At 39.7% G+C, this 120,728-nt stretch overlaps 7 protein-coding genes across 10 annotated transcripts; 3 read left to right on the top strand and 4 right to left on the bottom strand.

Moving 5' to 3' along the window:
- The first annotated feature begins 1,119 nt into the window (after positions 1–1,119).
- Positions 1,120–7,240, top strand: LOC137257889 (large ribosomal subunit protein mL52-like). Its single transcript, XM_067795386.1, has 5 exons — positions 1,120–1,211; positions 1,671–1,749; positions 4,393–4,460; positions 5,602–5,666; positions 6,351–7,240. The coding sequence occupies exons 1-5, from the start codon at positions 1,160–1,162 to the stop codon at positions 6,477–6,479; spliced, it is 393 nt and encodes a 130-aa protein (XP_067651487.1). The 5' UTR covers positions 1,120–1,159; the 3' UTR covers positions 6,480–7,240.
- Positions 7,241–7,665: 425 nt separating this feature from the next.
- On the bottom strand, positions 7,666–28,165 carry LOC137257708 (alanine--tRNA ligase, cytoplasmic-like). Of its 3 annotated transcripts, none has more exons than XM_067795100.1 (22): positions 28,089–28,165; positions 26,673–26,838; positions 24,919–25,107; positions 23,598–23,935; positions 23,222–23,366; positions 22,601–22,746; positions 22,025–22,133; positions 21,685–21,723; positions 20,989–21,100; positions 18,299–18,423; positions 17,383–17,527; positions 16,185–16,354; positions 15,672–15,785; positions 15,181–15,318; positions 14,420–14,560; positions 13,907–14,019; positions 13,048–13,156; positions 12,488–12,613; positions 11,689–11,808; positions 11,434–11,520; positions 10,884–10,997; positions 7,666–10,091 (listed from the first exon to the last, which is right to left on the bottom strand). In XM_067795100.1, the coding sequence occupies exons 2-22, from the start codon at positions 26,814–26,816 to the stop codon at positions 9,918–9,920; spliced, it is 2,898 nt and encodes a 965-aa protein (XP_067651201.1). In that variant the 5' UTR covers positions 26,817–26,838; positions 28,089–28,165; the 3' UTR covers positions 7,666–9,917. The 3 variants fall into 3 exon arrangements, with proteins under 3 accessions (XP_067651201.1, XP_067651202.1, XP_067651203.1); XM_067795101.1 differs by having other exon boundaries at positions 26,673–26,841; positions 28,089–28,161; XM_067795102.1 differs by lacking the exon at positions 28,089–28,165 and adding an exon at positions 27,654–27,960.
- A 12,176-nt stretch (positions 28,166–40,341) lies between these two features.
- Positions 40,342–54,668, bottom strand: LOC137258591 (regulation of nuclear pre-mRNA domain-containing protein 1B-like). The gene is made up of 7 exons (XM_067796297.1): positions 54,490–54,668; positions 52,469–52,598; positions 52,061–52,170; positions 50,885–51,009; positions 47,427–47,553; positions 45,428–45,603; positions 40,342–44,970 (listed from the first exon to the last, which is right to left on the bottom strand). Exons 1-7 carry the CDS (start codon positions 54,638–54,640, stop codon positions 44,824–44,826), a joined length of 966 nt encoding a protein of 321 aa, XP_067652398.1. The 5' UTR covers positions 54,641–54,668; the 3' UTR covers positions 40,342–44,823.
- A 234-nt stretch (positions 54,669–54,902) lies between these two features.
- Positions 54,903–67,905, top strand: LOC137258182 (DNA-directed RNA polymerase II subunit RPB3-like). The gene is made up of 8 exons (XM_067795759.1): positions 54,903–55,110; positions 55,650–55,699; positions 57,947–58,068; positions 59,030–59,158; positions 63,477–63,525; positions 63,891–64,059; positions 65,942–65,979; positions 66,601–67,905. The coding sequence occupies exons 1-8, from the start codon at positions 55,025–55,027 to the stop codon at positions 66,780–66,782; spliced, it is 825 nt and encodes a 274-aa protein (XP_067651860.1). The 5' UTR covers positions 54,903–55,024; the 3' UTR covers positions 66,783–67,905.
- Positions 60,156–63,229, bottom strand: LOC137258849 (serine/threonine-protein kinase Nek6-like). Its single transcript, XM_067796545.1, has 4 exons — positions 63,153–63,229; positions 62,114–62,246; positions 61,562–61,733; positions 60,156–60,775 (listed from the first exon to the last, which is right to left on the bottom strand). Exons 1-4 carry the CDS (start codon positions 63,227–63,229, stop codon positions 60,156–60,158), a joined length of 1,002 nt encoding a protein of 333 aa, XP_067652646.1.
- Positions 67,906–77,874: 9,969 nt separating the features above from the next.
- On the top strand, positions 77,875–98,166 carry LOC137258450 (type 1 phosphatidylinositol 4,5-bisphosphate 4-phosphatase-like). 2 transcript variants are annotated; one of them, XM_067796134.1, is made up of 9 exons: positions 77,875–77,995; positions 79,124–79,253; positions 85,487–85,674; positions 89,873–89,979; positions 90,258–90,360; positions 91,297–91,346; positions 91,563–91,653; positions 92,157–92,211; positions 93,838–98,163. In XM_067796134.1, the coding sequence occupies exons 2-9, from the start codon at positions 79,172–79,174 to the stop codon at positions 93,921–93,923; spliced, it is 762 nt and encodes a 253-aa protein (XP_067652235.1). In that variant the 5' UTR covers positions 77,875–77,995; positions 79,124–79,171; the 3' UTR covers positions 93,924–98,163. The 2 variants fall into 2 exon arrangements, with proteins under 2 accessions (XP_067652235.1, XP_067652234.1); XM_067796133.1 differs by lacking the exons at positions 77,875–77,995; positions 79,124–79,253 and adding an exon at positions 83,557–83,671 and having other exon boundaries at positions 93,838–98,166.
- Positions 98,167–99,941: 1,775 nt separating this feature from the next.
- LOC137258085 (uncharacterized) lies at positions 99,942–120,448 on the bottom strand. The gene is made up of 9 exons (XM_067795639.1): positions 120,298–120,448; positions 113,028–113,114; positions 111,514–111,638; positions 110,720–111,067; positions 109,661–109,738; positions 107,506–107,563; positions 105,520–105,675; positions 103,978–104,114; positions 99,942–103,164 (listed from the first exon to the last, which is right to left on the bottom strand). Exons 2-9 carry the CDS (start codon positions 113,110–113,112, stop codon positions 102,991–102,993), a joined length of 1,161 nt encoding a protein of 386 aa, XP_067651740.1. The 5' UTR covers positions 113,113–113,114; positions 120,298–120,448; the 3' UTR covers positions 99,942–102,990.
- Between the last annotated feature and the right edge of the window lie 280 nt (positions 120,449–120,728).

Here is a 120,728-nt window from a genome sequence, read left to right as displayed (position 1 = left end):
GTTATGTGTATCAACACGAGACCCGTTCAGTACATTTATGTTATTGTACAGAGACGTAAATTTACCCAGTAGTGAATGCCTGTGTATATTGTAACGCATGCCTAACAAAGCATATAAAAATCCCCATGAGAATATGTGTATATAGTGCATTTACTTCGTGGCAGTGGGTACAATTTGTCTTTATACATGTATATACATCTACAACCACGCACACACAGATATTCAACACAGTTAATATTGTGCGGAAGGTTAAACCAGTTCTTCTAATCAGGGAGACTCATGTTGTAGAGTATCCCTGTTCAGATGGTTAAGTTATCGACTTTTCGAAATGACTCAACAAATTAATGTTTGGATGTTTGTTCCATAACCACTCCCGACTGACAGATATATGTATATGTTCAGACATAACGCCTAGTGCAGTCACTTGAAAATTGTACAGCGTCTCTCGAATTAAGTTATGAGAAACTGTAAAACATACATACATAAATGCTACAATTTATCTGTATAAAATGTGATTATACGTTGTAGTATTCAGAAGCAGGTTCTGGTTTGACAAAGTTCAAACTTGTTGTGATCATAGGTTGTAACTGGTCCTTATTAGATGTAGGGGCCCCCAGTCCCTACTGTTCCTGAAACATTGCTTTCCCTTCCACCTACCCCATCATCCACTCCTTTCTGCAATGGGAGGGCACAAAATGAAGAAAGTCGTCACTTTCCTCAGGTTCAGGACTTGAATCTCTGAATCACCCACCCCATCCCCGTTCCCAGATCCAACCACTTTAAAAATTCCTGGATCAGTCTTGAGATTCGTCTTTCCTCCTTCGACACAGTTGAAACCATAGACTGAAGAAGAAGTTTTAATGGAATAGTTTCATTTTTATATCTTGCAAAAGCGATTTTTGAGTATCTATTATATGGTCTCTGCTAACAGTTAATATTGACATTTATGACATATACATTTATGAGGTTTTAACATGCACCTTGGACATTTTAGTAGTCAACTAGTTGAATTCAAGTCACACCAGTAAGTATTTAGATGTGACATACTTTGTTCATTTTTCAACAATTTATTTTTGTGATATATAACTGTATCGACACCTTGAAGCCTGGCAAGGGGAAGTAACTCTAAATCGTGTTGTCGAAAGCATGTTCAAGAAAAATGGCGTGCCTGAAATGTGCAAGTTTGTTGAAAAGTTGCAAAGGGGTTCAAGGTAACTGAATTGGATTTTAGTTATCACTTGGGGTGCGCTTAAGTAATATGTTCTTGTCTTTTCTTGAGGTGACAAAAGATACTTCATTAGAAAGATTTCGGTGCGCAACCATCGTTCTGAATCCTGCCAATGTCAGTGTCACCCCATAACTTATAAGCCATGGAATGAAGCCCAATGAAGGTGATTTTTGCCTTTTCCAGACCACGTTAGGTAGTAGGTAGCACATTTTTTTAAAAAAAACCCCCAAAAACAACAACAACAAAAATACAAGTCAGGAGGTCATATTTCTAATACTTCGAGACAGGGATCACGGGCCGTCGTTTTACCCATGGGTTTGTATGAAATTATATGCAGCGCTATAGATATTTGGCCATTTTGGGATTATCTTGACAAAGTTTCGAAATGAGCATGCATTATGTAGTAGTTGACCATGCGTGACAAGATTTCTTGTAATTTTAGATTCTTTGTGGAACGCTACCGGACTTCGTTGGTTTCAGACGTCAGTTCCAGTCACAGTCGGACAGCAATGGAGATTAGAGTATGTGCACTTCTCTTTCAGTTGGGTTGCTTAAGGGTAATTTTCATATACACACAATGCCACGCCTGACTGACAAGAGTGTCCCGAATGTCCGCGTACATAAGTACACTAAATCCTATTGTCCAGCGCTGAGATATATAGCTGAAGATCATTCATGCCACCATTAACAAATTTTATTTTTACAGACTGTCAAGTAAAATTGATACCGTTAGCTGCAACTTTGTCCCTTCTCGTTGTCTGGCTGTTGTACATAGTGGTATAAAGCAAATGACATTGTAATCCACGAAACAAGTTGAAGTCCCATTTTGAGGGTACAAGGATTGGTGATGATTGCAAATGGCTTTGGTAAACAAACATTTCATTCATGAGAAGAATATTATTCATTTCTGTTTGTTGAATCATTGAATAAAATAATCAATGAATATACAAAATAAAGTCATGCGTTTAAAATATCATTTTCACCGCACGTCCCTTATATCCACAAATCAAGGTTACACTAGTGTAATATGTGTTGGTGCCAGTGGGAATCACTGTAGTGGAGAGTATTCCTCTGGTTACATACCTGTACTCAAGGTATCTCTAATTAGTTGTGCCTCATCTGAAATTGAATTAATACATGACACTGGAGTTTTGAACGTATATCCTAATGTCAAAAGTCTGTACCAGACAAATTATTATATTTACTTAAAGATCACATGCAACGTAAAACACTACTTTGCAGATTCTGATACCTTTTGGTATGCACCTACCGAAATAAATCATCAAAAATGTCACTTCAACCTGTAAAGTTGATAAAAACGTGATGAAAAAAAGCCCGCGAAATCGGAGTTCAAACGATTCACTAAATTTCCCCCAGCGCTGGGGGGAAAAGTGGTTTCAACAGCTGTGCTGCGCTGCGCCCATAACGCATGTGGAGCTTGAAACAGTATGCATGCCCGGAGTATGGGGTCGTGAGCAATAGTCTAATCTTGGTTGTGTACATAAACAAGTAAATAATCTACATAAAGTCTACATAACATTTTTACATTAAAAAAAACTTGTTGATTGTGATAAGCAGTCTCTGTCACAGAGAAAGCTCAATGTCTGGTTTATTGACACCTCTATGTCTGCCTGCCTGTCTGCTAAAGACAATATGCAATACACAGCTTCAATCACTGACCACATACAATTTGAATTTAACACTTATCAGGCTAAACGCCGTAAACAAAATAAATTGATTTATGACTCGTGCACCCGAGTCCTGTTTCTGCCACATTATGTAATTAGGCAGGTGTGATACTTGTACAAATGACATTTTTTATGTCTGTGGGCTGCAAACATACTGCATCCGTTTTTCTTGGATGACTGGATCTGATGGAAACTGGTGCAAACTCTTGTTAGTTTCATATCCTGCTTTGTACTTGGACGAATGACAGTTTTCAGCCACGCAGTAGTGTACCATCTCTGCTTAGGTGATTTTTGATTGGATCGATTCAGAGAATATGTATTTACAAAACCCAACATCTCTATATACATTCGTTATGGATAACAACTTCTTGTTATGTATATGATTTTGTTTGACATCTGAATATGAACCCATACTGAAACAATGCATCAAGTACAGCAAAAGAAGTTGTTATCCATAAAGAATCTTACTTTCTTTTGACTCGCCATACTTCTAAACTGCCCTTCAAACAGATCATGTTTCCGTACACACAATGAGCCCTCAGCGTATCAGCAAATGAGCCAGCCAATCAGAAGCCGTCGTCACACTTGAGGGCACGCCCTTGCGCTATGACTGGGTTCGATCTCCCAAGGGCTTCGTTTCGAGGGAAGTAAGCCCAAGTACAAAATATTGCACTTTTGCATCGTGATTGTACGCTTATTATTTTGTTTATTTGGTTTTTACAAGCAGCAATGTATATCATATGTCATGAATAAGTGATAATTGTGTTTTAATTATGTATGATTTTTTGGGTTGCATGTGACCTTTAACATCTCATGACATTGAGTTTTGATGATACACTATCAGCAAAGTCACATTCGATGTATTATGTCAATTGGTGCACTAAAAGTAGATTGCTGGAGACTATATCTAACATAGCCTTTGACTTTAGCAAAATGGGCCAGCAGATTTCATTCATGGCCGGTAGATTTTATTGAATAAATAAGCTCACATTTTTAGTACCGGTACTTTTTTAACCATTACATATGAGAGACTTGTGGTTAGTCTTACACAGAACACCAATTTTTTTAAAAAGAAATGCAAGGTTAATTAATATCAAGTTATTAAAAGTTACCAAAAAGTTCCCTCCTTCACTCTTGCCCACCAAGAAACCACAGGTTATGTAACTCTGTCGACAGAACTCTGCAGTGACATCATGTGAGGAAGAATTTTCAGTTAGTTGTATATAAAATGTGTAACAAGCTTGTCAACGTAAACAAAGACATGCCAAATCATTAGGTTGCCGTCAAATGCTCCCAGGTGTCAGGTGATGGTGTCACCATGCACACATTTCCACGGGATTCCATCTAACCTGGAATATATGTCCAAATTCAGGTGTTCTGATTGATGGTTTCTGTGGTCCAGACTTGATCTCCTTCAGAGTCCACCTCGGTAAAACTACCATGAGACTATGACTATACTCTCTCACTGTGTTCCAGGCGAGGTCAAGCTGCTAACAACACCCGATATGGACCCCTGACAGACATGCCAGACTACTCGTATATTGGTAATGGCAGTTCATGTTTTCAGTTCTTGCATTTATCTCGCCCATATCTGTAACCTCCAATAAGTAGATCAGAAACTTTTCAGCTTGTCCCAGAGTAGCACAAGTTGGTCATGAATGGTTTAATGTAACCAAGTGCTTGCATCCGTTCAAGACTGATGCCAGCACTCACGGGAGGAAATAACGCGGGAGCTGGTGGTTCTGAACACGCCTCTGTTCCACTACATGTATATTTTACTAATATTATCTTGATAATGATATTTCATGTTTTCAGTTCTTGCATTTATCTGTGTATACGAAACATAAATTCTATTTCTATTTCTGCTTGTCATCATCAATCAGAAAAACTTGACAACCATAAATTATATTATTTGTAAGGATCCGACTTACGAGATTGTTTTACATGGAGAGTAGCGAAAAGGATATAAAACTCCAGAAATATGATATAAATATATGGATTCTTCAGATTCCCATGACCTCCGTGGTAGAATAGGTCTTCAGAAACCCACAAGTGGTGACAATGCTTGTTGTGAAAGGTGACTAATGGAATTGGATGGTCAGACTCACTGACTTGGTTAACATGTCATTGTCTCCTAATTGTGCAGATCGATGCGTATGCTGGTGATCACTGGATTGCCTGGTCCAGACTCGATTATTTATAGACCACCACCATATTGCTGTAATATTGCTGAGTGTGACGTAAAACTAAACTCACTCACACAGATGGAACCAGAGGCGTGTTCAGAACCATGAATGCCTGTGCCTGGGTGAGCACCCACTAACCATTCCTACATTAATGTCATTCAATAAAAAAAATCAAATAAGAAAAGCAAGATTTATAGATGTCAACTTCTTTATGGTGAATAACACGTTTCGGAGCGTATGCTTGCTCTGCTTTTCAGCTTGTCCCAGAACAGCACAAGTTGGTCATGAATGGTTTAATGTAACCAAGTGCTTGCATCCATTCAGGACTGATGTCAGTGCTCACGGGAGGAAATAACGCGGGAGCTGGTGGTTCTGAACACGCCTCTGTTCCACTACATGTATATATTACTTATACTTTTGATTCCTGTTATGGAAATTGCTGGCATAGTTTGACAATAAGGATTAAAATATAACACTGACACTATGTTCATTTTCCCAGATGGACGTCCAACTCCACTTAGTAAAGGTCAGGTTCGCAGGAGATGGAAGAGGATCGGAATAGCGGTAAGTGCAGACCCTCAAATGAATAATAAGTATTCTGGGGAACAGTTTCTGAAGTCGTCCTTGTCATGGTAAAGTCCTCACATGAGGACCTGTCTCTGTATCAAGTAATGTACATACAGTGATATGATTATCAGTCCATTCTCATCATGGGGCGGTGGTAGTCAAGTGGTTAAGACATCTGCTCATCACATCATAGCCTTGGGTTCGATTCCATACATGGGTACAATGTGTGAAGCCCATTTCTGGTGTGTCCAGCTGTAATATTGCTAGAATATTGCTGAAAGCAGCATGAAATCAAACTCACTAAGTCGCTCATTTTCATCATGGTGGAGTACAAGATAACATCATCAGCTATGTCATGCCTGTTTGGTACTATTCACTATACCACTACTAATGATGATCGGTGAAATGATCGTATGAGTTAGAATATACTCTGAAATGTTATGTTCCTCCAATAACTGAAGTTAACATTCACAAATTTTTGCCTTTAATGGGTATCATGTCCCATTGGCTTCTCCTTGTTATAGCAGAATCTGGTGGTAATGGTTTTGTATCCCAGGGGTGCCATTTGCAGTTACGTGATATGGCACTTCAAGAGAAACATTGTTTTGACGTCTTATACCGAACTCATATTTTCAGCATTTGTGGAAATTGAAAAGTTATTATCTCACTGTTAAATTACAGAAACGAATCAAGTTACTAGTTGGTGAAATGAATGAAGCTCGAGAGAATTATGCTCTGAAACAGAAGAAAGAAGAGAAGCAGAAGGAGGAAGCAGTGACGAGAAGACTCAAGCCAAAGACAGATCAGTGATCATTAGTACACCTGTCCCAGATCAGTGATATCATCAGTTGATGAGTGTGTGATTAGTGATATCATTAGTACACCTGTCCCAGATCAGCAGTATCATCAGTAGGTGTGTCTGATCAATGACGTCATCAGTAGATGTGTCTGATCAGCGACATCATTAGTAGATGTGTCTAATCAGTAATATCATCAGTAGATGTGTGTGTGATCAGCGACATCATCAGTAGATGAGCGTGTTTGTTGAAGAGAAGGGGTCCCAGAAGAGACAGTGTCCTGTCTGTGCAATTAGATGTGTACAAATGTGTCTGAATCCTAATATTTAAAGGTTTGTCAACACTACAGGTGTACCGAAGTTTAACTGTTTCATGACACCTGCATCACCTGGGGCTTTTCTTATGACCTTAACTTACAAGATGTGATGTAATTGGAGCATTGTTGAAAGCACCAATACTCCCTATCTGAACTGAGTGACTTGGTGGTCTTCGAAGATTATTGTGTGAAGCAAGAGTAAAATCATTATTGAAAACAGTGTGATGAGTTATTATCAGGTCAGCATAAAGGGTCAAGACATCTTGACGAGAGTCATCAACATAGATTTGTCTGTGCTTTCCAGCTGGTCAACTCACCTTTGGAATGGGAAGATTGTCATATATACACCAAGTTATTAGGTAAAGGGCAATGATAAGCCACCCATTTTCTAGAGAATGCTTTTCATTAAAGTCAAGCTAATCTGCAGCTATACACAATAAATGCATATTAAGTTCTCCCTTTGTTGTGAGCATCATGCTTACTTCTGTTTTGAAGCAACAATGTGGCAGGAAGACCATCCACCATGAACATACTTAACACAGGACACTTTGGCCAGGGTAGAACAGATGATTTATGTTCAGTGCTCCTCTGCACAATATTACAGCTATATATTGAGTGAGCGAGTTTGCCGACTTGGTCAGCACATTCCCAACTGTGCAGATCAATGTTCATGCTGTTGCAGAGTGCGGTGTAAACCTAAACTCACTCACTGTAAAGAAATTACTCAGGACCAGACAATCCAGTGATTGATATGAAGAATGATCCTCATTGGCAGGAGAGGATGACATGCAATCACTGAGCCCAACCCACTCAGGTGCCTTTCAAAAAGCAGCATTCCTGGTAGTTTTATCCCTGACTCAGAACAGATTACAGAAAACACAAGTTGATGATGATATTGTTTAATGTCAATACTTGAGAATGACCTGACATTCAGCCTGATTAAATCAGCAAATAAGATGAAGCAACAGAGATAACGAGTCTCATCACATTCTGTAGTCATTACGTTCTCATTCAACATCTTTGCTCCTCAAAAGTAGTCAATATTCAACGAACAAAAGCTCCATAAGTGGGAACTGCCACCCTTGCTGGCATACTGCGAGCCTTTACCCCAAGTTCTGGTCAAGGTGGATGTGAAAATGTCCACTGGGACCAGGTCAGGTTACTGCAGCTCTGATGCTTACCTTTTCATGGATGTTTTATAATAAGTGTGGGTTTAAACCCACATTATTAATTTCTAGATTTCTGATGTACATATTGAAAACAGAAAAATATATGTGAAATCTCTACAAATAAGAAAGACAAATAGGTCTAAGCTTTTGAAGGAATTGTTAACTTCGAAAATGAATGAAAATATCTGAGGAGCTATAACATGGTTAAAGAGCTTTCAGAAGTATCTACTGTGACCAAACTGAAAACAACAATCTTTTCACAGAAAACCACATTTTGATATTTATGAAGACGATCTGAGACACTGAGCTGTCGTGCTAATCATGCACATTGTGCCAAAAGAAATACAAAAACAATTCAGGAAGTTACATTTAAAAAAAACAATACAAATACATGTCTGGCTTCTTGAAAATCTCTATATCGTGCAAACTTTGAGGACTGACCCCCATACTGAAAACAAAGTGGGGTGGAAAGCAATCATGGTGAGAATGGACTCAATCGAACACCAAAAGGTGGAAGCGGAGACAACTGAACAATTCTAGTCATCACTGACCAAACAACAGATAGCTCTATATTTGAGTAGTGTGTGTGAGGAGAGTATGGCTTCTGACCAAGTGCCCCAGGTAATAGTGCACTTGAGCCATACGTGCTGAAAATAGTCTCAATCAGAAAACAGTACACAAAGGTTGGTTACTGAAATAGAAAAGTGCCATTAGCTGATCAGTGGAAACATCCAGATTTCTTTTACAAGGTGTTTAGGATACATACAGAATGCAAGGTTTGCTAAGGACCACAACTTTAAAGATGGACCTGATGGTTTGTGGTAAATGTTGAGTAGTATACAATGTTAGACGATCAAGGTGTCAAGACCGTGTCCCAATGACTAAACACTCGTGCAGCGCATACTTGTACGCTTTAATAAGTGAGTGACTTTCTGTCCTCATTATCATCAACTGTCCCCAGACAGCATGTCCTGTGTACGATATCTCCTGCCATATGAAAGATCTAAGGTTTACATTACACAAGTAACAAATCAAGCAATGTTGGCATAGTTACTTAACTGTTAACAAACAAACATTTACATGCACATGAGTGTGACCCAGGAATGAGTGAATTAAATGTCACCAATATCAGTTTCTACAGCTAAACCTACATTGTTCACAAACCACAGATCTGGGATTTGAGCCCATGATCAGTACATCAAAGGGAGACAACTCTGCAAAGGTATTTGTATCACCTTGTGTCAGCTATGCCCACTGAGATGTGTACATCACTTAACCATTTCACACATGCCAATAACAGACAAAAGCTAAAACTACAAGCTAGTCTACAGCAGCTACCTCTAAATATTCACTGTTAGTATCACCATGACTCCTCATGTATGACTATGAATAAATCAAAGAAAGGATTACATGATAATGTTGATGCAGTGATAAATACTTCTAGCTGCTAAAGTCTACAACCAAAGAAAATGTCTTCTAGCTATAAACCGTCAATATAAAAGTGTTGTTATTGCATCTAGTATGCAAGGAAATATTCACAAATTCCAGAATCATAGGAGGTTTAGATACACATTTATTTGTATTTACCCAGTGGCATCTGCACCAGCAAGATGTCACTGGCAACCACGAGCAGAGGTAAGATCTGGACATCAGTGATGGGCAAGAATCACTGCACACTCCCTGAACATCACACATCAGTGAGTACACACGAACACATTCTTTCCTCAAAAAGAACAGAGAGTCCAGTTGGTGCCAGTTTGCCACAATAATCTACAATTTTTGTATTGGAAACATCACTTAGTAAAATATCTTTAATAACAGAGTAAAAAGAAAACTTTAGGGTTTTCAACTGTAGTTGAAGGGTGTCAGTGTCCTGTAAGCACAATGAATGAGGTGTTCAATTAAACATTTGTGTAGTGTGCAGATAAAAGAGCACTTGAGCAGAATGTATCATTGTCCTTCCTGTTCAAGAAAGTTTCAGCTGTGCAAACTCTGTTGCCAGTTTCAAGGCTTCCTGAAGTCCCTCAACATTAGATCCAGTGGCTTGTGCAGACACGTCCTTACCGCCTCCTTTCCCCTTGATAGTGGGGACAACATGGTCAACCCACGCCTTTGCGGTCAGGCCATTTGATGCAACTTCCTGTTAAGAAATATGCGGCATTTTTATATACGGAAATGATTTTTTTTCTGAAGACAAATTCAGCAATATCTGAAGTAACTGACTTCAACAGCACATCTATTATTCCTTACAACTGGGGAATACCATATCACCGTAGCAGAAAGGGACACATGACCTTCAGTTTTGCAATTTCCGTTTATGTATTTCAGTCTACTAGGGTAGAACTGGACTGTGACTGATTACTGTCTGTCATAGGGAAGCCTCTAAGAGACTCTTCAAAATCTTTGGGAGGTGGGGAGGTCAGCAATTGTTTTACACATGTACTCTGGTCTGCAATTTTGTACATAAAAATATTTGAAAATTATGCTTAAAATATGGGAAGGGAGATGGGGTCATTGATTTTGTACATGACATGCAGTGGAGACTTATTTTGTACATAAAATTTAGGAGTGGGGGGTCACAGTGTACATGCTTCTTCATAACAATCATCATCACCTCCCTTGTCATAAATAATGAACGGTCCCTAAAATGGATCACTGACTTAGGAACAGGCTATGCGTTCATAATTTGATTGATTGGTCCAAACTTCATTAAAGTTGACGTGAAAGGACTCTCTCTCTACCTGGTCAACCATGGAGACTGATTATTCATTCAAACATTTACTTTTGTTTAAGCTCATTGGGTACACACAATGTTAACACAAATGAAGTTTATGAAAAACTGCCAAAGTCATATTTTGAACACAATTAAACTGTTTCTTAATGTGGACAGCCCAATCACAAATGCACCCCTCCTTTCAGCAGACACACGTACCTTGGGAACACAGGACATACACAGGATCTTGCCCGACTCTTCATCCGTGGAGAAAAACATGGCAGCAGTCTCTGGACTTGAGGCCTTGTACTGTTTCATGGCAGCATCAAGAGCCTGGCACAACGAGGACACATTACTGCATCAGTCAACTCAACATTCAGTGTAGACTATTTTGAGGCATGTTCATATACTGAACAGCAAAAGAAAAATAATTTTCGAAGAAATGAAATCTCATAAATATAAGTGTTCAAAATTCATGTCTTCTATTCAAAAAACTGACAAAAAGCCAGGGTTGCGTTTCTTTTGCTGTTCAGTATATATTTGCAGAGTTTGTATGGAGGTACTGCAGGGTTGTACGAAAAGTTGACAGTGACAGATGGGATGCCTGCGAATCTTTATTTTATCATTATTCAATCGTTACAGTGAGTGTGGTTTTACGCCGATTTTAGCAATATCACAGCAAGGGACACCAGAAATGAGCTTCATACATTGTACTCCTGTGTCAACTGTGACAAGAACTAGCGTGTGATTTTAATGAAACTGAACTGACCTTAGCATTAGATCCTGCCTTGAATTCATGGACAATGTATTTGATGTTTGGGTTGGATTCGATCATCTTCTTGGCTTGTTCCACAACCTACAAGAACACAACAACAGGCATCAGCAACTTTGTGACACTGTGATATCACAAAGAGTATAAAAAATATCATCCAATAACACCTTCAGTAGAATGCATATGGGTCATTATGTGTATGGTCACATTCAACAATTCTTAAATTACATCCTTGTTCTGACAGTCTCTCACCTCGGTCATCACAGCAGCTTTCCTGGCCTTGTCAAGGTCGTCCATCTTCTTCTTGAGTCCCTTCAACTCTGACCTCAGGCTGTCCCTCTTCCAGTAGGAGATACCAGACTGTGCAACTTCCTGTCAAGGATTCAACAGTTCTGGATTAATCCCAATCTTAGTTGTACTAGAGAACACAAGTGTAAGAGTGAGTGAATGTCATGATGAGCAGATCCTGGCAAGATGGCAAAGGGACACAACTCTGTAAGCTACGTAGTTTCCTTTTGTATGTGTGCAATAAAGAATCAAATTATAAGATCATCAACTATCATAGAACATTATAGTAGAAAAGATTTTCCCATGCAATCAGTGCCAGAATACATGGTCGGTGACCATTTCAGAATGGATACAACTATATCAGCTTATGTACTAAGATCAATGGTAGAATGCAAGAATGTCCATGACATTCAGTGATGATAATCCATGATCAATCAGGAGGCACCCTCTAGCTACCCAAACATTAGGCACTGGCAGTGTATCTTGACTATATACAGGGAGGTGGAGTAGCTTAGTGGTTAATGTGTTTGCTCATCAAGCTGAAGATACAGGCTTGATTCCCACATAGGAACAATGTGTGAAGCCAACTTGTGGTGTCCCCACCATGATATCACTAGAACATAGCTAAAAGAGGCGTGAAACTAAACTCACTCACTCACTCTCGACTGCATACAGAAAACAAAGCTCTGTGCAATGTAAGTGTATCTTCTTAAAGAGTCAGTGCTACGTTGGTTTATCATGTAGGAGATTAGCCAGTACATACATTATCCAGCTGAACGATGAGGGCACTCAATTCTCTGTTGGTCACCTCCTGTGTCGTGGGGTTGCGTTCCACCTTGTCCTTCAGCTCGGAAAGGGACTTCTCCAGCACCTCACACCTGTGTATCGCCTGAAACCATCACCAACAGAGTCACCTACAACTCTCACCAACAGTGTCACATCCTACATCCATCCATACAGTTTCCCTTAAACAATTCCACTCAATCAAAATAATCTAGACTAAACTGTTAACAACATGAAGTTCCACGCTGCAGAATTTGTTTTGGTATCTACAGCATAACAACTGCCCCTTCTAATAGTAGGTACATTGCGTATGTTTTACTTCTTGCAGTTTATTCCACTAACTTTCTGAACACAACACATAATATGCTTCCATATGAAAAGGTTAAAAATGCCTTATTTTTCAGATCTGTAAAAGCATATCACTCGAAATCCGTTTGCAAACTAAACCAAAAATTATCAATAAATCACTGCTCTTATAAACATAATTATATCACAAACATATCAGGGCAATGAAACCTAGATGGCCACTGTGAATCTGACCTTGGCGGCCTCTGTTCCTGTGAGAGCAATGATCCTCCTGATTCCCTTGGCGATGGCTTCCTCTGTCTGTATGACGAACTGACCGACATGACCAGCTCTCCTCAGATGCCTGGACAGAGCAGAGTTAGTGGTAAGAAAGGCAAAAGCAACTCTCAAAGACATTTACGCAACTGTTGATCATGTGACAATATGTGAATTTTAGTGGTAGGCAAGTCAAAAAACCTCAAAGCTATTTTCAAATGTTGAACCTAATACTTGACTTATAGTTTCTCTGTTTCCCCACAGCTGCTGAAGTAGCACAGCGGTTACATTGTCTACTCATCATGCTCTGAGCCTGAGTTGGATTCCTCACATTGGTGCAAAATGGGAAGCCATTTTCTGGTGTCCCTTTCATCAGCTTGAATAATGCTTAGGGACACTACAAACTCAAACATGAAAGTAATGCAAGTATTTTTTATCCTAACAGGAAACACACTCAGAACCCTAAACTGATATGAGTTTTTGGCATAGAGTGAAACCTGATGGTGTTATCAATAAGTTTTGTTGTGTTTTTTAAGGCCCAAGTGACAACACATCAACTGAAGGAATGATCAAAACGCACCATACCAATGAACATGTGGGTATCATTCAAACACTCCTCATGAAATCAAACATGGACAAACTGTCAGCGGTAGGTGTAACCATGGTAACCAGCCGACAGACCAAACTGAGGAAAGGTATCAGTAGTTGACTGATATTTACTGTAAAATTGTATTTGTTGCCCAAATCAGCAACTCCTTGCCGTTAAAACTGCAAGAAATGCACCAAATTCATCAGACATTGGTGCTCTTTAGGGTAAGAAGTACTACAAATGTCTTACGTTCCACCACAGAACTCGACTGATGTAATGGAGGCACCAGGTCCCATAGGGTCAGCGATAAGGTCTTCCACAGGGATCCCCACAGACAAGATCCTGACCGGGTCTGGGTATACCTTCAAACACAGAGAACCAACAGCTGAACACAATTCTAGGATAATACAAACCCTGCTAACCGATACCTCATACACATAAAACGAAAGTCCCAACTGAACTGTTCTGGGGGTCTTGACTCCTTGTATTATTTAGTCACAACTCATACAATGTCATGTCTGTAAAGCTTGAATCAGACTTGATTTGGATCACCAACTGACCAATACCTGGTTGCCTCTAATGAAAGGTTGAACAATACTTCAGTCAAACAACAGTGTCTTAGATCACTGCCCATTCCTGACTTACCTGGCATTTGAACCCCCATGAACCAGTTTCTTGCATGACTAAAGATAATACACAAATAATGGCACTGGACAACCCATGGTTAGCTAATTACTGAGGGCCAGTTCTTCAGATTCTCACCTCATCAAACACAGCACGGAGACCTTGGATAGACTTGGCGTCAGCCAGGCTCGCTTCTTTTGCATAGACCTCTTCATTCTTGGTAGCCATCTTGTTTACTTCTTCCTCCACACTCTTCACTTCTTCTACTGACATGGCACCCTGGAGACACAACACAGTACGATAGTTTTGTTGTGGAATTTTGTTTGTTTATTGTTTACATCACATTTCGCAATGTTCTGGCTATACGGCAGCTATGTGTAAATATCATGTCTGGACAAGACAATCCAGCAGCCAACATTTTGGGCATCAATCAACACAGCTGGGATACAATGACGTGTCAACCAAGTCACCAAGTTTGACAACCTGATCCTATTAGTCACCTCTTTCAGCAAGCATTCATTACTGAAGGCCAATTCTAACCCACACCTTCAGAGGTTTGTAGCAGAGTAGGCATGCTGGGACATACCACGGCTGTGAAACAACCAACCGGTCATGTGACAAAGCAAAGGTTGTTTTGTGTCTCCAAGGTCAGCAAAAGTAGATCATGGTGGATTGCATATTATCAACCTTTGGCTACAGCAGAATCATTGCTGAAGCATGCACTGTCATCGGAACAATTTCTATATCCAGTTACTACAATCATGGTTCAGACTACAAACTGAACAAAATGTAAACTGTTTCAGCCTCTGGGCACTCCTCATCTCATAGGTTGTGAAAAGTCTTCTGTGATCCAAATAAACAAGGAACTGTAAATCACAAGTAATTGTTGCAGTACTGACCTTGGCAGTGAAATCAAACCGAAGCCTGTCTGGGGCAACAAGGGAACCTCGCTGGTCTGCTTCCTTCAGGACAGCACGCAGACCAAAGTTCAGCATGTGGGTACCTGTATGGTTCTTCATGACTGCACACCGCCGATCCTGGAATAGCAACTTCAGTGATTAATATTTGCTTCCTAATTGGAGACATTTTGTCTTTTACTTATTTATTGAAAAAATCATGTCACCTAAGGCAGATATTCTGTGGAATTTGCCTGGAAGATATTTGATAAACCTGGTAAGCACAGATAACCTTAGTTGAACGGATCTTTGAGAGCCATTCAGAAGTTGGAATACTAAGAAAGAACAAGACTTATGAAGAAAAACAATGTACATGGATAAGAATGTATTTTTTTCCTTCACTATAATCCAAGCTTTCGCATGTGCTACAAGTTTGTGGTCTCACTGAACCTGTTTACAATCATAAATAGATACAAAGAACACATGCTACATACTTCATCTACGGAAAGTTTGACAGCATCCCCAACTCGAAGTGTTCCTTCAATGGTTCCAATGTGCAACACGTAGCCGCCCCGCACCTGCACGTTCTTCACACGGAACTCCACATCCTAGAGTAAACACAAACATTCGGTTTCGATTACAGCCATAAAGACTTCTCATCTGTTAATGTCAGTTTGAAAGCTTGACTTGTCCGATGTTCTTCACTCATTTACTGTTTGATACTGTTTGAGCTTTTGTATCGCTGACAGAGGTGATGTAGTTTGCTTGGTGAACAACTGTTGGATGTTTCTTACGAGGAGAGTGTTGATGTGTGTGCAAGTACATGTCTGCAGGTAGAACGTATTCGGACAAATGACACTGAAGGAAGACATGTTTGTGTCATAATTCTATTTATGAAATCTATAGCTAAAGCCTAGGTCCTATCACAATCCAGACATGTACAGACAAACAATAACGTAGGTGTGGCCTAAACAAGTGACATGTTTATATAATAATCTTGTTTCTACCTCATCATCTTCCTTCACAATGAATCCTTCATCGTAAATCTGTCCGCCTTGCTCAGCGTAGAAGCTAGTTTTGTCCAGGAGGACGCCACAATCCTGCCCCGTTGTCACCTCCTGCACGAACTCCTTCTTGTACCGGAGACCAATCACCTTGGCAGTAGCTGGCTCAAACTCTGAATTACACAAACACCATCACCATGTGGAACACAGATAATGGACATCTTCCTGTACATACTTAAGTGAGTTGTGGATACACAATGCCATTTAGAAAGTGGTCAAATGTAACATGTTATAATTGGGTGAAATAGGTGGTTGACTTTGTGTGCTGGCGATTAGGAGCCTGATTCTGAGGGTGTGGGTTCGAATCCTGAATGTACTTTAGTGTACATTACTAAGAAAGTGTAATCCCAAATTTAACAAGCAGCACAAGTGAGAGTTAACATCACTTTGAATATTTCAGATTTATGACGGAATGAAGGACAAAACTCAAAGTGAGACAGGTTTTAGACTTGGCACTGGAATAGAGCTTACGATCATAAATTGCTACACTGCCAAAGGAACACAACTCTACACTGCACATTGTACTGTCTCAATACAACTGCCAGTCACCACACACCAATGACGTGCTGATTTTAATGGTTATTTATGAGTAAATGAAAATAATTAAAAGAGACAATGATGGGATTGGCATAGGATAAGAAATGAAGGTTCCTTTCAGTTGTATATGTTGATCTGTGCTATATACAAAAGGAGTCTGTACTGTAGATAGTAAGGTCTAACCAGAAAACCAGTTCATGATAGTTTAGGAAGCAGTCCCCAGTGGAACAATGTAACATTATGGCTGAATAAGCATTGTCTGATGCCATTTTTAGCGACATTGAAGCAATATCACAGTGGGGGACACCTGAAATGGGCTTATAACACTGCACTCATGTGGGGAATTGAACTCAGGTGTTTAGGGTGACAAGCAGATACTCTAACAATAAGGCTACCCCACTGACCATGTAACATTATGCACACAGATTGTGCACTAGACAATCGGTCTCTCTGAATCCATATTTCTAGTATATCAGATTAAACCAAACTAGCTAGAATACTCAAGATGTTTTGACCTAAACTTAGTACAGGGTGACAGCCCATTCTTCAATAGTGACATCAGCATGACAGGTGCCTGTTGTATTGCAGCTTCAATAACACTTACTGTAGGTGCCCTCAACATCAGCGGTGTAGGCATACTTGGGTGAGTCGTCAGTTGGGGACACCCCCCTGTTTTGTAAGTCGGTTAGTGCATGGACATCCAAGTTTATCTGCTCGGCCACTGCACTGCCAGCTCCTTGAGACATGACCTTCAAGTGCAAATGATTTAACCTTACATCATATGTAGGATCTTAAGCTAGCTTCAAACATTACCAAATCATTCATTTCTTCCATTTACTGAACATTCAAACATATGAAGAAAATCCACTGAACAGTTCTGGAGAGAACTCACTGACAAGAGGAAAACATTCATGTCCCCTTGTGACCTTAAAATGAAGGTCAAAGTCACCAAATCTGACAGAGACCTTTCACATATTATGATGAACCTAGGTACCAAATATGAAAAAAATCTAGTACACGGCTCTTGAGATATTCCAACTTGTACATATGTACAGTTGGAGCCTAATACTATATCCATTACCTTTACAAAGTCCATTACATAATGAGAATAGTTTCCCTTTCCTAAACACAAACCAGTGTTTTCCCAAATACATTTGGGCAAGTTTTCTGAAATTTTTTTCCTCTGATTTCTGCCTGGAAAAGATCTACCATTCTTCTTGTCTGTTCTATATCATACTGCATTAAGAATTTCCATCTACCTGACCACTGATGACCTATGAACAATCGGATAGTTCCAGACCAGACGAGCCTGTGATGGATATCATGAGCAACAACTCAAGGCAGCCCATTCCTAAAACAGACCTCTTTAGACAAGGGCATGTTGTAAGGGACTTGTTCAAATACTGAAGGGTTATACTGAGACAATGTAATCCTAACTGTAACATCTGTTACATTTAAACCAGTAGTCAGATGTTATCAAGCAATCTGCACAGAACCACTATAGAAAGCAACAAACACACCAGAGAATGCTGCTTGGCCTCATCAAAGGCCTTCATGTCAATAGACAGCCCCTTCTCCTCCGCCATGAGACAGGTGAGATCCACAGGGAAGCCGTATGTGTCATACAGTCGCCAAGCAACATCACCTGAAACAACAAGGTCTCTTTGATATGTTTGATTCCGTAATGGAGAACAAGCTGTCAGTTATGTGAATGTACAGAATTTTAGTTTTACTTTTAAAAGAATTAGCGTAAGTAGAAGAGTGAAAGGTTGCATTGTTCCCAGTCTGGAAAGTTCTGGAAAATTTCAATTCTGTTTCTTTATTGCTATACCCCATTCATACAATGACCTGATCCTTACAGTCCCCATTTACGGCAAGTGAGTAAGTGCATTGCTTCATGCTGCATCAGCAATACTGTAGAAAATGTCAAGTCAGAATTAGACAATCAAGTGACTAAAAGCATCCATCAATCCACCCATCCAGTCACCATCCATCCATTGTGTACACTACTAACCCATTCTCCATCCATTGTGTATACTCCTCACAACTCACCACCCATTCACTATACTACCCACCTCCCCATCCATTATGAATACCACTAACACCCAACCATCCATCCATTGAGTATAGTACTCACCCACCCAACACACATCCAACCATTGAGTATACTACTCACCCACCCAACACACATCCAACCATTGAGTATACTACTCACCCACCCAACACACATCCAACCATTGAGTATACTACTCACCCACCCAACACACATCCAACCATTGAGTATACTACTCACCCACCCAACACACATCCAACCATTGAGTATACTACTCACCCACCCAACACACATCCAACCATTGAGTATACTACTCACCCACCTAACACACATCCAACCATTGAGTATACTACTCACCCACCCAACACACATCCAACCATTGAGTATACTACTCACCCACCTAACACACATCCAACCATTGAGTATACTACTCACCCACCCAACACACATCCAACCATTGAGTATACTACTCACCCACCCAACACACATCCAACCATTGAGTATACTACTCACCCACCTAACACACATCCAACCATTGAGTATACTACTCACCCACCCAACACACATCCAACCATTGAGTATACTACTCACCCACCCAACACACATCCAACCATTGAGTATACTACTCACCCACCTAACACACATCCAACCATTGAGTATACTACTCACCCACCTAACACACATCCAACCATTGAGTATACTACTCACCCACCCAACACACATCCAACCATTGAGTATACTACTCACCCACCTAACACACATCCAACCATTGAGTATACTACTCACCCACCCAACACACATCCAACCATTGAGTATACTACTCACTCACCCAACACACATCCAACCATTGAGTATACTACTCACCCACCCAACACACATCCAACCATTGAGTATACTACTCACCCACCCAACACACATCCAACCATTGAGTATACTACTCACCCACCCAACACACATCCAACCATTGAGTATACTACTCACCCACCCAACACACATCCAACCATTGAGTATACTACTCACCCACCAAACACACATCCAACCATTGAGTATACTACTCACCCACCCAACACACATCCAACCATTGAGTATACTACTCACCCACCAAACACACATCCAACCATTGAGTATACTACTCACCCACCCAACACACATCCAACCATTGAGTATACTACTCACCCACCCAACACACATCCAACCATTGAGTATACTACTCACCCACCCAACACACATCCAACCATTGAGTATACTACTCACCCACCCAACACACATCCAACCATTGAGTATACTACTCACCCACCCAACACACATCCAACCATTGAGTATACTACTCACCCACCCAACACACATCCAACCATTGAGTATACTACTCACCCACCCAACACACATCCAACCATTGAGTATACTACTCACCCACCAAACACACATCCAACCATTGAGTATACTACTCACCCACCCAACACACATCCAACCATTGAGTATACTACTCACCCACCCAACACACATCCAACCATTGAGTATACTACTCACCCACCCAACACACATCCAACCATTGAGTATACTACTCACCCACCCAACACACATCCAACCATTGAGTATACTACTCACCCACCCAACACACATCCAACCATTGAGTATACTACTCACCCACCCAACACACATCCAACCATTGAGTATACTACTCACCCACCCAACACACATCCAACCATTGAGTATACTACTCACCCACCTAACACACATCCAACCATTGAGTATACTACTCACCCACCTAACACACATCCAACCATTGAGTATACTACTCACCCACCTAACACACATCCAACCATTGAGTATACTACTCACCCACCTAACACACATCCAACCATTGAGTATACTACTCACCCACCTAACACACATCCAACCATTGAGTATACTACTCACCCACCCAACACACATCCAACCATTGAGTATACTACACACCCAGTCCCCCACTCATCCATTGTGTATACTACTAGACTATTACTACTCACCCACCCAACACACACCCAACCATCTAGTATACTACTCACCCAATCCACCACCCATTCATTGTGTATACTACTGACCCACCTCGCACACACCCATCCAGTAAAGGTAAGACTGGACTATGGAGGATGACAGGGAGACAATGACATCACATACCTGGCAAGACATTTGTGTCCCCTAGTTTCCCGATTGTCCTCTCAAGGAGCCTGTGTCCACGGGACAATGTCTTCAGAAACTGGGCCTCTTCCTCATTAATGATCTCTTTCACCTGGACAATGCAACCAGTACTGATGAATCAGCATTGTCACAAACACAACAATACAGCTCTAAAAGCATCCCACACTTTGCTAACATGCCTCGCTCATTTATCCATATGAAAATATTCCTTTGTCATAATGGGAATTGTTCATAATAGCCTACAATGCCAGATCAACTTCTTCACAGGGGTTCTGTTGAATGCTGTATCAAATTCTGAGCATAACTAAAAGGTGTGAGTATGGTTTTACTTCATCTTTAGAAGTTCAACGATAACACTGTAGGGAGACTCTGGAACAGTACGCATACACCTGCAGGGAAGTATCACCTAGCAGTGGGGATGATGTTTTCCATAGTGTGTGACCATTTCCAGCGAGTGAGAAAGTCACTGAGTGAGTGGGTGATGTTTCAAAACCCTTTTACCAATAGTCCAGCAATATCACAACTGGGGAAGCAACATTGCACCCATGTGAGGAACTGAATCCAAGTCTTCTGCTTGGTAAGAAAACACTTTGGCCACAAGGCTACCACTCCATATTTTCACTGAGAAAATGCATTCTCATACAATAAACAGACACTCCATCTAAATATACTTACAGTTTCGGGGTCCTTGGTGACCTCTGGGAAAGCATCGCCCTATTGACAAGAGGAAAGAAAACTGCACTGTAAATATTGCCAAGGTAACAACATAAACACAGTCATTTGGTCTGAATAATGTGCGGTAAACAATATATTGTACATTGGATGAATCTTCAACAGTCAGCATTTAGCAGTGAGATACCATGCACAGCACATTCAGTCACAGTATATTGACAGGCTATTGAGAGGGTATAACATCACTGATCGCAGTGTTTCACTGTCAGAGGAAAGCCCAAAGTTAGGATGGAAACGGACAATGAATGTTTTTTATCTTCAAGCTGAAATACACCAACATTACCAGCAGTTGGACGACTGTGTCCACAAGCGACGCAAACATTCCTGGTTTCCCGTTCAGCTTTTCTGTGCCGTAACGTACAGCTCTTCTCAGTATACGTCTCAAAACATACCTGAAAGACGTATCATAATCAGTTTTTAGTGATGGAAATTGGTTTGTGCCTCGTCACAAAATATTTTCTGTAAATAGTAACATAAATCCTATTTCACATACTATTCTGTGGACATTGATCATAATTTATTAAATTCCTGTAGAGAAGATATCATCCTGGGTGCCTTTGTACCAAACAAACTCAGTGCACAGATTACCTTAAGTCTATGTTAAGGCATGTGAGTTATAGTCACCTTAGATCTCCTTGCACAATCACAATGCACCCAGTTCATTAGGGAACTTTCACTACTGAGGGGCTAAAATTGTAGTTAATCTTATTCTGTATCCAACAGAGTTGAGTGTTATCCAAACAATACATTTCGCATAACTAGACTTGTTCACGTACAAATTAAACTAGTAATAATGGAAAATGGTCTCATTGACTCTGATGTGTCTTTCTCATTAGTGACTGTTAAACTTGCCACTTACCCTCTTCCTGTGTTGTCAGGGCGCCCCCCATCAGACAGGGCGACTGTGAGGGTACGAGCATGGTCTGCCAACACCCTGTAAGCCATGTCCACACCATCGACATCCTCCTTACCCACCTTTCCTGTGTAAGGCCGAGTACCTGTGGCCTGGAAGCAGCCACAGAAACACCATTTAAACGGTGAAGGAACAGGTGAAGATTGGTTATCAGTTTTACATTACTGAAATATATGCACCTACAAAAGGTTTTTACAAAGGGATCGCTTGTTGAGGTCAATTTACAGACAGTGATATACAGTATTCAGTGATTATGAATGATGTAATTTTTTTAAACTAAAATATAAATTGTGTCCTTTTCACAAGAATATGGGTACTGCAGTTGCAGCTTGTCATACTTTCCATCTCAGTGTCTTACACTATTACATCATCCAGCAATATTTCAGCTGTATAATGGCGGTCTGTAAACAATCACATCTCGACCATACAAACCAGTGTCTGACATGAGCCAAGACTCAGACCATGATGACAACATATATCAACCAACCTACTCACAATCCTGCCTGTTACATCAAGTACACATTACTGATACCAGATTCTGTTCGAAAATTCCCAAGAAGCGGGTACCTTCTGAATAGCATCAAACAGGGGCATGAACACATCAGTGTCGTAATTGGAGCGCTTCTTCTGGATCACAGACACCAATCTCTCCAGACCCATCCCGCAGTCAATGTGCTTCCGGGGCAGGGGACGTAACTCTGTCTTAGACTCCCTGAAACAAAGAATTGCATTAAACCTACATTAGTGACAGACTAATGTTGTTTATGCCAACATGAAAACGTAAATTTTGCTTTCATCGAAAGAACACAGTCATTTGCAAGTCATGGGGTATTACATGTCATGAAATACTTCCACATATGTGTACAGTCTACCTGTCAAATGTTACATTTTTTAGAAACAGACTTTACAATGGACATTTAATTAATGAGGTTTCCATGGTTACCTGTTGTATTGGATAAACACAAGATTCCATATCTCCAACACATCAGGATCATCCATATTGACAAGATGTTTAGCATCACGGTTGCCAATTCTGTCGTAATGGATCTCCGAGCATGGCCCACAAGGCCCTGTTTCCCCCATCTCCCAGAAGTTGTCACTCATGTCGAAGGGCAGCACACGTTCTGGGGAAACGCCCAGGTTGATCCAGATGTCCCTGGCCTCGGTGTCTGGTTCTAGTCCCCCGGCTTCATATCCTCCAAAATAAGACACATAGAGCCTGTCCTTCTCAAGCTTCAATCTCTCGGTCAGTAGTTCCCACGCCCATGCACACACCTCTTTCTGTACAGATAGAAACCAGATTATTAAGAACTGGAGTTTCTATGACCAATGGCTGTATTTACAAAGGTAAATCTACCTATTTTCTCAGTCAGTTTCATCAACTAAATGATCAGCAATTGATAATGACGTAGGAGTTATTTGAAATTATTTGAAATAAAAAGTGCCAAAATCATAATATGAAAAACAAAACAATTTAATGATGACTGCTCTGTTTATCTGTTGTTAAATGATGAACGCGGCAACATTCTTTAAATGCTAAAGTCAGGACCAGACAATCCAGGACCCGTGAAGGTCCCGGGGTAGAATAGGCCTTCAGCAACCCATGCTTGCCATAGAAGGCAACTCAGCTTGTCGTAAGAGGCGACTAACAGGATCGGGTGGTCAGGCTCGCTGACTTGGTTGACACATGTCATCGGTTCCCAATTGCGCAGATCGATGCTCATGTTGTTGATCACTGGATTGTCTGGTCCAGACTCGATTATTTACAGACCGCCACCATATAGCTGGAATATTGCTGAGTGCGGCGTAAAACTCAACTCACTCACCCCCAGACAATCCAGTGAGTGACAGCATCAGCACTGACCTATGCAATATGCATCTGGGACATAATGAGACGCATCAAACATGTCACTGAGCCTCACTACTGAGTCCTGGTAGTTGTCTCCTGTGACAAACACTGGTTATAGAAGATCAGTCCTAACAGTGACCTTCAGTGTAAGATGGGTTCAGTATATGGTTGGTTGGCTGTTTAATGCTGCACTCAGCACATATGGCAGTAGTCTGTAAATGCTTCAGTCTTGACCAGACACTCTAGTGATCAATAGCACAAGCATCTATCTAAACAACTAGGACACGATGATATGTGTCAATCAAGTCAACAAGTCTAACGACGTGATTCCGCTGGTCACCTCTTACGACAAGTACTGGTTACTGAAGACCAATTCTAACCCAGATCTTCATATGTTTTCAGTATATGTACCTACCTTGTAGTAATCCCCAAAAGACCAGTTGCCCAACATTTCAAAGAAGGTGTGATGGTAGACATCTTTTCCCACATCATCTAGATCGTTGTGTTTCCCACCGGCACGGATACATTTCTGTGAGTTGGCGGCACGGACCAACTTGGCCATGTCACTATTGGGGTCCACACTACCCAGAAAGATGGGCTTGAACTGAAAAAGCCATTGATGCACCATGTACACTGTTGGAAAGAAGGTAATGTCATCATATTCTTTAATACGGATGTATTTAATGCAGTTCAAACAAAGTCCTTGAACTGCATTTAGAAGTGACAAACATAAAAAAAATGTTGATATAGTTATTCTATCAGGGCATGGCTGATTAACAACAATGTTTGTGAAAGAATCAGATGACCCTTAACTTCTATTAAGTAGTACATATTAACACAGCATACAGTCACAGGGACCAAGCAGTACCATATTTTAATGTCTTTTTGTATGGCGTTCCAGGGGGATCGAACCAGGGACTTTTAACTCTCCAAGTGGATGCTTTAACACTATAAAGAAACCAAGGCAAGCTCCACCACATCAACATATACTTGAGTGAGTATGGTTTTACACTGTACTGATCCCTTGTGGCGAATCGAACCCAGGTTTTCAGCATGTGGAGCAAATGCTTTAACTACAAGGCTATCCAACCACTTCCTATATTTCAAGTGCAATGGCCCAGATCATTACCACTGTATTAATAACCATTTCTATGATATCATAAGCAATGAGTCAAACTAATCCACAAACATCATTAACATCCAAGGAATCATGTCTTTCCATCCAAATCATTACGTTGCCTCCAGCAACCAGCGTTAGTTTCTAGGGATCAAACATGAGTGATAACAAACTTGACTATTCTGTGGCTGTAGCCATGTTACTATGCCCTCGATGTCTCCAGGGCATACATTCCAGTAAGTCTCCACTGTACCCTGGATGCATCTATGGCTCAGCCCGATAAATTTATTACTTCCCTTGGCTGGCTTTTCATCCAATCATCCAATCAGGTGTCTGCACTGGAAAGTTGAGCGAACCAGAACTCACTTTTGCTTTTTAAATCTTGACAACACAACAGAAGCAGTGGTTCTCTGTAGGAGGCAGAAGGAGTTTTTCCATTACATTTCCATAATTTCAGACCTATCAATTTGTCTGTATGATTTAGCTAAAATCTGAGTCGCACTGTAAACAAATCTTCACAGCTGCGACCGCTATCTTTGTTGACACTTGCAAGCTCAGTTGTAATGGCAGCTTAGCTGATTGGCTACTGTGATAACACTGAGCCAGCAAAGGGAGGTAATAAAGTTATATGGCTGACCCGGAGATGCATCTATAGTGGAGATTCATCAGAACGTATGCCCTGGAGACATGGAGGATGGATAAGCAGGAGGAACAATAACAGGGACAAACCATGGAAAAACGTTCATTCACCACAACATGTGCATGTCTGAGAAATATTCCAGCAATATCATGGCACGTGACACTAGAAAATGGCTTTACACATTATACTCATGTGGGGAACTGAATCTGTGTCTTCAGCATGAAGAGCGAACGCTTCTACCATCAGGCTACCCAACCATGACTTTTTACCACAGCAAACAAGCTGATAAAGCTGTCAATTCAATTACTTATAGCTCATATTTTCAGCATCTGTCATCCATAAATCACGACATGTGCTATACGAAATGTGAGATAAATATCAAAATGTAGACTAATTCATGATGACAACATACCTGGTTCATTCCAGCATTAGCAAAGAGTAGTGTGGGGTCATCAAGAGGGATAGTAGAAGAGGAGTGTACATAGGTGTGCTCCTTCTCTTTAAAGAAGTCAATGAAGATGCTCCTGATCTCAGCACTCGTCAAACTGGTATCCATTTTGGATAATGTATGTCCTCAACTGCTGAAAGAAATGGAGCAATGTAGTGTAATGGATACACAATGCCATTTAGAAAGTACTCCACTGTAACAACCCAAAAAAACGTACTTGAAATCATAATCCCATCATGTTACAATTCAATAAAATCACAAACATACTCTTGTCAACGAGTGCCCAAAAATCCAAAGTAAATGACTCTGAGGGTGTGGGTTCGAATCCTGGATGGGACTCGACCAAAACAAGTACTAGAATTTGTACTTTACTGAGAAAGTGAAATCCCAAATATGACATCTGTTGTATATAAATCAACATGAGCAAATGAGCAGTACTAAATGAGCTGTTTAAGTAACTGAAAATATATACAGTTGCCAAACATATCATGAGGGTGCAAGCAAATTAGTAGCCAGAATGTTATCCACACAGTGACAAGAAATTTTAGATTAATGACAAATATCTTAAGAATACCTATCATCAAAGGCTAGTACAATAACTAGCTTATAACACCTCTGACTTACTACTATTTCAAAATAACTCATAAAAGTAATTGTAAGTCATACAGGTAAGTTCAGAACTGAGCATTACCTCACCTAAAAATGAACAGGAATTCTAAATATTTAACTTTCACATTTTTTTTGCATTTTGCATGAGAGCCTTAACTTTCATCTGTAATCAAGCACAAACATATGACAATTTAACATGCACTACATTTACGTTGAAACATATGTGAATTACATAATCAGATTTCATCATCTAACAACATGCTGAAGAAAAGGCAGGTGGTGCATACATCTTTTACTATTACATTTTACAAGAAAAGGAATGAAATGCATACCGACCTTCTGTTACGTGTCAACGTCCTAAGGTAATTATGTCAGTATAATGACGTCTTCAGATCGACAGTGACAGAGCAGGGAAATGAATGAGTGTTTACATCGTGTGTCGCTTCGATCTATTTATATCGCCACACTAAAACTAGGTTTTGAATGTTGCAATATTTGGACACTGTCTGAAATCGCCACCCATGGTAGGTCAAGGTATGAGGTTTATCGGTCGTGCCAATGTTCTACAACATGTAAATTAACGCCGCACTTCGGGAAACGGTTTTTGTCAGTCAGAATGATGCAACTCCCGACTACGGATGGCAAGCGGCTGTAAACAGGTGTGTATCTTTCCAGGATTGCTTATTGAAATGAAATAGCGGCATGTGGGCTAAAAGGGATGGTTTGTTGAGATGACCTATTTGTAACAATGGACTAAAACACATTACCTACCGACAATCTGCTTGAAAAATGACTGATGTTATTGTTCAGTCGCCCAACGTGGTCATGGATGTGTGACAAGTTTGCACCCCATGTAGGAAATGTTTCGTGGTTTCATTATTCCCATGAGAAAATGTACTGCAGACATTCTGTCATTTTATTTGCACAAACATGATAGTGTACTGATTAAAAAAGACCTACCTTTTAAGACACAGTTTAAACAATCACACACAAATGCGCAAATTATGCGACTGTTTTGGAACAAATCTTATGGGTGAACAGTTACAGAAACACCGCCGCTTCTAACAACCAGAGCTGTCTTCCCCGAAGAGGAGCAGTAGTTTCGTACTAAAGTTGGCCTCGACGCGCCAAAACAAACCAGCCGTGTAGTCTGGCAGAAAATGTTGCAGGACGGCGTTTGGTACTTTTACTTTAAAAAGTATAAGTGCTATGCCTTTCCAATTTGGTATGAGGCTTTATAATTCTTCTACCATTGAGGATTTTAATTGTCATAATTTATCACTCGATAATAAGAGAGTTATCTACAAGAGCTGTCATTATTTCAAATCACAATAACACCTCACATGTCAAGGGAGTTGAGCTACTTACCGGAACGGCGACCCGGTCATGCAAATAGGCAGGTCACATGCCACATGCTTACATTATGCTCGACAGGTCATGTCACGTGACTTAAAGCACGTGCATTTTGCATTTGTTAACGGTGTCGATACAGGTGTAGGGCAGAAGGGGTCATCTCAAAATCAAATATGTCACATAATTTATATGATGTTTTCAAATTGCTATTGCGATGTCTTTTCATGCACGTGTACATAACGGAGAATTTTGATTGTTTAGTTTCGATGAAAATATTTTGAACTTGGAAGTAGTTAGGGGACAGGTTTATTTTCTAGGCATTATTCACAGTCCATTAATCATATTTCTGTGAAACTATGCATGTACACATTATTGAAGTGGGTCATTGATTTGTATTTTGGGGATGGATCACTTATTTGTTTTCCTCGAATTTTTTCAAGATTTTTCAATCACAAAGCATCTCTTTGGATAGGTCAGTATCTGATTCATCTCCAAGGTGTATTAAGATTGGTGGGATGGTCTCTTCTCATCTAGTTTCCAGTACTCATTTTCAACTGCTTCCCACCGACTGATGTCAGTCTCCCCTACTGACGTGTGAACATTTTTTTCCAACGTCAGATAACTTGAATGTCGTGTTGTAGCGTGATACCTTCCCCTTTATATCATCCCATATCAGTTCAATTGGATTCAACTCGCAATGGTATGGCGGCAGTCGTAGAACCCCGTGACCAGTGTTCTATATTGTCGATGACTTAGGAATGTGGTGGTTTGTGCTGTAACACAAGCTCATACAACACTGGTTTTGTTGCTTTGTCAGGTCTTACGGTGTTGTTTCTGTCAAGCCATTCAATGATCACTGTATTACGACAATTGGATGTTGGACACCGATTGTCGGACTCACGGCAACTGTGGTATGGAGCATTGTCCATGACTACCAAGGACCTTTCTGGAAGGGCTGTGATCAGTTGTTCTTCTACATACTGTGTAAAGACACCCCGTTCATTTCCGTATGGTAGCCTCTCCCGTCGGTGGATTTAGGTGTAAATACAAAATCACAACCAGTCAGAAATCCTTTGTGTGAGCCAGCATGCAGAATTATAAGTGTCTGTCCTCTACCACCGGGCAGCTTCCGCTTCGACTTACTTTGGCGCATTAGTTTTGTAATTGTGTGCCTGACAAGCCTTTAATCAAAACTATCCAGTTTTAATTTCCTACCAACTTTTGAGATGGTCCCTGGAATGTCCGTAGACGAGGCATGGATAATTCCACCCAACACGCCCTTTGAGAGATCCAAGGCATGTTGGGTCCGTTTGAAATACTTTTCAGGAGCTACAAATGGACGACCTCTTTCACTTTCTCGTTTGAAATAATTGCAGATTTTTCTGATAATGTCTTTTGTGTCAGCCGACAAATTAGATGTGGACATTTCTCTATGTGCAGATGTGTGTGCACTTCGTGCAATGCACGTGCTTTAAGTCACGTGATGTGACCTGCCTATTTGCATGACCGGGTCGCTGTTCCAGTCAGTAGCTCAACTCCCTTGACATGTGAGGTGTTATTGTGGCTTGAAATAATGACAGCTCTTGTAGACAACTTTCTTACTATCGAGTGATAAATTATGACAATTAAAATCCTCAATGGTAGAAGAATTATAAAGCCTCATACCAAATTGGAAACGGATAGCACTTATAGCTTTAAAGTAAAAGTACCAAACACCGCGCTGAAACATTTTCTGCCAGACAATACCTTCGTGAAATTGTTCATCATATCAATCACCTTTCTGAAGAACTTGATCGTTATAATATTGTCTTTATATACAAGGCAACTGTCTTCTTTATTCTGTTTAAAGTATGAAAAACGAGTTAACAAGTGTGTTTTCAAAATAAAACTTTAAGATATTTATTGTATATTTAGATAGCACTGACAGCTCGCCCCAAATCGTGTGTAAGCCCGGACTTTTTAAAATAATGGTAGCTACCCTGGTGCTTAAATTCTACAGCCTCTAAACCGAGCCGTTCGCTGCAGACTGATGATGAATGCGTCAAATATATCTGAATAAATATGTATCCTTTGGGTCAGATTTTATGATGTGTGCCACGGGTGTACCATGCGGTGAAACCCCCGGTCACTGGTACAGTGCTATACTAACTCAGGATTCAAGATCAATGGAAATTAAGCAGGCCTACACTTAGCATTACATGCAGGGCCGGAGGGCCAGGCAGTCAGGGACTGAGACAGACAGAGTTGACAAGCTTCGAAACATAACATAAGCTTCTGTAACCTACGATCACAGGCCAGACATACCTTTTCAAAGTGATCCTTTTTGTTAACTGCGTCCCTTTATGTCTGCGAAAACGATGCGTATATCATTGCTGGGTAACTCAGTCGTTCGTGCGTTACTGGTCCTCAAAGGGCCTTTATCGACAGGGGTACTACAAATGTGTCCCAGATGTAAGTTTCAGTATACAGACATCTTTAATTTCACACCATGTGGAATAGCAGCCCATTTATCCAGAGTAGCTGGTGATGTTGCTCTGGTTGACATGGACGTAAATGGCTGTCCAGCTTTACTGGTTTGTTTGTTAGTTTGATGTGTTGAGTCGCATTCAGCAATATTCCAGCCATATGGTGGTGGTCTGTAAATAATCAAGTCTAGACCAGACAATCCAGTGGCCAAGAGCATGAGCATCTATCTTCGCATCTAGTTTAGGATGACATGTGAACCAAATGAGCGAGTGAGACCACCCGATCAATACAGACTCATACGACAAGCCTGTGTTGCTGAAGACCATTTCAAACCGGATCTTCCAGGTTTATGGGTCAAGAATTGTTTGGGGTTGAGTACCACCCAGAGTGGCACACTTGATATAAGGCACTGCGCATTCGCGCATATCGTGTAAGGCGCGACTGCATTAATGGGTGACTGCAGTCACACGGAAGGCACTGTACCACCAGACAAAACCCTGTTCTTTTGAGTAGACACAAGCAAATACGTTTCAATCATTTTATTGTCTTGTTCACTATCAAATGGAACTTTACATCTTTACACTGGAGATACTTTATGCTATAATAGGAAAAAACTTATTTCCCCGTCAAAATATCCACTGTCAATCTTGCAGTGGTAGTTGATGACGTACAACGGGATAAAGGTGTAGGCGTCGTCCAAGGTGGCTGTGAAAGTAATGCTGCCATTGGACATGAAGTGACCAATCACGTGGTTGTATGCATACCCTTCGCCGGTCTTGTAGTTACCGATGAAAGCTTCAAATGTTACCTCCACGCCATCGCCGATAAATTCATAAGCTGGAATATATAACGAGAGACATAAAGCACCATGAATAATAGCATCCACGTTTTACTCCTCACTTGATGTCACATATGCCCTTTGGCCATGTGTTGTCAACCGTTAACAAACAGATTATCCCGATGCGTTCACGTTTGTATCAATTATCACCATTTAATTGAAAAGTTTCATCGATGTTTGATGATGAGACTTGAGCTATTTTGCCTGAAAGAGGGACTTGGCAAGCGAGAGGGACTATGGATTTCCCATTGGATTTGTCACTCCAGAAAGTCACATATCGCGCGTGATGTCATTACTTATTGTGTATAGCGACAACGCAGAATGACCCCACAACGGTAAGATGAAATTCATCAAACGATTAGAGTATTCACGTCCCTCTTACGTGGAAACAATCCCCCAAACCATACATTATACGATAATTGTCATTTTGTCCAAGTAAGATTTCATTAAGTAAAAACTGCCTCTCAAGCCCTAGAATTAAGATAACACAGTAAATACAGCCAACTAAGCATCGGAAGAATACAAATGATATTTGTAGATGAGAATGGCATCTAAAGTATTGCCATAGCTGCGTTAAGGGACCACTCATACTTAATGGTTGGCGGAGGTGATGATTGTTTATCCAGTTGCATGCACCGTGTGAATGACCTCCTCCCCACTCCACCCCCACCCAATTATGAACGGTCCCCGAAGGCTACATGACGTACCCCTGAGTTCCCCTCCACCTACAGCGTTGACGTCAGTGCCGTCACAGTATTGGTAGTACGATGTCATTCTGACGGTGCGCCCAACCTTCAAGCTATGGATGAGTTCAGCGCCGGTGGTGATTTGTTTGGGGACTGTGAGATCCGACAGGAAGAACATGACGTCACCCAAACTGAAGATAACAAGGGACATAACTGTCTGTGGCAAGTGCAATTTAAGTTCCTACTATTAAAACATGGTGCACCGCCCCTCTTTGTTTTTTTGTGGCTTACAGGTACAATATACTGCAAACGGTTTGAGATTTATGTTTAGAGAAACCCATTTTGATTTGTAACCAGACAAATACTCATGGAATATTACATCAAATAGTTATATAACCACACGATTATCCGATCAATTAGCCATTACGACAATCTTGCTTACTATATACAACAGATTACGGGACTATACTTGAAAGTTCATAATTAACAGTTGATATGTGTATACGTTGACAAAAGGATTTGTCTTTCCAATTTCTTAGGTTTTTTTATTATTATTTTTATTGTAAAAATAAGCAAGAGTTGTTTGTACTACCCATTGCTGTATATCTTGCAATAGGCGAAGCTCTCTGCTTTCAATGTCAAGGTTGATGGGTTGATATGAGACAGGTGAAAGGTCACTGTCTCATTGTCAAACACGCGCACCTCCCGTAACAAAATTTCAGTCACTGAAACATGCAGGAAAAAAACATTAACAAATATTCACGTCCCCTGGATATGAATAAAACAGTTACCGAAATACAACCGAAAGTATGGCAAACATTTTAAAGTGATCTATTAGTAGGCCAAGGGAGTGATTCCCCATGGTTCCGAGTTTCAAATGATTCGATTCCCCTGTCAAAGCAAATCTATTATGCAGCGTTAGAAATACCTGTCTGCTCGACCGCCGGGGCGAGTTATTTCAACACGAACTACCAGATTCTTCCCGACACTTGGGTTAAAATTTAGACATGTATGTGAAGATATTCATCATATTTCAGGTTAATATATATATATATATATATAACATCATTGCGATTTCACTTACAAATATGAAATAAACAGTTCATTCTTGCATTAGCATGTTCTTTATCAACGTTTTGATACATAATTTAATTATACTAAGTAAGATAGTATTTTTTGTGGGCAGGTAAGTTTTGGTCAGGGCTGGCAAGTTTTACATCTAAGCAACCCTTTGGTCTTGCTGAAAGTTATGGGAGTTTCATACACTATCTGAGTGGGAAGTCGACATCAATATAAGCTAAGGCGTACAGCATAAACAGAAAAAGTACAGTTCGACCACTCTGCCTGATCAACATATTGGGTAATAATAGAGCAAGGCAGAGCCATCCATCAAATGCATATTACTAAACTACAGTTTATAATAACAGGCCACATGACGAGATGGAACTAAACGAAAGCGCTTGATTGGGTAGTTCGAGCAAGACTTAGTTCATTTATTCAGGGTTCAGATAAAGCCCAGAGGGGAACTTACGCACGCTCGATGACCCCAGCAACGCTTCTGTTGGTCTGACGTCACATGACATTATTTCCCCTTTATATCTTGCTACAAAATTCCACAAAATACGTCATAGGGTCTTGTCGCGGGCTTGTTATTTTTGTGATGCATGGCAACGCTGCGCAACGACTGTCATTAACTGTCTGTGTTACGATATAATTATGGCTTTGTTGAACTATTCCGTGATTTTAACGTATTAGATTATCACATGTATTTGAAGTATGTTTCAGTTTCACATGCTCACATGAATGATACTGTTAATCGTGTCAACGTCGGTCAGGTAACACAAAGAAAATATCAGAGTTATAAACCGCATACACACGCACGTACACGCATACACTCTAAAGACTAAAAGAACAGAACGCTTTACTAAACGTAGCTGAAATCAGATGCCGACACGTCGTATAACCATTACTTCTATTTATTTAACTCAACATCCAGCTTGAGTGTATTAATCCTTTACCCTGTCAGCATACTATATAATGTAAATCTTTATGGCCATATAATATATAGGCAGTCCAAAGGTCAACGAGGCTGTTGACAGGTTCGATGCATATTCATGCTGACCACATATGAATAATGTAAAGTGTTAAATCACAGCCCCGGTACATTTAGTTAAAATGAACCAATGCTCCATCATTCCACTGTAAATGTACTTATAACGGACACAACACATCTTTGGTGTAGAGAAACACGTTCATACCTACCATCCGCATTTCTGTGAAACTTTTTATTTGAAAATGCAAAGTAGGCTTGAGGTCTGATCCGGGCATCATCAAACATCTCGTACACATCCACGTAGTCCCCGTGGTTGTAGCCGTACTGACCAGCGTCGCCCTCGACCTGGCAACCAGACAGGTCAGCCGTGTAGTATACTCGATGTCCATGGAACAGGTGCGTGGTCACATCAAAGAAGTTATCAATGGTCTTTGGACAGTGGATGTTTTCAGCATGGCCTTTCGCATTAGAGGGACCGCGTCCATGGGGAAGTCCTGGACCAGTGGTCTTCACGACACGCCTAAATAATTGGGCATACATGCATTTTAACTTGTCTTGTCTTGTTTTGTCGTTTTGCTTTGTTTAGGTTGTTGTTGTTGGTAAGGTTTTCATGTTTCGTCGTCTTTTTGGATGGAATTCAATGAAGTTCATCATGAAGAAAACTATCATTATGGTTTGATAAAGGCTGTCGTTGCAGTCGTTTTGGAAATGTATTTGATTTGATGCATATCAAATTGCAGATTTATTATATGACTGCTAGACTCCGTACAGGGAAAAGTATATTTTCAACATCCCTGCCAAAGATCAAATTAATCCCATAGATCAAAATTTCAAATTCACAACTTTCATAAGACGACGAAAAAGATCTTTACCCCTTTGTCCTTTACACATTCATATATATAGCAATCAATCTGCAGTCTAATGTTTAAATCACCCGGACGTAATAAGTTATCAAGGACGAAGCGCCATCCCGAAGACCATTTCATAGACCTTGTTATTTCACGAGTATTGTAACGGACGACCGTCCAGGAGATAATGTCTGATTGTATAAAATTTCACTACTACTTACCTTGGTGTTATGATGTCTTTTATTTTGTTCATGAAGTAGGGAATGTCACTCCCCATTATCTTCTCGTTGTCAGACAGACGAGTCCATTCTTCGCTGATGGTCAAGTATGAATCAGTTAGGTTGGTGGACACTAGGATGCGCACCTGTCGAACACGAAGACCTAGACGTATGATGTCATGAATACAGTTAAACAAGGAACAGACGTGGACAATTATCTCTAGACGTTGAATTCATTCATTCAGCAACAGACTGGAACGCGCGGACCTCAGAGAAAACCACTTATAAAACGCGAAACTGTATTATAGGAAGTTTAACTCACGGACGTCAGAGAAGACACTATCGTATATTTTGTCTGGACATGTAGCCAGTTTTATTAATCGGATGGTAAAAATACAGTTCACACATCTAATATCAGTGGTGAATAATGTTTTAAGTATATAAATTGCATTGTATAGGAAATTCATAGGTATAAATTGAAAGAGGCAATATCCGCAAGAAAGGGTTAGTGTTCTTTGTACATTTCCATGTGTAATTTTACAGCTGTGACGTCCGAAACTCTAGTAGAATGCATTCACTTGTCCTACCTACATGACCAGTTCAATCAAACATACAAATACAACATTTTAAAGTATTGATGAATGTCTGCAGTGAATAGACGTAACCCGATACCTGTTGTCCCATGAAACTGATCACACATTGATCTCCAACAGAGTCCGAAACAAACTTGTCTCCTTTCTTGACCCACGTGACGTCACATTCTGGTCTGTAAGTCAGTTCGGACAGGGGAATATCGTCAAATATACACCGGTCGTTTCTCCAACTGAGATATTTCGAAGGATCTGTAAAGCTGTAGATTTTGGTTCGAATTGTGTTTTGCTCAGCAACGAAACTGTAAAGCCGCTGTCGGTAAGGGCTTGATCCTGAATTCATGTATTGCTCTACGTAGAGATTGGATCCGCGGTGCAGAGCTTTGACGTTGACAGGCACAAAGAAGCTGTGAAGAAGAGCATGTCTTTCAGCCTCGGGAATACCGTCGGCGATGTCGTTTTGGTGCTGAATGGAGTTGTCATACTCGCTAGACATCCATGTCATCAGTGTTCTTATCTGTGGTACTAACGGATCAGCTAATGAGGCGCCGATGATCGCTGCCACCATGAGGACTGTCAAAGTCGCCATGTTGACTTTTACTGAACTCAATATGATCGAGCTAACCCTTTAAGTATTCATCTACCAGCGTTACTAAATCACGATAAGTGTGTGCCGCCGTGTAAATCTAAACAGTGTCTGTGTCTGACAAGCTCGCCTGGTTAATGACCAGGGTGACTGAAGCAACGTCTGCCACTCGAAACTAGTGGATGGATTACCACTTCAAACGACAGTCTTGTAAGTTGTTCACTGGGCAAGAGGGCAGCATGAGTTGTTACATTCACTCACACATAAATGTCGTTTTCTGATTGGCTAAGGGCTCTTCTGTTAGTTTCAGTGTACCCCGTTCACAAGCGAGGTACATTTGAATGTACCCCGCTGTCAACGGCAACTTATTCGGTACTTCGTGGTAGTACTTCCATATCTTGAATAACATTTCATCAAGCACCGATATTTTGCGAATGCAGATCGACGGGTTGACAAAACGTTAAAATGTAGTTCCTGGGAATATTAAGAAGGGGAATTACACTTTTCAAAGACAATATCTGCGGCGGAAAACAGCTGTTTCCATGGAAAACGCAGAAAATAAAATTAACATCTGAGTCGAACCCATCAAAAGGCACATTTAGGGATCATACTTGATATGTTTACCAAGTTTGGTTGAGCTACCACGAATAGTTCAAGAGATATGCTTCGGACAAAGTATGCAGACGCACGGACAGACGGACGGAACTTGTTTCTATTTCGTTGTTGCGGGGGGATAATAATAATACAGCGCTCAGCCAATCAGAAAACGACATTCATCTGTGAAGTCAGAAAATCCCAGTTGTGTGTATCTGTTGAAATACCAGGGAGCATGAGGATATCTTTTATCATTAAAATATCATATAATATGTCATACCATGCAACACTGTGTCAGCAAATAAGTAACAAATAATGAGCCAAGTCATCCATCAAAATACACGTAACTAGCTATCAGGAAAACAAATGAATTGTCCAAACGAAATCAAGTGTCAGAAGCGCAGATGTGATCAACATGATATGACATCGTGTCACATGCTTCCAAGAAGTGTCTTGCTGGTTGGCAACAGACTGTTCCACACTTCAGTATGAATATTGCCCTGTTCCTGTAGTGTAGCGGGAAGGACATGGCGTCGGGGAGGGCACACTGCCGCGCGCCCTCTTGTGTTCGACAGGACTGAAGATTGCTGAACGGGCTGTCCAAGGATCTGCTTCACTGTAGGCATCAAAGACTTGGGACTCAGGATTGTCCGGTCCAGTTGTGTTTCATCGTATGGTCTCATGCATATCAAGAAGGTTGCCATTGTCTTATAAGATTTGAATGCCATATTTTCCCCACCCGTGCATACTGATCCAATGCCAGATCATTTTAGAGTCTCTTCCATACAGGTTATGTCCGATTGTTTGGGGATACTGAAATTTCAGATACAGGCACGACAATCTGTGTACTCTTGACAGGCTGGTAGCATCTATAGACTTTATCTCCATGTGTTTCGAGAATTCCTTGAGCACAAAAAGAAAAAAAAAACAAAACAAATCATCATGTTTTCCCCCGATTCTGTGGAGATGGTACAAATACTGTTTTATTATGATAACATAATTTTATTAATAGAGACTAGTTAAAAATTAATGAATAAATGTTTATTCAAAAAGATCTGGTGAGCTACAATTTTCACAACCAAAGTGGAAAAGTTTAATCTTGTCTGGGGCTTACGTGTCTCCACGCAGTAATATAACTCTACAAAATGGACACTGGCAATGTACGACAGTTATATATGGTGGTGTTGTCCTGTTTTCGGTTAACAGAAAGGGTAAGCATTTGATTTATGTTGAGTATGTACATATTTCCACGCGCGTCTCGCCAAAAGATCTTTGTTGACATCTGTGACAGTCTCATATTTTTTCATAAGAGAGCTACATCTGTATCAGACCAATACCCTAAATTGCTTGACCCACATGAATCCGAACTGTACGAATTATTAGAAATATCTGACGGAGGTCTGATGATATTCATGTACAATGAATACTATACATGAATTCCTCGTGTCAGCATCCCCGAGAAGAATAGTGTGACCCTGCATGGTGCTATAGTTTGACAATTTATTATGATCTGTTGATTTTTATAAAAGGTTTTTTTCTTTTTACTTTGTTGAAGTGTTCACTGGATAAAACAGTAATACTCCAGACGTCTCTTTGAAAAGATCTTAGCCTGTTGAACAGACTTTACAACTTTCTGCCCTGGTCTTGTGTGATGATCATATTTCTGTGCCTGCATACTTTTTCCATTTGTCCTTTGACATTTGTACAATGGCCCAGACCTATTCTTGATTTACGGACTGCTCTTATATTCAGACGCATTGTCCTTGTTTGTGTAGTCTAGTTGTTTGCTTTTATCCAGCGTGGCACTATGCTAGCACTATACTGAATTACATGGTTTACGGTGGCATGTCGGTCATCGAAGCTGGACCAGATAATCCAGTGACCGTTATTTTGAGCAACGATTCACTCCTTAAAGGACAATTACTGACAGTGGTTTGGAAACGTGCTCATCAGTTTAGTAGGTTCCACATACCCACTTTAGCTTGAGGATTTGCACACAAAATAAGGGTTTCGGTGTACCTACACTGAGCGACTTGCCTTCACAGCATTCCCAGTTGCAAGGTGCGTGCTTAGCTACAAGGTCTCTTGGCATCCACTATGGCGTCCTGCTGTATAGTGAGGCTGCACCCATCAACATTTGGCGAATCAGTGACGCTCTTCTGGGGATTTTAAGTTAAAGAAATCTTGAGGATGAAGACATTTATGGATAGACAACTTTCTTGCAATGGATGCGACGGTTCCGTGTAGATTCTAACACCGTTATATCCATAAACGTCTTCATCCTTATCATACCAACTTCTTACACGCCACTTACAGAGGTTAAAGAAATCTCCTTCTCATAAACCTACGTGTGTTCTATCTATTGCACGTGTATTTCCCTGTCAGTCTTTCTCGCCAAGAGTAACATAACGCAAGAACAACCTCTTGTTGGGGCTTTTTTCGTGTAAAATAATTACTTCCTTTTGTGAGCGTGAGTGGTCACGTGAGTGAGTGAGGACTTACAAACATTGGGTGACTCCAAAATCATGAATGAACACAGAGCAAGAGAAGCATCTTTCCACAACACCTTGTGGTCCATTAGACATTATAGGTCAGACGTCTCTGAAGTAACCAAAGACTGAGCCATGACTGGAGGTACCGCCCAGTGCATGTGACATGGGATTGGGGCGATACCCAGCCGTTCAAGGAGGGAAGCACCAACCACAATTCACACAGTTTGTCCGTCGGGTGAAACCACCTGTCTTACACTTCAACTACCATTCAACTAACAAAACACTGAAAACAATAAACTAGAATGTGCATGCTATGCTGCATAGTTTATTCCAAATATATACAACAGGAATTTCTTTGGAGTCAGTGGGAGCTCAATATCCAACATAGTCTCAGAACTTAAGGGACTCTTTGAGTGAGAAAGAACTCTAACAAAGGCATACTTCTCTGTCAACAATCATGGTATATTCTATTTACAGACTAAAGAACATATTCACCGATCCAGTCCTGTCTGACGTCTTATAATGTTCAGTTGTGTTGAGTACAGTTTTCATTATCAATACCTGTTCATAATGTACAACTAAAGAGAATTAAAGAATATTTGTATTTCTTACAATGGTAAGTTTTACTGTTACCAATCAATCATAAAACGAATCTCAACAAAATACTTGGTAGCTCTTATAAGATAAAGGTCAAACTGCCCTTGCTGACTGTGTGTCTTTGTCATTTAGGCTGCCCTCGGCAATATCCCAGCTTTATGGCCACTGTCACATGGAGCTGAGTGACGTACAAGATATTTCACACATTTGTACCACATTGATCAGATTAAGTTAGGGATAATAAATATGCCAGAATAATTAATAAAACTGAGCCCTATTAATTCACTTCAAAAACAAAAATCAACACAATCATGATCCCGTAATTTGTTTTGTTCAGTATTTACATAATGAGATCACTTCTAGATCACTTCTTCTATATATACACATGAGCATTAAGCACCACCAAAAATAATTGTCCATTGTAACAAAAATGGATCAAAACATAGAAGTCAACCAGTTATATCTAACTACACATGCATTAGCGTGAAATTCACGTGCTGACTCAAATGCATGCTTTTCATGCGACTGAGGGGTATAAAAGGTGAAATGAAGTATTCTCATTGCTTTCTTATCGGCGCATCAATAAGTGAACAGTGCTGAAATTGAACTTTTTTGGACATGCCGAGGCGTAGGCTTTCTGAAAATACCAGATGGCAGATTATTGGTATGCATGAACCTGGTTGTCATCTCGCAACATTGGTCCCGATTGAATATCAACCACAATGTCATTAGTCGCCTTGTAAGGAAACATGCGGCCACTGGTTACGTCAAGGATCGTTTAATATCAGGAAGGCCGAGAAAGACCACACCCCGTGATGACAGTGCCCTAGTTCGCGTAATGAGACGTTGGCCCATGAACAATGCCAAAGATCTCAGAGAACAACGTATAGTGGGTGTTCGTCTCTCAACCAGCACCATCCGAAGGAGGCTCAGGTCCGCTGGACTCCGTGTACGTCGTCCAATCAGACGTCCCGTGTTCACTGATAGACACAAGGCTCAGCGTTTGGCGTGGTGTAATCAACGGCAAAACCACAATCTGAGGACATGGCGCAGGATCCATTGGTCCGATGAAAGCAGTTTTCTTCTTCGTGTTACTGATGGCCGTTGGCAAGTTTGGAGGAGTAATGATGTTTATCAACAGCGGATGATCCGTGCAGCTGAACCCTTTGGCGATGGCTCTGTAATGGTGTGGGGGTGTATCCTCTATGACTGTAAGCTGAATCTTATCACCAATTAAGAGACCCTCAACAGTCAGAGATACCAACAGGAAATACTGGAAGCTGCTGTTGTCCCGCAATTCGATAACCACCCCGTCGAAATCGTGTTGGCTTGGGATCGAAAAGTGAACGTTTTCTGAGAACTTTGTATAAGTTGGACCATTGTTTAGGACATGACTACTGAAAACGTTTTTAGTGCCCCCACATGACCGTCAATAGATTACAGCCGAAAGTAGCAGCAGTGTTGGTAGTTGAAGGATTGACACTTTAGATGGTTCAGTTAACGAAATTATAACCATGTGTTTGGTTACCATATCATGAATGACCATGAATCTTATTGCGTGAAAATGGGTGGTGTTTACTTAATACTCATGTATATACATGCAAAAACACATGATGAGAGGACTCATCAATCCACAAATTCACGAGACATTTCAGCCTGGGACTGAATAACAGTGACCTTTGAGACAAGACCCATAAAAATTCGAACTGGAAACATATTTAGTGTTGAGTCAAGATCATATTACACAGACTGAGTGAGTGAATTAGTTTGCTTTATGTCACTTTTAGTAATATTCCAGCAATATTACGCAGGGGACACCAGACTAACGTGATGAGCAAATGCCTTAACCGTCAGGCTACCACAAAACCCCTATTATACACAGAGAAATTACTATGACTACTACTTTGATGCATTGATTAAAGGTGTACCTATATTTGAGTTTCATATTTTCATGAAAAAAAAATAATTCAAAGTGTCTTTTAATGATTATGCAACAAGTGAATCACTTGTTTTCTCCATGAATTAATTTTAGTAATACAGCTCCATATAGTGGAAGGCCTCAAAACTGCCCCAAGTGATCCCAGGTGGAAATATCTTGACTAGAAGATTCCTGCAGCATGCTGATGATCTTCAGAAACGCTGGTGAAACGAACAACCCATGCCAAGTCCTTGATGTACTGAAGATCAATGTCGTATTGAAACAACAGAGTAAGTCCACATAGCCCAAACAGACTAAGATACGTATAACACACTTTGATTTGTAGACTCTGAAAGTCATAAAAGCACTGATGAACATGAAAGATGAACTCTTAATATCAATTCCAACGGATGAAACTGTTGCTTCACATATTATTAAATCACAACAAACGGAACAAACATCCTCTGAATACGAATTAAATCATTATATGAGTCAGGCAGGAGAATCAGTCCGTTTGCATTGTGCCTCAATGTTCTCTGTGCCATAAAAATATTTCATAAACAAAGTTTCATTATTACAACTCTGTCCTGAGCATAATTGAGTTAATCAATCAAATATCCAGTTATTGCAACACAACCACCAGGATATCACGACAGGGTAGACATAAAAGGGGATAAGATCCACCTGAATCTGAAATTCTGAATATAAAAAAGAAACTGATAGCACATAAACTCCCCTCTGTATACGTAATTGTAATTAGTGTCTAGTCTCTGAGCTAGCACTGTTGTTTGGATCAAGTAAAGTCCACCTGTAAATACTCAGATTCTGATATCTGCTGATAATTCTTGAATTTAAGTCATCCAACCATCATGAACAATATGAGGTAATTTCTGCCCTTTACAATACCAGAGTATTAACTGCAAGTTTGAAACTTTTACCATAATTTTCTTAATTTTTAGAATGATAACCAACAAAGGCAATCCTGATTACTGCTACTTTTCTTCACTAACATTGTAACAAAATGCTAGAAAACAATAATAGCCAACATTCAAAATCATTCTGTAAAACAAAGAAATAAAAGTTAAAACCAACCCAGGCTGAACACTCGTCAGTATTTTCCAGGAAAAACACAGGGCATGTTTAAGACCCCATTTAAAACCTAGTCCCTGAACCATTCCTTGTTTCTAGCAGATCCAGATGATGTAATGGCATGCCTTCTTTTGGGGCAAGACCAGTTTCTTTTCTTTGATAGAAAGATTAACTCCCTTGCTATAACTAAAATACTACCTCAAAATGGTTGTGAGAAGTCTGATCCTTTCATATCACTATAGTAAATGTCATTTCAGGACATAAACAGCAGGTGTACTGTGGAAGAATGTGATTACATATGTGTAAACCGGCAAAGTACAGAATTATTGCTCAAAAATAACTTTTAAGCGTTCAGTTTTGGTTTTAACTTCCATATTAACTGTGGCAGTATGACAGTACCAGGTTAACTGAGGCAGTATGACAGTACCAGGTTAACTGTGGCAGTATGACAGTACCAGGTTCACTGTGGCAGTATGACAGTATCAGGTGATCTTTTCTACTGCAAGGAGTTATGTGGTAACTTGCACTACACGTAATATTCCATCATAGGTGTAGTAGAAAGTCAACCTACCGCAGCATTCAAAATACCTGATGCCCCACTGCCTGTGATGGGGTATTTTCAACACGGATTGCTAGATTCTAAAATTCACCTGCCCGACAATCAGGTTCAAATTAAGAGATGTATATGAAGATGACTTGTAGGGCAGGTAAGTTTTGGCCAGGGCTAGCAAGTTTTACATCTAACCAATCCTGCGGTCTGGGTGAAATTTGGGTGAGTTTCATACCCTGGTTACAGGGGACCCAGGTGACTAGTCTGACAGTAGCTGTCTCAGGTTAAGCTACATCCTTGCTAGAACAATCTTTCTAAATTAACTTAAACATACCCTGAAACACATCAAATAGTTCCTGTTTGCCTCCTATCTCTTGGCACTGTGACATGTCTGTACCATAAATTCATCCGTCCTAGAGGTGATCTGTCCTTTTGAGTCAGAAAATCTTTCATTCACCAAAAATTCAATCAATTCAATCAATTCTGTCACACCTTTAAAACATTTGAACAATTTCCCCTAAGCGTACATTTTTCATAATGTGGAACAGTTTAACTGTTTTAAGTTTCTTCTGTACATTTGATATTAAGCCAAATGCATTTCCAAGTGTTACAAGTGGTCACATGACTATCATAAGCTGAAGAGGTCTCCAGCAGATGGCAGCGGGGCGAGGCCGCCAGTGACGTCAGGGAGGAGGGTGAGATCAGGTAGGTTCTGCAGGTGAGACTTCAGTTCCTGTCGCACTGTCGTCACTTTTGCGAGTTTGCTTTTATATTCCTGTAAACATGAAAATAAAGAAACTGCATCAACAATGTGACAGACACAGAACCAAAGCATTCAGTACAAAGGTGATCTTAACTCCCATACTCTAACATGGCGGATGACACATCATATGACTCCTCTTAGCACTAATATGACCATATCTATCTATCCGTCTGTCTGTCTGTCTGTCTGTCTGTCTGTGTGCCTGTCTGTCTATCTATATCTATCTATCTATCTATCTATCTATCTATCTATCTATCTATCTATCTATCTATCTATCTATCTATCTATCTATCTATCTATCTATCTATTGCTGAATAGTCTGAAAACAAAGTTGACTCCAAGGTTTTATACACTAGATGACAGGTGAGCATGCCCCCTGCACCGAAAGCTCACTGGATCAAATTACTTATCTGATGAGTAAATGCTTTCAAACAACTTGAAAGACAAAAAACAAATGAAGATATGTTACCGCCATCCTACTTTCCGCCTCAGTGAGGCATTCTCTCTGGTGCTGTATAAAATCATGAAGCATCCGGGCAACTTTCTTCCTCTCTTCCAGCTCCGCGCTGAGGCGCTGGTTGTAGTCGGACAACAAAAAACACGCACTCTCAACCTGCTTCGACAGACGATCTGCTGATTCCTTGTCTGTCAAAATGCAACAAGAATCATGAGAAGATGACATATCCACCTGCCCCCACATATTTGAAAGGAAATATCATCTGACATTTACTTGATGTACCTTTAGAATGAATCGTTTTCATGGAAATCATGAAATACATAAATTCCCAAATATCTTTAAACACCAAGAAGCACCACTTCCAAGATCTGCCTCATATATTTGCCAAGATCTGTTGAAAGACATCAAATGGTTTTAGAGTTGTGCTAAGGAAACGAAGCCCATTCCTCCCTTTTGAAACTAAATAGAAATCGTTTCCTTGGAAACAAGGAAAAATATAAATGCAAAAAATCTGTAAATAGCAAAAGGCACCACTTTACGTTCTGCCTCACATATGTGCCAGGTTTTGCAGAAATATATCAAGAAGTTTTCGAGTTGTGCTCCGGCAGTCTAAGTAAACTTATCCTCAGTACTTTTCGTTACACTCCACTACCGAGTCTAACAAAACATCATGGGAGGTCGTGTCAGGTAACCTTTGAGATTGACCAATCAGATCACACCTTACCACAATCGCGAAACACCTTTTGAACTTTTTATCTGGAAAAGGTTCATACCCGAACGATTCTGAATGCTACAATCGCTTCCGGGTGATGCACATGGCGTACATACAGCCATGACAACGGTGAGTAAACAGTCGCTGAAAATAATGTTTTTTGACTATATTCAAGGATGTTATCTTGCGGAAATATTAGCTAATGGTAACCATGTCAACAGAAACCCCAAAGCGTATATTTTGCAGGTCAAATAACTGTTATATGCTGATTTTTGTTTGTGGAGAGATCTGTGTTGGTGACCTGAATATATTGAAAGTCCCTCCAATCCCTAAATAGTAGCCGTTGTCTGATTGGTTCAATCTTTTGATGGGAAGGTCATTGGTCACTCAAAGGTTACCTGATGCGATCTTCTACTAGGTTTTGTTAGCTTAGACTCTGTGGTGGAGTGTAACGAAATACACTGAGACTAAGTTTACTTTGACTGGTGCTCCGGAAACGAAGGTCACCTCTCCCTTTTGAGACTAAGTCCAAATCAGTTCCATAGAAACCATGAAAAGCGAAAAAGTCCAACATCTGCAAATTGCAAAAGGCACCACTTTATCTTGTGTTTGATATATCTAACAAGTTTCCCTAAAAGATATCAAATGGTTTTTCAGTTGTGCTCCTGAAACGAAGGTCACCCCTCCCCTTTAGACTAAGTTCAAATCATTTCTATAGAAACAAAAAAAAAATTAGAAATGACAAAAGTCAAAAGACAAAATAGCAAAAGGCACCACGTTAGGTGCTGTTTGATATAGGTGCCAATTTTTGCTGAAAAATAATGAACGTTTTTTGAGTTACACACTGAAGCAAAATGATTAAGGATGGACAGACAGATGAGATGTCGACTATATCAAAAATCAAAAGTGAACCCTATGGCACTGTGAGACATTTGTATGTGTTAAACACTGGTGTTGACATTCCTATGCATAAAGTGCTGAAATACCAGGAAGTGAAGCTAACTTGGATGATTCCAGAATGTTAACAAAGGGGAAAAACAAAAGATTCCAGTTGTTAAAAACAAGACAGATGATCTACTGAAGTCCACAAGGACCTGCAGATCTTTGAAACTGCCGGCCCGATGCAATAACAACTGATGTTGGGCCTCTGGGTCGGCGTACATTTCAAACACTGCTCTTCCTGCTTCCTGACCAGGAATGTCTTAAAGTAACAAAAACGGAAAAGAATGCACTCTAAAATACGAATGGAATAGGCGCTATCTAACTTCTGGGATAGAGTAAGAAATGAATCATGTTTACCCTGAATTTTGTCAAGGTGAGAAATGTCAGACACCTCCTGGGGTAAAGCTGCAATCTTTTCTCTAACAGCAGCATCACTGGAAGCTGAACTCTCCAGGTCTGACAAACGCTTGATGAGACTATCAGCCTGAAACAGACAGTATTAGGCATCCTGCAGATGCAAACTCTGGGTCTCATTGACTGCTGAATCATGTGAACAAGTCTTGTAACATGACTCATTAAATTAACCTATACATTCAGTACTTTTTACTTTTTGGTCACACACAAGATGTGTTAAATGACTGGTATCTGCATAATCAAACAGTGTAGGCTGTCGACAAAATTGAAGACACCGGTTCCAATGTTTGTAGTTTTGTTACAAATCTTGTCTTGCAAACTTTTTTTATCATGATTCAAAAACATATATAACTATGAGTAGGAAGTGGTTTTGATTTTTTAACTTGATGAAAACAACCATAATCTAATTGATTCTCAAACTGAATTTAGGACTGTAATGCCACAATTTTAAGAAATGGCAAATGATACTACTTACAATATTATTATCACTTCGACCAAAACCTCACTTCTGAGAAAGAAATCCTTACGTTACATGTTGTGTCATGCAATATCCTTTTGGTCATCAATCATTTACTACAACTAGTAAGTAGTTTTAATTTCTTTGAACTCATTGAAAACAGATCTAAGGAGTATCCCCTATTTTGGAAGTGTGGCAGGTGTCAAACCACCTGATTTAATACATAGATCTACAGGCTTCCACAACGCTCGCTTCACACTAACAACATATTTAGCATGAACTGAGGGGTCACATGGAAATCTGTACATGATAACACCACCATCTAACACCTTGTAGCATTTGACAGCAACACAACCATTCAGCATGTCTTTGTTGACGTCGGGAAATCAGCAAATTCATGAGCTTCCTACACATAACTGAAAGTCCTTTCTCCCATGACGTCACTCAGGTTCGCCTCAGTGCTCTGGCTGCAATTACGTAACCTGTCTGTGATTTCGTTGGCAGGTGAGCGTGAAGCAGACGATCTTTTGGCAACTTTTAATCACTCTGCATTAATTAACCATGCATTTTTTAAGAATGAATTTGATTTCTCTCATAAGACTAACCAAAGTCTTTCATATGTAATGGATAAAAAAGTACAAAAAATGTGAGTTTATTCGTTCTTTAGTGTGTTGTGATCGCACTGATCAAAATCAACTGATTTCTATATAATCTCCAAATGTCACTGACATTGGGTGCAACAGTGCATCAGATATCAGGTTAACAAGAGCTTGAAAAGGGATCAAGGTGACCTTGAAGATAACGTCAATATCACTCAAATTGACTCGTTTCTACCTCATGCCCCAGTGTAGGCTATCACCAAATCTGAAGACATTGGGTACCACAGTTTATGAGATTTTGTGCCAACCTGAGTCTAATGAGTTTGAAAATAAGATCAAGGACACCAGATTCAACTGGTGTCTATGTAATTGCCCAGAGTAGGCTGTCACGGAATTTGAAGACATTGGGTAAAACAGTTCATGAGATGTCACGTTAACAAGAGTTTGAAAAGTGCAACAAGGTCAACAAAATCAACTGGTGTCTGGGCAATTCCCCAGTGTAGGCTGTCACCAAATTTGTAGACATTGGGTACAACAGTTCATGAGATACCATGTTAACAAGAGTTTGAAAAGTGCAACAAGGTCAACAAAATCAACTGGTGTCTGGGCAATTCCCCAGTGTAGGCTGTCACCAAATTTGTAGACATTGGGTACAACAGTTCATGAGATACCATGTTAACAAGAGTTTGAAAAGTGCAACAAGGTCAACAAAATCAACTGGTGTCTGGGCAATTCCCCAGTGTAGGCTGTCACCAAATTTGTAGACATTGGGTACAACAGTTCATGAGATACCATGTTAACAAGAGTTTGAAAAGTGCAACAAGGTCAACAAAATCAACTGGTGTCTGGGCAATTCCCCAGTGTAGGCTGTCACCAAATTTGTAGACATTGGGTACAACAGTTCATGAGATACCATGTTAACAAGAGTTTGAAAAGTGCAACAAGGTCAACAAAATCAACTGGTGTCTGGGCAATTCCCCAGTGTAGGCTGTCACCAAATTTGTAGACATTGGGTACAACAGTTCATGAGATACCATGTTAACAAGAGTTTGAAAAGTGCAACAAGGTCAACAAAATCAACTGGTGTCTGGGCAATTCCCCAGTGTAGGCTGTCACCAAATTTGTAGACATTGGGTACAACAGTTCATGAGATACCATGTTAACAAGAGTTTGAAAAGTGCAACAAGGTCAACAAAATCAACTGGTGTCTGGGCAATTCCCCAGTGTAGGCTGTCACCAAATTTGTAGACATTGGGTACAACAGTTCATGAGATACCATGTTAACAAGAGTTTGAAAAGTGCAACAAGGTCAACAAAATCAACTGGTGTCTGGGCAATTCCCCAGTGTAGGCTGTCACCAAATTTGTAGACATTGGGTACAACAGTTCATGAGATACCATGTTAACAAGAGTTTGAAAAGTGCAACAAGGTCAACAAAATCAACTGGTGTCTGGGCAATTCCCCAGTGTAGGCTGTCACCAAATTTGTAGACATTGGGTACAACAGTTCATGAGATACCATGTTAACAAGAGTTTGAAAAGTGCAACAAGGTCAACAAAATCAACTGGTGTCTGGGCAATTCCCCAGTGTAGGCTGTCACCAAATTTGTAGACATTGGGTACAACAGTTCATGAGATACCATGTTAACAAGAGTTTGAAGTGTGGTCAAAGAGTCGTGGTGACCTTGAAAACAAGGACAAGATCACCCCAACTGACGGGTGTCTGTATAATCCCCAGATATAGGCTGTTACCAAATATGAAGACACTGGGTATAACAGTTCATAAGATATTGTGATAACAAGAGTTTGAAGAGTGTTGAAAGAGTCGGGTGACCTTGAAGGTAAGGTTTTAGGGTAAAATTTCATGCTTTTTCAAGCCCGTGCTGACCTAAAATCCCAAATGGGTACCTCACTGAGGTCAGCAGCAAATTAGTGAGCGAGTGAGTTCGATGTTATGCCACTCTAAGCAAACATTCCAGCAAAATCACAGTGGGGACACCAGAAAGGGGCTTCACACATTGTATTGGTGTCGGGAATCAAACCCAGGTTTTCGGCACGACAAGCAAACAGTTTCACTGCTAGGCTACCAAAATGCCCCCAAATTACAATCAACAATACAACCAACCAGTACAACCTCAGTGCAAGCATAACAGACTGACCTGTAAATTTCTAAATGCTATGAACGATTCCATATCAAAGATTGACCAAAATTTTTTGCGACTGCAGACATCAATCACTTATGATATATTTATATTTATGCATCACTTAAATATTCCCAGCATTGTTAAACTGTGATGAAGTGATAAAGAGTTAAGAGGGGGTTAAATCCAGCTGACACACACATACTTCAGGAGGAATGGGGAGTGGCTCCATGGCTTCCACTTCCTCTCGGAGAGACAGGAAGTTCTGTTCGTGCTTCTTCTTCTTCACTGTCTGCTGAACTGGTTCTGGTGGGGCAACTGCGGGGGTGCCTTCAAATGTCACAAAATATGCACATATGAAGTTATAACATATATTTTACTTTATCATCTTCATCAACAACACTGCATAGCATACCATTTTGTTCTCCCCATATACTTTCAGTGTACATACTGCATGCTGACCTAACCCGTAAACTTGACATCAAAACAAACAGACACTTTCATGATAGTTACATAAATAATTATGTCTCCAAATGACCAAGAAAATTAAAACTATTGTTTCCTATTAAGCCAAAGGGGGTCATTAAGATGATGGCATGAGGTCATTTGGTGTTATTTGGCAAAAGGGGTTACCCAAAGTTGGGTTGACAGACTATGGATAGTGTTACTAATCAATTATGCATTGACTGAATGCCAACCATTGCCAAACTGCACACAGTAAGAGAGTGAGTGAGTTTTAATACTGATCTAGGAAGTATTCCAGGTATGTCAAGGTGTTTCTGCTTTGATGACTGAGCTCTGTTCTTGAAATATTTGTTTAAATATGATATCAGAAAACATCAGGTTGAAAATTAAGGAAAGCAATGTATTGTGATGCAAGAGAGGAGTTCATAGGATTCATGTGGTTTGGAGAAATGCTATTTGATTCTTTGAATCTGCTACAGTCTTAACCTTGGACCTCATGTTAAGACAAAGACCCTTTGGCATTCATGCTTACTTCTAAAATATACACTTAAGGGAAACAACTCTGCACAAAAACACCTCCGACAGCTTGGCCACCCTGAGACAGTTATTATGAGCTGCTTGTCAAAACTTTAAATACTGTTCACAAATATTCATAATGAGATTCTTGAAAGGCATTTAGAAGTTGGTATTGATGCAAAGGGACAAATAATATGGATGACAACCTCTTTTTATTGTACGTCACAACATTTCTGAATTCACATGACGAAGGGTCAAGGAACAGCCAAGAAACGCTGTGACATACAATAAACAAGAAGTTGTCATCCATATTATTTGTCTTTTTACTTTAACATGCATAATGTCAGAAAATCTCCAAACAATCTTCATCAACTTTTCACAGAAAAACTACATCTCTTACTTGTTAACTGTTGTTTCATGGACTTGATGAAATCTTTAACATAAACACCCCTCTCCTGCCAAATGTTCAACACACGTTCCAGAGATCTCTTCGTCTTGTCATCAGCATCTCTGAAAAGAAAAGTAGCCATGATGCTTTATTCTCCACTGCATTCAGCAGTTCCTTTGTGCTGTATGGCAGGTTTCCGCTGTGCATTCTAAAACACCTACACAGTTTGCTGACAGTCTCCATGACTCGTATCAGAGACCATATATTGGCATATGATCTCTGCTTATATCCATATAACATTCAGCCCTTCATATCAGGTAAATAACCATTCAAGTGTCTGGGAAAACCAATTTCAGAATATATTCAGGTAATACACAGGCAAATACAGGAAATTCATTAATGAATAAAGGATATGCCTACTTTGCAGCAATTCTGACAGCATCTGGAAGGACTGTGGCAAAATCTTTGGTGAATTCTGGGCCTTTCTTTTTACTATTCTGGATGACATCATTGGCCAAATAGAAGAATGTCAACTTCTTGCTGGATTTTCCTGTGGAACATATAAAATATAACACATTGTACAGCTTGACTCACGTACTGCATGTCACACATGTAAGATATAATATATTCTTCCTTGTTTTTTCTGGTTCCTGAGAATGAAAAGGATGAGCAAATGACTGGTTCAGAGTGGTTTTATACCACTTTTGGCAACATTCTTGTAATATGGCTGTGACACCAGAAATGGGCTTCGCACATCACACAGACATAAGGACTCAAACTCAGGTCATCAGGAAGACATACAGATCTGATATAACTCCACTGCCTCACTGACATTTGTGAAATTACATGGAGTTGGTAGGTTGTGAAAAAGGTCAAAAACAAACATTTAAGACTATTGGTTCTGAAACATGTTAACAGGTTTTCTGAATATAGGTCTGCAGCCATTGTGCAGCCTATGGTGAGCTTGTCATATTGACCATCCTTGTGAAACCTACTGTTTAGCTGGTGAAACTACTGTTGCGATTCTTTTTGGCTATTTTGTTCTTAACATCAAAGCGTGCATCACGTGACTTGCTGTTTAAGTTTACACAGTTTTAGTCATTATGGAGTCATCAGACACTAGAGTCATTATGGGACATTCTTGCACCTCACAGGCAGCAGATTAAGTTATCCAACTTAATAATATTCAGATTGCAGCATTTTGAGCATGTCCCTAGGTGGCGTGGAATTTAGCGTATTAAAAATGCTGTTAATATTATTATATGCTGGTGGTCAGTAAATAATTGAGTCTGGATCAGAGAATCCGGTGATATCATGAATTTACACAATTGGGATACAATGACATGTATCTTACCTGACACGTAAATTTTGTTTTCTGATTGGCCAAGCGCCCTTCTATTATTTTCAATGTAACCTACTTACAAGTAAGGTACATTGCAATGTATCTTGCTGCCAATAGCAACTCATTTGGTACTTTGTGGTAGTACTTTTTTATCTTGAATAACATCAAATCACGCATGATGCATGGAATTTACTGATGTTTTCCAAAAGCAAATCGATGGAAGGGAGATAATTCTAAATCTGTTTTTCTTGTGTCATCTGCAAAATCTAGCAATGAAATAAATTTTCACAAAACATTCAAACGTCGTCCCTGTGAATACTAAGAAGGGACATTACACTGCATGACTTTACCATGTTTGCTAAGACAATACCTGTGGGAAAAAAAGCAAGATGCAAGATTCGAATTGTTGATTCACACAGTATAGGATACACATTTCAAACAGTTCAAAATTAACATTGAGGTGTTTAGTAAGATAAACAAGTTGTTCACTGGTCCCTCGGGGCTCATGGGTTAATGTACCCTCAATGTTTGTTTATGTTCCCATCGAACTTCTAGCTCAGGGAACATAAACAAACATCGAGGGTGCATCAACTCATACCTCCCTCATTACCAATAAACAACATACAGTATTCAACCAAGTCAGCAAGAGTAACCACCTGATCATGTTAGTCGCCTGTTATGACAGCATGGGTTGCTGATGACCTTCTCGATTCATACCTAAGTTTCACTTTAGGTAGGCTTGTCAGAGCTTGCAATCGGCATGCTGAGTCTAATATGTATTCTTAGATAATAAATTATGAGCTAGAAAGCCAAATTACAGAAGTTAATTTGTCAAACACACACATCATTCATTTTCTTAAGCATCATATCATATGTAGTCCCTCTTTTCATTAAAAAAGGAGAAAAAATATGCAAGAAATGCAACACAAAACGTGGTTCTGGCATTGCTTGAGAATGAGAACTACTGAAGCGATGATTATGCTTTTCAGTATTTTCTTTTCGTCACGCAAAAAATAGTGCACTGATTTGATTTTAGGCACTAGTACTAGTAATAAAATGGAAATGCCTTACCAAATCATTTGGCAAATGCATATCTTACCTTTAGCAATCTCTCGGTGCCACACTTGTACAATAGTTTTAGAGTGTTTCCGATGATGGATCAGCCATAAAGACAGAGTCTGGATGCTCTGTTGTGTGTTGTTCAGTTCAGAAAGCTTTTTAGAAAAGTTAGAATCCGAGAAAGACGACATGATGTTCAGCGGAGCGGTATTCTAATGCAATAAAGGCTCCCTGAAACGGAAGTTGATTGGGCGATTCCAAAACATAAACATAGGACAAGTCAATAAACTGGATTTACGATAATTTCAATAATTATGAGAATGTGTATGTCTCAATGGTCACATATGTTGAGTTTTCAGAGTTACACATTTGGCATAAATAATCATCCATGAAAACATTTTCTTAAGTTATCATTGGGAAAGAGAATCACTTCCACCACCCCTAAGCTGACACGGAAGAAGAGAGAAACTGGCCAGACATGCGCCGGTACACTTCCGTGTGCATACACGAGCGATTGAGCTTCAGGGAAGTGGTGAAAACGCTCACTCATACGGGAATACTTCTATTTAATAATCATGCCGTACGCCAACCAGCCAACGGTGTCAATCACTCAACTCACCGATGAAAACATAAAGTTTATTCTTGAAGACACCGATTTAAGGTTATCTATAAATGAGTTTTTCACCATTGTTAGATCATCGTAGTGTGGATTGTCGCTAGTTCAAATCGTAGTATCAGACTTGAAGGCAAAAACAAACAAAAACAAACAAACAACAAAAGCCAGTTGACAAACTTCTAATTATGTGTTCGTTTGGATGTATGAAAAATGTGGTTTCATCACACTTGACAGTAGTTTTACGTTGTCTTTTATCACATTATCTCTCATTTGCTAAAATAATGTTTAGATTCTTTGCAGCAGAATTTGCTGACATAGTCCGATTTAGTGAAGTAGGTATGCTAGAAGGTGTTGTTTACATGGTAAAAGCATCATGAATTGACTACTTGCCAACGATGGATTCCAAATATTTGATGGATTTGAAATATGCATAGCTTACAGACAAAATGAAATTATAGCAAACTCATAATGTCTAGCATCTGGCCTCAGTTGCAGGTTGCTCACCCAACTGAAATAAAGAAAACAAATTATAGTTTCTGTGAAACTTTACAATCAATTGTGCCGTAACATGCTTCTGTTTGCAGTGTCGCAAATAGTCTACGAAGAGTGTGTATTGCAGAGGTTCCCACCATAGGTCAGTGTGTGTTAACTTCTGTAATTTTGTTATTATTTACGTTTACATATTACTTTGTTTTGGACTGTTTTAAATTTTGGGTCCAGTTTCTTAGTCTAAAGGAGAGGTGCATTACAACTCTTGATAATGATAATTAAAGGTCACATGCAACGTAAAACACAACTTTGCAGATTCTGGTACCTTTCGGTATGCACTTACCGAAACAAATCATCAAAAATGCCAATTCAGCCTATAAAGTTGAATAAAACGCGATGAAAAAAAGCCCGCAAAATCGGGGTTCAAATGTTTTACTAAATTCCCCCCAGCGCTGGGGGGAAAACTGGTTTCAGCAGCTGTGCTGCGCTGCGTCCATGACGCATGTGCAGTGAATAGGTTCGTGGAGCTTGAAACAGTATGCATGCCCAGCGTCTGAGGTCATGAGCAGGAGTCTAATCTTGGTTGTGTACACAAACAAGTAAATAATCTACTCGTTACGTAAAACTTGTTGATTGTGGTAAGCAGTCTCTGTCACAGAGAAAGCTCAGTGTCTGGTTTATTTACACCTGTATGTCTGTCTGCCTGTCTGCTAAAGACAACATGCAGTACACAGCTTCAATCATTGACCACATGCAATTTGAACTTAACACCTATCAGACAATACGACATAAAGAAAATAAGTTGATTTATGACTCGTGCACCCGAGTCCCGTGTCTGCCACATTATGTAATTAGGCACGTGTGATACACATGACATGTTTTTATGTCTGTGGGTTGCAAACAAACTACATTCATTTTTTCGGATGACTGGATCTGACGGAAACTGGTGCAAACTCTTGTCAGTTTCAAGTCCTGCTTTGTACTTGGACGAATGACAGATTCCAGCCACGCAGGATTTTTATTGGATCGAGCGCAAATTCAGAGAAAATGTATTTTCCAAACCCAACATCCCTATATACATTCTTCATGGATAACGACTTCTTTTCGTGTATATGATTTTGTTTGACAACAGTATATGAATCCATACAGAAACGACGCATCAAGTACACAAAAAGAAGTTGTTATCCATAAAGAATCTTACTTTCTTGTGACTGGCTATACTTCTAAAATGCCCATCAAAAAGATCATCTTTCTGTACACACAATGAACCCTCAACATATCAGCAAATGAAACAGTCAATCGGAAGCCGCCGTTACACTTGAGTGCATATCCACCCGCTATGACTGGGTTCGGTCTCCCGAGGGCTTCGTTTCAGGGGAAGTAAGCCCAAGTACAAAATATTGCACTTTTGAATCGCGATTATACGCTTATAATTGTGTTTATTTGCTTTTTTAGAAGCAGCAATGTATATTATATGTCATGAATAAGTGATAAATGTGTTTTAATTATGTTTCATTTTTTGGTTGCATGTGACCTTTAAGTTTTCAATGGATTATAGAGATTAAAGATTTTAAACCTGAACTACTTAAGCTATTGACAGACAGACAGACAGACAGACAGACAGATTTAGTCAATAGAGAGGCCTTGGGCCCATAATACATAGATTTTGCTCGTAAATATATAGATGCTAAGTTGGTGAATATATAATCGCCAAGCAGACCCAAGTATGGAAATTTTTTTAACCAATAACTTGATCACATGTGCATGGATTGTGTTGAAATTTGGTGATCACCCTCCATATCTGGTAGAATTAAAGTGCAAAGTTATATTTTGATATTTTAATTTATCAAGAATTGTCTTTACTGCAAGAAAAAGTCCGTCAAACTTGCTCCATCGGTATCTGACCCGTGAAGGTCCCGGGGTAGAATAGGCCTTCAGCAACCCATGCTTGCCATAGAAGGCGACTCAGCTTGTCGTAAGAGGCGACTAACGGGATCGGGTGGTCAGACTCGCTGACTTGGTTGACACATGTCATCGGTTCCCAATTGCGCAGATCGATGCTCATGTTGTTGATCACTGGATTGTCTGGTCCAGACTCGATTATTTACAGACCGCCGCCATATAGCTGGAATATTGCTGAGTGCAGCGTAAAACTCAACTCTCTCACTCACTCCATCGGTATCTTTACATCATATACTGAAGTGAAAAAAATCATGTATTTTTGTCAGTTTAAGCTATGTTAGTTATTCAGCTGAATCTGAGAGTCAGTCAGGGGACCAGCAAGGCTTGTTCTTATTTTTGTGTTTGTCTTTCTTCTTTTGCATTACCTGTGAACAATATTTCATCATTTATCATTCTGTGTACAAGATTGGTTTCATTTTGTCATTTTTAGCCATAGACTGGGTCCAGATGGAAGCCAACTCCACAGTTCTGTTTGATGAGTTTATTTCACATCGCCTTGGACTGATTCCTCTCACCAGCGATGACGTTGTTGACAAGTTACAGTACTGCAGGGTAAGCATGACAATCTGTCACACTGAACCTGAGTTGTTTAGTCCTGAGATGATGGCAGGGCTGCAGATAAGGGGCATACAGGCATAATGTATGCCTAGAAAGAAATGATATACAACATAATATAAGATTTCTAGCATATCATGTAGGCACATAAATACCTTTGTACGTCTATCATTTATACTGAAGAGCAAAAGAACTGCAAGTTTTGAAAAAATGAAATCTCGTGAAAGTAAGTGTTCTTGTTTATGTCTTCTATTTAAAAACTTGACAAAAAGCCTGAGTTGAATTTCTTTTGTTGTTTACCGGTACTATGTAAGGTTTATTAGCTGAAAGGTTGTTTAATGTCATAAATAACAAACCACATCACTGGGTTGCTCACACAAAAATATGTCAGTATTCCTTCAAAATTCTCAGTGCACCTCCACTTGCAATATGGGGTGTTAGTACACCAAAATCCCCAAAGTTATCTGGAGTCCTGATGATATTTACAACCAAAATAGATAGTATTTATAAAGAAAATCACTCACAAGACATCTTGGTATTGTGAATAAAGTATTGTAGGTAGCTAGCTTCAACTTGAATCTGTATTTGTGATCTGTTAACCTCAGCATGGTTTGAATTTGTTCCTTGACACTGACTCAAAATGCCTCCAAGTGTTGGCATTGAGGTTTGAACTGACAGCTGGTAAGATGAAGTACTAATTTAAGCTATAGCCTTGTTAGCGGCATGCTCACAGGTTTCACCTGAGAAAGACCAATATTTTTGCTTTGCTTTTTCTATATTTGATCCAAGCTCGTGGGATTGACATAGTGAAAACGTCTAAGAAATGCGTCAGTGCAACTTCCCTTTCACATCAAGCTGACACAGGGTAATGTTACTGGAATATTGTTGAAAGATGAGTAAAACATATGCTTGTCCGCTTTGTATTGTCATCCTCTCACATGTCTGATGTATGTTTCAGGACTGCACCTGTGAGGAATTTTGTCCCGAGTGTGCAGTAGAGTTCCAGCTGGAAGTAAAATGTCTTGATGACCAGACTCGCCACGTCACCAGTGCAGACCTTCACTCCTCAAACAACAAAGTTGTTCCTGTAAGTGGATTCCTTTTTAAATTAAGATAAATGCATCTTTTCATGTAAACCAGTATCAGGTGTTGTCCTTGCCTCCTTGTGCAGTGAAGATCTGTGCTAGAATTGGGCTTATGAAAGTCCTGTTTTTTTGTAGGAGGCAAATAAACAGAATCAGATTCTCACTTGCTAAAATGACAGATTTTGTATTCCAAAAGATCAATCACTGTATCAACAGACGTTAGAAACGGCTACAATGTTGCTATATTGTTACATTGAAAGACAAGAGGCAAACAGGCATGCACACACCCACATGTGCACTCACATCTTTTTTGATGCATTTTAAACTACATGAACATCCAGTTATTCACGTATTTCTGATCACAACTTGTCATAAGAGACAATTGACGGGAGCGGATGGGCAGGCTTGCTGACTTAGTTGACACATGTCATCTTATCCCAGTTGCAAAAGATCGATGCTCGTGCTGGTGATCACTGTATTGTCTGGTCTCAACTATTTATAGATCCCACAAGTTGGTTAAACTCACTCACTCAGATCGAAAAAAAACCCCAGAAACAGTTTTTGCAACAATAAGAATGATTTATTCTTGCAACAAAATGTAAATATACTGCAACAGTTGTATATGAAGTAAAATATAAAGAGAACAGAAAGTTATTGGTGTAAGAGGACTTGAAATATCTAAGCAACAGTTAATTTAGGAAGAATCTTTTACAAATAACATTAGTGAATTAGAAATAAGTTGTGAACTGACTTAAAACATAATTTGAAAAAGCATGATCATGATAAAATTGGTCTTGATGTAAATGTTGATAAGAAAAAGGCTAAACTATAACAATTATCAAAAACATAATTTAACTTGCAGAACCAGTATACTGTAGTATACAATGAGTATGCCAGTAGTCTATGTACACAGAAGTATACATAGTTAGAAATCGTAAATCAAGTTTCAGTAGCGTAGTTCAGTATCCATATTGACAACCTCCATAGCTGATGATAACATTATCCAGCTCGTGACTCAGCCCTGTTAAGAATATCTCTGATGGTGGGCCTGCTGGATGGATCCACAACAAGGCACGCCCATACAAGGTCCATGAGTGCCTGTCCTCCCATTAGATTGTCAGGGGGTAGTTCCCCCTGGATGATCTTCATGTAGACAGCAAAGGGGTTGGTGCCGTCAGAATCAAAGTAGGCTGGCTCAAGGGCAAGCATTTCATAAATCACGCAGCCAAGAGACCAGACAAATGCTTGTTCATCAGGGTTGTTCCGAGTGAGAATCTCCGGGGCTTCATAGACTGGTAATGGTGTGCCCATGTTGAGGGCAGTGATGTCTTGTTCATCTGGCTGGCTTTCAGTCAGGTCGAAGAAGATCCTGCCATCACTCGTGAAATTGATGACAGCTGTACTGAGCTTGCCAGAGAATCCCGAAGCATTGAGGAGGACCCAGCGACAGAACTCGCACACAACCTTCCATGCCACTTCATCACTGATGCGAGTGCCGTTCTGCTTGCAGGCCTCTATAATGTCTTGTAGGGTTTCTGTTTTCTGGTAGATACAACACTGGTATTCCCCTTCTTCAAATGAGGCGAGGAAACTTGGATGGCTGGTGTTTACCTGAGATCCTTGAATAAGAACAGTTTGATAATTAAGTATAAGTAGTGGTGAAACAACAGTGGGTAGTATTTTCTTAGCGTGGCATTTTAGAAGTTGGGAAGTACCATACGGACAAACTTTATTTGTAAGACTTTTTTATTTCGTGAACGTTACTTTTGATCCAGAATATTGTACAAGCCCTGACAATCTGTATGGAAACAATGCACTCATAAAATAAAGACTATTACGATTTCAGTTTGTCTATATAAAAAAAGCTATTAAATTTACTGACAAAAGAGACAGAAAAGTGATAAGATATAAATGGTCAGTATGGTTGTCAGGGTAAACTGGTTATCAGGGTAAACTGGTTGGCAGGGTAAACTGGTTATCAGGGTAAACTGGTTATCAGGGTAAACTGGTTATCAGGGTAAACTGGTTGTCAGGGTAAACTGGTTGTCAGGGTAAACTGGAGTAGTTGTGATTGATAGTAAATTAGGTAAAGTTATCAATAACAGTTCAGTGCCTTTCTTATCTTTTTTGTCTTTGTTATGAAACATCTTTTGCTAGTACTAATATTTCAATCAATAACATTTCGTGATAAACCAGAATTTTAGAATAGTGATGAAGGAGAAATGCTTGTCATTAGTAATATAACTGTAATATGTTGAAATACATCTTTGAATAGAAATGGCTGTCACTGGTAATTGTTTTATTAGATTAGTGAGACAATGAAAAGGAGAATTTTTTAATATAACAGAATTTATTATCAAAACATGAAAGTGTCACTTGGCTTCATTGTAAAGGAGTGTAGTTACCTGATGGCTGAATCTTAAGGATGACTTTACTGTTATCAAACAGACATGTAGCAGGGTATGTTCTGTTCAGGTGATTTGAACCATTCAGGGAGGCCGGGTCGATGAGGAAATCACTCAATCCGATCTTGCTGATGTTCTTGGCAATTTTACTTGGCACAGGCAGTGTCAGCATCTAGGGAAAAATTAGTTTGTCAAAATATTTGTCAACTGCTGGTTCATATGTCTAAATGATCATAAACTCAGTTTACATTTGTAAGTTTTAGGAAAAACAGAAGAACGGACATTCTTTGCTTAATAGCTTTTATGGTATAAAGTTTAACTATAATGGGATGATATATGACTAACAGAAATGATTGTGAACGTCAGTAATACCAACAGAACTGATGAAGGTAGTAGAATTAATGAACAGAGATATTTTCCCTGGGAAATGAATGATGAGGGCAAGTGTATATTTGTATGGAAAGAGTATGATCAACTTGGATCCAACTAAACAGGAATGTATTGACAGGGTTTTCTCAATGCTGTGGGAGAGTGACTATAGCCATTTGTTACCTGGTCGACACGCTTCAGTGTGACGGACTGCAGGATGGTGTTCCTGCACCAGTGGTTGAGGGACGGAGCACATTGGTTACTGTGCAGCTGGATCACAGTCTGGGTGATTGGGTTGAAGGAATGCCGCATAGTGCTACAACAGAATCAGTCATGGTTGTGACCTATGAGGGGGCATGATGGTACTGCTGGTTGAGGTGTGGTAGTCTGCTGTAGTGAGTTGTGTCCCTTATGTGTGACAGATGATTGTGGGTTTGACTGATGCATTATGGAATATACTGAAGGAGTTGACAACCTGTCTCCTGCTCCAACTCTATGATGTAATTGAAATAGTGGTCATAGCAAAACAAAACTCTTCTGACCACTAAAATGTCTTCAACATGCTCAAAGTATAAGGCTGCATAAAAAATCTGAAATGTTTCTTGGGCATCGGCACATCACTTGTGTTCCTCCCTCGTCACTTTTCTTTCTATCAAAGATTATAAAGCAAAGTCCTACTGCCCTCATCTATTTTGAAAAAACATTTAATCATTTTTATGCAGCCTAACTCTTTAATGTGTTTAGCCCGTGTATCTACACTACATGCAGTGATATTCCAGTTGTATTACAAGGCCTGTAACAACCAAGTCTGTAGTGGTTGATGGTATGGGCAGTGCCCCATACTGTTGAATTACGATACAGTGAACTGGGCCATCAGCTGGAATTGGAATATTTTGTGACACACATGCGGACATACAGGTGCTGGGGAAGAGATGTAAGCCTAACAAACTTTATAAAATTCTTTCTTGTGAAAAATCCACCAAAGTATTCTTGAAAATAGGCCTGTTTCTCATGATATGTGGGCATGCAGGCTTGTGAAGGTCTACTGGAATTGGTATATGAAATATATGAATAATGAATAATGAATACAGATGACAGTTCATGATATTGAGTATCCTCATGTATTGGGCACTTAACAGTCAGAGACTGCTAAATGACTATATTGTTACTGACACTGACTCACGATCTTGGATGGGACTTGATGACAGGGAGACACTCATACCTTTGATTTGTTTGTTTTCCAGAACTTGATTTTTCAGCACAACTTATGATGTTGTTTATTGAGTCTGAGAATAGCATATATCCATTGCTATTTGATACCTGAAACAAGAAGAAATCATTATCTGATAATTATACTTACTACTTCAGGATCACTGAACATATGCCATGAAGCAAGTTGACTTAAACATCACTTGATGTAAAAATGTTGAAATTATACTTGCACATCAAATACTTACCGATTACAACCATCCAGTAGAGAAAAGCAACACTGGCATTTTGCATGCATTGTGATACTAAACAAAACATTATGTTGCTATGGTTACAGGTGACATCCCGGCACAGAGAGGAGGCAAGTGAATATGAGGACACAGATGGTGGGTTGACCTCCAAGCTTGAGGGGTTGTGTTTATTTGTTTGTTAATTTGAGTCCTGATTTTATATATTGATGCTCTGTGATGTACAGAGTTATCACCCTTAGGAACGCTGGGCTTGACAATATCCTAGATTCATGTTCAGCTGACCTATAGTTTGTCAACACTGTAGCCCTCTGTTTGTGAGAGTCCAATAGCATTTCAAATCAGGAACCAATGGTGAACGGTTATTAATTATTACTGAAATATATGCTATGGTTTTCAGATGCTTAAATAATTCATTAAATGAAAAATAATTTATGTCAGTATATACTTTATCACAAACATTATCAACTTCAGATGTTTTCAGTCTAGTGACAATATTTCAGACATCCTGATTGCCAAGCTGCGCAAGGGGCAGGAGTTGAAGATTCGGGCATTTGCCCGGAAGGGTTTTGCCAAAGAACATGCTAAGTGGAATCCCACCGCAGGCGTAGCATTTGAGTATGACCCGGACAATGTCATGAGACACACGCTGTATCCCAAACCCGAGGAATGGTGAGTCTCGTTACCGGTCATCGTGAATTGGACTATTTGTATACTGACGTACATACACAGGAAATATGAGTGAAACATATATTTTAGGTCAATCATATTGAACTTGGACTTTTAACTCTGATCTCATAACTGTTTAGTATGAGATATTCTCTGAAGGAGAAACATCATGGGACATTTTAATCAGCTAAAAGTCATGTCATTTTTGTCAGTATTTGGCAGTGTATCAGACTGATAACTCAGAAACAAAAATACTCCAGCTATCCAGGATTTAGATTGATTCAGAATGTTGTGGATGTTTCATACCCAGTGGTTTCAGTAATAGTTCAGTCTTTGGTTATAGGACATTCCTTAACATGGTTCTCTCAGTAATAGGTCAGTCTTTGGTTATAGGACATTCCTTAACATGGTTCTCTCAGTAATAGGTCAGTCTTTGGTTATAGGACATTCCTTAACATGTTTCTCTCAGTAATAGGTCGGTCTTTGGTTATAGGACATTCCTTAACATGGTTCTCTCAGTAATAGGTCAGTCTTTGGTTATAGGACATTCCTTAACATGTTTCTCTCAGTAATAGGTCAGTCTTTGGTTAAAGGACATTCCTTAACATGTTTCTCTCAGTAATAGGTCAGTCTTTGGTTATAGGACATTCCTTAACATGTTTCTCTCAGTAATAGGTCAGTCTTTGGTTATAGGACATTCCTTAACATGTTTCTCTCAGTAATAGGTCAGTCTTTGGTTAAAGGACATTCCTTAACATGTTTCTCTCAGTAATAGGTCGGTCTTTGGTTATAGGACATTCCTTAACATGTTTCTCTCAGTAATAGGTCGGTCTTTGGTTATAGGACATTCCTTAACATGTTTCTCTCAGTAATAGGTCAGTCTTTGGTTATAGGACATTCCTTAACATGTTTCTCTCAGTAATAGTTCAGTCTTTGGTTATAGGACATTCCTTAACATGTTTCTCTCAGTAATAGGTCAGTCTTTGGTTATAGGACATTCCTTAACATGTTTCTCTCAGTAATAGGTCAGTCTTTGGTTAAAGGACATTCCTTAACATGTTTCTCTCAGTAATAGGTCACTCTTTGGTTATAGGACATTCCTTAACATGTTTCTCTCAGTAATAGGTCGGTCTTTGGTTATAGGACATTCCTTAACATGTTTCTCTCAGTAATAGGTCAGTCTTTGGTTATATGACATTCCTTAACATGTTTCTCTCACCAGACATCTGCAGAAACCCCTCATCCTCATCCATGGCATTGGAGCTATATGTTTTTGAAAGCTGACATCTAAATTGCTAAAATATCACAAGCCTTCTCAGTTAAGCTTGCCCAAGCTATGAGTCTGTATTATTCCAATCATCTTAGATCCATCCCTAATATCTCTGATAAATCTCCACAATACCTGGATGCATCTATGGGCTCGATAAATTTATTGCCTCTCTTGGCTGGCATTTTATCAGGAGGCAGAAGTAGTTCTTGCATATTTTGTAAAAGTCTCAATTTGCCTGTATAATTGCCACCAAATCAGAGTCGCACTGCAAACAAACCTTCACAGGTGCAACTGTTGTCTTTGTTGACACTGGCAAGCTAGGTTGTAACGGCGGCCCAGTTGATTGACTATTATTAGAATGCGGATTCAGCAAAGGGAGGTACTAAAATAATTGAGGCTTAACTGCATCCAGGGTATAGTGGAGATTGGTTGCAGTGTATACCTTGGAGGTAACGAGGATACTTCAGATCATGCCAGTGTGAAAAGTATTTACCTGAACATAGAATTGGTTCATTCTCATTAATAGAATGGTAACAGTAATCTTTCTTCAGCAAATCTTTGACCTGACTTTGCTGTTTGTAATATTGTTGAAAACTTTTGTGCATTTTTTTCCAGGCCTAAGAGTGAATATTCGGAAATCGATGAAGATCAGAGTAAGTATGAATACACAATGTAGTTTAGAAAGTGTGTTTTATGTAACATATGTTATATTTGAGATTACACTTTCTCAGTAAATTACAGATTCTAGTACTGACTTTTATCCTATATTGGATTCAAACCCACACTCTCCATCAGGCACCTTACTGCCAGCACACAAAGTTAGCTATCAAACCCACTCAGCCACCATGGCTTATGGCATGGAAGTTTCATTTTGTCCTTGTAATGGTCCAATTCCATGAAACTAACCATATTTCTAAGGAAACTGCGTATTGGAATGTCAGGACTTCGGAATGATGAAAAGTCCACAGCCAATCCGAAATTTGTCTGTAAGGGATATATATTTCATATCAACTCATGGTCATATTTGTAAGGATGACATGGTGTGAGATTGTATTATGATAACTTTTTTAAGATTTAAGCTGAATTGTTTCTTTACCCATATTTCCTGAGACACATCCTCAGAACATAGAAGAGTGTTAGATGTTTCTCTACAATACCTGATGTTTAGAGGTTGGTCAAGTACATCAGTCAAGCATAGTTATAAGTCTCTGGTACTATCTGTTCATAGTGTGTAAGGCAGTATAATATACAGATGTTTTTTTGTCTGATTACAGCTCAAGGTGCATACGATGTGAATGCAAAGCCAAACAAGTTTTACTTCAATGTTGAAGTATGTGGCTCCCTGAAACCAGAAACTGTCATATTCTCTGCTCTTTCCATCATTAAGAAGAAGCTAAGTGACCTACAGACACAGCTGAGTCATGAGATACAGAATGACGTCCTCACCATCAGCTAGTTGTGGTTGCAGGCACTTCTAGCAACATCATCATCACCATTATCATCATCATTTTTAGATTGTGATCATCATCAGATCGTATGAAAACTATGACTTCATTTGAAATTCATGTTTCTGATCATCCAAAACTAAGTGTTAATTTGTCTGTGGGCAGGCATTTGCTCAGAACATCCATTGAAAGATAAGCGGTATACAAGAATACTCAAATGTCATGAATGTAGTATAAGTTGTTTCTTATACAGGCCCTAAGAAAGATCAATATTAGTGAAGAAATATACTAAACATCAAAAGAAATGCAAGTTTAGATGAAATGATATCTCAAAAGTAAGACCACCTGTAAGATCCATGTTAATGTTTTCTATAAAAAAATTGGTAAAAAAGCGTCATGTTTCTTTTGCTGTTCAGAATACATTATGCACACACTTGTGCACACACATGCATACATGCAATGTACATGTTGCTCTAAAGAGATGCCAAATGGTTCTGTGGATTCCTGAATGAGGTTTAATGATAATATTTCTGTTATCTCAGTGGCATATTTATAAAAGGTAATCATGATACACCTATATTCAGCTGAATAGAGATCAGGGCTTACCAACTGTCACACATCGGCACCAAAACTGGACTGGTAATAAGATCTGATGACCTTTGTTGGAAAACTACAGATTTCCCCTTATAATGTTCTTTCACTATACCCCATGCCCTTGCTTCACCTAAGTGGTTACAACCACGACCTTAGCTGTTTTGTGTTGCTCTCACATCAAGCTTGTATATTTTTCTCAACACAAGATCCTACTGCAGAGTGATTCTTGCATTAGTGATTTCTGGTTGGCCCAAACAGATCATAGCTGAAATATAGCTGACTGACATGAAACCTTGTTTTCTCTTCAGGATATGGAAATATTTATTTTCTTTTATCACAGATCAGTGTTTCATCATACATCTGTAAAGAACTCTTCAATTGTAAATTATTCGTTTTTGAACAGAACAAAATATAGATGTTAACAATTGAACCAATGAATCATAAACGTATTTTTGTCATTCTCATTGTATGTACATGCCCTGATATATTGTCGACTGGCAGGTTACAATTTGTACAATAAAGTATTTCATCGAAATATAATACCTTATTTGTGTATAATGGATTTGGTCAAATAGGCGTTGGCACTATTAAAATTGTAGGGAACGGCACAGGGATTATAATGAACAAACTCCAGCTTTTTCAGTAATAGGTTCCAAGCAAATATTCACCCCATCAATACTGCTATATTTGCAGAAATGCATTTTACTTATACTTTGGGAAAATCTATGCAGTCATATTTGAGGATGCTTATAAAGATGGCGTCCAAGTTAGTCATGAGTTCTTATATTGAGAAATGTACTTAATGTGGCGAATATGGTCATATAGTCTTGAAGATAGTTGCTATACAGTCTGGCTGTGAGCAACAGAGCTCGTCTGAGATATCCTCAGGATATGGGCAATTCGATCTACAACTATTCTCTTGGTGTCAGATTTTCTGCAACATCTAGACGAATTTCAGACAAGCCACGATAGAAAGTGAACAAGAAGCCTTATCATTGTTATTTCATCATGATAGGCTTTCCATCGGCGCCCTGACACATAAAACCATAATGAAAGTGTCAGTGGTGACTGCACTCTATCCAAGCCGAGTCTGTTGGTCTGTCTTCTGTTAAGGAAGCATCATATTAGCGAATGTATCAGGTCCTTTATAAAGCCTCGGTGAAGACTGCCTATTTGTCTCCTGTGGCAACAGAGGCTGAAGTGTCCAAGCTCTATGACCTGACTTCTCCTGACATATTCGCACTCTTGACGAGTAGAGAAAGTGTGAGCTTCCCCATCGTACATTGTTAAATATAAGACCAGACCCGTGAAAAATCGGGTTAGAATTGTTCCTCAGTAACCAAATTAGCAAAGTGTTGACGCCCATGACAGACTTTAATGTTCAATAGAGTTATGACTTCACGGTGACGCAAAATTATCGTTACCACTGTGACGTTTTGCTTATATCATGAAAGTCTTCCCCAAGGCTACTGCTGCTGTTTCAACTACAAACTCAAGTCAGTTGATCAGACACGAGTTGACACGTTCCTGTTGCACATGCTACAACCTACCCCACGTTGCATGTTATTAGCGATTAGTTTTGTAGTTAGGGTGCAACCTTTGTATAAATGAAAAATCAAACCCCACCAAACTAGACGCCAGCTTACCTTTCCCGATGCGTAGCTTCGGCTGTACTTATTGTTGTGACGTCACAGACATAATTATGACGTCAACAGTAGCTATCTCGTACGTGACGTCGCACTGTAATTCCTTCATGAAGTTTAGTTTTGTTGTCACATTCCGAACCCGCCAAATAAAAGTATGACTGGTTACTGGATACTCAGTCTTTGATGAACAATTTGTGTGTCCCTGTTTGACACGTCGGAACATACGACATGGAATACTAGTAGCGTTCAACTACATCCACATATCAACTGTCATTATGTTCCGAGAGTGATTTATCACGGAACGTATTCCGTTAAGTAGCACCTGTTCTGTTAACGCACCCTACATTCTTCTTACATACGCATCATGTAACAATGCGAGAAACTTTTTCCATGTTTGCAACGTTTCAAAATGCCCATACAAATCTAATGCGTTGTATTTTTAAAAAATATTATGCTTCTTTATGACGTAATCCCATAAGAAATTAAGCGCGACGTGAACATTGTTGGATTAATAGCTTCAACTCGTCCTTTGGTCAGTCTTGTTTCGTATTTTCTGTATCGGTATAAATGTTTCCTAATGTTTGTTTTCTTAATTATCTTAAAAAAAATTGTATTTTTAAAAAAGTAAAACTTTTTTTTCTGATCGGTGATTCTTAGAAAACATACATTTAGTACATACTACAACTAATAGTGTGAGTAAGTACGGTTTAAAGTCGCTCTGGACAGTATTGCAGCTACATGTGATGGAGAGACTTCGCATCAAATTACTGCTAATAGCAAGTTGGAATACCCTCAACAAACACAACATTCCCAATTACATTAATAAATGTGAATCTGAAGATTCCGTACAGATTTTAACCTCTCAGAATTAACGCTTTTTAAAATTTAATTACAAAACTAGTTTGTTTTCAAATGTTTAACTGCCTGTTTATCGGTCAAGAACAAAACGAACAATGCCACCAAAGCATACGTCATAACTCCGTTGTTTCCGTGACGTTTAAGGTGATTCCTCCTCAGATCCAGCATCCATTCTGTGACAAAACACCATTCCAATGTTATATTCGCCGCGCAAAGAGTTGACAATCAGTCTCAGTAAAGGTTTACGTGTTTATGCAGTTTCATGAACGGTGAAGTAGCCTAGTGGTTAAAGCGTTTTCCACAAGGTACAATGGTCCCTCTTGCTTGGACATTGCTGAGAGCAACATATACTAAATAATCACATTGCTTACCTCGTGATCCCTTTTATTGGATGGTATTGTGAACCGTTTTAGGGTGCGTCGTTGTTCCATGTTTATTATCGGTGGCAGGGAAGCACCACTGAAATGCTCAAATCCTTTCTTTTATTGCAGGGGATGTTTTAGTAGTTAATGATATACCGAGAGTTGAGGAACCGGTTGCAAATGGCGTGTTTGGGTCCTAAATATGTGAACTATGAAAATTGTCAAGTTTAATGAAAATTTCACAGTGATGGTTTTCAAGATTATTGCATCTATGTAGGACGCGGAACCAAATGCATGTGCTAGGTCTTGGTTCATTTTTGACGACGGACGATCCCGCAGGTATTGTCTACCAGATACAATGCGACTGTGGCGAATCTTACTCTGGTGAAACCTCAAGACCAACCACCATTAGGATCAAGGAGTGAGTGAGTGAGTGACGTTAGTTTTACGCCACACGCAGCGGTATTCCATCTATATGGCGGCGGTCTCGAAATAATCGAGTCTGGACCAGACAATCCATTGATAAACACCATGAGCATCGATCTGCGCAATTGGAACGGATGACATATGTCAACCAAGTCAGCGAGCCTGACCACCCGATCCCGTTAGTCGCCTCTTACAACAACCATAGTCGCCTTTTATAGCAAGCATGGGCTGCTGAATATTCTACCCCGGGACCTTCACGGGTCTAAGATCAAAGAACACCTGGCCTCAATGAGAAACAAAGACTAAATCCGCCATTGCTGGTCATCGAGAGGAACCAGGCTGACCTCAAAACTGTTTGAAGCTGTCAGCATAGATGGATGATCAACCAGCTATCAACAGAGATGAATGATATTTCATCCCTACTGCTGTGATAACCGAATTAATTTGATGAAATCTCACACAATCATTGAACATTATCCCATATGTAACTCCACTTCACTACTGGCTTCCCTGCAGCCTCTCTATCCTCAGTGTAAACAACCTAATCACATCACTGCCTACTGACTTCCTATCAACATCCTTAGCAACCATGTACATCTTCTCTACGGCCTTCCAATCAAACTTTTTTATCCTGTATACTGTCTGTGTTATCAATCTCTTTTATTGCATGAACAACTCATTTTCATCCACAAAATAGTCCTCATTCGTCAATGATTGACAGTACAAATCTGTATCCCTAGTAGAAACAGATGTACTGATTGAAGATTGTGGACAGCTATTGAAAGTTCAATGTAGACGAGCGGTCGATCTTGAAACGTCACTGCTGACTTACAGATGAGCGTAATTCCAAAATAGTAATCTCCGATACATCTCGACAACAATCCCTTATATACTTATTACACAGTTTTCGATTATTCTAGCTTGAAAGCCACGACACACTACAATTTTCTCACAACATCCTACAGGACCGGAGAAGCAAACCAAAGGGGAGGTAACACATAACAGGTGAAACTACATAACGAAAGTTTAAGCTGTGAGTTCAAATCCATTTTTTGTGACCCATAATATGACGTTACAAATAGCAAAAACACACACACATAACACTCAGCAAGTTGCCATATTTTAATTGCCTCACTGACATGAGCGTGTGCGAATGGTAGCCGTGTGAATGAGCTTATGGTAGACGAGTGAATGAGCGTGTGGTAGACGGTGAATGAGCTTATGGTAGCCGGGGGAATAGTAACTTGGTGGTAGCAGATTGTGAATGGGTTTGTGTTTGAAGTGTGAATGAGCGTGTGGTAGCCATGTAAACTGTCTGTGATCGTGTTGTGATTGAGCTTGTCATGGCCGAGTGAAAGATCTTGTGATTGCCCTCTGAAGTTTGATTGTGGTAGCCATGTAAATGGGCTTATGATAAACGGGTCTGTGGTAGCCTTGTGAACGATCTTGTCGAAGCCGTTTGAATGAGCTTGTGGAAGCCGTTCGAATGGGCTTGTGGAAGCCGTTTGAATGAGCTTGTCGTAGCAGCCCGTGAATGGGTTTGTGAATGAGGTGTGAATGAGCTTGTCATGACCGAGTGAATGACCTTCTGGTAGCCGATCTAATGTGGTAGTTTTGTACATATTGTCACGATGTTTGGGATAACGACAGACCCAAGAGACTGGATAAATACAATCCAAGTTGAAGGGATCTTGAAGTGGTCAGCGTTGAGATCTCCCTGCAAGAATGCCCACCTAATGCAGACACTCATGCACGAACCCCATCTTCACTTATGGTGAAGGAAGCCTTGAACAAGACAGCAGGACGAATGGGGGAAGAGCTTCCAACTTCAAAATTCCCTTAATTTGTAAGTGAATTCTAGTACTGACCGAGTACTGATTGTTTCTCAGTTGTGTAGTTTCACAATTATTGAGTCTAGTTTAGATCTGAAATGCCCACTTATTCAGTTCAAGGCAATGAGAATAACTATGACTGGATACATTGTTACAATGACCAAAGTATTTTGTTTGGGATAGAATAGGTCTCTGTAATACAGCAAACCACTCAGCTAGTTACTATTTTAAATCTTTGCTTGATTCTTGTTTAAAGGTCACATGCAACGTAAAACACAACTTTGCAGATTCTGATACCTTTAGGTGTGCACTTACCGAAACAAATCATGAAAAGTGCCAATTCAGTTTACAAGGTTGAAAAAAACGCAGTGAAAAAAAAGCCCGCGAAATCGGAGTTCAAACGATTCACTAAATCCCCCCCAGCGCTGGGGGGAAAACTGGTTTCAACAGCTGTGCTGCGCTGCGTCCATAACGCATGCGCAGTGAATAGGTTCGCGGAGCTTGAAACAGTATGCATGCCCAGCGTCTGAGGTCGTGAACAGTAGTCTAATCTTGGTTGTGTACACAAACAAGTAAATAATCTACTCGTTAAGTAAAAAAACTTGTTGACTGTGGTAAGCAGTCTCTGTCACAGAGAAAGCTCAGTGTCTGGTTTATTCACACATATATGTCTGTCTGCCTGTCTGCTAAAGACAACATGCAATACACAGCTTCAATCATTGACCACGTGCAATATAAGGCTATACGCCATAAAGAAAACTGATTTATGACTCGTGAACCCGAGTCCAGTCTCTGCCACATTATGTAATTAGGCAGGTGTGATACTTGTTCACATGACAAGTTTTTATGTCTGTGGGTTGCAAACAAACTACATCCATTTTTTCGGATGACTGGATTTGACGGAAACTGGTGCAAACTCTTTCAAGTCCTGCTTTGTACTTGGACGAATGACACTTTCCAGTCACGCAGTAGTTCACCATATCTACCGAGATGATTTTTGATTTGATCGAAATCAAATTCAGAGAACGTGTACTTACAAAACCCAACATCTCTATATACATTCTCTAGGGATAACAACTTATTCTAGTGTAAATGATTTTGTTTGACAACGGTATATGAGTCCATATTGAAACGATGCATCAAGTACAATTAAAGAAGTTGTTATCCATAAAGAATCTTACTTTCTTGTGATTAGGCATAGTTATAAAAGGCCCATCAAACAGATCATCTTTCTGTACACACAATGCAGCCGTCAGCGTATCAGCAAATGAACCAGCCAATCGGAATCCGTCGTTACCCTTGAGTGCACAGCCACCCGCTATGACTGGGTTCGGTCTCCCGAGGGCTTCGTTTCGAGGGAAGTTAGGCCAAGTACAAAATATTGCACTTTTGAATCGCGATTGTACGCTTATAATTTTGTTTATTTGTTTTTTAACAAGCAGCAATGTATATTAGATGTCATGAATAAGTGATAATTGTGTTTTGATTATGTTTGATTTTTTGGTTGCATGTGACCTTTAAGCTCAGCAATACACCCATTGGGAAACGTCTCCTGGATATTACGGGGGACCATAGCTGTGTAACTTTGTCTCCAGACCCACGACGACCATCCACCATATGCAGTGAGAAACGACTCTCATGAGGAAAGTAAACTCTCCACCAAGGTTCCAGCGAACACGTTGACTACACCAGGCAGGCCGTGCTACTTTGTGAGCGGGAGACTCTTGGTGGCGCTGCATGCTTTCAGCCGGTTCCTGACGGTCTTGTGGGAAATGGCTCTCCCTGGTAGCCCGCGTTAGAGTCCAACGAACGGCGCCTAACAAGTCTGAATATCATCTCTTATTGTTGTCTTTTGTTTCTCGGGTCTTCGAAGATCTTTGGTAGCCCTGTGTCAGGGGGTCTTCAACAACCCATGTTTGCCAAAAAAGGCGACTCTGTGTGTCGTATAAGAGGTGACCAACGGGATCGGGTGGTCATGCTCGCTGACTTGGTTGCCGCGTCATCGGTTCCCAATTGCGCAGATCGATGCTTATGCTGTTTGATCACTGAATTGTCTGGTCCAGACACGACTATTTCGAGGCTGCCGCCATATAGATGGAATATTGTCGAGTGCGGTGTAAAACTATTGAAATGATGGACATTAAAATGCGTGCGTGTGGGTGTGATATTAGTATGTGATATAAGTGTGTGTGTGTGTGTGTGTGTGTGTGTGTGTGTGTGTGTGTGTGTGTGTGTGTGTGTGTGTGTGTGTGTGTGTGTGTGTGTGTGTGTGTGTGTGTGTGTGTGTGTGTGTGTGCCGTTTAAACCCCACATCCCAGATTCGCTTGTAATGGTGATGAATGGATGTGCTCTTTGTATATACGCATATCCCACACATTTTACGGTAAGCTCGTATCTGCACCGAGCTGACACCAGTGTAATAATACGTGCAGGCTCCCGCGTCGTCGCTGACTGGGTGAGTTGGGTCTAGCAATATATGTATACATACAAAATCTATGCTCGATGTCATTAATAAAGGGTCAAATGATATACAGCGCAGGTAAAGAAAAGTTTCTCAGCCTGATGTGTTTTTATATATTGATGTGAAAGAAACATCCAGCGGTACATATTTCAAACAAAAAAAAGAATACTTTACAACTTTTAGGAAATAGAGTCAACATTAGCTTAACACTTCATTAATGACGCTGAGCATATCATCATGTTACAGTCAGATTGAGAAATCAGTTCGTGAAATGACTAAGAGGGTCGACTAAGAATTAAGGTCGGCCATTTCGCATTATTTTGAGTTAAAACAATCAATATACTTTTCATGAAATGACAGAAGTACATATATGTCGATTGTTGGTACACTTTGCTATGGTACTAGCACCGTTTGCTGTTGGGCTGCGTCCCTATATATGTGTTGAATTCAGGAATAATCTGAGATTTATTCTAAGATTAACGTTGCATGTGATACCCGGAGTGTCAGCAACACATGTACATTCCTCTCTCGGGGTTGCAGGTGACGAATAGTCTGTACAATCATCACTTGGAGGTTTTATTCCCCATCAAATGCCCTCATCCCGATGACTCAGCTTAAAGCCTTACTCGCCCACTCGCTATCCCAGTCACTGATCTATGGAATCCGAGAAGGGACATTGTCACGTTGTCGCATTGTCGCGTTGTCACGTTGTCCCCCTCTCAAAAACAAGCAAAATGAGGTAAAAATTAACCACATCGCGACTTTGCGACAATGCGACAACGCGACATTTCGCCCATTTGTAGCATTGTCGCCATATTGCGGGTCGCTTGTCGCGTTTTCAATAACATTTTCTCTGTTCCTCTAAACTGCGACACGCGACATAGCGACAATGCGATAAAAATATGTCGCGTTGTCGCCCTTTTCTGTTACCGGTGCGCATATGTAGAAAGTCAATTAATCTATGCATGCGCAGATGGTTAAGTGATGTCTCATTCTACTTGGCATCCATCCACTGCTGGCTGAACAGGGACAGATCTCGAACAAATTCATCAGCGTCGGACAGGACTGTACCATGAAACTGTCAGGAGCCACACTATCTAACACAGTGACCCATTCGAGGATGTCACCTGATATTTCTGCCGATGTGGCCTGAATTTTAACAATATTTCAGTTTCTCACAACCTGTCATTTTGATGCTGACGAGATGTCCAATGTGATTAATGTGTATGGTGCTGGGATTCGAACTTGTGATAATATACTACCGACAGAAAATAAGGGAACCAAGAAATTGAATGTAGATGACTTTGACTGTGACAGGGATCCGTTATCGTGGCGTATCTCCCAAACGCAACATCCAATGACAATGGAATTTCGCATAATGCATGCCCAGCACGTGCTACACGTGCATACAGAAGTTAACTCCTGTAAATGTACTGGAGAAGTCGCAATCCCTAATGCAATAGAGATTGACACTTACTGACAGAAATGCCTCCGAGGTAGTATCTCGGTGAAGCAACAAAATGGAGAATTGTGGGGATGATAGAGAGGGGGGAACATCATTATGTGAAGTTGCCCGGCAGATGGGTAAATCAAAAGGTGTAATTTCACGCGTGTGGGATAAGTACCGTCAAACGGGTGGGGTTGCAACGAGACCTGGGCGTGGTAGACCAAAATCAACGACACCACGACAGGATCGTCTCATTACGTTAATTGCTCTACGCGATAGGTTTAAATTGGCCCCTGCCATCAATAGAGAATTCCGCACACTCACTGGAAGACGCATTTCAACCTCAACCGTTAAAAACCGACTCTATCAAGCTTGTCTGAAAGCAAGACGGCCTTTTAAGGGTGTCACCCTTTCAGCTCACCATAAGCGCCAAAGATTGGCATGGGCTAGGCAGCATCAGGGACGGGCTATGTTACACCATGTTCTTTGATGAGTCAAGGTTTTGCCTACGATTCACAGATGGCAGAAAACGTTTTTGGTGTCGGAGCGGGGAGCGATATGCCAGAGCAGCAATTCTTGACCATGATCGATATGGAGGTGGTCGTGTCATGGTTTGGGGTAGGATTACACATGACAGACGATCAGATTTGGTCATCATTAACGGAGCCATGACTGGTCAGCGATACGTTGACCAAATATTGCGTCCTGTTGTGGCTCCATTGGCTAGAGTTATCGGCCGAAATTTTGTATTCCAAGATGATAATGCCAGACCACATCGGGCCCGAATTGTCTCCGTTTATCTCCGACAAGAAAGTGTCCGCTTTTAGCAATATTCCAGCAATATCACGGCGGGGGTCTTGCTGCTGAAACACACTTCATTGGCTAAATACATTTATATATAAATTCATTTTCAAACCAACAATGAAGATTTGCATTACGTTCAAGAACAGCGGTCCAACTGCCATTTCGAGCACTACTTCATTTTAAAAACCATTGGAAGTAGCAAAGAGACCACCGAAGTGTGAAATAGTTTCATTTTCCCTGCGCATGCGTACTATAATTGACTTTCTACACATGCGCTCAGGTAATCGAAAAGGACGACAACGCAACAGCGCGACAGTGCGACAGTGCGACATTTCAATATGTCGCATTGTCGCGTGTCGGTAAATGTTTAGTTTTTTCTTTACACATCTTAGATGTGACAATGCGACAACGCGACATATTTTGACCTTGAAAATTGTCGTTATGTCGCGTGTCGCACTCTGGAGGAACAGAGAAAATGTTCAAAACGACATGCGACAAGCGACACGCGATATCGCGACAAATGGGCGAAATGTCGCGTTGTCGCATTGTCGCAAAGTCGCGATGTGGTTAATTTTTACCTCATTTTGCTTGTTTTTGAGAGGGGGACAACGCGACAATGCGACGACGCGACGACGCGACGACGCGACAATGTCCCTTTCTCGGATTCCATACTATGGATGATATGACCTGCCGGGGTAGATAACGTTCTACATTCCCGCAACGACTAGACGACGGTGTTGAACGATACTCCGTGCCTCTACACGACAAACGTTCAGTGTTCCGCTTCTTTGAAGGTATGCTGATATTTCTATATTTTTTCAGACAGGTAAGTCAACCTGTAATGGAATATGTGACGTTCAAGTAATCAAGATTACTGATCGACAGATTACAGCTGATCTAAATTCCTTCAGACGAACGACTTTGATATCGAAAGACGAGGTCAAAGTCAAGGTATGGGAGTATGTACGCAGCTAAAAAATGGAAACGAACCCCACAGCTAGAAGTGTGTGTTGCAAAACTCCCATCACTGACACAATGACTTCAACGTAACAGGGGGCGTGGCGGTAGCCCTGTGGTTAAAGCGTTCGCTCGTCACGCCGAAACCCCGGGCTTGATTCCCCCCATGGGTACAGAGTGTGTAGTCCATTAATGTTGTCCCGCGCAGTGGTATTACAAGAATATTGACCAAAGCGGCATAAAACAGTACTTGCTCACTCGACGTAACAAATGAAGGCTTGTAAGTTTACTCTAGATAAGACACTTTGAGTTTCCTCTGAAAATTGCAACAAGTTCCTACATTCTCAGATTAACTACTGTCATGAACAAACAGGTGCTGTTTAACATCAGCGTTCAAAGCTCAGTCAAAATTCAAACAAAGATTAGATGGGTAATTCTAACGTCCTTTAGGTTGCGGTTTCTTTCGGTGCTAATCAGCTAATATTCGCTGAAACACTAAATTGCCTATCGGGCCCATTTGCCTGGAAGCGCACATAAAATATCCAAAATAATAATAATAATCACTATCATTATCGTTATGTCGGTAATCCGATTGTCTCGATGTACGTGTAACTTGATCTATGTTTGGGTTGCATTGCATAATAACACTTACTTATTGCAAGATATTCAATAAAACTACGGTATAAGCTTTCAAATCGTTGGTATTAGAGAATATAACATTTTGTTGTGACCTCGTGCCATGTTCAAGGTTTCGAGGGGAGCTTCCACCATTTAGGGATTTCGTGATATGGGCATTGCTCTGTAAGTATATGCGTGTAACATGAAACTGCTCCCTTGTACACAAACGCGATTTCGTGTTAGTGATGTCTAAATGAACGAGGCTTAAAGACACGTCAATTTTGAGTAGTCTTCGTGGTGACATATATTTAGCAATGACAACATTGGTGAATTAATGTATGTTTCAGAGCGTAATTGAAATACAACAAACCGTCGTCGGCAACGTCGCTTGAACCATGGATAATCCAGGATTTGGGAAGTCGAGTGAGTTTCTGAATGATGAGGGAGCAGTCAGCGTTGATGACACCCCTGGATCAGGTATGTGTGAGGGAGACTGCAAGCAACTGTGCGCTTGTTTGTTGTCTATAGCTCGGTGGCGTAGCCTCGTGGTTATAAAACGTACAAGGTAAAAGGTACAATGCGTGAAGCCCATATATGAAGCAGTGATATTTCTGGACCATTGTTAAATCGGCATAAAACTAAACTCATTCACTTACTCACTTAAGTGCACATTGCAATATACCATCTTAAAGAAAAAGGGTTTGTAAAACCTTCAGTCGGACCAGAGAGAGCAGTGGCTGAAGTCATGAGCATCGACTAAAGAACTGGAATATGAGTACACATAGGGCAAGGGACAAAGCTTTAGAAACTGACCAGTTCTGTCCAGTCTCGCGACAAGCCCGGGTTTCTTGGGAGATACCTCAGGGGTATTGAAGATGGAAGACGGAGTATTTAACCCCTTCTAATATTTAATCGTTATTACCAGCAACATCTAATAGAGCTTTATCTTGGTAACTGCAAAAGCCGAATGGGGCAATTCTCAGTTGAATATTATTTCTGTGCTACCCCAGAAAGAGAACGCAGAAGACTTTTATGTCAATTACCTATATGTGAGCTCCCTTAAATGGTCAATATTGGGAGACGTTGTAATCGATTATGTACATACTGCGCGTTAGGTCGTATAGAACATGAATATCACTTCCTTCTAAAATGTCAATTGTATGACTATCTCCGATCAAAATATATACCAAGATATTACTGTAATCCACCCATAAAACTCTTCGAACATGTAAGAGATAAACATTTTGTTAAACGTTGCAAGGTACATAAAGAAAGTCTTATTACTCAGAAACTCCCATCTGTCATTATAATGATTCTTGTATTATGTTGTATGTGGGCCGTTGGCCTTTTTACCGAATAAAGAAATTGAATTGAAATTAGTGGGTACGCCATTTTCTGATAACGCGACTAGCAGTCTACTTAAAAAATGCACTTTGATATATCCAAATAGATAGTTTAAGATGAGGTTCATGAGCTATCTAAATTAAAGCACACCTATCGTCGTAACGTGAGATATTGAAAACACTGGATAACGGTTCGTAAAGGAAGTCATCAAGCGATTCCATCGAGCTGGAGGACTGAAGTAAGCCCGGACCGCTACATTATTTTCTTACAAGACACCGTTGTTAAAGAGCTTGATAGCACCAAGTCTTTATTTCCGAAATGCTAAGACATCGGGTCCACTGCTCAAATCCAGGGGCAAATCAACAACTGATGTTTTTATGATGAGACTTTTTAATATTGCTATAGGATTGCAAATGACACTTTTTAAACTTTAATGGCGGACACATGCATGCTAATGGGGTCACAGTTGGAGAACTTGTGGGGAAAAGGGAATTCACACAGTCAATAGCGTGCATTGACGTTTAATTATGCTGCACCTAGAACTGTTGAAGCACCTTGGGGACATGAGGTCTGGTTGTCCTGCTGGAGGATCATTCCTGGACCATTCTGTTGGACAAACGGTGTGACGACTGGAGTAACAAGCTAGTATCTGTACCGGAGATCCGATTAATTTTTACTGATAGCAAATAAAGGTGTTCGTCCAGCACTCGTTATTCCACCCCAAACCAGCACATCGCCGCCAAAACGGCGTGCCTCAAGGACACATGTCCTAACATAACGCTCAACAAAACATTGTTAAAGTCGGATTCGGCCATCAGAGCGGTACAAGAGGATTCTGGACTCGTCATTGAAGAGAACATGTATATGTCTCCACTCAAGTGCTTTCCACCACAGATGCTGTCTGGAGTTGTAGACGTTGGTAACGTAATGTCAGAATATGTCGTCTGGCAGGAAGTCTAGCATATATCCCGTGTACAGCCAGACGCCAGCGAATGGCGATATCTAGTTGACACCAGCAACTGTTCGAGGTTAATGTAACTGGTTAGAAACTTTAGCGCATATTTGCGTGGCGTGGATACAAGTGGACGGTCACTTCGATCTGCAACGACGACGTTTTGTTGATAACGTCTCAGCAAGGGGCATGTGGTGTTCCCGTGCCCGTTAAACAATGCGCCTGGGTGTTCTGGTTTCAAGCAGTCCAATGGCTCTTTCATTTACATTTAGCCGTGTCATACAAACATGCGAGCAGATTTTTCCATATTTGTGTTTTTCGGACCTCGACGTCTAAATAATGATTTGGGTGACAATGATTCGAAGGTTAGAAACATGCTTAAAGGGCACGTTATATGATTTTGTCACGGTCTTCTTGAAAGCACAAAAATCGGATGCAAAACAAAAACTCTGCCAACATGGTCCTGTTTGGGTTATGGATTAAGCGTGTTATATAGAATATATAAATGTGTTGTAAACATTTTCTCATTTATGAAAATAAACATGTTGATGGCACTAACTTTTGCCTCTGGGCGTACGTTCATACGTACAAAATACGTCAATGCACTTCGTTTGAAATACAGGGCACAAAATGTGTACAGTGTGGACTGATTGAATGAGAACAAGGAAGGACTGATCGTACACAAGCTGTAAATTACACATTGTGTACATGTGTACATCATTTTCAAAAGTAACTATGAACTCAGAACTGCCCTTGCAATTACACTAAGGTTTAATTTTGAAACCGTAGTAGCATCTCAGGTTCAAATTGCATTTCTGCAACCCTGGAACCCTTCTCTTGCATCGCTGTCTCGGTCACAATAAATTGGGGACGGCCGGATAGCCCAGTGGGTTAAAGTGTTCGCTCGTCACTATGAAGATCCGGGTTTGCTTCCCCACATGGATAAAATGTATGAAGCCCATGTCTGGCGTCCTTGCCGCGAAACTGCTGGAACATTGTTTAAAATGGCGTAAAACAAAACTCACTCATCCTCCTTCGGGGTTAAGGTATATCTTCCTCTTTCAAACGTCAATACATGTGATAGTCATCTATATCTGCAAACTACAATCTCATCTGTACACAAGACCGGATAGTTTGGTGACCATCGCATAATTTTCAAGGTCATGGCAACACTTTTAGCATGTAAAACTGTATGTTAAGATTGTCAGCGGGATATCTCAAGAACAGTTCATTGGATTTTCTTTCAAGGCTTCCCTTGAATGTTTTTCAATAAGAAACTTTTTTATTGCTATTTTGGCATACTTCGTACACTGTCACATTTATGTCAAGGTCAAAGTGAAGTACGTCGTTGTTCTCAATATTTGAAACCAGTCAGGGAAACAACTATTCTCGTTTCTCATCACATTTTCCAAAAAAACATATTGGTCGGGCCGGCGGATTTTAGAATTTTAGGATTCTGTAGAATTTTACACCGTTTCTCCGATAGAAAATCAAAGCTAAGACGTGTGAAAAATTCACGCACGTTTTGAGAGTCAAAGTTGCTTTTTTCCTACTAGTGTACAAAATGTAAACGCTTTAGGGTTTAACTTTTGGGTCGGGCGATAATGAGGAACAAGAATATTTGACCTTAGAGAATCAAGGTAGCATGTCCACTAGATCTGTGTAGTAAGGAGTAGACAGTGTCGCTGTCCATGTGATCAGCAATACACACAGTAGGCCTATAGCCCGCACATTCTATGTATGATCATTACAGTAAGTGATTTAAAGCTTCGGGTACAGGGTCAATAGGCACGCGACAGCTGATGGAGAGCACATACATACCTGTTGACAGATATTGACAGGCTTATTATGTACATACATCACACTGCTGGATGCATGGCCCTAACGTTTGAAAATAGATCTTTTGACCCTCTTGACGAAATCCTATAAAATACAGCAATAACACAGTATATATGTGATTGCTTTGGGCATCTGTGTTCGAATCGATGAGTTGGTGTATCAATAAACGAACGTACGTGACATACCTAACGCTGAAATAGGAAACGGAAGATAAGACGGCGTCGGGCAAATCACTTCTGCAGGTCTCTTTTCGGTCCCTTAAAGAAAGAATCAGATCTTCTACCCGACAAAACTTGTTTGAAAGAAATATGTATCAATTTACAAAATACCATTAAATGATTACACCAGTAATAGAATATATTTGTGATTTGACAATAGGTGTTAATCTATATGAAATAATCACGTGAATTCGACATTATAGCAGTCTGAGGTGTGGTCCTGGGAAATGTACTTGAAATCAAACGTGACGTGTCATCCTGCTAATCATTCAACGTGAAGAAATTAGAGACAGAAATTACTCATCAGCGTAGATTGACACAATTTATCTAAACTATCAAACGTGTACAATGCCGTGCAATGTATCAACATTATCGGATTACAAGTACGTCGTGTGAATAGATCACATGACCGTGATCACATGACTTTAGTGTAAAAGACAAGATGGCGGATGAGGAGGAAAGGACCCCTCTACTGAAAGAAAACTCAGAAGGACACGCGCAGGAACTACCCCCACCTTACTCCAATGACCCAAACAATTTCGGTAATCACGTTTAAACTTACTAGTTCTGTTTCATGATATGCTGTGACATGTCTTGTCATAAATCACAGTCGTAATATCTTGATTAGCTGTCAAGTTCGTTTCCAAAATCCAGGTAATTCTATACTATTTGGGGGTATCTGAAATATCTCGCTCTTGTCAATTTGACTAAAGAAAAAATGGTTATTGTTGGATTTCCATCTCTTGCCATTAAAATCAAAATCGGAATGATTCGTCACGAAGTGTAATTTGGAACGAGTTTGTTTATCTGATAACCTGTTGTTCTGACCATGAGATCAATATGCAGGTTATTGGTTGGAAGTACAGTACATACCCAACAGTAAAGACTTGGGTGGTCAATAAAGACACGAATGTTTATGTATAGAAAAGAGATGGATGAATCTGCCGTTAACATTGCTAGCATCTGGTGAACACTGGGTAGATGGGCTGTCGTGCAGATCCTAAAACACGTATGTCAGGATTAGCCATGTCAGATCCAGAACTTGAGGCAAGCCTGGATTACCTTTGTTTAATGACAGTGAGCTAGTGAGTTTAGTTTTGTACTACACTCAGCAACATTCTAGCAATATGGTGGTGGTGAGTAAATAATCGAGTATGGACCAAATAATCATGTGATCAACAGCATGAGCATCAATCTACACAAACGGGATACAATGACATGAGTCAACCAAGAGTAACTAATCCTTAAAATCTGCAAAATGGTTCTAAATTTGTATGGTTTACAGTTGCTAGTGAAGTTTTGTACAGATCAAAATAATATCAAGTTACTAATGTGTGTCTGTGTATGTGGAGGTGTGTGTCAGATCATTTTCAATCCTTTAATTCTGTTGAAATCTGCAGGTCACAGTGAGATGACAGTTCATGACATGTATTGCTTAATGTTGTGTTACTACTTTTATGTGATTGTTTGTTTCATACTAGTTGGATACAGATCACATTCTTTGCTTTCAACAAATATTATAAAACTGTGGCTGAAATAACAACTTCACAATCCCCAAAACTGATGAAATGACAAAAAACAATTCTGACATCATGGTTATGTGTCTTGAAAAATGCTGATTTTTGTGTTGGCATCACACATTCTTCTGTTTTTACATACACTTGAATGATGGATTCCGACTGGCTGAGATGCTCTCTGTTATTTCCAAGGTACTCAGTGAACTATCCTCGATATCTCCAGGCTATACGTTTGATAACTTTCAGCTCTACCCTGGATCCATCTATGGCTCAGCACGATAATCTTATTACCTCCCTTTGCTGTTTTTTTTTTTTTTTTTTTTTATAGTGCAGAGTTATTGGAACATATAGCCTGGAGACCATGTCAGTGAACATGAAAGGTGCATTTCTTATGTTCTCCACTTATGTTTGGATGAACTCTTTACATTATGTTAGGAACATACCACCACAAGAAATGATCATTTTGTATCTATTTTTAAACATTAGGACCCTGCTTCCAGCAGTGTAATGTATGTACATAATATGCCTGTCAATACCTGTCAATAGGTATGTATGTGCTCTCCATCAGCTGTCGCGTGCCTGTTGATTATCATTAAACAACAAACAAACACAATTCTTGTTGGTTAAATAAAACTTTGATCATTGTTTCTTAATATAATTACCTTTTTGAGTAAGCCATGTAGTACTAACGTGATTATTGTTGTGCATTTCATTCACAGAGAGACAATTTATGACTGTATTAGCTAAGAATCACTTATTCATTTTCCATCATTCATGGTTTCAGTAATTCCACTGTACTATTGATAACCCATAGGATGTTGTGTTGTGTATTTGTTTTAGTTCCAACTTCATCCTCGAATGAGGTGACAGTCCCTCCCATCCAGCCCGATGAACTTCCCCCACCTTACACCCCCACCCCTCAGGGGGGGCTGCCGATGGTCAACTGCAAGGTGTGTCAGGCCATGATCAACATCGAGGGGAAGAGCCACCTGCATGTCGTCAAGTGTGGAGTCTGTCAGGAAGCCACAGTTAGTATAGTCCTTTGGGACTGGTGATCATCTGATACTTGATAGGGCTGGGACGAGTCAAAATTTTTACCCAGGTACACCACCACTCATTACCCTACCAACCCAGATACCTGTTATGTTAATCCATGACTTCAAATCACTTCATCACTTGATTGACAACGGCATTAGAGTCTATGTCAAAGCATCACTTGATTGACAACGGCATTAGAGTCTATGTCAAAGCATCACTTGATTGACAACGGCATTAGAGTCTATGTCAAAGCATCACTTGATTGACAACGGCATTAGAGTCTATGTCAAAGCATCACTTGATTGACAACGGCATTAGAGTCTATGTCAAAGCATCACTTGATTGACAACGGCATTAGAGTCTATGTCAAAGCATCACTTGATTGACAACGGCATTAGAGTCTATGTCAAAGCATCACTTGATTGACAACGGCATTAGAGTCTATGTCAAAGCATCACTTATGCAGAGTAATGATGATGTATACATGTATTCATAAAAATATTCATCATCCTCCGACTTCAAATTTGTAAGAAATGGCAGTGTGTTCTTCAGCTCATAGACTAAAATTTCGCGTTTTTCAATATCTTAAACATGTGTTATATCCAAAACAGGTGACTGCACAATTGTGCTTAAATCTTCAGAGACAATACAACCTTTTAATCATGAGAGAATAATACATTACATTGTTTAATCTGTTTGTCACATGATCGTAACAGGTCCAGGTACTGAGAGGGTTCCCATGTCCGGCTCACTATCCACCCGTGCTGGGTATCTGATTTACTTGTCCCATCGTCCCAGCCCTAAGACTTTAGAGCTTCAAAATCATAAATGTTGTGGATGTCAACCTCTTTATTTTGATGAAAGATATTGTTAATCATCCCCTTGATGAAGAAGTAAGATACTAAGAATATATTCTAATATGTCATATTCCTCAAAATAAAGCAGTTGACATCCTTAAGTTTCTTGCCTTAATGTGTATCACATTCCAATATTATGTTAGATGCTTTTAGGTAACGGCTTATACAGGGATTGGACAGCTTTGAGTGAGTATAACGTATTGCTGAAAGTGCCAAGTAGTGTTTCTTAAGTTCGTCAAATCAGTGAGCAGCATCACACTTTGAAGTACCCATCTGAAGCAGAATGTTGAATGAAGGTGTTTTCTGACCAGCATTTCTGAAGACTGCACTGTGTGTAAATGAGAAGGATCAGGTTGTCTGACCATTCCAAGTAATGGCCATTTTTCTCGGATATGTATTTTTTGTGGCATATTTCGTGAAATTGCAACAACTATTTGGTTATGTTTCTTCAGTGCTCTTTATCGGGTAAAAATCCCAACATCTGTTCACATGATTGCCAATGAAAACAATCCATGTCACTATTGCCTTTGAGTATATTTTGGAGTGAAGGGGATCCACTGGAACTTGAGGAGTCCCAGGAACAAAACAGCGGCTCATGTTGATCACTGTGATCAACTGGACATCTGTGGGCTGGTCACATGTGGCTGACTGAACTTTGATGGGGTCACATGACACTAAGCTATTGGTGAAGCCCTGTGCTAATACTTGAAGATGGTGTCCTTTATTGCACCATAGCTCAAATCCAGACAGAAGTAAGCTTACAGCCCATTTTACTTACATTTATTTCCATTAAGCTGTAGATTATTGAATACAATATTTTGCATCCTTCCATATGGCTTTACCCCTGAAATATGAAAACAGCAAACTGTTAAAAAAATTAACGTGATCTACTCAAAGTATTTTTCCATTATTTTTGTCCACCTGGTTGAAAAATATGGGGATATAGTGATCACCATGTCCGTTTGACTGTATTGCTGCAACATGGAAGTAGGGACTATGCATTCAGCAGTGTCTCTACGTCGGCGGTATGTCCATCTGTCCGTCAGTATGTCCTCATTCTTGTTAACGAGATATCTCATCAACTGTTATACCCATTGTCTTCAAATTTGATGACAGCCTACATTGGGGGATCACACCAGTTGATTTTGGTGACTTTGATCTTATTTTCAAGGTCACCACGACTCTTTGACCTGCTTGAAACATCCTCAAATTTGATGACAGCCTACATTGAGGGGATTACATAGACACCAGTGATTTTGGTGACCTTGATCTTATTTTCAAGGTCACCATGACTCTGTGACCACTTTTCAAAGGTCCTCAAATTTGATGACAGCCTAAATTGGGGGATCACGCAGACACCAGTTGATTTTGGTGACTTTGATGTTATTTTCAAGATCACCACAACTCTGTGACCACTATTCAAACGTCTTCAAATTTGATGTCAGCCTACAATGAGAGGATAACACAGATATCAGTTGATTTGGTGACCTTGATCTTATTTTCAATGTGACCACAACATTTTGTTCACTTTTCAAACTTTATTGAACCTTGTTCACTTTTACATTAACTCAATATATGATAAAACATTGCAACCAATATCTTCATTTTTTTCGACAGCCTGCACTGGGTGAATATGCAGATACCAGTCATTTTATGCATCTTGTGTGTGACCCAAAAGTATACTACCGACAAGAAATAAGGGAACTAATGAAATAATAGCGAATTTGAAACTGCTTTAAATATCCACTAAATCAATTTTAGGCGTCAAGTTCAATATCTGGTGTGTCCACCATGTTGGGCAACACATTCACGGCACCTTGATGGCATGCTGTTAATCAATTTCCGGATGGTTGCCCGTGGTATTGCCCGCCATTCCTCTTGGAGAGCTGCACCAAGCTGGGCCAGGTTGGCGGGTCCTGGGTCCCTGGCGTACACCCTTCGACCAAGAACGTCCCAGAGATGTTCAATTGGGGACAGGTCTGGGGACTTACAGGGCCAGTCCAATGTCTGGATACCTTCTTGTCGGAGATAAGCGGAGACAATTCGGGCCCAATGTGGTCTGGCATTATCATCTTGGAATACAAAATTCCGGCCGATAACTCTAGCCAATGGAGCCACAACAGGACGCAATATTTGGTCAACGTATCGCTGACCAGTCATGGCTCCGTTAATGATGACCAAATCTGATCGTCTGTCATGTGTAAACCATGACACGACCACCTCCATATCGATCATGGTCAAGAATTGCTGCTCTGGCATATCGCTCCCCGCTCCGACGCCAAAAACGTTTTCTGCCATCTGTGAATCGTAGGCAAAACCTTGACTCATCAGAGAACATGGTGTAACGCCAGTGGCGCATAGCCCGTCCCTGATGCTGCCTAGCCCATGCCAATCTTTGGCGCTTATGGTGAGCTGAAAGGGTGACACCCTTAAAAGGCCGTCTTCCTTTCAGACGAGCTTGATAGAGTCGGTTTTTAACGGTTGAGGTTGAAATGCGTCTTCCAGTGAGTGTGCGGAATTCTCTATTGATGGCAGGGGCCAATTTAAACCTATCGCGTAGAGCAATTAACGTAATGAGATGATCCTGTCGTGGTGTCGTTGATTTTGGTCTACCACGCCCAGGTCTCGTTGCAACCCCACCCATTTGACGGTACTTATCCCACAGGCGTGAAATTACACTTTTTGATTTACCCATCTGCCGGGCAACTTCACATAATGATGTCCCCCCTCTATCATCCCCACAATTCTCCATTTTGTTGCTTCACCGAGATGCTGCCTAGGAGGCATTTCTGTCAGAAAGTGTCAATCTCTATTGCATTAGTGATTGCGACTTCTCCAGTACATTTACAGGAGTTAACTTCTGTATGCACGTGTAGCACGTGCTGGGCATGCATTATGCGAAATTCCATTGTCATTGGATGTTGCGTTTGGGAGATACGCCACGATAACGGACCCTGTCACAGTCAAAGTCATCTACATTCAATTTCTTGGTTCCCTTATTTTCTGTCGGTAGTATAGAAAGTAGAGAATATGTTATAAATATTACAGTCTTCTTTAGTGGCAGGGGACATTGCCACATTAGAAGCAAACATTTGTTAAACTTTGGAACATAGATGAATGAAACTTGACATACAGGTTCAACCAATAGCACAGGGGTTGATGATGATTTGGTATTCTTAATTTTCTTTCTTTTTTTTTATTTTCATGATAACAAGTTAAGACTTCAAGCTGAAATAGAAAATGAGGATTGTGCACGTTAGGAACACAGATCCAAAACCATTAAATGTGTCCAGACGACACTTGCAATACAGGCAATGTTTTATCTTTCCAGCCAATCAAGGCAGCGCCACCTGGAAAGAAATATGTGCGATGTCCGTGTAATTGTCTGCTTGTCTGCCGAAGTGCTGCACAAAGGATTGCCTGCCCAAGACAGAACTGGTAGGGTGACGTACAGACTGGAAGTTAAACATTAACTGGTGAATCTGAAGAATTCTCCACATATCTACAACAAGTGATACCTATTTTAATACTCCCTGCTGTCATGTAACTAGAAATTTGATCTAGATTGTTGAATAGACTCTTTGTATGTGTGAAATGATCCTGAGCAAAACTGGAATGTTTCGTTAAGTATGTGGAAACTTGTATTGTTTGATCAGTTTAAATGTTATTGTGATCTGTTTCGTTGTAATATTAGAGTGAGACTGCCTGCCTTTCAGTCGCCGTGTGATCAACCTCAGTGGTGGTGCGACAGCCAGCGTGACGGTGCGGTCCCCGGGTTCCGGGCGGATCTGCTGTGCATACTGTAACCAGATCTTCATAGTAAGTCAGTTGCTGCAATCAGATCTTCATAGAAAGTCAGGGTCACTGTAACCAGATCTTCATAGAAAGTCAGGGTCACTGTAACCAGATCTACATGGTAAGTCAGGGTCACTGTAACCAGATGTTCATAGTAAGTCAGGTCACTGTAACCAGATGTTCATAGTAAGTCAGGTCACTGTAACCAGATGTTCATAGTAAGTCAGTCACACTAACCAGATGTTCATAGTAACTCAGGCCACTGTAACCAGATGTTCATAGTAACTCAGGTCACTGTAACCAGATGTTCATAGTAACTCAAGTCACTGTAACTATATTGCCTAATAAGTTGAGGTCAGTGCAACCAGGGGATGTGGATGGTCAAAAGGGCCTGTAATTAATTCAGTATGATATCCTTCCCTGATATACATTCTGACGAGCCATGATTGCTGCTCCAGTTGTCAAAGAGATTAAAGCACCATGCACCTCATAGTGGTCATGTCTGTGGCTGTGACAACCTCTGCAAATTTCTAACAACTGATGTCAGAGATTTTTGCATTGATGGAGAGGCATAAATATGGGTCTCAGACATAATCCATATATTCACACATGTAGCATTTATAACTCCATAATGGCCAAAGTATATAAAAGGAGATTTTTGTATCTAATATGTAAAGACAAGTGTAAACTAGGATATGAAATCACTGACATTGTTACGAGTCGTAAGCATGGCAAGTTCAGTGTATCAGTGAGTCTGTTGCCTGGTTTCAACAATGGTCAGCCAAACAAATGACTTGGAATAATTTTGTCTTTATCATGTGATCATGTACATTTAGAACTATTGATATAACATGTCCAGAATTTATAACATTTAAAAGAGAAAAAAGTTAATTACTCCTGCAGATACGCTTTATCCAAATGCAAATTCTTCAAGGGAGATAATCCATTTCTTGATCTCAGTTCCAGGTTAATTCCAGACTGTTAGCCCGTTGCCCTCACTGTCGTAAAGTGTAAGTATGAATCACTCTGTCCAGCTATGCTGATTGCTATGTTTTCCATTATATATACCGGCATACATCACTGAACAGTGAGACAGTTTGGTATTTAAATAGTATATTGAACATAAAAGAAAAGTTTGTTTGGAAAAAAAAATGAATATGAATATGATATATGGATATTTCATATGCATGATATTGTCCAGAGTGTTTACAGACTGACTTTTGCAGGTCGGAGGTCGGCAGCGGGTATGTTCGGACGCGGGCGCTAGTCTGTCTCATCATGGGGATCTTGTTGCTAGGCGGTGGTATCGGAGTCACGGTAAGGTCACACAAGATCACAGACCTGTTTTGGGCAAACTAATACATTTGAATGACATGTTTCTGGTTAGCAGGCCTTGGGGCCAGCAGGTTGTAGTATAATGTAATGTATGTAATTATCTGACAAGTAGACGACCCGTGAAGGTCCCGGGGTAGAATAGGCTTTCAGCAACCCACGCTTGCCATAAAAGGCGACTATGTTTGTCGTAAGAGGCGACTAATGGGATTGAGTGGTCAGGCTTGCTGACTTGGTTAACACACATCATGGCTTCAGATTGATGCTCATGATGTTGACCACTGGGCTGTCTGGCCCATACTCGATTATTTACAGACCGCCATATAGCTGGAATATTGCTGAGTGCAGCGTAAAACTAAACTCGCTCACTCACTCACTGACAAGTAGATCTCCGTGAGGAACAGTGATTCCACAATCATGGTTAAGAAGCAATGCAACTGTTCACAGTTCAGAAAAATGCAACTAATTTTGACCTATTCTCCCTCCAGGTTGGCACCTATGAGATAGCGAGTGATTATGGAGGGATCTATGTGGTGTGGACAGGTAGGTGACATCTGGGTGTTTTAATTACCAGTACATTTCATTTTGTTAATGTTCCCTTGGCTACTGTTTTTGATTCCATAGTCATCCAGTTGGTTGAGCTTCAGATCCATTAAAAACAGAAATGACTTTCCATATGGTACCAAAATATATAGCATTTTATGTTGTAGATGCTCATAATATTTTGTTATAAAATCAAGGTACTTAATAGGCACCTATTGGGGTTGAGCTGTGTGAGTTATATATAGTTATCCTTGAGTTCTGGCACCTATAGGGTTTAGGGGTGGAGGGTGCAGGCACCTATTGGGAGCGGGGTAGGGATGGAGGAGCAGGGGTTCCTTGAGTGCGGTACCTATAGAGGGTGGGGTAGGGTTGGAGGAGCAGGGGTTCCTTGAGTCCTGGCATCTATTGGGGGTGGGATAGGGATGGAGGAGCAGGGGTTACTTGCGTCCTGGCATCTATTGGGGGTGGGATAGGGATGGAGAGCAGGGGTTACTTGAGTGCGGGCATCTATTGGGGGTTGGGTAAGGTTGGAGGAGCAGGGGTTCCTTGAGTGTGGGTACCTATACTGGGTGGGGTAAAGTTGGAGGAGCAGGAGTTCCTTGAGTGCTGGCATCTTTTGGTGATGGGGTAGGGATGGAGGAGCAGGGGTTACTTGCGTCCTGGCATCTATTGGGGGTGGGATAGGGATGGAGGAGCAGGGGTTACTTGAGTGCGGGCATCTATTGGGGGTTGGGTAAGGTTGGAGGAGCAGGGGTTCCTTGAGTGCGGGTACCTATACTGGGTGGGGTAAAGTTGGAGGAGCAGGAGTTCCTTGAGTGCTGGCATCTTTTGGTGATGGGGTAGGGTTGGAGGAGCAGGGGTTCCTTGAGTCCTGGCATCTATTGGGGGTGGGATAGGGGTGGAGGAGCAGGGGTTACTTGAGTGCGGGCATCTATTGGGGGTTGGGTAAGGTTGGAGGAGCAGGGGTTCCTTGAGTGCGGGTACCTATACTGGGTGGGGTAAAGTTGGAGGAGCAGGGGTTCCTTGAGTCCTGGCATCTATTCGGGGTGGGATAGGGATGGAGGAGCAGGGGCTACTTGAGTGCGGGCATCTATTGGGGGTTGGGTAAGGTTGGAGGAGCAGGGGTTCCTTGAGTGCGGATACCTATAGTGGGTTGGGTAAAGTTGGAGGAGCAGGGGTTGGTGATGGGGTAGGGATGGAGGAGCAGGGGTTACTTGAGTGCGAGTACCTATAGGGGGTGGGGTAAAGTTGGAGGAGCAGGAGTTCCTTGAGTGCTGGCACCTACTGGGGATGGGGTAAAGTTGGAGAAGCAGGGGTTGGTGATGGGTAGGGATGGAGGAGCAGGGGTTACTTGAGTGTGAGTACCTATAGGGGGCGGGGTAAAGTTGGAGGGGCAGGGGTTCCTTGAGTGCTGGCATCTTTTGGTGATGGGGTAGGGATGGAGGAGCAGGGGTTACTTGCATCCTGGCATCTATTTGGGGTGGGGTAGAGTTGTCGGAGCAGGGGTTTTTGTGTGTACACACAAGCCAAATGTACATGCAACAGTAAGTAATAAATGACAGACATGGGTATTAAAGTGAACAATTTTATGGAAATTCAGTCGCAAATGTCAACTTTTGTTTGCAGGTGCATTTATTTCTGGCATCTTGCTGGTGATCCGAGCCTTGTATTACTTCTCAATCCGTAGCAGCACAGTGGTCGGAACTGCTTAAGCACAGGACAAGGTCACCTCAGGTCGGATGGGCGCAACAAGAGCCCTGACCATTCACAAGTAGCCACCAAATTCCCAATCAAGATCAACCTGATAGTTTTACAGTCCACTGTTTGTTATATTTGTTTATTGACCAAGTTCAAGCTTTCACCATGGCAACTGGTTTCATTACAGAATGCTAGAAATGTTATGCAAGAATACACGCAAATATGAGGTTGTAACGCTTATTCCAACATCAATTTGTGTGCCAGAATAGCTAAATACAACCCATGGAATGTATGGTATGGTAATGTTTCAGATTTGTTGTACTTTATTTGTATGATTCTGGTATTATCTTTACAATTGTAGCAGTTTGTGAGTGATTTTTTTATAAAGATTTGTATGTAAGAATTTTACAGTGTTTTCATATCAGCATCATCTGCATATTGTCCAATTTACTTGTGTGTCTTGAAACACTGCTTATCTGCCTTTGCCAACAGTGTTGTGTAGAAATGCTGTGTTGAGATTTCTCATGCAGATTTACGACCTATCTGACTGATTTAATGACAAGATATACTGAGGGGAAAAACTAAGGCATCACATGAAGACTTAAATGCTGTGTGATACAAAGCTTGTGGAAAAATCTGTGAAAAAAAATACAGGAGCCTTTGTGTTTTCGTGTGATCCCTTGTTTATTTTCTTCAGTATATTTTCTGTTTGTAATATAAAAAAAAAACCATTTAAATCTATTTTTCTTGATCTAATCGGATTTCAATTTAAAGCTTTGAATTCACTTTGAATTGTGAAATGGCTTCATCCCATACCTTTTACCACATTAATTGAAATGCAAATACTCAGAACATGAAATATAGGACTGATTTCAACCAGGTAGGAAGGTCAAGCATGTTATTGAGGGAACTCCATGGAATGAGAGAAGAACAAATGAGGCTGTCCCACCTTTGACGCCTTTCTACTTAATGTCTATCATCCATAGAGTTTAGATGATAATGTCTGTGTTGCATCACTTCTGTATATTCCACAATCCCTACATACACAGGCCTAGTTTTTCGAAGCTCTCTTAGTGCTAAGATAGTCCTAAGTTAGTGTTATTGTGTGGTACTTACTATTATGTTAGCGTTGAGAGAGTATGGGAAATCTAGGTCCTGAAGTAGAGAACTTACCTATATGACGTTATACCATGTTGTATAAGTCAAGTATTTACAGATGTTCCATTGACTGAATTTGGCAAATGCCTCATGTTTTCTGTTGTTAAGTACTATCAGGCATTTAAATTATACTCATTAAAGAAACAGTGCTCACTTTTCTCTGTACTTGGGGTATATCAATATCTTGACATTCCATTCAATGAGTCCTGGTACAGACTTACGTAGAGCATGTCACTAGTCATAGTAAAGGACAAGTTCTTTTAGAAAAAACCATGAAGTTATTAATATCATATCGTTTCTGTGATGTACTGAGGAGAAATGAATGACATTTGTCTCTCCTGTATTTTGTGCAATAAAGGTAAAACACAGTTAAATTGTAGCATGCGATTTTTGTTGTGCTATATTCATGCAAAATGAACAGTGCTGGAATTCCCAAACACTTTCTCTTGGTACCAACCATTTTGCTGTCGAGATCACTTTGTATCATTATAATATATTATGAATAATTAGAATGGTCAGAGGAAAGATTTGGGATTGTTCACTATTCCTGATTTGTCAGAGCCAACTGTTGGCATTGATGTTATCAGCTAGTGCTATTTTCCTTCCTGTGTACATAGGATTTTCTAAATTCTGCTTATGATATGACCTAATTCTGAGCTCATTCTATCTGTAAATCTAATTCAAAGGTGATTCAGGTGCTGTGTAATTATGATTGAGACACTGAGATGTGACAAAATATCAAGCATGATTTATAATATATTGAAACAGAATTATTAATTATAAAAAAAATATATGTGATCTGAAAGATGTAACATTAAATCCTGTTGTAACTATTGTTGATTACTACATGTTATTCATTGTTGACAGTTTCATTGTTGCATCTTATATTATGTTTATGATTCTATGACATGTATAATTTCATTTGTTAATATTTCACAACTCGACTCAGTTGACAAGTTTACATGCATCCCAGCACTCAAAGGGAACTGTGAGAGACCCAATGTGAAGATGCCATTGTCAGGCCTGTGTACAAAACACAAATAAGAGGGTATGGTTGTATGTCATTATCAGCAGTATTGAAACAATTTCACGGCAATTGACAAAGCAATTTGAATAACACATTGCATTCATGTTGTTGATAGAACTGTGCTTTATGTCAAAGTCTCTCAAACTGCCTCATGAACAATCAGTAATGTGGTGTACTCAAAGAACAAAGGTCACAAGGTAAAATGAATATGCCAATTTGATTATCTTTGAAAATGTAGTGTGACAGTAATGTACAGTTGTTTCGATAGAAAAAAGTAATGAATACATCTGCTTGGGAATATTTTAGCAGTATACCTTTGCAATTAACATGATTAACTGTTCGAGCATGAAATATAATATAGAGTTGTCAAGGTCACTTCTATGATGACCTGTGATGTCAAGGTCACTTCTATGATGACCTGTGATGGTCAAGGTCACTTCTATGATGACCTGTGATGGTCAAAGAACAAAAAGTTAATGGATGGGCAAAAGGGTAAAATGTAATTGAAGGTATTTTGGATTAGGAGTGTATGATGGTTCTTGAGAGAATGCACCAGATAATGGTGGAATAATAATAATACATATGTTTTAATAACTACAAGTACAATCTGGCTTAGAGACTTAATACCAGCATCTGTTATGTACAAAGCATGCTTGTTATGACATTGCTTATCTGGTTGCCAATTTTATTGATCATGTAAACATTGCTAAATGCATTCCTCAGTGAAACTGTGATCTTTTGTGTCATTGTTCAGGATACACAACTGTCAGTTTTTGACAAGAGTGTTCTTAATACCCTGAACCAATGGCAGTAGTGATACATTTTGATAATGATTGTTGACATTATTCATGATTGTTAGTTGATGCTAATATTCACTGTATGTACATCAATCTGTCGATTTTGTTTTTGCGTGTACTGGAAAAAACAAAATGCTTTCATGATCCCTACTAATTTTGCTCAGTATATATAAGTTGTCACATTTTCCCTTTACTACTTTTCATCATCTGTTTCCTCCTTAGCCTCATCATTTGCATTTTATCAATTTTGTGAATCCAATATCCCCTACTTCCCCTAAGGGAATATATTTTGTGTTTTTTGACTTTGGGACTTCAAGCATACACAATGTATTTGTTTGTGCTGTATAATGTATATGGGAATGTAATTTTTAAAACTTCATTCACGAACAAAAACCCTAGTAAAGTTAGTATGTTTTCATAATGTATGCTTATCTTCATGATAGTTTTTTGTAATTGGGAATTTAAATAAGATAGCATCAGTTGAAAACTAAGTGAAAATGATGTCAAGTTTTCAGCTGTAATATACCCAGAATAAGCAGTTAAGCACCACCATAGCTGAAAACTAAGATGTGAAGTTGTGGTAATGTTAGGTCAAAGTAATTGGGAGGACCAATCCATGTTTAGAAAAGGTTCAGCTAGTAACTGATTTAGGGATATCATAATCATTTGTATTTACAATTAATGGAAATATTGTTAAAATATGATGGTACTGCCTTCTAAAGCAAATTGACTGTTCCTATCCTGCTGATACAAACACTATAAAACTTAAGATTTCCCTTGGCCAAAGTGACAGTCATGTGACCCTGTGGCAGTCTTTTCTGACAATTCCACATTTTCATAAGAAGGTAACTTGTTTGAGGAATACAAAATCCCTGTTTTCCTAAAGTGCATACATCCTGTTTAAAGTGAAAGATACTTTCAATAATGGGTTTGGTTTTAAACTGAAAGGTACTGAACCAAATTATGATTTTGGTTTCCTTTCTGACAACCTATATTAGCAAAATATATTGGATGGCACTTAACTTTTTATTCAAAGAATAGAATATGATTATATGTTGTGAACTGATGTACCAGTAGGTACAGACCGGAACAATCTACTGTGATATCACACACAGCTGTTTTCGGTACTAGGGTATTCAGTATTATTGCTTCAATCATTACAATCTTTTTGATGTTGTTGAATTTTCAACATCTGTGATGCCTTCTACATTGTTTAGATGTGGTACCAACAGAAAGTCGTCATGACAACATTGAAATAAACATTTCATTCAAGTGCAAGACTCACTTTTCAATTGTAGCAGCATTTAATGTTCAAGTCAAGCATGAAATCCTGGTGTTATCAGAAATGTCAGTGACCCACCGAGTACCATTTAATGTTCAACTCAAGCATGAAATCCTGGGGTTATCAAAAATGTCAGTGAACCACTGACTACCATTTAAAGTCAAGCATGAAATCTTGGTGTTATCAGGGCTTATAGTCAACTTTGTGGTGTTGCAAGAAATCCATAGCAACCCTTATCATATGAGGGCAGGCATTGTCCAGCTGGAATGTTAACCCAGGGCCATGACTTTGCAGAAAAGGAATTGCCAAAGGTTGAAGAATCTGATCCCTGTAGCCCACACCAGTTAAGTTGCCCTGAACAATCACCAAAATGAGTTCTTTGGCATGCTGCTATTCCACCCCAAATCATCACGGAACCACCACCACCACCGTGACTCCTCTCCAAGACCGTGCATAATGTTCCCCTAAGCGTGTATAGGCACGTTTACCTCCATCACTACGGGAAATGTTAAACCCTGACTCATCTTTAAAAAGAACATTTCTCCACCAAAACAAGGATCGGCGAGCTTGTCAATGACATTGTCAGGATAGGTCGTATAGCGGGAAGTTGTCTGATCCTGTGATGACGTAAACATTGTTGAACGGTGTTGGGGTGAATATGGTAAAGTCCTGGGATGGTCTTAGCAGTCATCACTGCAGTCGGAGACGTGGCGAAGGTGGGTCACCCTTATCCATCTGTCCTGTCTTGGCGTTGTTAAATGTGGACATCCAGAATGTGGCCAATCAATGAGGTCAGTTGTGTTCTGGTAGCATCTCACCTGTGTAGAAATTGTGTTCAGGTTGCAGTAGAAATGTGTAGTCACTTGCCATTAGGACATTCCCCAGCGGACCATTCCAATGGCCTTAAGACGATGTAAAGACGTTTGCCTTAGCATGGTATGCATTTCGATAGCTTTTAAATGTTTTGAACGATCACATAGCAGGGGTTGAGCTTTCCAAAGTGACAGTATTGTGTGGCACTCATTTGCTGTTCTTTCCTGGAATTCATGTGCAACAACGTAATGCATGTCTCAAGGACAAAAGCACTGACATCATGGAATGTGGCATGCATGTTGGCACGTCACTAATCTCTGAGTTTAAATGCTTATGTGTCTACAGATAAATTGAGACTTTAAATTTTGTATGCAGTTTCTTCATGTGCCTATAGCACTAGTATATAAAACTGCCGACAGTTAAATCTGTCTCAGCCAGACTTGAATATGAGGTCTGGATCAAAAAACGATAAAAGATGGGTGAATATGTACATGATTTGTCTGGGAAATGTATGATGATGTTGAACAGAAACCACAACTGCCATCAATCTATGCTTTAGGTGTGTAATTCACTGGCAAGACCAGCTGGCTGGGTTACAGAGTGTACTTGACTGAACATTGCCACCTTAAAAGGTGAGTAAGTGAGCTTTGGTTTTAAGCTGCTCTTAGAAAAATTCAAGCATTAACAGGGCTGAGGACACCAGAAATGGGCTTCACACATTGTACGATTGTGGGGAATCAAACTGGTCTTGAACATGACAAGCTACCACTTTCACTATTAAGCTGCCTTACCACCCCTCCATAAAGGGGGAACAAGGTTTGTGACAAGATGGTAAAATGACAGCTGAAAAGAAACTGGTGGAAGATGGGCCAGGGTATTAATCCTGAAACAGGAAACCTATCCTTGACATCTAGAATGTGTGAAAGAAGTAAATGTTATAAACAAAAAACCGATGGAATGATGTATGATTTAATAATGGATGTCTAGCATTAAGTTCAAAATTAACTTTGTCATAACATGATGTAAAATACATGGAAACAATGAGAAAGTAATGTAGGATGATACTGTCTAGACAACACAATGGATATCCTTATCGAGTCCTGCAATCACTGAGTAATAATCATGCATTAGGTTGCTTGCAGCAGAAGAACACCAGGGCACTCATCCTCATCCCTGATATCAGTCGAGATGTGTTGATATTACAGGTGTCTAAAGAACATCGTCACCAATTAGTTGTACGTGCAGTGCACACACTACAAAGTGGACATATCCATTGTGTTTCCATGACATAAGTAGAATGAGTCTTAACTTAATTTGGACACTGTTCACTGAATGTTGAGATCAAACTGATATGACCTGAAAACAAAAACATGTATGGTAATCCTGTTTCTTGGGGTTCTCGTAATTTTCATCCATATCCTACTGTTACAGCAAAGGTATTTTTGATGCTTCATTTAACAATATTCCAGATATAACATGGCAGGGTCAACAGGAATGAATTTCACATCTGAACACGTGCAAACAAACCAGGTCTGTCATGAGGAGTGGAATGGTTCAACCAATAAACATCCCTCTATAAAACAGAAAAGTAATTTCAATACTGTCCCAAATTAATACATATTCAAGATTGTTTCATTACATTTAATTTTCCCCTTTATGTTCCCTTATGTCCTTATTTTGAATGGGTTAATCCCAAAATTTAGAATATGTTAATATTCCTTGCCCTTAATCTTTCTGAATGGAATATGGAGGTGCTAATGTGACCAAGGCTGTTAACTACAAAGATTACAAATAAACGAGAAAAAACAACTTGCTCCAGCACTAAAGCAGCACATACAGAGGACACCACAAATTTTAACATGACATATCACTTACATTCCACACTCACATTTAAAACACGTCACATTGGGATGCAACCTTCAAGGATCAAGAATGTGTTTACAGCACACTTGTACATTAGGTCATTTTGTCTCTCCTAATGTGCATGCATGTTGCATATAGGTTTTCTCTGAATCTGGTCATTGAGTAAAGGTCGTGTATGGTGTAGAAGTTCCATCTGTAGAACAGTTTGATATGTCTAGGTTCTGTATACATGCATACATATGTGTGTAGGTGTGTTCTGTATTGCATGTTTGTAGTTCCTTGGTTCAGTCAGGTGTTTAGATTCAGTTTGCCTTGTACTGTGTCAAAGTTCTGTATATAGCACCTAGATTGTCTAAACTTCAGTCTGTTCTACAAAGATTCAGTTTGTGTTTTGTACTAAATTTGTAGTGCATACTGTATGTGTGTATTTTCTTGATTCTGGTTATGTCAAGCTACTGTTTGTACTGTATGTTAGTTCATAATATCCAGGTTTTGTCTATAGGTCACTGTTCTTGTAAGGCATATATGATATGTCTGAAATTCCTAGGTTTTGATTGTATTTTACAGGTCTTGTCTCCAGAAAACCTCTGGCTGCATTTGACGGACACTTTCACGTACAAGACTTATGTAGCACTGCCTTCTGTACAAACGTATCATTCCCTGCTACCCCGTAGCGGTTGGGGTCAATAGGGATGTAATGCTCATCATAGGTGTACAAATGAAGATTAAACATAGGCACCGATGGCAAATCACAACTTCTGGTTTTCAAAACCAACATAATACTGTTATACACACAAATATCACTGGATTGAGCTTGTCTTACATCACACCAGACGCTCACACAACAAGAACACACATTGGAAGCATCAACAATTGGTTTTCCGGATGTTCTGTTCGGTTGGAAATACCAAGTAAATGTCATGAATGCAACTGTCTGTCTATTACTACTTGCAGACCCCTGACAAGAAAGAAAATATATCGTACATCAGACAAAAATGGCATCTTATTTTCAAAGTGCCACATGTAATTTTTTTCTAGATTTTAAACAATAGGCATATAATTGTAATCTGCATCCCTGAAACTGATGCAGGAACTACCTTTCTGGCTACATAACCAACTAATAACAAATACTCAAAAGATCACTTCAAGATTGTATGCTTTGGGGACAAGGACTAGTTTTGGTGTAGAACTTGCTTCCAGAAAGCTGCTCAGTCTAAGATCCTGACCCTATGATTGACTACATGGATACTGAGAGGAAATTATGGAAGAATGAACCCAACCTCAAACACAACATATTAAAACATATGGCATCAACACAACATAATAGGCATGTACGATCTGTTAAAAACTAATAAAGTTCACAATCTCAGTACTTGTGAAGGCACAGTGTGAATACTATCAACCTTGTCTCATGTAAACTCTAAATGAAAGCATACAGAAGTCAAGAGTTGTCAGTTATGAACTACTAAAGATTGATATGTCTTTAGTTTTTTTTTCAGTCAAGTTTTCAAGATGCACATTATAACTTTTCCATTTGCACTTATACAACCATTGTTGACAGTTATGCCCCTATATCACTTATCTAACAGTGAGTGAGCATGGTTTCACACCACCTTAAGCAGTAGTCAAATAATATCACAGTGTGGGACAAGAAATGGCTTTCTCACATTGTACCCATATGGGGAGTCGAACCCGGGCCTTCACTGCTATGTTCAAACTCTTAAACCACTTGGGTACCCTACCGCCTCACTAAACTGACAAAATTATCTGCAAGTTGAGATAAACAATACAAACTTATCTTGGGAGTTGAAATAATATGAGAGTGAAACACATTCAGCTTTGACTTCTTTACAACATGCTCTAGACAAACATTTTGATATCAAAATGTCACAGTCAAGTGAACATAAAATGTTTACTAGAAAGAAACTGTCATAAAACTTTCAATGTATTCTCGGATTTCTTAAACCAGGAAACACTATTCAGGAGCTAATGAATTCATATTCACATTACTTCTTCACAATGGACATAATCCTTTAGCTGCATATGCTGTGAAACAGACTCTCTGCTTAACCTCTGCCTTGCCATGCTACAAACATGACACTGGATCAGCTTCTTGAAGTCTCCTCTTCAGTAGTTCATCCTTACAAGAAGAAATCATCACTTTCACGACTTCCATGGTTACTGTTAAATCCTAATGTTCGGAACTCCTGAATGATGTCCATATGGCACCTCTTTTCATTGATGTCAAAGTTTCTGGTTCGCCCTAAAGCTCTAGGAGAACAGGCCTTCAGGTCAAATGGCTCAAAGTAACGATCCTGCAAAAGAGTAATTCAGGGGTTAAAGATTCACATCTCTTTTAATCTTTAATGTCCGTTCCTCACTGTGTCTTTAGTAACAACCTACAAGTATTTACATGTAGATTTAAAAATCAAACATGAATGAGTTTATGCCACTTGGAAACTGGTGCAATAATCTCGTCATTTTCAAGAAAAATGGCGCCATCAAGCGAGGAGAAGATGGTGGTGTTAACTGCCGTACATTTGGTAAATAAACAGAAAAAGAAATAACAAACACAAATCCATTTGGATAGGCAGTGGACACTGCACAGAACTGTGCCTCTGTTTCACAAGGTGAGTAAACACTTGTCTCTCTGTTTTGACACTTCTGATCGGTCAACTCCATCACACAAGACAGGTAAGTTTCTAACTCTCTCAACTTGCTTTCAACTGGTTGAGATATTGTCAAAGTGGATATTACAAGGATGTTCTCGCACTGCAACTTCGGTGGCTTCTACAAGTAGTTACTACAAATTGTTATGTTACAAGTCTGAAATGTCCATGACCTTAAGTGAGCTTTGCCATCCCATACATAGAGATTTCTGCTTCTCATGCACATAAAGACCCAGCATGATCATAAACGTGGCTGAAAGGGGGACTTGATTTTGCTGCTGCTCATTTCAATCAACTCATTTCAATATTTACCCGTCGCTTTCAGTTTTGTCAGGTTCCAAAAAACAGTTGGTGATATAATAAAGTCTATTTCAATGAAATTCACTGCACCAGACAAATTTTTGATGACAAAACATGCCTTTCTACTTTGTAACATAACAAAATAAATAAAATACTCACCTCATGGGAAACCAGTTCAGGGAATGTATCTTTGATAAGTTGCCAGTTCCGGGGGGCTATTTTGGCATATGGCTCTTTAGCCATCATAAGGAGGTCTTTCACAGAGTAGCGTATTGTAGAACTGGCTCTTGTACGATCTTGAACGAAGTAAAATATCACTAATTCCAAAAATTACATTGATGAAGGAATAAATTCATCACAACAGGAAATAAGATATAATATCTACAAAGAAAAACTGTATATTGCTGAATTCTTTTTAAATTTAGAAATATCACAATGAAAAGTTTCCGTGTACATTTTCATAGTTGGACACTGAGATGACAGGATGACGCCATGTGCCACATTCTCTGAAGATGGCACACCGTATTATTCCACACTAATTCTACATGGCGGAGACACTACATTTTCAAGCAAAGACAGCACTTGAACATTGTGCTGTTGAAGAAAAGCCATAGAAGCCTAAGCTGATAAGTGGCATTCACAATCAAACCAAAGTTTGGCAACATATGTTGAAATTTCAAAAGTTGTCAAACTCGAGGGTCTTTAGAGCAGCATGTCTTTATCGGTGCAGTTACATGACAATTACATTGGCAGTGATTGGTTGTTACTGAACAAATCTAGTTTGACAACACTTCACACATCAAACACTAGTTTGACAACACTGTAAGGTTGATGGAAAACTTGGTGAGAATAGAGACCGATCCCATTTCTCTACAGCAGTTTAATTGGTGTTGGTGGCGAGTTGTTGGAATGTTCACAAACATGTGTTGTTAAACTTTAGTCTGTTGTGTGAATGCCGCTTTAGGAAGGGCATTCACCTGTAGGAATGTCAGTTCTGGACCTGACATAGAAATGGAAAAGCCACTGGCCCGAGAATTAAATCTGTCGCATGTATCAAATTATCCTGTACAAGGGTGCTCTGAGTGCACATATCCCACTCTACATCATCATAGAACCATCCCCCTTGACAAGAGTTTACCAAGATGTCTGTAGACACAATGATGTCTGTCAGCAAGGGAAATGTCACAAATGGACTCTGTAAAAAGTAACATCCCCAAGCCACAATGACAATAGTGGATGATTGCCCAGGAAATGGGCACCTGGAATTTTCTTTACCACAATGACCATCCAAATAGATTCATAATATGCACTGCAGTCTTGAGTCTTGGTTCATCAGAAAAAATGATTTTTTGACAACCAAACTCAAACAATAAAGCTTCCATTTGAAAGCAGTTTTGGACATTCTTGTGCTCTATGCAATTCGATGAAATACACACACGTGTTGCAATTCACTTCACTAATTACCAAGGTTACCTACACATTTTCATTTCCTGTGATTTTTTTGTGGATAGTATTAACATGTGGCAAGCAACTTTTAATAATGACTTACAAAGGTTATTCAAAGACATTAATGTTATCAAATATTTTTATCAACCTGTCCTTATGTTTCTTCACATTTCAAAGACTGACCTTTTAGTTAGATTCAGTTCAGCATTCATTAGGACTCTGAGCTGATCTACTAGGGGCAGTGTACAGACCCACCTTTACTAGAAGACCTACTGGAAGTGGGAGGGTCACACCTGTCTTGCTCATCTACAAGTGACCACTCCAGTTCACTCTCTTCATTTGAGCAGCTGCTGTGGTTGCTGCTTCTCCCGCTGCAGCTCATGCTGCTGCTAGAGAGCCTCTGGCCATAATCTGCCAAGACAAAACAAGTGCAGGGATACCAGTATTCTACATATTGAATATTATGAGTTGAAAAAAGCTTTGGTGTGACGTCAGCACAGATCACATAAATCCGCTCCTACTTAAGACACGGCAAATGACTGATGTTGATATATACAATGTGACAAGGATCAGCAGCTCACCAATCTAAGTAAACTTAGTCTCAATGTATTTCATTACACTCCACTGCTGAGTCTAACAAAATCTAGAAGGTCGCGTCAGGTAATCTTTGAGCGAGCATGACCGTCCAATCAAACACGATACAGTTAAACCAATCAGACAATGGCTACTATTTAGGGATCGGTGGGACACCGACACAGATCTCTCCACAAAGATCCGCATACAACAGTTATATAGCGCTCATATTTTGGCAAGATAACATCATTGAACATTGAAGAAAACACCATATTCAGCGACTGTTCACTCACCATTGTCATGGTTGTATGTATGCTGTGTGCATCACCCCGAAGCGAGCGTATGCTAAATAGCATTCCGAATCGTTCAGGTTGAGATAAAAAGTTCAAAAGATATATGCAATATGTGCGATTGGTCAATCTCAAAGGTTACCTGACAAAACCTCCCAAAAGGTTTTGTTAGACTCAATAGTGGAGTGTAACGAAAAGTACTGAGGATAAGTTTACTTAGACTGAGCAGCTCACAAGACTTTATCCTTGACTCCATCAAACGTTAGATATCATAAAACATATGACATTTCCTGATTACATAAATAATTGAACAGAGCAAGTACTGCTTCAGAGATATGATCCAGTCCATCAGAAATAAATAATAAAATTCTGATATACTTCAAAATAGAAACAAGAGTCATCAGAAGATGACATATCTCCCCGGCCCCCACATGTTTGAAAGGACAAATAATCTGAGAGTTACTCATTGTTTTTCTAGGCTAAGTTTCAATTGTTTCCATGGAATTCATGAAAATTATAAATGCCATATATCTGTAACCGACAAAGTCACAATTTCAACATCTGTCTCATATATCTGCCAAGATATGTTGAAAGATATGGAATGGTTTTCGAGCTGTGCTCTGGGAACAAAGCCCACCCATCCATTTTGAGACTAAGACTGAAACGTTTCCATGGAAACCAAGAAAATAATATGTCACAAAATCCTTTAAAAACCAAAAGGCACCACTTTGGGGTCTGCCACACATATCTAGAAAGTTTTACTAACAGATATTAAGAAGTTTTTGAGTTCTGCTCTGGAAATGAAACACACCTCTCACTTTTCAGACTAGGTCCAAAACGTTTCCATGGAAACCGAGAAAATAAATTACAAAAACCTGTACATAGCAAAAGGCACCACTTCAGCTTCTGACTGTTATATCTACCATGTTTTGCAGAAAAATATTGAACGGCTTTTGAGTTCTGCTCCAGACAACGAAACATACGTCTCAATTTTGAGACAAAAAAAAAATATAAATGCCAAAAATCTGCAAATAGCAAAAGAAACAACCATAGGCTGAGATTACTATATCTATCAAGTTTGGTCTAAAAATATTGAACGGACAGACGGACAGACGAGGTGTCGACTATATCCCCCCGCACTACATGTCGGGGAGATAAAAAGGCCCATCTAGGGGAATTGTTAAGGTGTGTGAAGTTTGGTGAACCTAACATGTAAACTTTAAGAAATATGCTACACTGAAAGTTTCTGGACGGAAGGACAGAACTTACGCAATACACCCCCATTATTTCATAGCAGGGGTATACCAAAATCAACATCTCAGTGGGAAGATTCCAAAATGATTCAGAATGAAACAGACATCGTACACTTGCTACTTACTTGTTTTGAACAGACCTGGAACTCTGGGCATGTGAACTTCTATTTCTTTTTTCTGCACCTGATGGGAACATCAAGGTCATGCCTTTAAAGCTGATCCAACATGAAATACTTCAGTAGTCATTTGTTTTCAAAATGCATGAACTTACTTTACAGGTCTCTTCAAATGTTATTTTCTTGGTAATATAAGTAGTGGCTAGCAACCAGTTATCGCCATTTTTCAGAGGTTTTTAACAAATTGCTTGATTTTTTCTTAGCACAGTGGATCAAAATTTACCATCATGATAGGTAAGCTATTCACCGATGTTTCCTGCTTGTTTACAGTCGTAGATCGTCTTTCTCCGAAACGCGGTTAACAGGAAGCACTGTAGTGTAAAATGTGCTTTCCCAACAACTAAGAAGACCAATCATCGCAATTTCTGTAATTTTCATGTTATAAACCAGATGTGATATAGATTTGGTAATAAAACTATTGTGTTTCAAACCTTGAAATATGGAAGAAATTTCATGATTGGAATTTGTTTTAAAAACAGAAATTTACAAGAACAAAACGCGCTCTCATTGTGAATGTTCTCATTGTGAATGTTAATGGACGCTGATGTAACTCATAAGCTGACAGGAATATTGAGATGTCACCATTGTCACCATTATCAAAGCTGACTTTTTGAGGAGTTGTTTGAATCTTGGTATTGTTTGTCTCTGGGGAAAAAACGTAAAGATAAAGTGGAAATGGCCCGTTACATTTTATCAGTATCATCTACATGGTGTCAGTCGAGTCCATAAAACAATAGAAATGTTGGTCAATTCAGAGTTTAGCAATTGAGTGTTTGCAATATGGGTATGCCTTGACAAATTAAAATCTGCAGTTTTTACAGACAGAACTGTAATGTCACAGAAACACAAAATAGCCAGGATAATTTTCATTCAATTCCCTTCATTTATGAAATTTCATGTCAACACACTAATGGGTCACGTGACGTCCCCCGTAGTGTTTGGGTCCAGTCTTCCGAGGGGATTCATATTTGTAATTTGCATAACTACTTACAATGATTTTAACTGTCATAGCCTATCACTTTTGTGAAGTGTCAATGTGTGAAGTATAACGGAAGTAGAAGTGAAGCTGTCTGGCAAGCGCTACAGTCAGGTGTTGGCGGTAACTGGTTCGCGGTGATAACTGGTCGTCAGCCAGTAGAATGTCAAGAGTCAAAACATTTTCTCAAGGAAAGACTGCAAAAATAAATAACAAGGACAACAGCATCATACTCCATTCTCACAGATCAACAAACATTAGCTGTCAGGTTGGTAGTATCAAGGGAAATACGTAGGTCATACATCCCAAATACTGACTACTCAATAGCTGTAATGTTGATAAGACTTTCATTATCTCAATATTCTAGCAGACCTGCCTACTGCACATGCCCTCAGTGTATTCATGGTGGCGAAAAAGTGTATTCTGAAAAGTGTAGAAGTGTACAATCTAGATCCTCCTAGCATTGTCCTGAATGAATGTGCAATATTAATGTCTCCACAACAATATGTATACTACAGATACTTGGCTCCTTTAGATGACCTGCTTATTCTGGAACAGAAGTGTATTTCTCAATAAATAAAACTATTTATCCATAGATAAATTTCGATAGGACTCGGGTATGCGTGTTAATGGCATCCATTCAAAACTATTGAACGAACAGACAAAGATGGTCTTAATGATGGTTAATACTAAAAGATGAACTTGAGCGAGGAATGAAACTATTTTTGACAAATATAACTCGATTGATTTACAATCTGTCATGTCAGCATATAATCATATATATGAATAACAAAATCGTACAAAATATGCCAAAACGTGCCAAGCAGACAGGTCTGTTCCAGTCAAGTTACATCTCAATAATACAACCGATATGGTCTCGAATTCCTTGATCAAAGCAAAATTCAAAGTATTAGAACATGTCCCCAACATGGCCAGTTTCTAGATTTAGGTGGGGATTTAGCCTTCTGAAAGATTCCTAACAAGCTACCATGTTGTGTCAGTCTATCAATGTTTTATTTGCCAGACTTCAAGTGTACCGACTCGACAATTATCAATGTTTTCAATCTTTTGAGTGTGTACTGACTTGAGCATTTTTCAAAATTCTGAATTTGTGCGATGTTCACTCACCTCTGCTGAGTCATCATCCTCATTGTCTATCTGAATCAATTCTCCATCCATGTGACATGCTAGAAGGTTGGCAGCTCTCTGAAATAGATATCTTTTTAAACTGAATAGGAACAATTGTGACACCATTTTGCAACACCTTTATTAAATGCTTCAAGAGTGAAAAAAACTTCCTTTCCAATCTTTGCTTGTACGTTATTCACTGCAAGCGTTGAGGAATATCTGTGATATTTACTGGGCTGGTCTGATTCAAAGTGAAACAACCAACACTGCCTGGCTTCATGTCTTGAATCACAAACTTCCGATCTAACAAAAAATGCTATACAACTGTCACCATTCTGGATAACATCATTCAAATGTTTATATCAACAACAAGCCACCACTGCTGATGGAGGAAGACTACACTCTGAAACATCTTGTTATCCACAATAAAGATGTCAATAAAGATCCATATATCTGGCTCTCCTTACACTTTCCACTTCTAAATGCCATTCAAAGATGTAACATATGTGAGCATAAAATACTGGTTATCTGTGAAGTACCACTATACCATTTAGACTAACATGCTATCATCAAAGGATAATCTTGTTACAATACTTCAGCTCCATTAGATAGCATTAGTTACAATACATTCATTCCCTGATACCATGTCTGGTCCGTGGCTTCTATGGCAAAGAATATGCTCAGAAGAGAGTGCAGAGAAAAATAAAACAATGTCCATAATTCAAAAGACCCTGAAATGGTCAAGATTTGCATAAACATTATAAAACTGTTTAGTTTTTCATTATGTTGGGATTTATTTTTGTGAGATTCAACATTTAACTTCAAAGTTGAACCATGCTATAAAGTTTTGTATCAGATCACTTAGTTAATTTTGGAGCGAGTATGGTTTTACGCTGATTTAGAAATATTCCAACAATATCATGGAGGAGGACAACAGAAATGAGTTTCACACAATGTATAAATGAAAGCAAATGCTTTAACCATTAAACTACCCAGCTGTCCCTTTTGTTAATTAGAACAACCCACCTCCATCAGAGACACAAACTAATGTTCACCCACCAGCAGACTCTTCAGACATGTTGATGCAATGACAAGTGTTTCTGGACTACTTCCACCTCCAAGCTGTATCGTTCCGGTGAAAGAAGAACTTTTCCTCTTCTCCTTGTCCTGTGTACTACACGTTTCCTGCATCCTACAACCTCTCTGCTGCTCCCCTGGGCAGGGGAAACCAGGAGGTCGGCCCTTATGATTGTCCTGTAGGCTAGTTGTATACTGAATATTATTATTAGTCTCATTGCACATGTTTGAGTTATGGAAGCCATTCCGTACCTGTGGGTAGTGCTGTGTGATGATTTCTGGTGGATGGGCATGGATGTTAGGTGGCAGTGTGTGAAAAGGTGTTGGAAGCTGCAACGAGAATATTTTCTGTAGTAACTAAACGAGACGGGTGTCAATATGATGAAGACATTTACCAACTCCATGAAACTACTGCATGCTGGTGATAAAGCATGTATATTATCATTTTGTAATCTAAAAATGACTCATGAAATATTTTAATTACATACTTCCCAATTCATATTCTCAAGATGGACAGAACAGAACATTCAAGGGAATTATAATGGTCATGTCAGTTCCAGGATTCTTCTAACACTGTCCAACAACAGGGACAAATATGGCCTTACTCATAGGCCAAGTCAACAGCAAGACCTCTAACATTCGTAGATCTTCTGAAATCAAGCAATAACAGATAAACAATTCTACCGCTTTGCAGAGGTACCTAGACACTAGTAACAGGACCCAAACCGTGGACCCTGCATCCAATTCACAAACGGTTGCAGAAGAAACATACATACCACTGAATCCTTCTTTGTGCATTCTGATGTGTCTTGGACTGGATGAGAAGATTTCACAAATTCCTTTGCTCTTTGCTGAATCAAGTTCACTTTGTCTGTGACATTATCTTGCCCAAACTGTGACTCTGAAAGCGGACCAAAACATACTATTCATTAAATTTTCACACATTTACATGTTTCAGTTAATCTGAGCAATAGCAATGCCATTTGTTTTTTGCTATATCAAGGAAAAAAGCTTCTGACAGAACAATTACATATAGTTATCAGTGGTCATGCTAGTTACTAAGTTAGGCCTAACAAGAGAAACACATCAAACCAGTTGCTCCTCTCGCATCAGAGATCGCTCTTCATGAGTTATCCACCAAATAGTTAAAGATGAGGTCATGATAAACACATCAATCCAGTTGCTTCTCTCTCATCAGGGATCGCCCATCATTAGTTGTCCACCAAATATAGTTAAAAATGAGGTCATGGTAAACTCTAACCGGCATCAAAATATATGTGGTATCATTAAGGGTTGGAATTACAAGAAAGAGTGAGTGAGTTATACGCTTTTAGCAATATTATAGCAATATCACGTTGGGGACACCAGAAAATGAGCTTCACACATTGTACCCATGTGGCAGATCCAACCCGGCATCTTCGGCGCGACGAGCAAATGCTTTAACCACTAGGCTACTTCACCACCCTTTAACTTTTGAAATTTAATGAAAATGTGGGGCAATAAGAGAAATTCAGAAAACCATCTCTCTTCAAAGTTACTCTTCAACACTGACTGCTAAAAATACTGGTATAATAAGTAACTTGTGCACCCACTGACTAGGCCTTGTAGCCCCTCTTTACTTTTAATCTGCTTGAATATTTTCAGCAACATCAGTAATATCTTCACATAAACCATTGACAGCTTCGATATTTCAACTGCCTGCCTCTGATGGTTCAATGTCACTGAGAAGTGATATTTTTTTCGGGTTTTCATTTGTAAAATAATCTATTATCCTCTTCATCAGTCTGACGTCCCACAAACCATGAAAGTTTGATGATAAACTCCATGCAACACATCAAGCTCCAAGCTCCACACCTTGATACAAGTTTTTCACATCAAACATATTAATGTTCCACAATGCAAAATACCCGCACCTGCAATGTGCGGAGCTTAAGAAACCTCAGTAATAGTGTCTTCTTTCTGGTTACAGAGAGGGATGAGTAGTTACAAATGTTTTGTGTTTATTACAGACATTAAGTAAGTTGATATTGTTTTCCAAATTAAATCAGTACAAATTACTCTGCATTTGAAGGGATTCTTCAGTTTGATGAAACACATAACAACTACAATGACAAAGTTACTGTGCCTATCACATAAACGGGAACCTGAAAACATGACTTCTTTGACACCACTACCTATCATTTCCGTTTGGAAAACACTGTGAACGCAGGACATCAGCCAGTAGGACAACAGTTTACTGATTAGGCATTGGTCTCCAGACTGGTGGCAGCGTCCAACACTGGAAACTCACCTGTGTCCTCTGGTACTCTCTTCAAAGGTCTTGGCTTCTTCAGCCCAGTCATTCTTGCTGCTCTCCCCATTACTGCAGTAGACATGACTGAAAGGGAAACAGCTATTACAGAAGGAGACAGGCAAAAAGAAACTTTTTCCTAACTATTAAATGCTCATCACAACAAGAGTCATCAGAAGATGACACATCCTCCCGGCCCCCATCCTCCATATCTCCAGGGTATACATTCCGAAAAGTCTCCACTATACCCTGGATGCATCTACTGCTCAGCCCAACAAATTTATTACCTGCCTATGCTGGATTTTTATCCAATCAGGTGTATACACTGGGAAGTTGAGCGAACCAATCACAACTCACTTTCGCTTTTTAAATTATCCAACGGATTAAACTTGGCAAACAAACCATGCAGAGGTTCTCTGAAAGAGGTAGATGGAGTTCTTGCATATGTTTTTAAAAAGTTTCGCACCTATAAATTTGTCTGTATGATTTCCCCAAATTGTGAGTCGCACGGCGTGCAAATCTTCGCAGTTACGACTGCTACCTTTGTTGACACTGGCAAGCTCCGTTATAACGGCGGCCTAGCTGATTGGCTACTGTGAGAATGCGGAGCCAACAAAGGGAGGTAATAAAATTATCGGGCCGAGCCGTAGATGCATCCAGGATATAGTGGAGACTTGTTGGAACGTATACCCTGGAGATATCGAGGATGCTCAGCCCCTACATATTTGAAAGGACAAATCATCTGACAGTCACTTGATGTTTTCTTAGATTAAGTTTGAATCGTTTCCATGAAAGTCAAGAAAAATATAAATGCCATATATCTGTAAACAGCAAAAGGTACCACTTCAAGATCTGTCTCATATATCTACCAAGATCTCTTGACAGACATGAAATGGTTTTCCAGTTGTGCTCTGGAAACGAAGCCTATCCCTCCATTTTGAGACCAAGTCAGAATTGTTTCCATGGAAACCAGGAACAATATAAATGCAAAAACATTGCAAATAGCAAAAGGCACCACTTTGTGGTCTGCATCAAACGTCTGCCAGGTTTTGCACTAAGATATTGAATAGTTTTTGAGTTGTGCTCCGGAAACAAAGCCCATCCCTCCATTTTGAGACTAAGTCAGAATCTGGGAAAATGATAGATCACAAAAATCTGTAAATAGCAAAAGGCACCACTTTAGGGTCTCCCCTACATATCTGCCAAGTTTTGCAGAAAGATATTTAGAAGTTTTTGAGTTGTGCTCCCGAAACGCAGCCCATCCCTCCATTTTAAGACTAAGTCCGAAATGTTTCCATGGAAACCCAGAAAATTACAAATCACAAAAATCTGTTAATAGCAAAAGGCACCACATTGGAGTCTGCCACATATATCTACCAAGTGTTGCTTACAGATATTAGGATGTGCTCTGGAAACGAAACACACCTCTCACTTTAGAGACAAAGTCTGAATATTTCCATGGAATCTGAGAAAATAATATATCACAGAACCCTGTAAGTACCAAAAGGCACCACTTTAGGTTCTGACTGATGTATGTAACAAGTTTTGCAGAAAAATATTGAACGGTTTTTGAGTTCTGCTCCAATCCATCATAGGGAATATTCACACAGAGAAGGGATGGTTCGTGTTTAGCAGGAGGTTGGTCACTACTAGGTGGTTTCTACTAGGTGTCTTGGGTAGCCATTTAGGGTGATGAAGGTAGATTTGAGGTGGGCTATTTCTTATTGAAGGTTGGAGGGGCAGAATATGTTCTTGGCGCGCCCATCAACAGGACCTTAAAACATTGTGACCAAACTCCTGCTAAACGTGAACCATCCCCCGTCTGTGTGAATATTCCCTATGCTGGACCCATCATTCATCACATCAGTAGACGTCTAAAGAAAAGTGCCAGCATTGACACTACTTTCTCATTTGGAAAAACCCTATAGTCTTTATTAAGAGCCTGTGGTAAAGGTAGCAGTCAAACTAACCCAAGCCCAAGAGGGTGTGTATACAAAGTGAAATGTTCATGTGACAGCAACTACATAGGTGAAACAGGCAGGCCCCTGTGCATTCGCATCAAAGAGCACAAAGCATCAATCAAAAACTGAAATCAGCACTGTCAGAACATGTCATCAAAAATCCTGGTCACACCATAAATTGGAAGGACTCTGACAGTTTGGCAATCAACATCAACAACTGGCTAAAAAGGAAACTGACAGAGGCCATCTGGATCCAACGCTCCAAACCAGAAATTAACAGAGATCAGGGTGTCTTCCTACCAAATGCGTGGTTCACAGAATGTTGCCATCAATGAACATGTATTTCTTTGTTTTCCACTATCACTGCACATGCCTTCATGTGTTTTCCCTAATCCCTGTATTGTCTAAATAAGTGGCTTCTATCCCATCATGTGTTTTCCCATCATTGTTTTCATAACCGGCTTCCAATCATCCTATCAAGTTAATACTATCCTTTTAGTTGCATAAACACTCATTAAATCCTGTATGTCAACACTTCAGTTAATCCTCTTGATCTCTGTCCAGTCTAAGTAAACTTATCCTCAGTACTTTTCGATAAACTCCACTACAGAGTCTAACAAAACCTTATGGGAGGTCACGTCAGGTAACCTTTGAGATTGACCAATCAGAACACAGCTTACCAAATTGCGAAAGTGCACATTTGCACATACCTTTTGAACTTTTTATCTCGAAAAGGTTTGTACCTGAACAATTCCGAATGCTATTTAGCGTACGCTTGCTTCCGGGTGATGCACATGGCGTATGTACAGCCATGACAACGGTGAGTAAACAATCACTGAAAATAGTGGTTTTGGCAATATTCAATGATGTTATCTTGTGGAAATATTAGCTACTGGTAACCATGTCAACAGAAACCCCAAAGCATATATACTGCAGGTCAAATATCTGTGTTATATGCAGATTTTTGCTTGTGAAGATATGTGTCGGTGACCTGAATATTTTGAAAGTCCCTGCAATCCCTAAATAGTAGCTGTTGTCTGATTGCTTAAATCTGTTTAACCATCTCGCATTTGATTGGACGGTCATTGGTCCCTCAAAGGTTACCTGATGCAACCTTCTACTAGGTTTTGTTAGACTTAGTGGTTGAGTGTAACGAAATACACTGAGACCAAGTTTACTTAGACTAGATCTCTGTATATCTCATCTGTAGATACTATCTCACTGGCTTCCTATACATACCATATACCTTTGCTCATTTCCATACTATGTCATTCACCTGCTGAAGGGGCAAGAAGTAGCCCAGAAATGTTGTGTTGTAAACATTAAAGAAGTTGTAAATCCACACCATTTGTTGTCATGTCCCACCAGCTTCTAAATGCCAATCAAGCAAATGAGCATTAACTGCTCACTGCCAAGTGGCTTAATACCAGAATTCATGTTGCATATAAACATGTATCTACTGACTAATCACTTGATAATTATATGCAAAAATGGACTTGACAGCATGGATGCCTTATTGCTGCATGACTAAACTTTAGACCACATTATGGTGAATAGTATATCTACTGGACAAAAATAGTTAGGGATATAAGTACATTTTGAAACTATGATTATGAATAATGATGGATTTATTTACTGACATACTGATAAAATATCAATCATAAAAATACAATCCCCCTAACTTATTTTATCCAGTCTAGTTACAATTATGGGTTTAAATTTCATTCTCAAAACCTGGATCAACTTTTCTGTACCAGGCAGAAAGTTTATCACCAAGTGTTGAAAATATCCACTTTGTGCATCATCATATTGTACTTTGATGATCACATGCTACATATCTGAGGTGAAAAGTTAGCACAATCGCAATATATTCCTTTACATCATTGCAAGTACTGTCATATAATATAGTGCTTGTTATTGAAGGACTCCTAGGGTCTTCTAAGCAAGCTGAGAAACCAAGGAAACACTACCTTTGTCTTAACAGTCATTCATGACAGGGATCTCTTTGTGTGTCATAGCCAAGTCTAGAAAATGTGGCATGTCAACATTTCCTCAGCTTCAAAAAAACTCAGGGCACCTTTTCATTATATTTAATTTTTTTTACTATGAACCTTTTTCCTGTAAAATATGTTCGTATCAGACAATAGTTGTTAGTGTTGGGACCTCTTTACACTAAGCCTTAATTTTGAATGTTGATATGATGTAAGGAAATCAAGGGAAGTGAGTAAGGTGTTTGTCAGATAACTTGTATGGAAAAGTAACAAAACCTACTAGATAAATCATTCCTTACGATTACATCAGTAAGTCACCTTGTCACAATGCTATTCAGAAAATGGTCAAATGTAATATTCTATGTTGGGGATTACTCTCTTCCAGTAAAGTAAACATTCTAGAACTTATGTTGGATGGAGTCCCATTTGGAATTCAAACCCACATTTTCCTACTCGGGCACCTAATTGCCAACACACAAAGTCGGGAACCTAACCTACTCAGCCACCACAGCTGCCATTCAGTTAACAATTATATCCTGTCACAAAATTAGCACAGAATTACTCTTAATGATATCTACAATCTGGACAAAAATCTCTACAATGAATTGCTCTCTAAATTTTTAAGAAAAAAAGATAAATAAAGAAATCATAAATGACTCAAACCAACACCCAAGTTGAGAAGAAAATCCCAACAATACTGCAGAATTTTGTCAATTTTTGTCTACAAAAGAAATTTTTTGTGTAACAAACCATCATTGATTTCATTAGCTGTATCACAGTTTGTGACAAGGGTGTAATGAGAGCTCTCGTAACAGCCAGGTAAGTGAGAGGCTTGTGCGATTTTGAGTTTATCAGCAGGGGTTGCTATCAAAAGTCATTACACTGATTCTGAATGTGACAGAGCACATTTGCGTGATGACATGATAGCACCTGTTGTAAACCACTTTAAAAACCAGTACTGATGCTCCACAGCATTTTCAATTTGCTCAACTGATCTTTGCTATGTATCATGTGAAATCTTAGCCATGGGTATGTGTACTAGATTTTCAACATGTCATTTTAAACGCTCTGTTATTCTGGGCAAGGTCAGATTTGATGATACCCCAGATTAGTTCAAATGGATGCAAATCGTAGTGATAAGCTGGCAAACATTAGACATGACATAACCTTGTGATTTCAGACACTGGTCAGTGTATACACAGCTCTTTTGTTGATTTTAATGATTTCATAAAATTTTGGCTGTGTTTTATAAAAATGGTATACTAAGGTTTTCTAAACACACTATCATTTCTCCCTTCCTTGAATCTGAAGATGGAAATTTCGTATCAGGATCCTGGACACTGTGATATGGAGCTTTGTCCATGACAATTAAGCTTATTGATAGTCAGTACCAGTTGTTTTTGAACCCATTCCATAAAAACCTGTCCATTCATCTGTGGGTCATAAGCTGTTGTCTTTGGCTTTAGCATGAGGTATCCCACAGATTTACCTCAGAGTCACTCTCCTTTGTATTAAGGCAGTCTTCTGGAACATGCCTCTTTGTTGCAAACAACCAATGATTTTTCTGCAGTGTGGCTTGCATTTGCCCAAGTTTCATCGAGATAAACAATTATTTCTCATTCACAGAATATCTGATCTTTCACTAAGAACACATAACTGCCAACCTTGGTGTACCAAAATCTGAATTTATGAAGCAATTTCCAGAGTTGGTACTTAGATAATGACAGGAAATGTTAAGTTTCCATTTCAATTTTCATTCTGCAGTCTGCGTAAGGGTAAGTGTCTATTCTTGCTGTGCAAACACCAGACTGTTTTTGAAATGAATCATGGTCTTTTAGTTCATGACTTCATATAACCTCCTAAGTAGACTAACAGATAGTCTCTGAAATGAACATATTTTACTGACAAAACGTTCATAGTGAAAAAAACATAATATAATGAAATGGAGCCCTGAGACTTTCATTTTCAGAAGCTAAGGAAAGCTAGACTTGCCACATTTTCTACACTTGCGTGGGCTTTCTTGGATATATATAGTTCAGGGTCTGTACGACACTACCTCCTAAGTTGTTTCAAAGGCATTAACTTCACCTGAAGAAGAGACTTGGATCTGTCTCAAAACGTTGTGACCTTGTATAATAAAGAATAAAGCATTTTTAGTTTGAATCCTCCTCCTAGTCACTAGTGTTTGTAGATGGAGTTTTGACATATTAATAATGTTTTCAGTTCTGCTCTGGAACCCCAACAACACAAGATGTACACTTATGACAATGTAAGAATTGAGAAATAGTATGGAGATGTTGGAATATGTAAGGCTTTCTTTTACGATATAGTTACCCTTTGACCATGTTGACAAAATTGATTCTGGATAACGACTGATAAGATTTATTTTTCACAGCACTGTTCCACATTCTCTTCCATGACTGAGGATTATTTGTAATCCTTTTTTTCATAATAATTTTTCACTAAGAATTTGATGTTAGCACAAGGAGTATGATATTAAACAGACAATAAATTATCAAAGTAGAGCTTCTGTTGAATGGTAAATTCTTCAGGATGGTAACGTTGACATAATTAGAAAAATTACACCTAAAATATGAAAACACTGACTAGCCTCAGTTTTAAGAAATGGCGTTTCAACACAGACATTTCATTACATTTGGTTTGAAAAACAAAACGTGTTGCTGTGAAAGTGTAGGATGTATTTTTATCTGTCATCTAGGATGCCCAAGAATGTCAACCGTTTTCATGTCTTATGAAGTTATGTGTCCAAATTGAAAATAAAGTGGCCTGTCCGCTCAAGTTCTTGGCTTGTTCAAAGGTTACGAGGTGCTCAAAGTGAAAATAAACAAGTGGCATGGTTGTGAAGTCGAAGTGTACCTGTTTCACAGATGTACACAAACAGACGACTACAATATCACAATGTTTGAAACACGTCACAAATACTCAGGAATCCAATGTGATTTGGAAAGTGGCCTAGGCTTTGATTAATTTGAGTCCAGCCAGAAGTCCACAGCCTATGAGTTTCAATATACATTCACACCACAGCTCGGATAATCGCTTATTGTTTATGGTAACTGCAACAGAACTAGCCACGCAACTGCATATATACTTCATATTCTCGGGTCTGTTAACACGTAAACGATGGGCGCTGTCAACGCAAATCGCCAATGTCAGCAATGTACAAGTGGAACGCCTGTCACAGTGTAACGTCTTGGGTCAACAAATTTCAAGGCTTAACTGTGTCCACATAAAGTTTTGATAAAAGCAAGAATCCAAATCAACAGTGATAAACAAGAACTCCAGAAAGTCACTACTTGCCTGAGTTTCTGTCGCAAAGACCTTCCCGTCGCTACTGTCTCTGGCCTCGTCTCCAACAAGTGGGATTTTGATTCTTCGGTTCCACGTGCAGGTCAGGGGTCGAAGGCAAAAAATGTCACAGCGCCCTCTTGCGTTGATGCCGTCTAAATGCGAAGCTCGTTTGCGAATGGTTAGACGGGTGCAGAGGATAGGGGTGATATGTGGGGATTAAGTATCGCAGATGACCCTCCCCCAACACACTGAGAAACAATCTTTCCGGACCCATATAAACTGATTCTGTTATGTAACGTAGAAAGGAAATGAGACCTCCCCAAAGACCCAGTGGTGGGGAGTCTGACATGTTTTAGATAATCATATTTCTATTTTTTAATATCATTTTGATAGTGCTATTGAATCTGATTGCAGAATCGGCTTATAGAATCATTAATTGT

This window comes from Haliotis asinina, chromosome 12 (assembly GCF_037392515.1).
Source record: "Haliotis asinina isolate JCU_RB_2024 chromosome 12, JCU_Hal_asi_v2, whole genome shotgun sequence".
Taxonomy (NCBI): Eukaryota; Metazoa; Mollusca; class Gastropoda; order Lepetellida; family Haliotidae; genus Haliotis; species Haliotis asinina.
The sequence above is the reverse complement of the archived record's forward strand: the minus strand, read 5'-3'. Positions and strand labels throughout refer to the sequence as shown.

What these genes read in the sequence shown, in the direction of transcription:
- LOC137257889 (XM_067795386.1), top strand. Translation starts at nt 1,160, where the DNA reads ATGGCGTGCCTGAAATGTGCAAGTTTGTTGAAAAGTTGCAAAGGGGTT. An exon ending in AAGTTGCAAAGGGGTTCAAG is followed by an intron (nt 1,212 to 1,670) that starts GTAACTGAATTG and finishes TTGTAATTTTAG; the next exon opens with ATTCTTTGTGGAACGCTACC. An exon ending in GGACAGCAATGGAGATTAGA is followed by an intron (nt 1,750 to 4,392) that starts GTATGTGCACTT and finishes ACTGTGTTCCAG; the next exon opens with GCGAGGTCAAGCTGCTAACA.
- LOC137257708 (XM_067795100.1), bottom strand. Translation starts at nt 26,816, where the DNA reads ATGGATACCAGTTTGACGAGTGCTGAGATCAGGAGCATCTTCATTGAC. An exon ending in CTAATGCTGGAATGAACCAG is followed by an intron (nt 25,108 to 26,672) that starts GTATGTTGTCAT and finishes TGGCTTTTTCAG; the next exon opens with TTCAAGCCCATCTTTCTGGG. An exon ending in CAGGAACAGAGGCCGCCAAG is followed by an intron (nt 12,614 to 13,047) that starts GTCAGATTCACA and finishes TGATGGTTTCAG; the next exon opens with GCGATACACAGGTGTGAGGT.
- LOC137258591 (XM_067796297.1), bottom strand. Translation starts at nt 54,640, where the DNA reads ATGTCGTCTTTCTCGGATTCTAACTTTTCTAAAAAGCTTTCTGAACTG. An exon ending in CACTCCCCATTCCTCCTGAA is followed by an intron (nt 47,554 to 50,884) that starts GTATGTGTGTGT and finishes TGTCTGTTTCAG; the next exon opens with GCTGATAGTCTCATCAAGCG. An exon ending in TCACCTTGACAAAATTCAGG is followed by an intron (nt 45,604 to 47,426) that starts GTAAACATGATT and finishes GCATTTTGACAG; the next exon opens with ACAAGGAATCAGCAGATCGT.
- LOC137258182 (XM_067795759.1), top strand. Translation starts at nt 55,025, where the DNA reads ATGCCGTACGCCAACCAGCCAACGGTGTCAATCACTCAACTCACCGAT. An exon ending in TGCAGAGGTTCCCACCATAG is followed by an intron (nt 55,700 to 57,946) that starts GTCAGTGTGTGT and finishes TGTCATTTTTAG; the next exon opens with CCATAGACTGGGTCCAGATG. An exon ending in CAAACAACAAAGTTGTTCCT is followed by an intron (nt 59,159 to 63,476) that starts GTAAGTGGATTC and finishes CTATGGTTACAG; the next exon opens with GTGACATCCCGGCACAGAGA.
- LOC137258849 (XM_067796545.1), bottom strand. Translation starts at nt 63,229, where the DNA reads ATGCTATTCTCAGACTCAATAAACAACATCATAAGTTGTGCTGAAAAA. An exon ending in CACTGAAGCGTGTCGACCAG is followed by an intron (nt 61,734 to 62,113) that starts GTAACAAATGGC and finishes ATTTTTCCCTAG; the next exon opens with ATGCTGACACTGCCTGTGCC. An exon ending in CCTTAAGATTCAGCCATCAG is followed by an intron (nt 60,776 to 61,561) that starts GTAACTACACTC and finishes TTCTTATTCAAG; the next exon opens with GATCTCAGGTAAACACCAGC.
- LOC137258450 (XM_067796133.1), top strand. Translation starts at nt 83,572, where the DNA reads ATGGCGGATGAGGAGGAAAGGACCCCTCTACTGAAAGAAAACTCAGAA. An exon ending in GAGTCTGTCAGGAAGCCACA is followed by an intron (nt 85,675 to 89,872) that starts GTTAGTATAGTC and finishes TTATCTTTCCAG; the next exon opens with CCAATCAAGGCAGCGCCACC. An exon ending in GCGGTGGTATCGGAGTCACG is followed by an intron (nt 91,654 to 92,156) that starts GTAAGGTCACAC and finishes TTCTCCCTCCAG; the next exon opens with GTTGGCACCTATGAGATAGC.
- LOC137258085 (XM_067795639.1), bottom strand. Translation starts at nt 113,112, where the DNA reads ATGTCTACTGCAGTAATGGGGAGAGCAGCAAGAATGACTGGGCTGAAG. An exon ending in GCACAAAGAAGGATTCAGTG is followed by an intron (nt 111,068 to 111,513) that starts GTATGTATGTTT and finishes TTCTCGTTGCAG; the next exon opens with CTTCCAACACCTTTTCACAC. An exon ending in CAGTAGGTCTTCTAGTAAAG is followed by an intron (nt 104,115 to 105,519) that starts GTGGGTCTGTAC and finishes ACTTCGTTCAAG; the next exon opens with ATCGTACAAGAGCCAGTTCT.